We start from the raw sequence: 114291 nt of genomic DNA, 5'->3' as shown, positions 1-114291 counted from the left end.
AGGGGGAAAGGTATCACGGAAAGGCGGCAGGAGGAACCGGGAGCGCGTGGGGGGGAGCAGGGAGAGGGGGCACGGGGGAGCCCGGCTGGGGAGAGAAGGAACAGGGAAAGGATGGAGGAACAGGGTAGCGTAGGGGTGAGTAGGGGAATAGAGAGGGAGGACAAGGAAAGGAGAGTAGGGGGGCCCGCCCGGGAGGGAGGGAGGGGAGGGCTAGGGGGGAGAGGGAGGGGGGGGGTTTGGGGGGGGGGAGGGTGTAGGGGGTGGGGGAGGGGAGGAAGGGAGGGTCGATAAGAGAGGCATAGAGAAAAAAAAATACAAAAGAAAAGAAACGCGCAACAAAAGCAAAAGAAAAAGAGATATAGAGCCCGACCGGCCGCAACCTCCCGCTCCGAGCGCCCAGCACCAAATGGCTCCGCCGGGCTCGCCCCGCGGTTTAAATACCCGCGGCCCCGCCCCGCGCAGGCGCGCTGGGGCCCCGCGCACCTGTGCGCGCACCTGTGCTGGCCCCGCCCCCGGCCCCGCCCCCCGCCCGTAAATGGCGGCGGCTCCGCGCCCGCCCCGCGTTCTGTGTGGATGCTCGGACGGACTGCGGCGGGACCGGCGCTCGGAGCTCCGTGCGGGGATCGGATCGGGGCAGCTCCCGGCCTGCGCGGCGTCCGAGGCGCTCAGCTGAGATCGGGATCGGGATTCGGGTTCTGGTCCCGCCGGTGTCTGCTGGGGGAGCCGGGCGGAGCCGCTCCTTCCTCGGCGGGCAGGGAGGGGGTGCCGGGGCCGGGGGGTCGAGGCGGGATCGGGGCTGGGATCGGGACCGGCAGCGCCGCGGCCGGGAGGAGCCGCTCCGGGACGGGCGCCGCCGCTCCAGCTGCGGCCGGCCCGGGGCTCGGGTCCCGCCGGGGCTCGGGTCCCGTTCTCGCTGTGGCCGCGGGGAGCCGGGGCTGCGTCGGGGCCGGGACCCCATCGGCACCGCCGCTCCCGCAGCGCCGCCTCCGGCCCCGCGGGCGGACACGGAGCCGCCCCGCAGCCCTCGCGGGATGCCGAGCCCCCCCGCCCCGGTAGCCCCGTGGCCACCGCGCTCCCCTGCGAGCAGCAGCGCCCGCCTCCCCCGCCCCGTGTCCGCATCCCCGGGGGAGCCCCGCCGGACGAGCGGGGCTGCGGCGCCGCGGCCGGGAGCGGCCGCTCCGCCGGGGCCGCTGCTCCCGCTCCGGCTGTGCCCGGTGCGGGGCTGGAGGAGCCGGAGCTCCGAAGGGCAGAGAGCACCTCCTGTCCTTGGCTCTGCGGGGCGGGAGCTGCCGTGCCCTGCCCGTGGCTCGCAGCGTGCCGAGCGCACGTCCCGGCACGGGCACCGGCGCACGGGACAGCGCTGGCACGGACACGGCTGAAGGGCTGCCCGCGGCTCCTCGGCCAGGGGCTGCTCCCCACAGGCACGCAGGGATGCTTCAGCCCGGACAGACGCCACCGACAGCCCACAGGGACCCCAGGGAACGGCTGGCATTACCTGGGAATGGAGGCACGGCCGTTTGCAGAGGGGCTCTGACAGCAATCCCTGTTTCTGACCTCCCACACAGCTGCCAGGTATGTTCCAGCCACCCCAAATCTCCTCCCTCTTTTCCAGCCGGAGGCTATCATTCACCAGCAGCATTTGAGCCAAGGCAATCTTCCTTCACAGGTACTAAATGCCAAGCAAGAGCCTTGGAGATGCCTTGAAATCAGAGGTTGGAGTGCAATTATGTTTGGAGATTTCCAGGGAGCCAGCTGGAGGTGCAGAAGGGATGGAAAACTCTCACAGGTGGGTCCCACTGGAGATGTGCTGCAGGCAGGGATGTGCATCCCTTTCCTGAGGGGAAAGGACATGCAGAGGCCACTGCCGAGGCTCTGAAAGGAGCTGAGCTTCTGCAGGAGAGATGTTCTGCCTCAGCACAGGCCGGGAGCTCATCCAGCCACTGCCTTGTCCTGCTTTAAAACATCAACTGGAGCCTGAGCTCCGGGGAGTGAAATCAGTTGAATTCCAGGGAACTCTGTCAAGTGACCCCAGACACATCCCTGGGGCTGGGGGATGAGGGTTTTAAATAGCAAGTTCTGTGGAATAGAGACCTGTCCTTGTCCTGATCCCACTGAGCTTCCCTGGAACCTCTGCTGGTTCCTGACACAGCTGGTGCTAAAGTGGCAGCTCTGCATGGGAATTTCCAATCTCCACGAGGCACTGTCAGGTTATTCCAGCAGGAATTCAGCAGGGAATCTGGGGCTGTGGGTATAATTCATCTGAACTAGCAAAGCTGATACTGAACCCCAAATCCAGGCACCATACAAAGAACAATCTTTGTGCTAAAGCCCCTGGGCTGGGAAATTTCAGCAGCCAAATGTATGGAATGATCTAAATCCCAGCAGGCAGCATCCCCCAGCGGGACAATCCAAGTGCCAGGGTGGGAGCTCTTGTCCTTCCCCTGCTGCTGGTGGGACAAATTCCCTTGGCACAGCTGGTGGGGCAGGAGCTGAGAGCAGGAGGGGCAGGAACAGGGATGGGAGATGAGGCTGCTGGAATGTCACCTGGAGCACCTGAACACGTTCTGTCCCTGCAGGAGCCAAAGCAGATCCCTCCTGGCCGGGCTGGAGGGCAGCTGCTGGATCTGCTCTGGGGGAAAACTCCCTGCCCCTGCCAGGAGCACTGGCTCTGCTCTTCCTCCAGCTTCTGAGCGGTGTCAGGGCCACCGTGAGGGAGTTCAAACCCGAAAAATCCCCACAGCCCACGGAGTGAATGATCCCAGGAGAGAAACGCAGCATTGAAATAAAAATCTTACAGCTCTGTCAAAAAGGCTGTGACATCACTGCAACGGGATTCCCAGGAACCTTCTGGTTTGCTCTCGGAATGCTCTTGGTTCTCTTTTATGTATTTTTAGTCCCTCAGTGGGCAGCTTGTAGGATTTATTCTGGGACTTAGAGGTTGAGCAGGGTTGGCTCAGGATTGACCTTCACCTCTGGTGCCTCTTTGTGCAAACACAACGTGGCCGGGCTGGGTGAACTCGTGACCTCAGCTTTCCCCTCCAAAATGTCCCTCACTAATTTCCCTGGGGTGAGCTGGGATTTTGGCCCAGACTGTCACTCCTCGCCTCCCCGTGCCCGCGCAGTGTCCGTTCTGTCCTCACGGTGCCCTGGGGACACCGGGGGGTCCCTTTGCCTTTCTCCTGCCCCTTTCCAGCCCGAGGCTCCTCTGCCCGTGTCCCACACAGCACAGGGGCACCGAAGGGGAAAGGCTCCAGAAAACATTTCTGCAATTCCTCAGCAATTATTTATTTATTTATTTATTTACTTATTTAATCACATTCTTCTCCTCTTCCCCAGGGAGAAGAACATGAACTCACAGCCACTGAGGCCTGACGGGTTCCTGCAGCGAGAGCTCGGTGCGTGTCCGCAGAGGTGAGTGCAGCACCTGAAAGGAAAAAACACAGGGGAAAATGGGATTTATTTTGCTTCAAAGTTATTGCAAGTTCTTAAAGCCCAACCAACTTTTGCTCTTGCTTTTGGTCAGGTGGAGCAGGAGCAGTAGGCAGAGGTGGTGCCATCGATGTGGACGTGCCCGATGCTTTCTGGGGCAGAAAAAGGAGATTAAGCTCACCTTACATCAAGCAGGTATTTAAAAAGATTTATAGCTCTTCAAACGTAGCACCCTTTAATTACCATAATGTTTCTTCCATGATTTTAACTAATTCTCGGTGTATTTTATAAAACTTAAAATAACACCTCCTCCCCATAAAACAGACTCATCAAGCATTAGATAAAAAGTCCTTGTGCCAGTCTCAGGCTTCCACATCTAACAGGAGACCCTCCCCGTAAGCAAACAAAAAAAATCAAAATAACGTACCAAAACTAGTCCTTGCTAACACTAAAAATACAGCTCGACCGTATCCAAAAAACCCCCGATTTTATTTATTCCAAACACCAAATATTCTTAAAATTCTAAATCAATAACTCTTAAAAAAAAACCCCATCAAAACTTACTTCAAATATAGAAAAGCCTAACTGTATAGATAAATATTTGTCCAAGCCCACAAAAAATATAAAACAATCTAATCAATATCCTACATTTAACAAAACCCACTACACAAATTAGTACCATTTAAAATGTAACATAAATAAAAATCTATTACTGAGAAACATATTTCCCAATAAATAAAACCACCCTGTAAAGATATAAGTAATAATCTTAACTCAACAAGCTAAAATGTCTCCAAAACCAAAAGACTTAAAATACCTTCAATATTTATAAATAACAACATTCAATATGTTAAGTGTTAATAAAATCAAACAAAATTAAATGTCAATACATTTAAATAAATACATTAAGTTTCTTTTTATCTATTAAAATTAAGTTTATTATTCCTTACTATCAAAATTCATTCAATCTAAATTTAAATGTTATTTAATATAACCTATCCTAAGTTTTATTAAAAATCACTTCTCTAAACTATACAGTATATGGTTAATATTCTTAAAAAAAATAAAACAACTCAAATTAAAACAACTAAAAGAAAACACTACCAAACACCTATTCAGAAGTAAAAAAAATACAGTGTATTGTATCATCAATTTCATCAAAAATTCTGTTCTTCATTACAATCTCTACTCTTACATAAAATTTCTAATTCCTACTTTTTTTTTCTCTACTTTTACAGCTCTTAAAACAAGTTAACTCTCTAACTAATCTCTACACTAACTCTATAATTTAACCTAAATTTATCTCATAGTTTTAAATATTTTTCAAGACTAAAAAAAATATATTTCATTAAAAACCTCCTCCAAACTGTTAATCTGATCACTTTCCTCAGTTATTATTACAAAATCACTTCAATATAAAACTCAACTACAACATTAATTTCTTTTTCTAAGTTTCACACTAAGTAATCGCTCTCTCATACATTTCCTCCACCTTCACACTCTCAATATCCAAATCCAAACTCACAATCCTGTCCATAACCACTTTCAAATCTTTAAAAAAAAGTTTACTATATTCAAATATATTCTAAAAACACTTCTAAAAAATCCAATTATTAAATAATGTGATTCATCTTTAATCCTAACATTTTTACTCTTAACTACTATTTTTAAAAACATTATATAAAAATATATTAAGTAACATACACCAATTAAAATTTAAACTATAACCTAACCCTATATCTACCTAAATAAAATAATTAACAGGAAACCCAAATATTTTCTACGTCAAAAATAAAATTCAAATAATTTTAACTTAACAATTTAACTTTATCAATATAACAAATAAACTTATTATTTTAAACTTAAAAAATCATTATCCACACATAATTATTTAACTTACTACTAATTTAACATTTATCAATTGTTAAAAACTCTAAAATAATGTACCATCTTTTAATACTTACTAATGATATAATTTCACCTATGTTACTAATTATAGATATTATCTAAGTAATTCCTAATTATTATCAATTTCTTCTTTACTACATACATTATTTTATTCTTATATTTCTTCATGCTTATAACTGAAAAATTATAACAACTTATACCATTATCTTGCAAGTCTATACAATTTTATAAAACAAAACTTAACAATACTTATTTCTTATATCAAAACATAAAGTTTACTTATATCTCAACAAGTACAAAAACCCAAGTAAATTTCAATAAGGAACATAAAACCAGATCACACAAAAAACACACTCACCACTCCACAAAACACCAATGTAAATACACAGATAAATTACACTATGTAAATACAAATGTAGATTATGCAAGAATTGCAACTTACACCTGACGTCTTGTACTGCACCCACCAAAATATATAAACTTTAGGTTTCTTTATAAATATAAAAATCAATATTATAAAAATCTTATTTAATAACTTTCAAAGTATAAAATTCTATCAAATATTATACTTCTACTCTATTTACTTTATTTACTTTTAATTATATCACTTTACCAATTAACCAACCTAAAACAAACATTTAAGTAACTTTCACTAAAGTTTCAAGTTTAAATACTTTGTATTTATCTAGCACTTCTCAAAAAAATCCATTTTTTACCTACTTACTTAATATACCAATAAAAAACATTACAAATAATCCATATAATTAAAAAGCCCTTACATTATTAACTCTTAATATAAAAATAGTTACCAATTTAAAACAAAAACCTCATTTATCCAAGGCGGGAGATGGGCATGCAAGGCAGTGAAGTGCCAGGGAGTGGTAAGAGGCCAAGGCAAGTCTAGGGTTGGCTTTGTCAGGAAAGCCAAGGGAATAAAAGCTGGCGGGAAAACACCAGAAAATTGTGAGAAAGGAAGAAAAGGGGTGTTCCTCTGGGAAGGTGACACGGCTGACAGGCAGGCTGAGGCGCCTTCCATCAACACCTGCAGCACGGGCAAGAAACAGGAGGAGCTGGAAGCCGCTGTGCTGCAGGAAAGTTACGGCCTTTTGCATCTCTGGGATGTGGTGGGATGAATCCCATGACTGGAGTGTCACTACTGAGAGCTCCAGCCTGGTCAGAAGATACAGGGGAGGAAGGGGAGATGGAGGGATTGCCCTCTGCACCAAGAAGTGGATTCCACGTGAGGAGCCGTGTTTGAAGAACAGCCACGAGCAAGTCCAAAGCCTGTAGGCAAGAACCCGTGACCAAGGCAGCCAAGGAGCCCTGTGGATAGTATCTACTCCAGGCTGCCTGATGAAGGGGATCCTGCTGACAAAGGCTTCTTTCTAAAGCTACAGGAAGCATTGTGCTCGTTGGCTTTCGTCCTGCTGGAGGGCTTCAACCACTGCGCAGTGCAGATCCTTTCTTGACAGGTGACTGAAACAGAGTTCCAGTGACCTTCTCAGTTAAGGTCTGTCACATGCAAAGAAATGCTGCTTTTAGCATCACTAGAAATTAATGCCAGCTGTAGATATGACAAAACCACAAGTGTCTTGCCCACTGAAAATTTTGAAAGAAAGCAGACTGTCTTCAGCAAGATTTAGGATCAAATGCAAAGAGCCACATATCTCTTACCTAATTAATTTCATAGCCACGATTTCGTGTCTTTTGGCTCTTAACATGGATAGTCTTAAGCTGTACTTTGTCATCATTTGGTCAGCTCATGAGGTTTTTTAGTTTTAAAAAAGGCAGAGAAACTGCAACTATCTATCTTTGAGTAGAGGAGCACATACAAAATGTCAGGGTGAAAGATTACTCATACCAGTGTGAAAAACGCTAATCACTTGGTTTTTAAAAGTTTAAAAGTTTAATAATAATAAAATGGTTATAAAAATAATAATATCACTAGAGTACTAAAGTTTAGAGTTAGGACAATTACAAGACAATAAAAAAAGTAAAGAATTATGGACGTCCGGATGTTCTCGGACATTAAGTTACGAAAAGCATGACTTGTGAATAAAGGAATCACCCTTAAACTAATATACTTGTTGCATATTTATATATCTTTTATGGTTACGAATGCATTCTATTTTAAACAAGAAACTCTGTTTGTTGTATGTTAATTGTTTCCTTTAATCCCCTGGCATCTTTGAGTCTGAGTAAGGCCTGAAGAAATTAACTTCTTCTGATAAAAGCCATAAATTCCTCTGCTTTGGAAGATTTAGGTGTTCTTTGAAGTAAGTATCTCATTCCTAAAAAAAAACTTCCCCACATACATAGTCTCTATTTTAACATTAGGTTAGAACCTAAAACTGTATTTAACACACTACTTAAGTGAATTAACACAGCATAACGTTCTAACATTACACATAGAATATTCATTATAGCCTTTGCGAAAAGCCAATCATAAAATATGCATTTTTCACACCAGCAAGGACAAGGAGGTATTGAAGGAGACTGTTGAAGGAGAGGTAAAGTCTTAAATGCTAAAACTGAAGACAGAGCATCACTAAGTTAAAGATTTGTCTATTTGCTTTTAAACTGATACAAAGCAAGACAAAGTAAATTATTATAACTACTTCAAATCTAGTTGAAAATGTGCTGAGGTGTGCATTAAGACCAAGGTGGAAGTTTACAAGTTACAAATGCTTAAGACAATTCTTGCTAGGGATAGATAGCATTGCATCAGGCAGTTTACTATTCCAACCATTCCTGAAAGATGTGCATCTCAAAAAGATATGGCATATGAATTCTTAAATTAGACCAATAATGACATGCACCCAAAAAAGAAAAACATTCTCTCTTCTCCCTTTCTTTTCTGCTTTCTTGTCATAGTGTGACTAAGGAGAAACTGAAAGAATCCATGAGTGACAGAGCTGATTCCAATCAGTCCTCCCCGATGGAGGGATCAAAGGCCAACTGTAGTGGACCAAACAGGGCTTTCCCCTTGGAAGTGTATTCCATCCCGTCGAGATCAGCACAAACACAAGGGATGAAACCGACTTCCCACGGCTGCCATCCAAGCTATGACACTGTAACTCAGTACCACCTGCACATTTTTTTTGCTTGAATCCTTAAAGTAATGATTCTCTCCATCTCCATCCCTTAAAATCCAATTCTGTCAGCTTTTCAGTGTTCAAAAATGAACTAGTTAAGATAGCACTGAGGAAAGAAAGAAGAAAATAAGCATATTTTATTGTGTAAGTAATTAGATTTGAGATGGAATTACTAAAAGGTAAGCATACATGGACCCCCCACACACACAGTTGTCTTTTTGCAGTTGCACTTAAGGATTGTACTTCAAATATGGTTACACAGATATCTTCCCCCCTCCACATTGACTGCCTCTTAATATTAGAACTAATCTGCCACAAAATTACATGAAATAAAACAGTGAGAAATATACTTGAGAATGACTGTTGTTTACGAAATGGGTAATTTATAGTATACAATTACTGATAAGGTAGAACAAGAGTTCAAAAACTGGACTGCATTACAAAGCACTTCTTCAAACATCAATTTTGGATTATTGCTGGAAGGTACTAACTGGTCTGTTATAGACTAATTTACAGACATTCATAAAATAGTGAAAAATGCATGCTTTAGAAACCTGGGACATTTCATGCCTTTGTGCTAGCAGAACATGAAAATGGAAGTGATTGGCATTTTTCAATGTAGGTTAGTAGCATTTAGAGTTTTTATTCTGGTGTACTAACTGATTCTTTGTATTTTTTCTCTTTTTCTTCAGGTGATTTTTCATCTTCAGGTTTAGTCCATGGAGGGCTGCGAAACTTCTGTAAAGGTAAAAATATGGTGTATAGAATACATATATACATAAACAGAAATAAAAAAGTCTGTTAAAATTGGAATTGTCCCTAGAAAAGGGTCCTGATCTCTAAGTGCAAAACCATACAAGTCTGATGCTACATACAGCTTCATATCACTGCATATTATATATATATATATAAACAACCACATAGGTATTTAATATTTAATTATTTTGGAAAACTCTCCTTACTCCTGCTTCCAGGGCTATACACATGACACTGTCAAATTAAGTAATTTGACTACCAGCTTTCTAAATATTTAATAGTTTGCAAATTGTTACCAGCCAGAAATAATTTTGAACAGATCAATTACAATCAGACACAGTCAAAGTCTGAATTAAGTGGTCTTCTCTTTTGAGACAGAACTTGGTGAAGAATGTGTAAGTCTACTTTAAGTAACTGAATCTCATGAGACCTTTTAGTAAAACCCCAAAAATTACTCTGGAAGAGAATACCTGAAAGCTTGTCTCTGTTTCTGCTGCTTCCAAACGAGATGTTGAATCATTACGATTCCCCAGACATGTCTTGGCCACCTGTCAATAGAAATGTCAGAGATAACTACTTCATATTTTTTCCAAAAATATTCAGTTTAAAAAAAAAACAAAAAACCAAAAAAAACCCAACAACAACAGCAAAAAAAAACAACCCAATTTGGGTCTTCTTTTAAGCCTCCTTGATGAAATGGAACTAAGTTTTCATAGCTAAACTTATCCCAGACTCCCATCATCCCTGTAACAGTCTTCAACAATACAGTCTCGTGACAGCGAGTTTAACAACTTCATACTTACCCAGCTTTTTTTCTTCGTGTTTAAATCTCATCACCAATAGTGAAGTTTACTTCTACAGGTGGTCCTAGGGAACAGAAAATTAATTACAAGTGCCTTTTATGGGTGAGGAAATAGTAACAAACAGTAGAAAATCAGCATTACAGTTAGAACTTCTCTATTACTATTCTCTTGGCTATACTCTGGATTCTTAGGTATAATAATCCCTGAATAGGAATATAAAGTCACTGAATGGAGAAGTCAGGTGACTCTCAAGGCAGAAAATCTTGCTGCATTACTTCCTGTCATTTTATTCAAGAAATAATGTCATATTCTTTGCCAATATGCTTTTTAATATCTGGGAAAGCAGAGTTGCACAGCATAAATAAAATTAATTACAAAGTGGATTTTTGAACTAAGGAGATCTTCAGGTATGAAACCAGAGATTTGCTCAACACTGGAAATTCTACTGTATTTAAATCCAAGTCCCTTCAGGAGTAGGGTTAAGGATGCAATAAGAAAAGGAGCTGAAAGATTAAATACAGTCAAATATTCATAATACTTGGTCATTGCTCTAAAATGAGTTCACATTGGAATTTCTCTACTTGTTTTGCTATTAAAAGTGACACATTTAAATGGAGTGAAAACGACAAGGTTTTTTTAAAGTTTTGAGTCATCAAGACTCTTTCCAGTGTAACAGTGGGAGGGGTTTAGTCATGTTTAAGCTACTGAAGGCAGCCTCTGAGATGATGCAGATGGATTTGATGTGGGGAACTCTTTCTCATATTTTCCCACTCTAGACAGTAGAAATAAAAATTGGATTCATGTAGGGAATAATCGAGGCAGTATTGATTAAAATAAAGTCTATTGATAAAGCACCTACTCCTTTTAGGACAAAAAATCAAACATCAAACAAACATGTGGTTTATGTCTTAGATAAAGACTAAAAAGTCAGATGACAGGGTAGCAATTTTTCGTAGTCTTGAAATACTTCAAAACCTTATACGTGTGGTCCTGTCAAAACTTCCATTTAAATTATTTACTCTTAATCTAGATTTAAAAAAATTATTCCAAGCTGAATTATCCTCAGAAAAAATGAAGATTTAGGTGACTTCTAGGTGTGTGGCTTGAGGACAAAAGATACTCTAGGTCCAACAATCAATAGTATTGCAAAATGTGTAATAAAGAGGATAGAAATAATGCTAATTAAATATGATAATTTACATATCCAGAATTTTCTCTGACTGTACCTACTAGAACATGAAATCAGGTGACCTATTTCACCAACATCATTTATAGGAGATAGGAAGCAAAAACTATTAATTGCATTAGTAAAGCTAAAGGTCAACTTCTTAAGACATATGCAAAGGAAAAAGAAAAAAACAACCCCAGTCTGCTTTAGAGAAAATAAAAGTGAACAATACAACAATGCTGTATGAGTGAGTAGTCTTGCAGTGTCTTCATAGGCCAGACAACAAAGGCTATCTTGATAGGAAAAGAGCAATAAAGATTAAGTCTGTATTATTTCACATTTGTTCACTCAGAGATCTTCTCCTTTTAGTAGCACACCATATGGATCACTGTTGGAGAAAGACAGGGACTTTTTCCTAAGGATGTCTTTATGATGTTAAAGCATAACATATTCATTATTGACTCCTTATCACTGTGAAACATTGTATATCATTACCAAATAAATTACAGCTTGAAAACAACAACAGTTCAATAGCCAGCACTGTAACCAGCTCCTGTGGACGAGGTGCAAACACACACACACAGAGGGCTGGGTTTAACAGAACACAAACTGAATCCCACACACATATGACCTCAGGCATATATATATATATAAATACATACATATACATACACCCCCACCTGTGTGTATTTATGTGTTTTTATATGTCTATATCTACATGCATATATAAACACATAAATATGCAAACACGCATAACACATATATCTTTGTGTCCCTCAGCTAAAGATCAGCGGCAGAATATAAACTCAATGAACTAGAATACCTTTCACACCCTTAGGTGACAAAGAAAGCAAAATATTAAACTTCTGTTATTGTTGTTAGTTCCCTCTATGCCAAATAGTGGATTGTTTTGTATGTTTGTCCGTCAGATTTCCTCCCATGAGAGGTACAATCATTACCAATGGACAGAATGGGAGCTCAACATGGCAGAAACTATCAAAAAAGCAAAAACTATTTGCTGTGTTGCTTTCCTCAGCTTAGCGTGCAGCCCGATTAACAAATTATCTGTGTGTGAAATTATGGCTATAAAATCTGCATATTGATTGGTCACGTACACAAAATTTGGGAAGTTATGGTATTCAATTGTCCTAGTAAACAGCACTGCAAAGCTGGAGAGCTTCACAGCTGGATGTATAAATGACAAAGGTGGATAAACAAAGGGTGCATCTTTATTACTGTGAGAACCCCGGCCTTGCTCTGGGGTCTCATGTGGTGGTGAAATTCCTCCTCCCACCCGTGCTTCCAAAGAAAAACTCCGCAGGCTTTAGCTGTTCGGTCTCAAGGCAGTTTATCGCTAGTTATCTAACAGATTATGTTCTTGGACTGCGGCTGTTTGATCAGCGGCCTGGGTAGAGGCACACACACCCCCTGACATCCTCTCGATCTGCTGCCTTCTTCGTCTCCCTCTCCGCCCAGGGCTGCTGCTATCTTTTATAAGATATATTACGTATAACATGTTTACAATTATTCCCCAATACCTACTACCTACGTTGCCAAGTGTTTTTCTACTCTAAACCGATCTGTCAGTGCCAACATCACCAAGAACATGGAGGTAAGGAAAAAGAAGGAGGAAGAACAGGATCAGCCCACTTTCCTCCATCTTAGAACTTCTGACCCCCACCTACAAAGTGAAAACCCCCCTGTACAATACTAAAAAAATTTCCCCTCTACTTTGTAACTACTTTTACTATACTATCTAACCTTTTGTGATTGCTTGTTCCACCTCCAAAGTTGGCAATTCATTCCATGGCTCAAACTCAAAATCACAGCTGTTTTTCAGCTGTCTGCCAGGGTCTAGAATGCCTCTGACCAAGGCCTGGAACCTCTAAAAATGTCTGAGAGACATTTTGAGTTCCCACATATTAGAAAAATTTTAACACGCCAGTCAGAACTCAGCATGTCCAGTGGCTATTGAATCATGCAACTTTACCTGCGAACAGCTGAACCATGTAAATATAAGTATTTTCTACTGCATCAACTCAGCAAATCAGAACTGGCTTTATGGTCAAAAAAAAACATAACAATTTAAGGTCAAATAATCAATTCACAAGTGAACAGGAAATCAAGTTTAAATAAGTGGTATTATAACAGTTTTTGCAGTTAGAAAAATCATTCTGCTGCTCCTAAAGAGCATCATCCAGATTTAGTTGACCAGACATTGGAGTTTCAGTGTTCCTGTGCATCACTGCTCCTCTTGGCTTCATAGGGCACAAAAAGCAGATAGGGAGGTTGTTTGTAAAGCACGATGGGGGAGAAAGTACTGGGTTAATTCTGAAGAAAAGAAACCAGATACAGGAGAAAAGAATGGTGTGGTTAGATCAACTGACAAACTATTTATCTTAGTTGTCAGGTTAGGTTCACAGTTTACTCAAAGACACGTTTTATCAGATTTGCTCATGAATTTGTTACAGATCTGTACTGGGAGCTGCTTTAATCACTGTTTAGAAGAAAGATACAGAACAAGAAGTATGTGAAATGTGCATATACCTTCTCAGAAGACACCTCTGCAGTTTTTCATACGCTTTTCCTGTTTTAGATCAGTGTGCTAAGGGGATGGTTAAACTCCGATGATGTAACTTCTTATGACCTTCCTCTTCCTAGTCCTCATTTACAGAATCAAATTTCCTTTAAGGATTTTATTTGCTTGAAATTTCGTTATAAAAATGGTTATTTTTTTTCTCTTATTACACCCTTTGGAAAACAATTGGAGAGTGCAATTTGATCAAAGCTCTGAAACAGATTTAAGAAAATAAAGCAAAATGCTGTAGTTGCTTAGAAATGTATACAATTTTGGCTCCAATACAGAATATCCTTTGTCGTTGAATGATTAATGAACATAGAGTGTTTTTTTACTGCAGGAAATTAAGGCGGTAAATAAAAAGCACTACCACTTCTATTTATCAGAGAAGATTCTGTAAGGACAAAGCAAAAAATCTAATAAGAGAACAAAGAATAATTTTATAAATTCTTTGATGTTGTAGCAATACCAAGCAGGTAGTTAAAAATGAGATGTTATATGCATAAGAATTATCTGACACGAAAAGGCAATTAAGTAAATTATGGTGTAAAAGCCAAAATCCCAAAAGCTTTTGGGAAGACAGAAAAGGGAAGGAATACAGGGGAAAAAGCTCTGCAGAACTCTGGTTCTGCACAGAGGCTTTCAGGAGTCAGACATAAGAAAGCATCTCCGGATAAGGCTAAGAAAAAGTAGTACTGACAAGATGCCTCTAATAAAGTACAAATAATAAAAAGAATGGAAACTTTTACAATACTGAAGGTAATTTGGAGGGGGGTTTTGATGAATTTCAGATGCTGTATCACAGGATATTCTACCTACTTCTGGCTATTGCTGGTCCTATGCCAAATTTCATTACAGATAAATATCAGCAGCGTCTAATTTCCAGATTTGCTACTCTGTATCCCATTTGCCAATAACTTTTCATTTTTTGTATTTCAGTATTTGTTCTAATGTAAACAACACTAATTACTCTGAACAGGCATAAACCCCATAAATACAAAATTGCAGAAAGATCACAAATATAAGATAGAGATGCTTAGCCGTACAGACTTAAAAATACCAGTTGGAACCAGCAACTAACCATTTTGCTTTATTTTTTGCCTCAGTATCTATAAGGTTGCATGTTCTTCTCTAGTTAGTCTTCACTACCTTAATTCTTTCTAAATAGAAATCACATTTTATTTATCAGAGACACAATAAAAGGACCTTTGTGAAGTTCTGAGAAAGGATTATTGAAATAATAGGTTTCTAAGCAATGCAGTTTCTAGTACATCTTCACTAATATTACTTTGAAATGCTGCATTACAACCTTAACCATCCAGCCTTAATCTTCCTTCATTTGAATGCAAGAAGCTGTAAAAACTTCAGAAAAAAATGACAGAGTCAAGTAATGAAAAAAACAATTAAAACTCTTCCTAAGTGTTGCATTTTCTCCAAGTGATACTGTTCACAGGTACAAATGGCAGCTTTGACTTACCAAAGAATTAGGATCCTTTGGGTATAAATTCCTTCCAGTACTTTCAGAACTTAAAGTGGTATTTCTAATGCCACTATATGTAGGCTAATTGTGGAAAGAAGATTTTTATTTCAGTTCTCAAAGCTAATAATTTGAATTCCTTGTGCCTTTCGTCTCTCTTTGTTAATGTGAGATGATGATGATGATGAAGAAGAAAAGGTTGCTAACCAATGTCATCACCTGCACTATTTTTATGGCCATCTTAGCCTATGTTAAGATGGACAGGGTGTCTGTCTGCTGATGGACTGAACAGTTAAAAATACAAGCTGTTAGAAGGACAAAAAACAACCACCTAAATAAGTAAACCACCATCTCAAAAACTAAAACCTTGATTTTATGGAAAGGTGAATCTTTTAGGTGTCTTTGATTGCAATACTTGATGCAGAAATTAAATACTGGTTTGACTTTTGAAATATATTACCAGTTATTTTCTTTTCCTTTCTCTTTTAATGTATTCACTTCTGTATAAAAGACCTGTTTAAAATGTCTGATACAAGTATTTAGCCTAAGAGGAAGAAGAAGAGGAGAGAGGAGGAGAGAGTAAGAGGAAGAAAAAGAGAAGGGAGGAAGAAGAAGAAGAAAGAGGAGAGAGTGAGAAGAAAGAGGAGAGAGTGAGAAGAAAGAGGAGAGAGTGAGAAAAAAAAAATGAAGAGGAGAGAGTAAGAAGAAAACAGAGCAAGAAAAATAAGAGTCAGAGATAAAAAGAAAAACCAAAAAAGTCAGATTGGAAAGAGAAAGGCAGAGAAAGAGGAAAGAAAGGTGGGGTAAAGAGAAAAAGAGTGAAAGACAAACAGAAAAGGAAGCACTTGAAATGAAAGAGAAAAGCAAATAGAGAGACAAGAAAAAGAAGAAATAGAGCTGAAAACCTACAGGAAAACAAATGGAGAGACTGAACACAAGGTAGGGTTCAAGAGAGAAAGAAATAGAGAGTTAGACAAAAAAGTTAAAGTTGGACAGAAAAGGAAAAAGGGTCAGAGACAAAGACAATGATAGCAAGTGTTAGAAAGACAAAGGCTGACAAAGAAAAAAAAAAGAAGAAAACATAGTGAAACCTAGATTGAAAGAGACAGACAAAGAGACATGGGGAAATACATGTAGAGGAATGGAAGAAAATAGGGTGAGAAGGAAATAGGGTTAGAGAAACATAGAGATGTGTTAGAAATGGAAACAAAGGAAAACACAGCCAGAGACAAAGAGTTACACATGGAAGGATAAAGTGAGGAATAGACTAAAGAGGAAAGTAAGAGGCAAAGGGAGAAAAAGGGTGAAAATGATAGGACTCAACCACACCAAAGAAAGACAGGAGATGAATGGTGGGCAGGGCAGAGGGTAAGAGGCATCATTATTAGGGCTGATTAATCTTTATTCCCTTAAACTTCAGCAATACACAGGGAAACAATGCATACAAATGCAAGTACAGAGACAAATACAACAAAGAATACATCATACCTAGGCACAAAAGTACAAGTCCAATTTACATACAGCAAAATACATCAAAAGATAGGAACAACTGCAAAGACAGAACAATATAATGTACTACAAGCCAAATACATATTGACACAATATAACCGTGTCTCCATTTCAGAAAAGTCCACAACGCTTTTATTGTTATGACGCACCCGGAACAAAAACGGCGCAAAACGCTCCGCCGACGTGCACGCCCCCTTCGCGTTACGCACAAACTCACATTCACGGCAACTCGCTCCGGAGACTCCCAAAAAATCCTCCTGCCTGATGAAAACCCCCCCTGAAAGGCAAAGGCCATACACACAAGGTTGTATCTGCTCCACACACACACACAGCTGCAGACACAAGCACACACAAACTCTCACAGACAGACACAGACAGTCACACTCTCACACATTCTTCTGCTGACACGCTGGCTGCCACCCTTACGTGAAACGCTGCACTGAAGAATATGCTTAAACGCTTCTTCTGACCGCAGGACCTCCATGTCAAATGGTAGATTCCAGGAAATTCTGTAGGGACCCGGGGACCTACGAGACAAGGGGAGGCGGTCAGTGACTGACTATCTGAGAGCTAGGAGCTATACCAACTCTGGGCCCATCAGTGTTGTACCCCAAACCCCGTAGAGAACAGATGAACGGCAAAGCTTTATAACTGCTCTACCTGAGCGTGACTACTTGCCCGGGCAAGGCAGCTCCGATCATAATTGCCACAACAGAGGTGCATACAACATAAGCCAACGTAGGTACATACAGTATAAGCGCAAACAACATAAGCCAACGTAGGTATGTACAGTATAAGCACAAACAACATAAGCCAACGTAGGTACATACAGTGTAAGCACAAACAATATAAGCTAACATAGGTAGGCGCAACATACGCACATACAATAGAAGCAGACACAGGTAGGTGCATCATAAGTGCATACAACGTAAGCTGACAGAGATACAAGATAAGTGAGGACTTGATATAATTCTCCAGAAGACTAATTTTGGAGCCCTATATCCTTTGAGAAGGCAGATGCTACGGAACTACTGTGGTCAGGTGATGAGGGGCTAATAAGCTCCGTACGGAAGTCCATGAGAAGGGCTACCAAAACTGAGAATGAAGATGGATGAGAACATCTCGTGTACATCGTCCGGACCCAAAAAGTGAATATGTAAAAATGCCAGAATAATTGATATCCGGGAAGGTACGTGAGCAAAATATGGCCAATACGGCACAAAATGATGTTGCTAAAGCATGGAGATGTAACAAAGGCCTATGACACAGACAACGTGACACGGACACAGACAACGTGACACGGACACAAGTGGAAACTGCCTGGCAATTTCACCTTATGGACCCAAGATTCCTAGCCCAAGATGAGCCATGGGCTGATGATGCCAAAGAAAAGAAAGCCCTAGGGCAGTAGCACTTGATGATGACATGCAACTCCTTTCAAGATGTTAGTGCCAAAGCACTTAAGAGGAAGCCTAAGAAGCTCAGTAGGCCTAGAGAAGGAAGAAATGACTACAGGGTGACTGTAGCTATAGCTCCAGACATGAAGGCGGGCTCCTATGGTGAAAAGATCCACGACAACGTCAAGAGTCAAAGAAGGCCGCCGATGCGAACGTCACGAGAACCAGAGAGGGATCGGAACTGCCCTGCCCGGCGAAGACTCTGGGGGGGCTGAGGAGAAACCCTCTCCCTTTGCTCCCGAGGGGCCCGTCCCACTATGGGCCTATTCTCCAAGCTAACATCAAATAGCCTCCTGTGATAGTAAAGGTTTTCCCCCCATCTCCCACCTACTGGCCCCAGCACTTGGCTTTTGCAAGACAACCGGATGGAATCCAATGTCAGTTGGATGTGGACGGCGAGACGTTCTCTGCATCAGCTTCGGTGCTGCCGTTTCCAAACTTCAGCTACGCTCCTCCTCAGGGTACCTAAGACAAAACAGAAAATGCAACTAGTGCCCACGAAAAGAGGAATCCCCGAAACTCCGACACACCGCTGCCCCGGCTCACCTGAAGTCTTAATTTGACTCCACAAGCTGCCTGGAGGATACCTGAAAAACAAAAAGGTACACACTTAGCATGCTGCTGCATAAGGGTCACCTGTGAGTCACTGTGCCAAAATGCCAACTCACCCGCTCGCCTCTGTTCCTTCACACAGCTAGGGCAGCGACAGCACCTGCAAAAAAACAAAGCAAAACAACCCACACTGAGATACTGTGAAAACAACATCCCCCTGCCCTGAAAAGCACACCCACCCAGACCTTACGCTTGCACCCACCTGGCCTTGGACATCCAGACATCCGGACCAGAGACATCTTGCAAGATGACTGCCTAAAATAAAACAAAGTAACCAAGAGTGGATGCTTAGAATTGCACCAAAACCTGAAACCTGAGCAAGAACAACTCCTTCTGTCCACTGCTCACCTGGCACACAGGGCCTTGACTGCTGCTATCTGCCTGGACCTCCTAAAAATAAAGGCAAAGAACACTGCTCTAACACGGTCACCCTTTAGGCTTCCCCTGCAAATGCAAACAATGACTGACCTGATCATGGCAGCACCCTCACCCAGGACTGGGGCTCTCTGCCACTGATCTGAACTGTCTGCATCTGAAAGGAAGTTAGGACTAGTGTGAAATGGCTGAGGGAATGAAGCCCCTTAGCAAAGGCTGGGGTTAATATACCCTGATTGGGCCCGCTGCTCATTCCCGTGGCACCCAGGAAAAGGGAAGGGGCAAACCCCACCGAGTAGAAAAGCCCTCAGAGCAGCTGCAGCTGTTCGGCTCCTCTGGCTTGAATTCAAGGGGAATAAAGGGCTGGATATAGAAGGAAACTCTTCAGGGAAATGACAGCTCTTTTTTCTACAACTACTTGGAGCGAAAGGGCAAAAAAACTGGTAAGAAATAAAACTTTGTTTTTAGGCAGCATATCTAGATAAGTTGGGTAATTTGCTGTTAACTTACATAATTATTCCTCAGTGACTACTAAGTAGTGCTCAACATGAGACTAAGGGTGGAGAAAAATACTAATTATATGAACAGTCTAAGTCTTCTTCTTGGGGTTACTAATTAGGACTAACTACATTATAAATAAGAAAAATAATAGGCTCCTGGGCAGCATAAAGGTTAAGTATGTGCTAGGCTTGCCTTTCTCTGAGGTACTTAGTCCTAGGGCACAGAAAGAAGTGCCCTGAAAGGTAGTTTTAAATGCTGAAAAATCATTTTAAAAGAGCCTCCTTCAAGTGAATCCCTTAAAATGAGGAAATGGGGAATTTACCTCCACTGAAATGGATACCGTGGCAAATAAATGGCTTCTGCCCTTTCATTTAATCCCTTGAATACTGGGAAAAGAGAGGCTTTCCTCACTTTAAATCTCTCCAGTGATGAAGACAGAGGGATTTTCCCCTCAATCCAAACCCTTAAGAAAGAGAGATAGCTGGGCTTCCCCCTCAATTTAAGCCTTAGGACAACAAAAATGGTTACTCTTAATTCAAACCCATAAACGACACTGTCAAGGTTTTCCCCCTCTATTTAAACTGGAAAAAAATGGAATATGGGGATTCCCTGTCAATTAGCACCCCTAACAGCATAGAAAAGGCAGGGACTCTTTCAAATGAGACCATTAAAATTGCAGGGGAAGTGCGTTTCCTCATTATTTGAACGCAAGAAATGACGGAAAAGGAAGCTTTTTCCCATACTTGAAACCCCTTTTCTCTCCATAACCCCTCTTTTTTCTGGGAGTGCTGTGGAAGGTCTGGGGGTTCTAGGGGAGGACTGACATAATAAAAGGGGAAAGTTGAAAGCTCTCCCGTGGAACCCCACATGCTGCCTGGCCTGCTCAGGTGCTGCCCCTTGGCAAGAGGGCTCTTCCCTTGGCATTTTCTCCAAGGGATGCTCCGTGCCTGGGTGGGTCCGGCTGCTCCCTGGTCCCTGCTGGATGTTCCGACCATAGCTCCTGGCAGGTGTGCCCAGGTAGCTGCACTGAAAGCAGCTGCTCACGCAGGGAGCTGCTACACCTAGGAGTGAGGGATGAGGTGAAGAAAGGTCCTGTGGGGTGTTCCCTCCCCTACACAGCCCCTTGCCAGACCCTTAAACAATGGGGTGCCAGATTTTCATTTCAAAGATAATTAACAGTCTTTCCCCTGGCCAAACAGGAATTGCGCTTCCAAAATTGCAAACAGCGAATGATTTCTCACAGACCACACCTGCCGACACCAGAAACTCCCGCAGCCCTTGGAGAGCAGCACGCCTTGAGTGAACAGACATCAACACACAGGGAGGGTGAGGTTGGTTTTACAGGGAAAAAGGGCAGAGGTCAGGTCACGAGGTCTGTGGCCCCAAGTGACTTTCAACATCTTTTCGTTCTGAATGGCACAGGATTAATCCTGGAGCAAAACTGCTGCCAGCAAGAGTTCTGCCTGCCCTGGAAGAGACAAGCACCTCCTCGAAACCAACATCAGGAAGTGTAGAGGGTGAGCCGTGTTTCACAGAGAATAGGGCCAGCAACAGAGTCCAAGAGCCAGGGGCCCCAAAAGAAGGGCCACCCCCTGAAAATCTGAATGAAGAAGGAGGTGTTGTGGACCCAAGCTGCCCTCATGTCGATGAGGAGTTGCCTTGAAGATCCCAAGTACAACTTGCAAATTGACATCAGGAACCAGGACTGGTGAGTTTTCTTTCCCATGGAAAAGGGCCAGAGTATGTGCCCAGGTGCCCCTGGCCCTCAGCTGGCCCCTGACTTCACAAAATCCAAATATCAAAGAACGTATCCCAGACCAAAGCTGTCCCCGCCTCAAACTTGTGCTGCCCTGAGAGTCCCAAGGGAGCCCTACAAACTGACATCAGGAACCTGGACTGGCGAGTTTTCTTTCCCAGGTAAAAGGACCGCTGTTTGTGCTCATGGCCCTGTGCCCACCACTGGGCCTCCTGAAATTCCGAATGGGATGCCAGATGCCTCCCACACCAAAGCTGCCCCTGGCTCTTGGCCTGGCTGCCCTTGCCGTGGTCCTGGGTGGCCCCGGGGTCTCAGTATGGAATATCCTGTGGCTCTGGGATGACATCAGCTCCCTTTGTCTCCTTTTCCATGGCAGATCGCTTCCAGGAGTCCCCGAGTCCTCCCAGCTGCCCCAGTTCCCTCCCAGTGTGCTACCCAATGTTCCCGCTTCCCTCCTGATTTTCCCAGTGTCCCTCCCAGTGTTCCCAGTGCAGGTACTGGACACAGTAGAAGTGGTTCTGTAACTGCTTTGAGCCTTTATTGCCACTATGGGAAGGCTCTGAGGGTTCTCAGGGAGGGCGGGAAGGGATGTGGGGGTCCCAGGGGTGCCACTCTGGGGGTTGGAGGTCCCAGATGGATTCCGGAAGGGGGGCATGGAGTGCTTGAGGGGGTCTCTCAATTGTCACACCGGGAGGGGCCCCAGCGGGTCTGGGGAGGCGGCCCAGGGTGTCCTGGGGGCCACTGGGGATTCTCAGGGATCCCTGGGGACTATTCAGGGGGTCCCAGAGAGTTCAAGGTGGATCCCTGGGGGATCGTTTTGGGGGGTCGCAGGGGTCAGGGGGATTTCCCAATGAAGATCTGGGGGGGAAGGGGGAGTCCTTCAGGGCCTGGCAGAAGGAGGACAACTAAGCATCACCAAACATGTTACGTCAATCTCCTGATACAATCTAGAGCCCAACTACACCCTGCATTACAAATTTCAAGTCCCCAGGACTTGTGCTATTACAGGCTATGCAGCAGGGCAGAGCAGTTGTGGAACAAATACGTGCAGACACCCGTGACACAGGACAGGGAGAGAGAGCTTTTGAGGAGAAGAAAGGACCGAGAGACCCAAAGATCACAGAGTGCACCAGAGACAAGTGACAGGACACACACCAGAACTGCTCTGCCCTGAGCACCTCAGCACTGTGATCAAAACAGACACTTTCCCTTTAGCTGGCCTAAGGGGATGCTTCTTGCACATCCCTGCCCCCAAAGCTGATCCTAAAGGCCCTCCCATCACCCCGCTTTCACCCCATCTGTGGGCCTTAGCCCTCCACTTATCTCTCTGGCATCTGGGGATGAGAATCCACGTCGCGTGCCAATGGAGGCTGCCTCGCCTGCGGGGAATGTCCTATGGTCACCGGGCTGTGGTCCCGTGCTCAGCTACAATCGAGAACACCAAACATCACTGCATGATCTTAGCTGCACAATGGACAAAACCCAGCAATCCTGCTACTCACCATTCTCCAGAGAATGCTCGGGTCACACACTTTGGCCAGGCTCGGAGGCTGCCACCGTCATCGCAGGGTCTGCCTGGGTTAAGAAGAGACAAAGTGACTCGGCATTGCTGAAACACGAGTGGACCTTGGCTCCCCCTCCCTACCTCGGCGACTCACCGCAACTTCTCAGCCATTGCCAAAGGCAACCCTGATGCAATCTTGAAATACAAAATTTCAAGGCTTCATCACAGAGTCCTGCAATACTTCCCGAGAGCTCACAAGCACAGAAAATCCAGGCCATCAGCTGTTGGTGACAAGGGCTTGGCATACGCTGAGTGGATTCCCTAAAGCACACAAACAACAATGGATGCTTACAATTGCACCAAAACCTGAAACCTGAGCAAGAACAACTGCTTTTGTCCACTGCTCACCTGGCACACTTGGCCTTGACTGCTGCTAACTGCCTGGAGCTCCTAAAAATAAAGGCAAAGAACACAGCTGTAACACGGTCACCCTTTAAGCTGCCCCTGCAAATGCAAACAATGACTGACCTGATCATGGGAAAACCCTCACCCAGGACTGGGGCTCTCTGCCACTGATTGGAGTTGTCAGCACCTGAAAGGAAGTTAGGACTAGTGTCAAAAGGCTGCAGGACAACTTAACAGCACCAAACATATTATGTCAATCTCCCCATATAATCCAGAGCCCAACTACACCCTGCATAACAAATTTCAAGTCCCCAGGACTTGTGCTATTACAGGCTATGCAGCAGGGCAGAGCAGTTGTGGGACAAATACGTGCAGACACCCGTGACACAGGACAGGGAGAGAGAGCTTTTGAGGAGAAGAAAGGACCGAGAGACCCAAAGAACACAGAGTGCACCAGAGACAAGTGACAGGACACACACCAGAACTTCTCTGCCCTGCACACCTCAGCACTTTGATCAAAACAGACACTTTCCCTTTAGGTGGCCTTAGGAGACACTTCTTGGACATCCCCATCTCCAAAACTGACTCAAAAACCCCTCCTGGGGAGTCCCAACCCGGCACCTCTCTTCCATCCCCTCTGTGGGTGGTAGCCCTCCACTTATCTTGCACATATCTGGGGATGCAAATCCCCATCAGGTGCAGAACGAGGCCTCCTGCCTGTCTGGGAAGTTCCAGTTGTCACCAGGCTGTTATCTCTTGCTCTGCCAAGAGAAAGAAAACCAAATGTCAGTGCACTACCTTAACAGCACATGGGGCAGAACCTGACAATTCTGCTACTCACCGTCTCCCAAGAAGTATCGGGCCACACACCTCAGGCATGCTTGGATTCTGACACCGTCATCTCAAGGCACACCTAGGTTAAGGGCAGACAAGGTGACATGGCACTGCTGCAACTTAAGTGTACCCTCGCTCCTCTTCCCTGCCTCACCGCAACTCCTTGCCCATTCCTGTGGGTTACCAGGAGGGGACCTTGAAATGCAAAATTGGAAGGCTCTGTCACAGGGTCCTGTAATGCTTCTGGCAAGACCACACGTGCATGAAACCCGGTCCATCAGCCAGGTGGAGACAGAGGTATGAGTACTCTGAGTGGATTCCCTAAAGCACACAAACAACAGTGGATGCTTATAGTTCCACCAAAAACTAAAAGCTGAGCAAAAACAACTGCTTTGGCCCACTGCTCACCTAGCACAATGGGCCTTGACTGCTGCTATCTGCCTGGACCTTCTAAAAATAAAGGCAAAGAACACTGCTGTAACACGGTCACCCTTTAGGCTGCTCCTGCAAGTGCAAACAATGACTGACCTGATCATGGCAACACCCTCACCCAGGACTGGGGCTCTCTGCCACTGATTGGAGTTGTCAGCACCTGAAAGGAAGTTAGGACTAGTGTCAAATGGCTGCAGGACAACTTAACAGCACCAAACATGTTGTGTCAATCTCCTCATACAATCTAGAGCCCAACTACACCCTGCAAATTACAAATTCCAAGTCCCCAGGACTTGTGCTATTACAGGCTGTGCAGCAGGGCAGAGCAGCTGTGGGAAAAATATGTGCAGACACCCGTGACACAGGACAGGATGTGACAAACCAGGGGACAGGACAGGGAGAGAGAGCTCTTGATGAGAAGAATATCTGCAAGGACCGAGAGACCCAAACAACACAGAGGACACCAGAGACATGTGACAGGACACACATCAGAACTGCTCTGCCCTGCATGCCTCAGCACTAAGATCAAAACAGACACTTTTCACCTTTAGATGGTCTAAGGAGACACTTCTTGGACATCCCCAATTCCAAACTGACTGAAAAACCCCTCCTGGGGAGTCCCAACCTGGCACCTCGCTTATCACGCCTCTCTGTGGGTCATAACCCTCCACTTATCTTGCACATATCTGGGGATGCAAATCCCTGTTGGGTGCAGAAGAACGCCATCTCCCTGTCTGGTAAGTTCCAGCTGTCACCTCTTGGTCTGCCAAGGGAAAGAAAACTAAACATCAGTGCACAATCTGAACAGCACATCGGCCAAAACCTGGTAAATCTGCTACTCACCATCCTCCTCAGAATGCCCGGGTTCTTGGCCCTCACGCTTTGGGCGTGCTTGGATTCTGACACCGTCATCGCAGGGGACACCTGGGTTAAGGGCAGACAAGGTGACATGGCATTGCTGAAACACCAGTGGAATCTCATTCCTCCCCGACTCACTGCAACACCTTGGCCATTCCTCAGGGCTACCAGGATGGGACCTTGAAATGCAGGATTGGAAGGCTCCATCACAGGGTCCTGTAATGCTTCCAGCGAGATCCAAAGTGCATGAAACCTGGTCCATCAGCCAGTTAGTAACGGAGGTATGCACACTCCGAGTTGATTCCCTAAAGCACACAATCAAGAATGAATGCTTAGAATTGCACCAAAAATTGAGACCTGAGCAAAACCAACTGTTTCTGTCCACTGCTCACCTGGCACACTTGGCCTTGACTGCTGCTACCTGTCTGGACCTCCTAAAAATAAAGGCAAAGAACACTGCTGTAACACAGTCACCATTTAGGCTGCCCCTGCAAATGCAAACAATGACTGACCTGATCATGGGAAAATCCTCACACAAGACTGGGGCTCTCTGCCACTGATTGGAGTTGTCAGCAACTTGAAAGGAAGTTAGGACTAGTGTCAAATGGCTGCAGGACAAATTAGCATCACAAAACATATTAAGGCAATCTCCTGATACAATCTAGAGCCCAACTACACCCTGCATTACAAATTTCAAGTCCCCAGGACTTGTGCTATTACAGGCTATGCAGAAGACAGAGCAGTTGTGGGACAAATACGTGCAGACACCCGTGACACAGGACAGGGAGAGAGAGCTTTTGAGGAGAAGAAAGGACCGAGAGACCCAAAGAACACAGAGTGCACCAGAGACAAGTGGCGGGACACACACCAGAACTGCCCTGCCCTGAGCACCTCAGCACTTTGATCAAAACAGACACTTTCCCTTTAGGTGGCCTTAGGAGACACTTCTTAGATATCCCCATCACCAAAACTGACTCAAAAACCCCTCCTGGGGAGTCCCAACCCGGCACCTCTCTTCCATCCCCTCTGTGGGTGGTAGCCCTCCACTTATCTTGCACATATCTGGGGATACAAATCCCCATCAGGTGCAGAACGAGGCCTCCTGCCTGTCTGGGAAGTTCCAGTTGTCACCAGGTTGTTATCTCTTGCTCTGCCAAGAGAAAGAAAACCAAATGTCAGTGCACTACCTTAACAGCACATGGGCCAGAACCTGACAATTCTGCTACTCACCGTCTCCCAAGAAGTATCGGGCCACACACCTCAGGCGTGCTTGGATTCTGACACCGTCATCTCAAGGCACACCTAGGTTAAGGGCAGACAAGGTGACATGGCACTGCTGCAACTTAAGTGTACCCTCGCTCCTCTTCCCTGCCTCACCGCAACTCCTTGCCCATTCCTGTGGGTTACCAGGAGGGGACCTTGAAATGCAAAATTGGAAGGCTCTGTCACAGGGTCCTGTAATGCTTCTGGCAAGACCACACGTGCATGAAACCCGGTCCATCAGCCAGGTGGAGACAGAGGTATGAGTACTCTGAGTGGATTCCCTAAAGCACACAAACAACAGTGGATGCTTATAGTTCCACAAAAAATAAAAGCTGAGCAAAAACAACTGCTTTGGTCCACTGCTCACCTAGCACAATGGGCCTTGACTGCTGCTATCTGCCTGGACCTTCTAAAAATAAAGGCAAAGAACACTGCTGTAACACGGTCACCCTTTAGGCTGCTCCTGCAAGTGCAAACAATGACTGACCTGATCATGGCAACACCCTCACCCAGGACTGGGGCTCTCTGCCACTGATTGGAGTTGTCAGCACCTGAAAGGAAGTTAGGACTAGTGTCAAATGGCTGCAGGACAACTTAACAGCACCAAACATGTTATGTCAATCTCCCCATATAATCCAGAGCCCAACTACACCCTGCATTACAAATTTCAAGTCCCCAGGACTTGTGTTGTTACAGGCTATGCAGCAGGGCAGAGCAGTTGTGGGACAGATACGTGCAGACACCCATGACACAGGACAGGGAGAGAGAGCTTTTGAGGAGAAGAAAGGACCGAGAGACCCAAAGAACACAGAGTGCACCAGAGACAAGTGACAGGACACACACCAGAACTGCTCTGCCCTGAGCACCTCAGCACTGTGATCAAAACAGACACTTTTTGCCTTTAGATGGCCTTAGGAGATGCTTCTTGCACATCCCCACTCCCAAAGCTCATTCGAAAGGCCCTCCCAGCACCCCACTTTCACCCCCACTGTGGGCCTTAGCCCTCCACTTATCTCTCTGGCATCTGGGGATGAGAATCCACGTCGCGTGCCAATGGAGGCTGCCTCGCCTGCGGGGAATGTCCTATGGTCACCGGGCTGTGGTCCCGTGCTCAGCTACAATCGAGAACACCAAACATCACTGCACGATCTCAGCCGCACAGCAGCCACAACTCAGCAATTCTGCTGCTCACCATTATTCTCCTGAGAACGCCGGGCTCCTCGGGCCGCACGCTTCGCCCACGCCCTCCTGGCAGGGTCTGCCTGGCTGAAGAGCAGGCGAGGTGAGGTGGCGTTCCCAAAACTCGAGTGGACCCTGGTCCCCCTCACTAGTAGTTCCCCCACTTACAGCAACTCCTCGGCCGCTCCTGAGGCTCCCTGGTGCCACCTCCAAGTGACAAAGATCAAGGCTTCGTCGCAGAGCCGCGTGCCGCTCCCCGAATTCCCAGGAGAGCGAAGGAGCGGCTCTGCGGCCGCTTGCAGGGGGGACTCGCTGGTACACGAGTGGACTGCCTAACACACACAAACATGAATGGATACTGAGAGTTGCAGCAGAGACACTACAGCTGCAGGCACACAAATCCATAAATAAATAAACTAATGAAATGCAAAAATTCTACCAAAATATTAATTTTATTTACCCAGTATCCAAATTGCCAAATAGATTAACAGAGACACCCTGTCCTATCCCCTCAATTACACCTCTAAAATCTATGCCAAACAAATCCTGAAAACTAAGAAAACCCTGCCTGTATTGAAATAAAAACAAAAAAAAGTCTTGTAAACGTTATAAATTCGTTAACCTAACACATCAGAACCATAAAAATATTAAACCTTTATGAACACCAGTATGCACTACCCTCGTTTCAACGTATAAAAGTAAAGCTATCCCTACTACTAACCTAACACAAATATCACAAAATATAGCAGTAAGAAAAGAAAAAAAAAATAATCCTCACTATAACTAGAATATAAATTTTTTATTTTAAGCCAAAAAAATTCATACATTCTAAATAGGAACTTCCTCAAAATCAAGTATTTCAATAAACCCAAAAAACTCTAACATATTTCAAATAACTACAAAAAGGCTAAAAAACATAAAACAATCAAGCAACCCACCACAACTATCTAAAACTATCTACAATAAACCTTCTTTAAAAAAACCCAACAAATACTCCTTACCACCTCAACAATACATCACCAGCGACACCAAACAACTCAAAATACTCTAACTCCCATCCAAAAAATGCCCTATCAACTGAAACACTAAAACTCATCTAAAACACCCGCTTACCCTTCAATAACCTCCTCTAACTTACACACAAATCTAAAACCAATAAGAATTAACTATAAACTATCATACCTTAAAGAACTCCACCATTAAACACTACTGTATCAGACTTACTATAAATCAAAAACCCCAAAAAAACACACCACTGTTAACATCACCAAAACATTTTTCTCTATTCCTCTAACAACCAAATACAAACCTTGATTTACCTTCACTTGAAAAACATACAATACATCTACAACCAACTGCCCCAAAAATAAGAACACAGTCCTACCATCCAGCATAAATTCATCCAAATGAAACTTAAAAAAATAAAGCTCCAAAACATCTGTAATAATCCAGCAACATTAGATGAAAAGTATAACAAAAATACTTTTAAAATCATCCAAATTCTTCTAAAAGACTATTACACCACAAAAAAAAAAAAAAAAAAAAAGCAAAATCAAAAAGCATCAAAGTCCCACCAATTTCATCAAAAACAGCCAGAATGGCTCCACAAGCCAACAAAAAAAACCCCCAACCTACAAGAAAATGCCAAACCACCTCAGAAACAAACAATAAAACACAGCCCCTCTTACCATGGTATTATTTTAGTACTATGATTAAAATACACATTCTATACAAAAATGTCCTCTACCCTGCCATCAATGCCACATAAAGCAAATACATTAACTGTTATCATACAGGACATCCATATAAAAAAATCTCAATCGCCCTAAAACCTTAAAAATAATTAAAAATTAACCCCAAAATGAAAACTTTAACAAAAGAAACCCAAAAACAAACAACAGAGACTAAAAATACACCACCATAGAACTAACTACCAGCAAAAACAACCCCACACTACACTCTTTTCACTAACAGTTGTCAGTGAGACACATCACAAAAATGAAACAAAAATAAAAATCAGCCCTAGAGAAACCCACAAAACAAATCACAAAACCCACTAGAAAAAGAAGTCCAACCAACTTACTAAACTTCAAACCATACAACAGACCCTGAAAGCTGCTAAAAATTAAAACCGTACCTCTACACTAACTCAAAGAGTAACCAGTATTCTGCTAAGTTAGCTTTAAAAATCAAAGTAATAAAGGAGATTAACAAAAACCTAAACCACTAGACAATAAAAAGAGAAGCACCCACATAAATAACTACCTAAAAAAATCCACTGTATAAATACACAAGTTCCTAAAAAAAAACACTAATAAAAAGCAACCAACAAATACATCAAACTGAAACAAAAACCCAAATAAATACAGTAACAACAACAAAAAATTATTCCTAACTCAATAAACCCATAATGCCTCAAACCATCAAAATACAAATACCACAGCAGAGCTTCACAGGGGGAGCGGCCGCCCATTCTCTTCCCTCTCGCAGCCCAGCACGGCACCGCTCGGGGTGCCGCGGCGAGGGGAGTGCCTGCCGCGTCACAACAAGAAATAAACACGTCACCAAAAGAGAAATGTAACCACAAACAATAAGTCCCAAATTACCGGTAACAATAAAACGTCCAGAACAATTAAACAAACCAAATGAATAAAACCTCTATCGGAAAATTTAAAAAATGCAATTACCAAGATTAAAAAAAAACCTCACTAATTCACTACAGCACACTACCTCAAGCCCACCAAAACTAACACTACATACTCATGCTAATAAAAGCCACCACAACCTAATTAAAAACCAACCCTGTACTTCAGGCTACGACCCATAAAAATCAGTGTAAAACCTTAAAAAAACATATCCTTTAAGAAGATAACTACAATCATTTTCACAATATGAAAATAATCAAAACAAAACAAACATCCAACATATCGCACAAAAAAAAAAAAAAATCCAACAACAAACTCAATCCAATAAAACCCTTGTCACAGCACCTGAACCAAGAACCGTAACAACCAACAAGTACACCGTGACCGTTCTCATACACCAACTACGAACAAAAGAAAACGACCCAAAAAATTCCTCAGGAGCACCTCAAAAGCAGCGCAGCGAGGGAGGCTGGAAGATGCGAAGCCGCGCTCCCGGCCCCGGGCGCAGCGCGGCTCCGGCAGGAAAGCGGCTCCTCCGGCAGGCAGAGGCGGCGCCGCGCCGGCAGACCCCCGCCCGCTGCCCCCGGCCCGGCGGGGCCGGCACCGGGCCCGGGGGGCCCCGGCGGCGCCCGAGCCCCGCGCCCGGAGCGGACGGAGCGGCGGCACCGGCCGGCACCGGCCCCGGCCGCGCCGCCTCCCCCGCCCGCCGGCCCGGCCAAAGCTCCGCTCGGCTCCGCACGGCTCGCACCGGCGCGGCTCCGGCGGGCCCGCGGCAGCCCAGCCGCGCCCAGCTCCCCTTCCGCCCCGGCCAGCCCCGGCACTGCCGGCAGGGCTCCGCGCCGCACCCTTCGCTGCCGGGCCGGGGGCAGAAGAAGCGCCCCGAATGCAGCGGCACAGCCCGACCCCCGCCCTGCCAGCGCTGCCACGGCTGCAGCTCCCTTCCTCTGCAGCCCCGACTCTGACGCCACGCTCCGGCGCTCACCTCACCCCAACAAGGGAAAAGAAATGTGGGCTTCCCTTCAATCGCGTCCTCTAGAAGAGAAGAAAAGAAGCGGCTTTCCTCAAACCATGGCAAAAGGGGGCTTTTTACCTCAGTCCAAACCCCTTAAAAGGGGGGACAACAGGACTGCCCCCTCCAATTCAACCTCAGGATGACGAAATCTCAAAGGGAAAGGGGAAAAATCCCCGCTACAAAGGCGCACCGGCTCACCTCCTTGGCTGCTGCTTCTCGACACAAAGATTTGTCCCTCGGCCCCTCCTTTGAGCAATGCTTCACGTATCCAGGTGGGGATCCAGGTGATCCCCCGGACCCTGTCCGAAGCACTCACCGTCCTTCCAGGAGACAGCCGCGGGAGCCCCCCAAAAACTCCTCTCCTCCAGCAGCTCCGTGCAAAAGAGATGTGAGGAAAACCTCCTAAATCAGCCACCGAAGGAGCCGCCCCCTCCTCCTCATCCTCACAGCTCACACCTGGGGCTGCTCTGAGCCCTCCTCATCCTCACATCAGCTCACACCTGCCGCTGTTGCCACCCTCCAACAGCGTCTCTCCATCGCCAGCACGCATCCCAGTTCTCACAGACACAGATCCAACAGAAATCTGCTACGGGTGTCCGATTTCCTTAATCCATCTGGTAACACAATTAAAAAATATATATATACCAAACATCCTGATCCAGTTTCAGTCACAAGCCCAGCCCCAGCATCCATGTCACAGGCATAAAGGGATGTGGCAGCAAGAACCCCACAGTCCCTGTGCCAGCCCTTCGGATCCTATGGAGTGTGCAGCCCCCTTTCCCAGCCCTGCAGTGATTACAGCAGCCGCCCTACAAATCCCCTTTCCCAGCCCCAGTGATTTCAGCTCTTCACCCACAAGCTTTATTTCACTGCCATCTCTTCCGTTTCACTTCCTCCTCAACACCTTCCCAGCAGTGCTACGTAACACTGCTTCTGGCTCTCAGGGCAGGATCTTTGCTTTTGCTTTAGCTCTGTATGGTTTCAGTTCAGCTCTTGAGCCCATATTCCTGCCCCATCCTAACCATCCCTCCCCCATTAACTGCTCTACACTCTCTATCAGAGCCCTTGAAGCAATTTCAGCTCCAGCCATGCAATTCCCATCCCAGCTCCATATTCCCTATCCCAGCTGCACAGGGGTTTTACCCCGAACCCTACCACATTTCTGTGTCCTCCGGCTCTGCTGCCTCAGCTCCAGCTCCTCAGCTTCCTACTGCCTGCATCTAAAAGCTGCTCCTGCTTCTCACTGCTGCTTGGAGCTGTTGATAAGGGCAGAAATCAGTTACTGTCATAATGTCAATGCCTCTTGCAGCTATCCCACCCACCCTAATGGGATCCCAACTTTAGGGACCCTTGAGCCCTGAAGCCAAACATCTACCTTCCCCCACAGCCTGGGTTTCAGCCGAGCACCTCCCCAAAGGCCCCCTCACCTCCCCCAGGCAGCCCCAGGGGCTGGGAATAGCCACCGGGCCCCTGCTCCCACATCCCAATAGGTGCCCTTGTGCTGCTGCGTGGGCCCTGGAACCCTCCGAGCCCCCACATCCTCAGCCTCTGCTTGGTTCCACGGGGCAGGGGCTGGGAACCCCCAGGCATCTCCTGCAGGCCCTGCACTGCGGCTCCATGCCCCTCTCCCAGGGCATTTATCCAACTCCAGCCCCAGCATTTCCACTGCTCCACATTGTTTTGGGCTTGACTCGTGCCAAAGTCCTTATTCCACACCCTGAGCCTTTATGTCTCCGGTGACCTCACAACCCGTGATTCAGCCCCAGCCGCACAACCCTTACTAAATCAAAATCGGAAAAAGAAAACAAACAGAAACAAATTAAACTTAATAAAACGAACAAAACAATGAAGTAATGCAATATAGATAAAATTATTAAGAAAAATCAAAATCAAATAGTAAGAAAGCAAACAACCAGCTTTATTCCCAGTATTCTCAATGTTACTTTAAATCCAGAAAGCGCGAAAGGGCTACTCCCCAGTGACAGCAGCCGGTCCCCCCTGCGCCACGCCAGGCCCCGCACCAGCCTCTGGCCGCCCGAGCCGGGCAGGGCGCGGCGCAAACAACTGGACACCGCCGGCCCCCGGACGCCGCCGCAGGCAGACGCGGGAGTCGCGTGCGTGCTCACCAGCGCTCCTCGGATCGGCAGCCGCGGGGGACCCGTCCCGGCGCAGCGGCGCTCCTCCTCGGAACGCGCTTCCGCAGCTCCCGTCGCCGAACTGACGCCCCCGCCTCCCCCACGCACGCTACTTATGCCTCAGAGCCGGGCCAGCCAGCCAATCACAACCCGAGGCAGCGCCGGCCCCACCAATCCGAGCCCGCCCATTCCCGCCGCGCTCGGCTCGCGACCACCCCGCGCTCCCCTCACGCGCCGCTCCCGCCGCCGCCATTGCAGGGGCCGGGTCCGCCCGCTCCCCGCCGTCAGCCCGTTTCCCTGGGAGAAATCCCGGCCGGCGCCTGACGGGGAGCTCCCGCCCGCCCTTCCCGGCCCCAGCGCCTGCCGAGGTTGCGGCAGCAGGGATAGCGCTCCGCCGGCTCCCAAAGCGGCGCCGGGAGCGGCGCCTCAAGCGCACGGGGGAGCGGGGCCAGGCTGAGGAGTCGGGCCGCGACTGAGCGGGCCGAAATCGCAGGAACCGCGCCCGGATTGGAAGGGCGGCCGGGATTGGACAGGGCGGAGAAAGGCGGGCCGGGATTGGCGGGGCTCGGGAGCTGCGCGGCCGGGCCCGTGGCAGCATGGGGCGGAGCCCGCGCTGCTCGAAGGGCCCGCGGGCGCCCCGGGTCCCGCTCGGAGACCCCCTGTCCCCTTCTCGGCCCGTGCTCGTGCCCGGCTCCCGGCGAAAAGGGCCCCGCAGAGCCCGAACTGCAGCCGCCCGTCGGCACTCGGGGCAGGGGAGAGGCGCAGCCCGGCATTGGTTCCGGGCGGCAAAGGCGGACTCCGCGCTAGCAGCTCGGATCGGGGAGCGGCGGCGACGCGGCGGGGAGGCGACTCGGTGGCGGGGAGTGGGGAGGGCGCGCAAAAACAGTGAAGTGCCCGCGTCCCCCTGCCCGCCCTCCGCCTGTTGCGAGCCCGCTGCTCACCCTCTTTCTCCCGACACAGTCGTCGGATGCTATAGAGGGGACAATAATATTGACGTTCACATTCATAGATCAGCTTTTTGCAGCACAAGTATTTCGATATGGTACAACTTACTTTTAACTGCTTTGTATAGTATAATTTTTATAATAAAACCCCTACCTACTACCAAATAGAAAATAAAAATCCCCTTTATTCTAAACTATATTTAATTATTTCTATATTTCTATTTTTGATTTTTACAAGTACTTATCTATCAGAACATATTGAGGTACTATATTTCGATATATAGTATTTATGACACGTAATGTGTTATAATAAGACACATACAGTAAAATACGCATTACGTACTGTATTGATTCCTATTGTTTTGTAGTATTCATATATCCACACATATTAATTATACATTTCTAGATGGATATTTATATTATATAAACATATAAAATACTCTACAGCAAACAATATAATACCTAATAGTAATGGATAGCATTATTTATGTTACATGTTTAATTTATAGGTTTGCCGTTTATATTTAAAATTGAAGTTTTATATTCCCATTTTCATGTTTATGCATTTGTTTTGTTTCATTAGAGTTCTAGTTAAAACACTGCAGTTATAATCGAATTACTAAAAATAAAATGCCAAAACAAACAGCATCAAATTCCCACCAGTACCGTCCAACAAATTCAGAAAGGCTCCACCAGCCAGCCAACTACCAGCAAAAAAACCCGCACTACACTCCTTTTACTAGCAGCTCTTATCACGTCACAAAAACGAAACAAACATTTTAAAAAAGACAGATAGAAACCCACACAGCAAATCACAAAAACCACTAAAAAGAAAAGATAAGAGCGGGTGGGTGGCGAATGAGGGGAGGGGGTCACGCTGGGTGCCGTCCCGCAGAGGGACCCAAAGCTGCCCCAAAATTCCCAGGGAGGGGTGTGTGTAGAATACCAAAACCTGGCAAGTGTTTCGTTTTTATAGCTATTGGTAAAGAACAGGAATCTATGGCTAAACTCATTTGGAAAGAAGCCCTCTCTCTATCCACTCATTTGTACCCACGAATGTAGGAAACTCTGACTGGGGACGGGCAGTAGTTTTGAAAATCATGCCCTAGCGTTTTTCTCTAGGAACGAACCAAGCGAGTGCCCTGAAACCAGCGGAGCAAGGGGCTGAAGGGAACAGAAAGGGCTCCCGGCACCTTTTGCCTCCGTTCTCAGCTATTCCCCAAAACGTGTCGCAGTCCTGGAAGAGGCGTTTGCCATGCAGCCTGCCAAAATAAAGACCTGTCAAATCCTAGCTCTGCCTTTTGTTTAACGTGTTCTTACTTCCTATTTATGTCATCACAGAAAGCAAGGAAGGAAGAAATGTGACTGGTTCCCACTATTGCTCCGTGCAGGCATTTTTAAAGGCTGCTGTACTTCTATCCTCTTTTTCCCCTCCAAGCTTGACTTTTCCCCTCCTTTTTCGAGGTCTGCTGCTTTGGGTGTCCCAAGGAGGGCTGAGTTCCTCGGCAGGGGTCTTAGGAATTGGTGCTGATTCTGCTTTTTGCGAAGGTGTATCAAAGTGTGCCAGCAAAAGGACTGTTTTCTCCAGGGGAAAGCTTTCTCTCAATGACCATCAATGCATGTACGTGCTTTAATCGTGTACCCAGATGGATTAAGAAAAGACAACACCCGTAGCAGATTTCCAATGGATCAGTGTCTGTGAGAAGTGGGCTGTGTGCTGGAGATGGAGAGACGCTGTTGGAGGGTGGCAACAGCGGCAGGTGTGAGCTGATGTGAGGATGATGAGGGCTCAGAGCAGCCCCAGGTGTGAGCTGTGAGGATGAGGAGGAGGGGCGGCTCCTGCCGGGGGGAGGTTATTTTAGGGCGAGGGTTTGTCTTTGCTGGCTTTTGCACGGAGCTGCTGGAGGAGAGGAGTTTTTGGGGGGCTCCCGGGGCTGTCTCCTGGAAGGACGGTGGGCGCTTCGGACAGGGTCCGGGGAATCCCCTGGATACACACTTGGGCACGTGAAGCATTGCTCAAAGGAGGAGCTGAGGGACAAACCTTTGTGCCGAGAAGCAGCAGCCGAGCAGGTGAGCCGGTGCGCTTTTATAACGGGGACTTTTCCCCTTTCCCTTTGAAATTTCGTCATCCTGAGGTTGAATTGGAGGGGGCAGTCCTGTTGTCCCCCCTTTTAAGGGGTTTGGACTGAGGTAAAAAGCCCCCTTTTGCCATGGTTTGAGGCAAGGCGCTTCTTTTCTTCTCTTCTAGAGGACGCGATTGAAGGGAAGCCTACGTTTCTTTTCCCTTGTTGGGGTGAGGTGAGCGCCGGAGCGTGGCGTCAGAGTCGGGGCTGCAGAGGAAGGGAGCTGCAGCCGTGGCAGCGCTGGCAGGGCGGGGGTCGGGCTGTGCCGCTGCATTCGGGGCGCTTCTTCTGCCCCCGGCCCGGCAGCGAAGGGTGCGGCGCGGAGCCCTGCCGGCAGTGCCGGGGCTGGCCGGGGCGGAAGGGGAGCTGGGCGCGGCTGGGCTGCCGCGGGCCCGCCGGAGCCGCGCCGGTGCGAGCCGTGCGGAGCCGAGCGGAGCTTTGGCCGGGCCGGCGGGCGGGGGAGGCGGCGCGGGCGGGGCCGGTGCCGGCCGGTGCCGCCGCTCCGTCCGCTCCGGGCGCGGGGCTCGGGCGCCGCCGGGGCCCCCCGGGCCCGGTGCCGGCCCCGCCGGGCCGGGGGCAGCGGGCGGGGGTCTGCCGGCGCGGCGCCGCCTCTGCCTGCCGGAGGAGCCGCTTTCCTGCCGGAGCCGCGCTGCGCCCGGGGCCGGGAGCGCGGCTCCGCATCTTCCAGCCTCCCTCGCTGCGCTGCTTTTGAGGCGCTCCTGAGGAGCTCCTGGGATCGGTGGCTTTTGATCGGCGTCGCTGTAGCAGAAGGGCCCCGGGCGCTTCTTGGTTGTTACCGTTCTTGCTTCGGCTGCTCATGGCAAGGTTTTTGTTTTTGGGTTGAGTGTTGTTGTTGGATTTATTTTTGATCGGTTCTTAGGTTTTTTAAGGATGCGTTTCTAAAGGTTTACACTGGTTTTTATGGGTCGGAGCATGGAGTAGAGGGTCGTTTTTCAATTCGGTTGTGGAGGCTTTTATTAGCGCGAGGGCGTAGTATTTGTTTTGCTGGGCTTGAGGGAGTGCCCTGGAGTTAATCGGTGAGGTTTTTTTTAATATTGATGAATGCATTCTTGTTTATTACACTATAGGGGTTTCATTCGTTTGGCTTATTTGATTGCCGTGTATGTTTCATTGTTGCAGAGAACTTGGGAGATATTGTTTGTGGTTACATATCTCTTTTGGCGACGTGTTTCTTTCTAGGTGGTATTTGTGTTTTGATGGTTTGAGGCAATTTTTGTTTCTTGAGTTAGGAATACTTATTTTGTTGTTGTTAATTTAATTTTTTTTGTTGTTGTTTGATGTGTTTGGTTGTTGTTTTTATTGGTTTTATTTTTGGGAGCATGGGCATTTCCATGGTGGATCTCTTTAGGTGTTTATTTTATTTGGGGGGTGAATTTTTTGTTTCTTCGTGGTTCCCATATTTTTATATCTGTAATTATTTGGTGGGTTTTTTTAGTTAATTTTATAGAGCATTGGGTTCTCTTTATGAGTTAAAGTAGTGGTAGAGTTTTGGTTATTATTTTTTTTAGAATCGTTGGGAGTCTCTTGTATGGTTTGGAGTATGGTAAGTTAGTTGGCTTTTTTTTTTTTCCTTTAGAGTGGTTTTTGTGATTTGCTGTGTGGGTGTCTATAGGGTTTTTAAAATGTTTGTTTCGTTTTTGTGACGTGATAAGAGCTGCTAGTGAAAGGAGTGTAGTGCGGGTTTTTTTTTGCTGGTAGTTGTTTGGCTGGTGGAGCCTTTCTGAATTTTTTGGACGGTACTGGTGGGAATTTGATGCTGTTTGTTTTGGCATTTTATTTTTAGGAATTCGATTATAACTGCAGTGTTTTAACTATAACTCTAATGAAATAGAACACATGCATAAACATGATAATGGGAATATGAAACTTCAATTTTAAATGTAAATGGAAAACATATACATTAAACATGTAACATAAATAATGCTGTCCATTACAATTAGGTATAACCTTGTTTGATATGGAGTATTTTATATGTTTATATGCATATAAATATCGATTATAAACATAAATGTCCATACAGAAATGTATAATTAATACATGTGGATATATGAATATTACAAAACAATAGGAATCAATACAGTACCTAATGCGTATTTTACTGTATGTGTCTTATTATAACGCATTTCATGTCATAAATACTGTATATCGAAATATAGTACCTCAATATGTTGTGATAGAATAGATGAGTACTTGTAAAAATCAAAAATAGAAGTATAGAAATATTTAAATATAATTTAGAATAAAGGGGATTTTTATTTTCGATTTGGTAGTAGGTAGGGGTTTTATTATTAAAATTATGACTAGAAATAAAATAAAATTAGAAGTCTTTGTATAGAAATATATCCTAAATACGTTAAGATCTATATGAAAATTTAAAGGTAAGTAAATATAAGTATTAGCAGTGTGTACAAAATAGAATTTAAAAAATAATTTATCTATCTCGCTACCTTATTATATATATATATATAATATATTTATAAATACATCTATATAAAGTAGAAGTTCAAATGTGACTATAATGATGAAAAAAATATAAAAATATTCGAAAATCGTTTAAAAAAAGGGCTTTTTTTGTTTTTATTTGGTTGGAGGCAGGGCTTTAATGGAAAAGATATGAATATACATTTTAGTTTGATATCATTCTAAATATGGAAATATATAATCAATGTCTACAGGTGTATATATAAAAACATAAAAGTGAAATAAAAATTAGAATAGGAATAAATGTTAAGAAATTTAAAAAATACGATTATACGTCAATATCCATTACCAATCCGACTGTGAGTATGAATCTGAAAAATATAAAACCAAGCCTTGTTGAAATGCAGTTTAGGAGGAAAGCTTTTTTCTTTCGGTTCCTGTCGGGTCGCAGGCAGGCTTTTTGTTCCGTTCTTTCCCGCGCGGACGCTTTGGGGCGTTCGCTGCCGAGGCCGTGCCGGCGGGGACGGCGCGGTGCTGCCGCCGTGTGGGCAGAGAGCGGTACTGCAGCCCGCGGCCGCCATCTTGGGAGTGGCGTGGAGCGGCCTCGCTTGACCTTCTCGAGAGGGCGCGAAAACGAGGACGTTGAAATTCGAGGACCCGTGTCTGTTTTTTACACTGCCTGAATTGCGCGCACCGCCGGCGCCCCCCGACGGGATTTTCCGCGGCGGTTCTGGTGCCGTGCACACGGGCTGTGGGGTCAGCAGCACCGCGAGCGTGCGGGTTTTTGGCGGGAGCCGACAGGCATGGGCGAAAAACGCCTCTCTCCGTCAAGGTCCCCACGGGCCGCCATCGTGTCGCGGACCCTCTGGACAAGTGCTGCCGCCTTGTGGGCACAGGGCGGTACTGCAGGCCCCCAGCCGGAGCCCGGCCGAAGCGGCGGGAGGGGCGAGGGGCGGGAGCGAGCGGCGAGCGGGGCGGTGTCTGTGAGTGAGGGGAGGGCTGGAGGCGGCTCCGCGGGCCGAGGGCGGCCGGGGCCGGGGCCGGCGGGCGGCGGAGGCGCGGTCGCAGCGCTCCCGGGCCGCGGCCGAGCGGCATCGGAGCAGGGCTGCGCCGCCTTTCCCGGCCCCGCGCCCCTCTCCAGACGCCGGGAGCGGCCGCGTGCCGGAAAATGCCGCCGGGGCGGCGGAGCGGGGCCCTGGCTCTGCCCGCCCCTCCTGCCGCCCTCCCTGGAATGGTTCGAGGCGTTATGGGTTTATTGAGGTAGAAACATTTATCTTGTTGTTACTAATTTAAGGGTTTTTTTTTTGTTGGTGTTTTTTTGTTGTTGTTTGGTTGGTTGGTTTTATCTTCGGTTTTGTTTTGTTTTGGGTTTTTTTGGGGGGGGAATCTAGAAAGATACCTTGTGTTCCTGGAATGTTGCATTCTACCTCTGTTGTTTTCCCAGTTAGTCTGGATCCTCTGCTTACGTTTTTCCCTTCACTTATTAGATTTCGTGGATATGCTGGCTGTTCTGATGGAGGGCAGTGATGGCTTAGATCAAGAAGTTGGGTTCTCTTTAAATGAAGATGTGATTATCCAAACAGTTCCCTGCAGTGCTGTTGCCCCTGCTGCATTAGCAGCCAGGAATATGCTGTTGCTTCAGTCTGAAAATGGAACAGGTACTGGGTTTTTTCTTATGTTTTGTGTCATTTCCAGCAATGGAGTGAAAGTAGGAGAAGGAGAAGATTTTAATTGCATTCATCCATACAGATGTCTTTTGTGGACCCATTTGGGCTAGTTGACTAAATCTGGCATAAAAGATAGCACAGAGATTTTAACTGTTGAAAAACTCTGAGCAGGAAGTGTTCCCACAGTGCAAGAATCCTTTGAGTCAGGGTGCTTTAATACTGTAATTCATAAGTTGTCTAGAGGAGGAATAGAAGAAAGTTAAACTAAGCTACCTTTTCAGGAAGAAGAACTAAACCTCATTAGAAGTCTGTATGGACACTCATTCTGCAAATTAAAGGAGCAGGAAGGAAGGCAATTGATGGTGCTTCAATTCTCCATCAGAGGCCTAAGACAAATGTCTTTTAACAGATTTCTTAATTCAGTTAGTGTATTTTCATTTCCCTGAATGACTCCAGGTAGACAAAGGCACAAGGGAATAGTGGGTTTTGAATAGCCCAGGATACTGCAGGTGGAGGTCCTCAGGAGGTGGCACGTGCTTTTTGGCTGTTGCCACAAACCATGGAGCTTTGAGCCATCCCAGGTGCCAGCAGCACCCTGAGCAGTGCTTACCAGCACCTGGCACTGGTAAACATTCCTGGCACAAAGGATTTTCTCTCTGTGGCCGAGCTGTGTCCGTGCAGGTAGCAGGGACAGCCATGCCATGGTCAGGGTTGCTGCTGCAGCACGTCCCATTGTGTCCTGGTAGGATTCGCTGAGCGCTAGTCACAAGAAGAGTGTCTAAAGTGATTTCTAAGAGAAAAGCTGCACGGGGTCAAACACGATCTTTCCTGTGGTTTTTGTAGCCAGATCACCGTCGGTTCCCAGCACTGAACCAGGGCAGGGTGTGCCGTAGCTTGGCTCGTCCCTGAACGGGTGCCACCGTGCCTCTCCCTTCTTTACTGCCCAAAGCTTTGTGTCCAGGCACAAGGGGAGTAGAGAAGCTTCCTGCCAGGAGATTGAGAGGCAGCCCGTGTGCTCATTCTTCTGTTCCATGAGCCTTTCCTGGCGGAGACGGGGCTGCATGGCGCTCCCTGCATTTGCAGCACTGGTACTTGCTGATAGCACAGCTTCTTCTCCCATCCTCTTGCTGGCTGCGAGGTCCTGTTACCTTCCCTCATGTTACTTTCTGGCTCTTTTCATCCCTAACTGAATTTAGTTTTCCCTTGGGAGTGATCCCTGGGCTTCTGGTGCTTGCCCGTTTCTCTCTGCATGCTATATAATTTTATTGTTCTGGGAAGACTTAAGTTTCCGCTTAAGCTAACAGGGTGATCAAAAAAATGTATATAAAATGTCTTAGCTTTGGCCTTCTCTGCCGCAGGTGCACTGAGAAGGGAAAGAATTGTGAAAGGTATGGAGCTGCCTTCTCTGGCGTACCACCAAGCCCCCATCCCCAGGCTTCTGCTCTCCTGCTCTCTGGTTTCCAGTGCAGAATCAGCTGCCCACGGGTGCAGCGTGGTGACAGTGCACTGGTGGCACAACTGCTCTGTGGTGTATTTCTTCCAGAAATAAAAAGGGCTAATTTCTTGTAATTTGCCAAAGAGAGGGGAATGATGGAATGAGTCTCTTGGAGGCATCTTTTCTCCCGTGGTCAGTAGACACTGTTACTTGCCTTCTGTCAGTAATTTCACAGTCTTACCCTTCATTTTGTTGCAGATGCAGAAGAAACAGCTATGTAACAAGGTGCTATGTGACGCGTGCTGTGAAATTCATTAACTTGCCGCTACCTGATTATTGCAAGCAATGGAAAGGTAAAGAGATAATGGTGTTAGTAGAGCAGGGCTCGGATCACATTATTTGATTTAAACCATTATCTGTTGTGAATTTCTGTTACCAGTGAGCTACACGGCAGTGGCAGCAAAACTTGTGTAGCACACGGGTACGGTGATGTGCCAGATTGTGCCAGCTGTGTGGGCAGCTCTGCCCAGTGCCCCCAGTTGTGGCTTTGGCATGATCCCAAAGTGGCTGGCCATGGCTGTGCTTTGGCTGAGAATGGCCATCCACCAAGAAGAGGGTGGAAGCTGTGGCAGGTACCCAGAGAGGGAACGTGCTCTTGAGAGTGGCTCCAGAGGCCTCTGGTTTGAAGTCATTAGGCAGAGCCTTGTGCTTTGATGCTTTTCTGATCCACAGTCAAAGCAAAAAGCAAGGGTACTTCCTCTGACAAGAGGAAGAGCCATCATTTAGCCTGGCTGAAATCTGTCAGAAAAGTGCTTTGCAAAATGCGGTTGTACTTGGAGTGGCTATTGCATAAAACAGATGAAATTTTGCTTGAGGAAGAACTCAGAACTGTCAGCTGCTTGTGCTACTGGACACCAGATACCCCTAAGCCTCCTTCATTGCTAGACAAGAGTCTTCTTGCATGAGCACTGCATAAACACAGTGAAGGCATGGTCTCTGCACTACAGATTGTGCAGCCTGATACATGAGAGTAGATGTATCTGGATGGACAAACAGGGAATGGCAAGAAACAAGGAGAGAAATATCACAAAAGTGATTTTATGACTGTTAAAATAATAATATATCAATGACCTGAGTGGTCAGAAGTCCCCTAGAGGCTTCCTTGTTGTCTTGTCGGTTGATTGCTGGGCTCCAAGAAAAAAATACTTCCCTCATTCCTTCTGTATCACTCATCAGCCTTGTTTAGGTGAAGAGAAGAAAGCCTTGGAACAAGCAGTGAGACATTTCTCTTGTTTCTCCTCTGAACACATGAGAGCAGACGTCCAGGCAGTATGAAGTTAATGCAGGTCTGCTAAAGCCCTTGTGCAGTAAAGATGGAATTGGGCAATAGTTGATGATTGGCTGTACAGCGTGTGCATCTGTCTCTTCAAAGGCAGATGGAGGACTGCAGATCTCCATCCAGAATGTGACCCACAGTGTAACCGGGAGCATATGCTGTGCCATTGGTGATGCATGTGGCAAGGACTAGTAGCCCATTTGTCTGCAGCTTGTCCCCATATGATTTCTTGCATGCCCCGTGGCAGGGCTGGTCTGTGTTACTCAGGTTCCAGAAGGCTGCGATGCAGTGAGAGTGGCATAACAAGTAGTTTTGACCTGTAAGGGCACTGGTTCCCAAATGCCTCCCAAGCAAGGCTGCTGCTCTCTCTTTGGCTATGCCAAGCAGCACATCTTGCTGCATATGTGGTCACCAGGGTGTGCAGATTGCACTGCACCAAAAGTCTCCGCCACCAGTGTTGGCTGAATAATGTATTTTCACAACAGATATTATTCTGCATCTGCCTTGTGACTTTTAATTTCCGTTTTCTCTGGCAGCTTTTGGGCAATGTTTGTTATCCAGTATGTGCCAGATTATCACCATTGCCTGAGTGTTTCTTTTTGTCAGATTGAGTTTTCCTTTTCTCCAAGGAATTTGCGGCTTTTAAGCAGAAAATAGTTACATTTCTTAGCTGTTTGCCTGTGTGGTTAAAACAGGGCAATGCATGAGGCCAGGACCTCGCTTTGCTTTCAGAACTGATCCTGTCAATGCTTCCTGGCAGTGTTTCCTTTCTCACAGCACCAGGTCAGGACTGTTTCAGCATTTTGCTGGTAGTCAAGGGTGAGTCCAGCCATCCAGGTTGCCCCTGCTGTCCCCATATGGAGGATGCTCCAGCAGACTGAGGTCAGAGTGTGTTATGTGGCCGTGAGCTGAGCCATACACAGTCACTTCTTGTCTCTGGGCAGAGGACTTTGCTCCTCTGTTCCATTAAGTTACCAAGAGTGATCGTAGCTGAAGTTAATTTGTTAAATAATCCAGAAGTTTGCCTTTTCCTCCTTTCTTTCCTGAGTTCAGAAGTTGGTAACCTAAGCACCCAGCCGTGCTGTGCATCCCTTAGTGCTGTGTCTGTTACTGGCAGGGCTTGGGGCTTGGGTCCGGAAGATCTGGTTTGTTTGTTCCCCTGGGTCTGGAGGAATACAGATTTTATTTATTTTGGTTTTTTTTTTTTTTTTTTTCCTTTAAAAGCTATCCAGCAGTTTGTCGGTTGAAGCAGAAGACAATCCTTTGCACCGATACGTACTCATGTGCACATGCTGATCAGCTGAGGTGTTAATGCTCAAGGTGAGTGCTCCAGCATTTAATCAATGACCAGTCATTGATTTAGCACATCCACAAGTTTCAGGAAGTAGTTCCTCCATTGCATCCAGCTTTTAGAGTACCTTTAGACACTAGAGATACTTTTTAATGTGTGCCTAAAATTCTCTATCCTAATTCAGTCAGACTGCCCAATGATACGGGCCAAACTGTCAGCAGCCTAAATAGCATTTCATGGCTGTCATTGTGGTTGGGGAATTGCTTCATGTCTGGGTTTCTTGCCAGAGCCTGAGGAAAGGAAGTAGCCAAGACCAGGTGAGAAGCGGTGTAAGGTAGGCGATTAATTTCTGGATTCCTTTGCCACTCACAGAGCAGCTGCTAATGGGCTGGGCTTGGGGAGTCTGGTTTACAGGCACTTGGAAGTGCTGATACCATCTGGTGAAATGTTAGGTGTCTTTTTAAGAGAAAAAAATGAAAGTGTTTCTGTTACAACGCTGAATAAAGAGCCTGGGCGCAGCAGTGACTGCCTAGTAGCAGAGGGACAGAGGCTGCCTGCAGGCAGGTTTGTATCCTCCATAGAGCTGGAGCAATGGCAGGATTACTTGCCTGCACGTTCACTGCTTTGAGGGAGAAACAGGGTGGGAGAAATTAATGTAATAGGGAACAGAAGCACAGACTTGAGACTGTGCTTATTTCGTTGCCGTGGTGAAATAAAGCAGGGACATTTGATGATTTTTTTAAAATGTATTTATTTAAAGAAAAAAATGTGGCAAATCTTATCAGAAGAGTTTAGGTTTCTGGCAGCTTTACAAGTCTGGTACCCTGTGCCTACGTACAGTATTAATAATGGCTTTGCAGTATTTTTGGTTAAAATTTACGTTCATTAAAAATTCTTCAAAGCACTCCGTAATTGGTGGGCAGCATATGAAAGGTTTATGAACATTGAACATGTTTTACAGTTACCTTTGAGAAGGACCCTTTACATCCGTGAATGCCTGCCTGAGGTGGCCTCTGCTTTAGGACTTTAAAGCTTAAAGAAATCCTATATACAGAAGAAATTCGTCCCTGTTACGGTGGCGAGGCCCTAGCAGAGGTTGCCCAGAGAAGCTGAGGCAGCCCCACCCGTGGAATTGTCCAAGGCCAGGTTGGATGGGGTTTGGAACAACCTGCTCTAGTGGAAGGTGTCCCTGCAGGGGATGGGATGAGAAAAGCTTTGGGGTCCCTTCCAACCCAAACCATTCTCTGATTCTACGATTGTACATGTTGAAAAAGGAGGCTGTGGCCTTATGTGCTTAGGTACAAACCTCCCACCGATTCTTCTGAACATACCAGTTTAGTCATTTATTCTTTCCTTTGTGCTTTCACAAGAAGCCCTTGTGCCCTTCAAAATCTCCGTAGGAGTTTGTGGTCAGTTTCCAGAATAAACAGGGATGGAAACCCGAGCAGTTTGGTGCATCCCTACTTGCTGCTGGAATGATTGTGCATTTGACTGACGGGGTTTTGTTCCTAAACACAAGAAAAGTTTTATTCCAGTGCCACACTCAAGCGTAGCAGTGGGGCCGTGTGCGTGGCTGACCCAGCAGATGGGGCAGTGTCTTCATAAAGTAAATATATAGTAGCAGTCCTTAAGGATGTGGCCCTTCTGGGAGTGCTTGCATGTTTACGTATCAAAACCATTTACAGAGAGGGACCTTTTAATGCAGTCAAACTGCTACGGAAAAATTTTGGTTTCAAGACCATTTAATTAAGGTTAATGAAGTCTGGGACTTGGGCACTGTATCTCGTGCAGAAACGCACGTCTCTGTTCTTGATAGATGTCTTCCATTTGCAACAGTAGTTACATACTGGGGACTCAAATCCCCATTGTCCCCATGCCTTCAGAGTAGGGCAGGCTCTTGTCTTAATTTTACATTATAATCCTTTCCAAATGGAGACATAATGACATAATTCATTGTTGCATTTTGAAACAGTGTGGTCAGCGTGAGGATTTGATCGAGCAGTTCCACTCTTCCAAAAGTACTAAGGTGCTTGCAGATATTTGATATTGAGCTATTTTGGCTCTCAATTGCAATATGAATAGGTCAGGCAGGGCCTTTGAAAGGAACTTAATAGATACATCTCACAGTCACAGAGAAGCAGGAAACTCTTCTGCTAAAATGAGCCTGGGTTTGTGAAAGGTCGCAGTTAACCTTTTAAAGTAAGTTTTTGCAGGTCTGCAGAGCAAATACTGCATTTTTAATGGGTATGGGTAGAATCTCTGTTTTACTGATAATGCTCCAAGTTTTATTTTTTCTCCAAATTGTAACAGAGCTTCTTGTAAGCTAAGCAGCCAGCCTTAAGGCTTTTGCTTTATTGCTTCACAGTGAATTACTGAAATAGCAAGGCATTGAGCAGTAAGTACAAGAAGCAGCATAAGCTGCCAAAATAGCAGCAAAATACTTTATTACTGTTGTTATTATTATTATTATTACTATTGGTGACTTTTAAGTGCTGTCATCATTTTTTCAGAGACTGTTGTGACACAAATAGCCACCCAAGTTGGCTTAACTTAAAAGTTCATTTTGTTTGCCTCTATAAGCACCAATCACTTAGAAATTTGGGGAAGGGTCTAAAAAGGACTTCATATAGATACCGGTGTAGGTGGGTGTACAGATGTCTGTACATATTTAGCTATCTATTTATCTATCTTTACATACAGATACATGAAACATTTATAATAACTATACTTTCCTCCATTCCTAAGCTGCTCCCAGAAGTGCTTTTCTGCTGAATTTGGTGTTGCACATGTGACACGGGGGATGGGTTAGAAACCTCTGGTGGGGAGACAGGAGTTCAAATGCAGTCTTGGGCCTGGCATCTAAACCAAAACAAGCTTCTTCCAGGCTCCTAAAGCTTGCTCTGAGCCAACAGACACTTCTCTAGGCTACGTGGGCTGGGGTTCTCAGTAAATAAGTGACAGTGTCATTGCATCATATGGAAAGTTTAGATTGGGAAAGCTGAAATTGTCCTCGCTAAACGTTGGCATGTCCTTGTATTTGATAACATAGAGGCCCAGAGGATGTTTGTCATTGAGTGTCACAGCAGGAAGGAATGCAGGAAAAACCCCTCTTTGGTGGGGTCAGGACAGGATCTGCACCCTGTTATGCTCCTGCCCTGACAGAAGCTCAGCAAGCTCCTGTTGCTCCGTCAGGCCCCTGCAGGAAAGCTTTGAACAATGGTCAATGCAGGAGAGATGTCACAGGTGATGGAGCGTGTTTGTGCCAAGGCACAGTGCAGAAGTGAGCCCTGGCTCCAGTGAATGCCACGTATTTTTATGAGTTTTCAGTGTGTTTTCAAAAGTATCCCTTGGAATGCAGAACTGAGGATTAAAACTAATAGCTGGCTGTGTCAATACTGAGTGGTTTTACTCTGTAATGGTAGAATTCAGTGGCCTCTTCACTTCAAAGGTGTCAACTGAAAGGTGTTGTGATGAAAAAGAGGTGGAGATGAACAGTGCTTTGAGAGAGCAGAAATGAAGGTTGCGGGCAATACTGAAGAAGAAGCAGATGCAGGTGGTGAGGGAGTTGGATTTTTGCGAGAAGAGAGTGTTTCTCAGGAGCAGAGAGCCAGCGGGCTCTCCGGGGACAGCAGTGCTGGGGATGAGGTGAGTCTGTGCCCTGCACAGTTCCCTGGCCCCGTGATGGAGAGTTGTCCCAGTGGCTGTAGCTTGGGGGCCGAGTCTCCATCCTCTCAGCTTACCATGGGAGCCTATCCCAGCCCAGCAGAGCTCCTGGAAATCTCCCTGTATTCCTGCTTAGACTCTGGTCTTTGGTTTGGTCTGGGCAGTGCCCGGTGCTTTGCTCAGGGACCGTCCAGCCTTGCCCTGTACTTGCACTGCTGACCCCAGCATTTGCCACACTCTTCCCCGGGCTTTGATTGTGTTTCTGGACTCAAAGCTGTGCTTCTGACACTCGGTTTCCTTTGGCCTCGCTATGTGTTAGCTCAGTCTTTTGCTACCAGCCTGCTTCCCTGCTCAAGATTTCAATTGCTGGAGAGATGTGCAGACTCCCTGTAGAGCGTAGATTGGAGAAGCTCAGAAGCCATCTGAGGGCCTCCCCCAGAAATAAGCCAAGGGTTTGGTGCCTGTTTAGCTTCTCCGTGTTTGGCAAGTTCAGCTGTGCAGCCTGCCCTACAAGCAGGCATTTAAGCTAGATCATACTCAGAAGTCTCTCTTAGGCAGAGATAAATAATTGCTTCTACACTCAAGTCTCCCACCTCAGCCTGGGAACACAAGATGTGGGGCAGAATCAGTGAGGAGGGACCCAACACCAACTGCCTGAAACGCACGATATACCCTCAGAGAATGCAGCTGCAGTGGCTGAGGGGATCTTTGAGGTCCAGGAAATGAAATGTCTTAGGAACAGGCTATCAGACTGTCCCTCTGGAATTGCAGCTAAATTTAGGTTGCAGATTATCAGAGCATCCATTTGCTCTCTCCCTGGCCATGGCAATGCCTGCACAATTCCACAGCACATTCAAGAGGATGTTAGCAACTTGCTCAGTCTGAGGATCATCTGTTTCCTACCGATGGGTCTTTGCCCACCCTCTCCTTGCTGGAGGGCATGAGGAGCCCTCAGTCTCAAGGAGCTCTTGCCTTTTTTGGCCCTGTGGAAACCACAGGAGAGAGTGGAGCTCTTGCTGAAATTGGATCCAGTATATTACAGGAGTGATGACTTCCAAAAGTGTCCTAAGGTGGTACAAGTCAGCATGCTGGCACCCTCAGTCTCTGCCCTCATTATTTCTGACAAACACTGTTCTGTTTCCTCAATTATTCTTGTATTTGGAGAAAAAGAGTGTTCACAGCCTTGTTCTAAGGACACGGTGCAGGGATAAAGATAAGTTTCAAACCATTACGTAAGAATATATAACATAACCCCAAACGTAAGAAACACAGTGGATCATATAGTGCCTCCACACACCTTCTTCCCTCAAGGAACTTTAAATGTTTTAAGAGTCATAAGCATATTTAATTACTGGGGAATGTTTAAGCACAGTTTCTTGCAAAGGAGGAAAGAAGAGGACTGCTAGGATCCTTCCCGCTGGAGGTTTTGCGTGGTTAGTGCCTTCTGCTCTGATGGAAGGCCTTGGTATAGAGGATTCCTCTGGCGGAATCCTCTGGTATGCTGGCAATTAATTAACTTTTCCTACCTTGCACACATGGAGATAGCGAACAAAAATCCTCCTCTATTTGTGTCAGAAGGTTATTGAGAGACTGGGTTCGAGAGAGTGACTGCCTAAGAGAAATTCTCCTAGCAGCCACCTCAGAAAGCCTCAAGAAGGAAGCAGCCTTGGCTTCAGTGTTCCCACTTGTCCAGCACAGGCACCTGGCGTGGGTTGGCTTCACCTTCTCACAGGCACGGTGAGGGGCACTGCCTGTCCTGGGGCGCTGGGGCACTGCAGCCCAGCACATCCAATTGGCTTTTACATTTCCAGCTCTTAGGAGTGAGTTCTTCAAAGTCACAGCTCTAGCAGCAGCAGGAGAAAAATCTCCTAGAGGCTTTCATGAGCAGCACTTAGGCTCTGCAGAAAACAGAGTCCAAGGCCACTTCACTAGGACTACTCTGGAGAAGGACAGAAAAGAGAAATTCAGCCTAGCCTCACCCCCACGACTTTGATTACCAGCTGAGGTAGGGTTAAATGAGTATTTAAAGAGGTTGGGTTCACTGACACCTGCTGGGATGCATTACCTCTTGTTAGGATGAACTAAGAGTTCTGCTGAGCTGAAGTAAAAGGCTTATATTTGTCCTCTTTGGGATGAAGGGGCTCTCAGTTGGCTTCAGTTCTTGTAAGTTGCCCTGATGATGCTGTAATGGAACAGGCTGACCTGTGGTTTAGAGCTTGCTGAATTAAATTAGTCACAGGTGACAAATGCAGTGTCCACAGAAGTCCCTCTCTGCCTGCTGAGCTGCAGCTCTACTTTGGGGGGTAATGAGTAAGTAAGGAATAAACGCATTTTGACTTTCAGGGTTCGAGCTGCACTTCCAGCTTTTTTAATTAAATAAAACATTATAAACTCAGCAGGCTTGCTCTGAAGACCCTGGAAATCACAAAATCATTAAGGTTGAAAGGGACCCACCAGTGGAGTCATCTTGTACAATGTCCCTGCTCAAGCAGGAGGAAAATGTCTGAAATCAGAGTTCAGTTCCCTATTGCAACAGTGGTAGGGTGGAATTTTGTCTCTTTTTCGAGTTTATGTTAAAAGGTGTAGGCAGCTGTGATGGAAAATTGTAAAACTGGACGTCTTGCTGACCAAGCCCAGTGTTCCTTGACTTTAAATGCTGCACAGATATGAGACTACCTAAGTTTGTGATCCTCCTGCTAGTAATCTGAGTGCAAGTGTGTCAGGGATATGGAAGTCCTAGAGACCAAGCACTGAGTCATTACAAAGGAGAAATACATGTCAAAGAGAATCGTGCAGGTTCTTGCCAAAATGTATTTATTAAGAGATGGACCCTGAATTTTTCAAATCCTGCTGTAGGGCAGTGTCACTTGGGCTTTGCCCTAAGGTGGAATTCTGAGTATGCCAGGTATTCCTCTTTATTCCTCCCACTGTTAGGATAAACTGTGGCATTTTGTGTCCTAATCCAAGAATCAAAAGCTGTTCTTTCCCTGGCTGGGACGGGTTCCTCAGTCCTATGAGGGTAATACAGAGCAACAGACAGCACTCAAAGCTCCTGTCATATGGCACTGCAGGGTGCACATTGTGCAAGCAAAAGGAAGAACTGGAGACTATAGGAGATCAACCTAATGAACAGCTCCTGAGCTCTGCGGAGAAGTGATACAGCTCCCTGGAGCACTGCTGGAAGTAGCAGAATAATTGGCTGCAAATAATGCTGTCCAAATGGAGGGCTTTTCTGTCACAGAAATGGAGAAAATGACTTTCATTATTCAGTTAGCTCCTGGCACGCTGGTTTCAGTGGTGCTTTTGACGCAATCTGAGCCTCCAAGGTGTGGTACCAGAAGAGGTGTTGCCAGCTTCTCCTAAGGCCACCATACAGACATGCGAGTATGTGAAAGTAACTGATAGCTCTAGCTCTAGTTCTGGTTAGAGATGTAGGGAATGCCCCTTTACTATGATAATATGCTGTAAGAGCATCTTCAAAAGGAAGGTGTCAGAAATTCTTTAGTGTTATTTTTGTGCTGTGGTCTGCAGAGGTGTAGCTGTCATTCCAGAACTATTTTTGTTTTGATGGTTTGAGGCATTGTGGGTTTGAGTCAGGAATAATTTTTTGTTAAGTTTATTTGTGATATTTAAAAACCCAGCTCCACGTGGGCCTGGATGCTGATCCCTTTTGCTGGTCAGTGAGAGCATCTGGCAGCTCATATTTCCAAGTGCTTTATTTAACAGGAAGCTGGTTTGTTCCTTCTTGTGAGTAGGATCGTTGGCTTTGCATGGGCAAAGCCACTCCGGAATTTCAGGCTAAGAAAAGAGTTAGGGAACTCTTTTCAAACATAGTCCTGGAGAGGTAGCAAGCAGCTTGGCTTGGTGATCCTGTGGGGAAATAGAAGAATATCTGTTCTGATTTTTGTCTTCTCTTTCTTCCACAGCTGATTCTGTATCCCTGACTTCCCTTCACGTCAGGGACACGTGGCTTGGAGCACAGGAGCTGGATTTGTCACTTAGCTGCGGCAGGTTGGTGCAGGTAACGAATTACAGGTGACTTGGAAACTGGGGAACAAAGGGAAGGATCTGTTATGTCTCTTAGCAAAAAAATTGGCTCCATCAGGGCATTAATTCAGGGGACTGACACTTCACCTTTAACGTTCTGTCCTGCTCCATCCTCATTGCCGTGAGCCATGAGAGCCTCCTGAGCTGTTCTCCTATAGACCTACCTTGCCTGGTCAAAAAAAAAAAAAATCAGTATTTTATTACTGGGTGCAAACTCAGGGGGAAGATTTTATTCAACATCTCTCAGTGGGACCTTAAAGCTCCAAATTCCCTTTTCTGGAACACTTTGAGAAACAATATTACTTCTGTAATTTTTATTACAGGCATTTTTATCTTTTTGAAGAACCAAAAAGACTGCATGCGTGTGCCCTTCATATCCATCCTCTGCCTAATACAGGACAGGAGAAGAAGGCTGCAGAGCTTCCTACACTGGGGTGTAAGTAGCCAGTATGAATAGAAGACTGGGCTAGGGAATTAGGACGGTTTGCTTGGGTTTAAAAAGCTTGAATGGCACTTCAGGACATTTATGTCAGACATGGTTTGTTTTTATTACCCTTTTTTTAATTAAAAAAAAAAAACAAACACACGCACACAAAAAAACCACAAACCAAACCAAAACAAAACCCTAATCCATCCCTGCTGCTGCGATGAGGGACCAAAACCCGCGTTCCCTGCGCTCGGAACAGGTGAGGGGTGGAACTAAAGCCCAAAGGATTTTCTGCTCAGTGACTGTAGCTGAGTTTTACTGGGAGCTCTCTGGGAAATCTGGCACATCGTTCGGGGATGTGGCCGTGAGGGGAGCGGAGCCCAGCTGCAAACAGGCAGTGCCGGAGCGAGAACCTCTGCAATGCAAACCGGGCTTTCTTCCGTGGAATCCCGGCTGTGTGCTGCCCCAGGGCCTTTGTACAAATAGCGTCACCGGAGCTGCACGTTCCTTGTGATGTGGATGGGATTTTGGGGGGGGTCAATAAAAAGGAGATTTAAAATGAGGGAATTGCTTTTACGTGTAACTATTCTTGTCCTAGAGGAGCCATCAGCTCTGTCCCGAGAGCTGAGTTACGAGTGTGTGTGTTGAAAGAGCCGCAAGCCTTTAGGGGCTGCAGTTTGTGTGCCCTGTGCTGAGGTGCCCTGAGGAAATGTGTGAGCCGGAGGGAGCCGGGGCCGGGCGGAGGGAGCCGAGCTGTGGGAATGGGCGAATGGAGGCGGGCGCGGGCGGGACTAGGCGAGCGTGGGCGAAAGCGGCCGAAAGGGGCCGAGGAGGCGAGCGGAGCCGAGCTCTGCCGAGTTCAGCCGAGGCGAGCCGAGCTTTGCCGAAGAGGCGAATGGAGGCGAATGCGGCCGGAAATAGCCGAGCGTGGCCGAAAGTAGCCGAAGCTGGCCGAGGAGCCGAGTGCAGCCGAACGGAGCCGAGCTCTGCCGAGCGCAGCAGCCCGGGCAGGGGGGGCGCCGGGGCGGAGCCGGGAGGATCCCCTCCTGTCCCTCTCTCTCCCGCTCCATCCTCCTGCCCGTATTCCCCTGAGTGTACCCTCTCTTTCCCCCGTTTCCGTGTCCCCCCCAAAACCGGCTCCTTCCTGTCCTGTCCCTGCCCCGCTGCTCCGTTCCATTCCCCCTCTGTCCCTCCTCTGTGCCCCGTCCCTCTTGCTGCCCTGCCGGCCTTTCCCTTCCCCGCCCGCTTTCCTCCGCAGCCCGACCTCCCTCCCCGCCCTTTCGCATGTCCCGCTCTCCCTCCTCTCTTCCCGTCGCCCCTTCGCTTCTTTCCCCCGCAGCCGCGGGGCTCGGGGCGCCGGAGAATAAAGCCCCGAGGGCCGGAGCCCGGCGCCCCCCGGGCCTTGCGGGAGTCCCCGCACGGGGCCGGAGCTCTCGGCGGATCCCCCGCGCCGCTCGGACCCCGCCCCGGCGCTGCCGGACCTGCGGCTCCGCCGGCATCGCGCTGCGAGCGGCCCCCGCTCCGTGCCGTGCCGGCCGTGCCGCGTCCCCGCCGCCTCTGCCGCTCCCTCTTTCTGCCCCTGGCCCGCGACAGCGAGGCGGGGCGGGAGCTTCGAGCCTTCTGGGGGCTGCCCCCCCCTTTCTTGTTGCGGCGGAGTCCCTTTCTGGGGGGATGGAGGTGTGGGAAGGGCTGGAAGGGAGTGCTGGGCTGCTGTCCGGGGCAGTTGGACTCGTCCTGTGCCTTCTTCGGGGGTCAGGGTTAGGGGCTGAAGACTCGGGGCTCTGATGGCATTTGGGGCACCCCAAGGTCCCCAGGAGAGGGACGCACACTGCGGTGGAGGAGCGGGTGGGTGGCGAATGAGGGGAGGGGGTCACGCTGGGTGCCGTCCCGCAGAGGGACCCAAAGCTGCCCCAAAATTCCCAGGGAGGGGTGTGTGTAGAATACCAAAACCTGGCAAGTGTTTCGTTTTTATAGCTATTGGTAAAGAACAGGAATCTATGGCTAAACTCATTTGGAAAGAAGCCCTCTCTCTATCCACTCATTTGTACCCACGAATGTAGGAAACTGACTGGGGACGGGCAGTAGTTTTGAAAATCATGCCCTAGCGTTTTTCTCTAGGAACGAACCAAGCGAGTGCCCTGAAACCAGCGGAGCAAGGGGCTGAAGGGAACAGAAAGGGCTCCCGGCACCTTTTGCCTCCGTTCTCAGCTATTCCCCAAAACGTGTCGCAGTCCTGGAAGAGGCGTTTGCCATGCAGCCTGCCAAAATAAAGACCTGTCAAATCCTAGCTCTGCCTTTTGTTTAACGTGTTCTTACTTCCTATTTATGTCATCACAGAAAGCAAGGAAGGAAGAAATGTGACTGGTTCCCACTATTGCTCCGTGCAGGCATTTTTAAAGGCTGCTGTACTTCTATCCTCTTTTTCCCCTCCAAGCTTGACTTTTCCCCTCCTTTTTCGAGGTCTGCTGCTTTGGGTGTCCCAAGGAGGGCTGAGTTCCTCGGCAGGGGTCTTAGGAATTGGTGCTGATTCTGCTTTTTGCGAAGGTGTATCAAAGTGTGCCAGCAAAAGGACTGTTTTCTCCAGGGGAAAGCTTTCTCTCAATGACCATCAATGCATGTACGTGCTTTAATCGTGTACCCAGATGGATTAAGAAAAGACAACACCCGTAGCAGATTTCCAATGGATCAGTGTCTGTGAGAAGTGGGCTGTGTGCTGGAGATGGAGAGACGCTGTTGGAGGGTGGCAACAGCGGCAGGTGTGAGCTGATGTGAGGATGAGGAGGGCTCAGAGCAGCCCCAGGTGTGAGCTGTGAGGATGAGGAGGAGGGGCGGCTCCTGCCGGGGGGAGGTTATTTTAGGGCGAGGGTTTGTCTTTGCTGGCTTTTGCACGGAGCTGCTGGAGGAGAGGAGTTTTTGGGGGGCTCCCGGGGCTGTCTCCTGGAAGGACGGTGGGCGCTTCGGACAGGGTCCGGGGAATCCCCTGGATACACACTTGGGCACGTGAAGCATTGCTCAAAGGAGGAGCTGAGGGACAAACCTTTGTGCCGAGAAGCAGCAGCCGAGCAGGTGAGCCGGTGCGCTTTTATAACGGGGACTTTTCCCCTTTCCCTTTGAAATTTCGTCATCCTGAGGTTGAATTGGAGGGGGCAGTCCTGTTGTCCCCCCTTTTAAGGGGTTTGGACTGAGGTAAAAAGCCCCCTTTTGCCATGGTTTGAGGCAAGGCGCTTCTTTTCTTCTCTTCTAGAGGACGCGATTGAAGGGAAGCCTACGTTTCTTTTCCCTTGTTGGGGTGAGGTGAGCGCCGGAGCGTGGCGTCAGAGTCGGGGCTGCAGAGGAAGGGAGCTGCAGCCGTGGCAGCGCTGGCAGGGCGGGGGTCGGGCTGTGCCGCTGCATTCGGGGCGCTTCTTCTGCCCCCGGCCCGGCAGCGAAGGGTGCGGCGCGGAGCCCTGCCGGCAGTGCCGGGGCTGGCCGGGGCGGAAGGGGAGCTGGGCGCGGCTGGGCTGCCGCGGGCCCGCCGGAGCCGCGCCGGTGCGAGCCGTGCGGAGCCGAGCGGAGCTTTGGCCGGGCCGGCGGGCGGGGGAGGCGGCGCGGGCGGGGCCGGTGCCGGCCGGTGCCGCCGCTCCGTCCGCTCCGGGCGCGGGGCTCGGGCGCCGCCGGGGCCCCCCGGGCCCGGTGCCGGCCCCGCCGGGCCGGGGGCAGCGGGCGGGGGTCTGCCGGCGCGGCGCCGCCTCTGCCTGCCGGAGGAGCCGCTTTCCTGCCGGAGCCGCGCTGCGCCCGGGGCCGGGAGCGCGGCTCCGCATCTTCCAGCCTCCCTCGCTGCGCTGCTTTTGAGGCGCTCCTGAGGAGCTCCTGGGATCGGTGGCTTTTGATCGGCGTCGCTGTAGCAGAAGGGCCTCGGGCACTTCTTGGTTGTTACCGTTCTTGCTTCGGCTGCTCATGGCAAGGTTTTTGTTTTTGGGTTGAGTGTTGTTGTTGGATTTATTTTTGATCGGTTCTTAGGTTTTTTAAGGATGCGTTTCTAAAGGTTTACACTGGTTTTTATGGGTCGGAGCATGGAGTAGAGGGTCGTTTTTCAATTCGGTTGTGGAGGCTTTTATTAGCGCGAGGGCGTAGTATTTGTTTTGCTGGGCTTGAGGGAGTGCCCTGGAGTTAATCGGTGAGGTTTTTTTTAATATTGATGAATGCATTCTTGTTTATTACACTATAGGGGTTTCATTCGTTTGGCTTATTTGATTGCCGTGTATGTTTCATTGTTGCAGAGAACTTGGGAGATATTGTTTGTGGTTACATATCTCTTTTGGCAACGTGTTTCTTTCTAGGTGGTATTTGTGTTTTGATGGTTTGAGGCAATTTTTGTTTCTTGAGTTAGGAATACTTATTTTGTTGTTGTTAATTTAATTTTTTTTTGTTGTTGTTTGATGTGTTTGGTTGTTGTTTTTATTGGTTTTATTTTTGGGAGCATGGGCATTTCCATGGTGGATCTCTTTAGGTGTTTATTTTATTTGGGGGGTGAATTTTTTGTTTCTTCGTGGTTCCCATATTTTTATATCTGTAATTATTTGGTGGGTTTTTTTAGTTAATTTTATAGAGCATTGGGTTCTCTTTATGAGTTAGTGTAGTGGTAGGGTTTTGGTTATTTTTTTTAGAATCGTTGGGAGTCTCTTGTATGGTTTGGAGTATGGTAAGTTAGTTGGCTTTTTTTTTTTTCCTTTAGAGTGGTTTTTGTGATTTGCTCTGTGGGTTTCTATAGGGTTTTTTAAAATGTTTGTTTCGTTTTTGTGACGTGATAAGAGCTGCTAGTGAAAGGAGTGTAGTGCGGGTTTTTTTGCTGGTAGTTGGTTGGCTGGTGGAGCCTTTCTGAATTTTTTGGATGGTATTGGTGGGAATTTGATGCTGTTTGTTTTGGCATTTTATTTTTAGGAATTAGATTATAACTGCAAAGTTTTAACTAGAACTCTAATGAAATAGAACACATGCATAAACATGACAATGGGAATATAAAACTTCAATTTTAAATGTAAATGGAAAACATATAAATTAAATGTGTAATATAAATAATGCCGTCCATTACTATTAGGTATAACCTTGTTTGATATGGAGTATTTTATATGTTTATATGCATATAAATATCGATTATAAACATAAATATCCATATAGAAATGTATAATTAATACATGTGGATATATGAATATTACAAAACAATAGGAATCAATACAGTACCTAATGCGTATTTTACTGTATATGTCTTATTATAACGCATTTCATGTCATAAATACTATATATCGAAATATAGTACCTCAATATGTTGTGATAGAATAGATAAGTACTTGTAAAAATCAAAAATAGGAATATAGAAATATTTAAATATAATTTAGAATAAAGGGGATTTTTATTTTCTATTTGGTATTAGGTAGGGGTTTTATTATAAAAATTATAAATGGAAATAAAATAAAATTAGAAATCTTTGTATAGAAATATATCCTAAATACGTTAAGATCTATATAAAAATTCAAAGGTAAGTAAACATAAGTATTAGCAGTGTGTATGAAATAGAATTTAAAAAATAGTTTATCTATCTCGCTACCTTATTATATATGTATCAAATATATTTATAAATACATCAATATAAAGTAGAAGTTAAAAGGTTGCTATAATGATGAAAAAAATATAAAAATATTCGAAAATCGTTTAAAGAAAGGGCTTTTTTGTTTTTATTTGGTTGGAGGCAGGGTTTTAATGGAAAAGATATGAATATACATTTTAGTTTGATATCATTCTAAATGTGGAAATATATAATCAATGTATACAGGTGTATATATAAAAATATAAAATAGAAATAAAAATTAGTATTAGGAAGAGAGAGACTATAGATAGCATCATACATCAATCTACATTTAAAATATAAATTTGAATATAAATGTGAAAAGTAGAGATACATTTAAATGGAGTTTAAATAAAGGGGTTTTTTTAAAAGATTTTTACTTGGATAGAGGCAGGGTTTTATTTTAAGCAATACAAACCTTTTATAAATCTAAATCTAACTATAGAAATATGTAAGCAATCTAATAAGATATGTATAAAAAATAAAATGTAATAAAATAGAATAGGAATAAATCTAAGAAATGATAAAAATACAATTTTCCATCAGTATCCATTACAAAATCGAATGTGAGTATAAATCTGAAAAATATAAAAACAAGCTTTGCTGAAATGCAGTTTAGGAGGAAAGCTTTTTTCTTTCGGTTCCTGTCGGGTCGCAGGCAGGCTTTTTGTTCCGTTCTTTCCCGCGCGGACGCTTTGGGGCGTTCGCTGCCGAGGCCGTGCCGGCGGGGACGGCGCGGTGCTGCCGCCGTGTGGGCAGAGAGCGGTACTGCAGCCCGCCGCCCGCGGCCGCCATCTTGGGAGTGGCGTGGCGCGGCCTCGCTTGACCTTCTCGAGAGGGCGCGAAAACGAGGACGTTGAAACTCGAGGACCCGTGTCTGTTTTTTACACTGCCTGAATTGCGCGCACCGCCGGCGTCCCCCGACGGGATTTTCCGCGGCGGTTCTGGTGCCGTGAACACGGGCTGTGGGGTCAGCAGCACCGCGAGCGTGCGGGTTTTTGGCGGGAGCCGACAGGCATGGGCGAAAAACGCCTCTCTCCGTCAAGGTCCCCACGGGCCGCCATCGTGTCGCGGACCCTCTGGACAAGTGCTGCCGCCTTGTGGGCACAGGGCGGTACTGCAGCCCCCCAGCCGGAGCCCGGCCGAAGCGGCGGGAGGGGCGAGGGGCGGGAGCGAGCGGCGAGCGGGGCGGTGTCTGTGAGTGAGGGGAGGGCTGGAGGCGGCTCCGCGGGCCGAGGGCGGCCGGGGCCGGTGCCGGCCGGTGCCGCCGCTCCGTCCGCTCCGGGCGCGGGGCTCGGGCGCCGCAGGGGCCCCCCGGGCCCGGTGCCGGCCCCGCCGGGCCGGGGGCAGCGGGCGGGGGTCTGCCGGCGCGGCGCCGCCTCTGCCTGCCGGAGGAGCCGCTTTCCTGCCGGAGCCGCGCTGCGCCCGGGGCCGGGAGCGCGGCTTCGCATCTTCCAGCCTCCCTCGCTGCGCTGGTTTTTAGGGTCTTATCGATGTGTTTTAAGGATTATGGAGCTGTTCTACGAGCTCTTCGGAATATGTAGGGATTTTTTTTTAAAAGCTTCTTTGGGGGCTTTTAGGGGTGTCTTAAAGTAGGGTATTTTTATTGTATTTTAAGGGCGTTCTGAGGCTATTTTTATGTTTTTGTGGGGGTTTTAAGGCATTTTGAAGATGAGGGGTTTTTTTAGGGCATTTTTATGGGGTTTTAGGGTCTTTTCATGGCATAGAGGCTGAGGGGCAGCTTGAGGGGCACTGTGGGGCCTTGAGGGTGACGGAGGCTGGGAGCTGAGGGGGGAACAGGGGAGGGGACAGTGGGTGACACAGAGAGATGCTGAGGGGGGCAGGGGCAGCTGGAGGGTGACACAGAGAAGCTGGGGGCTGAGGGGCAGAGGAGAGGGATTAAGGGTGGCACACAGGAGCTGAGGGGCAGCTGAGAGGGGGCTCGAGGGTGACAGCCAGAGCCTGAGGGCTGGGGGGCAGAGGGAGGGGTCAGGGGTAAAGGGTGAGGCCTTGAGGGCTGGACAGTCCAGTGGAGATCAGGGCTACAGGGTACAGCTTAGGAGGCAAGTTAGGGTACAGGTACGGCACCCCTCACGCCACCCGTACCTCACCCTAAGCAGCCTTTTCCCTTTTCAGCCCCAACAACAGCAGCACAGCACAGCAAGCCTGACAGCGAGACCACACCGGAAGCCTCCCAGTGGGACAGGGCAGCGACCCTCGCACCAGGACAACGCCAGAACCCTCAGAGGACAACAGGACCCGCTGCTAAAAGGTAGGGATGACATCTGTGGGCTAGAGAGCAACAGGAAGGGGTTTGGAGGCTGAGCAGGCTTCCTTGAGTGTTTTTTTTTTTTTTTCAGGGCTATTAGGAATATTTAGGGGAATTTTGAAGGCTTTCTCTGGTGACTTTTAGAGAATTGTTATACCTTCCTAATGGCTATTTTTTGAATTCCTTGGTGCATTTTTAGGGTGAGGATGAGGGTCTGACAGGATGCCCACTGAAAATGTGGAGTATTACTGGAGTGCTTTGGGAAGGTGCCAGTGGAGGGCCAGTGGGTAAGGTGCCATGATGGTGGTCTGAAGGTTGTGATTTCTGAGCAAAGCAAGGTTGTTGTGGTTAGGGTTATATGGTGGCAGATTTCTCCAGCACAGAAAAAATCAAGCCCCAAGCTTAGTACTGTCAGTTTGCAACATGTATTTGGAATGAAAAAAAAAAAAAAAACAAAAACCCTGAGTACTTGGGGGTGGGAGATTTGGACTGGGAGAAATCCTGGGCCGTTTTGACATTAGGGAGGCAAAAGGAAACCTGGGACCAGACAACCCAGGGGGATTGCAGGGCCCTGGGAATAAATGAGGGATATCTACATGGTGAAAGCAAATTCAGCAGCCCAGGTTCCTGGTGTCAGTTTGTAGGGCTCCCTTGGGACTGTCAGAGAAGCACAAGTTTGGGGTGGGGGCAGCTGGGGTCTGAACATATCCTTCCATGTTCGGATTTTTTTCAGTCAGCCTCACCCGAAGTCCCAGGGGGCTCTGGGCAGAAACACAGGCCATTTTCCCTGGGAAAGAAAACTCACCAGTCCAGGTTCCTGATGTCAGTTTGTAGGGCTCCCTTGGGTCTATCAGGGCAGCACAAGTTTGAGGTGGGGACAACTTCGGTCTCAGGTATGTCCTCGGATGCATGGATTCTTTGCTGTTAGGTCCCAGCTCAGGGCCAGGGGTCCCCGGGGACGTGCTTTGGCCATTTTCCCTGGGAAAGAAAAGTCACCAGTCCAGGTTCCTGATGTCAGTTTGTAGGGCTCACGTGTTCTGGGACTCATGGCAGCTCAGCCTCCTCGAGAGTAGCTGCAAAGTTTCAAGACAGACAGGTGATCTGCTGCTCTCTGGCTCACAGGGATGGATACTGGTGATGAAAATGGTGTTGCTACCTGAAATAGTAAAACTTAAAAAAAATCCAGAAGGTACAGCTGACATGTCTGCTCAGTCTATTCGAGTGTATTTCAGAAAAGGAGAAAATTCTTGGAGTAGATTCAGTTACCCTGGAGGGGTGCAGCATCTTGGAGGATGCTCATTAATGATTTCAAAGGGAAGTGTCACTGAAAGGCAATGTCACAAATCCTCACAAGTGGGTAACAGCAGTCAGGTTAATGTTTGTGGCTCTTCAAAAGCTTTACTTGGATGTCTCTTCAAAACAGTCTGGATGCACTGAAGGAGGGCTGTGCCTTCCTTTTTTCTTTTTGAGTAGCTGCCTGAAGATAAATATAAGATGGACTTTCTTAAAACATAAATGAGAAAACACCCAAGGCTGGGTAAAAGTCTTGAATGCTCAGACTTAAAAGTCATCAATTCCCCAGCAATGTTAGATGAGCCTAAAGTGTATAGGTCAGCAACAACTTCAGCAGGCAGCCTAAAAAACACAAGAAGATTTATTCTCTTGGATATTAAACATGGCATCTTATTCTTTGGCAGCTCATAGGTGATCTCTGCATGGGGCTGCACATGCCTTTCTCTGCGTGTGTGTATTTGCCTGCAAGTGTAATGTGACAGTCCTAAAGCATTTGTGGATGCAGATAAACTAAGTCCAGCTCAAATGTATTCCATAAACAGCTCTTGAGGTACACTCATCTTTGTGTTGTTTCATTTGTTCAGTTCATGGAAAGCCACAGGAGCTTATTAGACTGCTCTGGCCTATGCCCAGGGGAGTCACTTAGGTGGGAATTGGACACCTCTAGCCGTAAACCTATAAAAGGAAGAAATGCATACCATTATTTTTGTTGGGTCTTATTGAATGAACTGGCTGCTCAGCTTCTGCAGAATCCTAAGCACTGTATTTGAAGCCTCCGAGTAAGTTCCTTACTTTGAATAATTGTCCCTGCAGGACTGACATGCTGGAGCAAGGCGGGCACTGGAGGTGAGAGAGCCCCGTGCTTCCTCCTCCTCGTGTGCGAGTTCCTGCAGTGCCGTAAGAGCCAGAGCTGTGAGCTTTTCCTTCGAGGGCTGGGCACGGCCATGGCAGATGGAGGCACGGGAGCAGGAGGCTTCAGGACAGGGCTCTGTGGTGCAGGGAGAGCAGCAGCTCCCGAGCAGCTCTGCGCTACAGGAAGGCTCCAGCTCCTGGCAGCACTTGCTGCTCCAAGGACCACTGTGGTCTCGTCCAGAGCATGTGCTGGGTGGGCTTAGACAAGCAAACAGTGCTGTAGAGCAAACAAAAGCTGTAGAGAGCTGGTGACAACTCCTGAGGCTTCTTCTCCACTAAGTAAGCCATAATGTAACTTCGCTGCCATAGGTTTGTCTGTGAGTGGTCTGTGATTTTGTCTCGAAGATGGGTGCAAATTGGATGATTGGCTGTAGAGTGTGTGCATCTGTCTCTTCTAAGGCTGATGGAGGACTGCAGATCTCCATCCAGAATGTGACCCACCGGGAGCATATGCTGTGCCATTGGTGATGCATGTGGCAAGGACTAGTGGCCCATTTGTCTGCAGCTTGTCCCCATATGATTTCTTGCATGCCCCGAGGCAGGGTTGGTCTGTGTTACTCGAGTTCCAGAAGGCTGCGATGCTCCAGAGAGTGGCATAACAAGTAGTTCTGACCTGTAAGGGCACTGGTTCCCAAATGCCTCCCAAGCAAGGCTGCTGCTCTCTCTTTGGCTATGCCAAGCAGCACATCTTGCTGCATATGTGGTCACCAGGGTGTGCAGATTGCACTGCACCAAAAGTCTCCGCCACCAGTGTTGGCTGAATAATGTATTTTCACAACAGATGTTATTCTGCATCTGCCTTGTGACTTTTAATTTCAGTTTTCTCTGGGAGCATTTGGGCAATGATTGTTATCCGGTATGTGCCAGATTCTCACCATTGCCTGAGTGTTTCTTTTTGTCAGATTGAGTTTTCCTTTTCTCCAAGGAATTTGCGGCTTTTAAGCAGAAAATAGTTACATTTCTTAGCTGTTTGCCTGTGTGGTTAAAACAGGGCAAGGCATGAGGCCAGGACCTTGCTTTGCTTTCAGAACTGATCCCGTCAATGCTTCCTGGCAGTGTTTCCTTTCGCACAGCACCAGGTCAGGACTGTTTCAGCATTTTGCTGGTAGTCAAGGGTGAGTCCAGCCATCCAGGTTGCCCCTGCTGTCCCCATATGGAGGATGCTCCAGCAGACTGAGGTCAGAGTGTGTTATGTGGCCGTGAGCTGAGCCATACACAGTCACTTCTTGTCTCTGGGCAGAGGACTTTGCTCCTCTGTTCCATTAAGTTACCAAGAGTGATCGTAGCTGAAGTTAATTTGTTAAATAATCCAGAAGTTTGCCTTTTCCTCCTTTCTTTCCTGAGTTCAGAAGTTGGTAACCTAAGCACCCAGCCGTGCTGTGCATCCCTTAGTGCTGTGTGTGTTACTGGCAGGGCCTGGGGCTTGGGTCCGGAAGGTCTGGCTTGTTTGTTCCCCTGGGTCTGGAGGAATACCGATTTTATTTATTTTATTTTTTGATTTTTTTAATTTAAAAGCTATCCAGCAGTTTGTCAGTTGAAGCAGAAGACAATCCTTTGCATCGATATGTACTCATGTGCACATGCTGATCAGCTGAAGTGTTAAAGCTCAAGGTGAGTGCTCCAGCCTTTAATCAGTGACCAGTCATTGATTTAGCACATCCATCAGTTTCAGGAAGTAGTTCCTCCATTGCATCCAGCTTTTAGAGTACCTTTAGACACTAGAGATACTTTTCAATGTGTAATTGATTAGGTAAATGGTCTCTTAATAGCATGTGCTAAAGAGAGATGTGAAAAGCAGCTGAGCAATATTGCCACTTCTGGGGGTTACAGGTGCTATCAGTCAGAACTGGAAAACACAGAACTGTGACCTTTTATAAGTACTGAGCGAAACACTGAGTTACTGCTGCTCAATTAAAAGCAGTTTGGGTGCTTAATAGTTGTTTCTGATGATACTCATACACAGATGAGTGAGGAGCTACTTGAGGCAATGTGTGTGCAGCTGTCCAGCCAGAACTGAAGCAGCCTCTGGTGAAGGTGAATGCAGAGAGGCTTATGTGGCAGAGGAGCTCAGCAGATGACAGGGGGCTTGTCCACGGACTGAAAGAGGCGCTCGGGATGGGTGTGGGGTGTTACAAAACAGCAGATGTCACAGGGATGGAGCAAAGGTTTAAAATGGAAGGAATCAGCCATGAGAGAGTGATGGCCAGATGGAAATCCAGCTAAGGCCCTGAAGTGGGATTATGTAAGGCAAACATCAATGAGAATCAGCTGGAGAGCAAGAACAGCCAGCAGCCAGGCTTGTTTCTGGTCTCTTGCCATAGATGAGACATGTTTTAGGGTGTGCATGATGACTAGAGGCTGTGATAGCTTTAGCTGTAGCTCTTTTGTCTCCAGCCATTGTGAGTGAGTTCTGTGCTTAGTTCTCTGCTCTGGTGCATTGCAGGATTTTTAGGGTAAATATTTTTTCCATCAGTGTAACCCACCAATTGCCAACATCTCGAGGCAGCTGGATGGGGTGGTGAATATGTCATTCTTCTGCTGGTGGCTATCAGAAACGCTTAAGAGGAATATTTAATCTTTGTTCTACATAGTGCTGTGCTAGCAAGTGCTTTCCAATAGGCTGTAATTCCCAGAGCAGTGGGGCAGGAGGTGCTCCATGATCCAGGAGCAGGCTCCCATGTAGTAGGTTGGATGCAAGGCACCCACCAAAGCCTCTCTTATCACTTGCCGCCACAGCTGGACAGAGGAGAGAAAATACAAAAAAGGGTTGAGATAAGGACCAGGAGAGATTGCTCGTCAAATACTGTCACAGGCAAAAGAGAGTCTTATTAGAGATACTAATTGAATTTATGGCTAAATAGTCAGAGCAGGATAATGAGAAACAACATAAAACCTTAAAAACATCATCTTCCCACACCCTCCTTCCCAGCTCTACCTCCTACCCCATCTGTTCAGGGACACAGGCAATGGAGGTGACAATCAGTTCATCAGGGAAAGCAGTCGCTCCCCTGCTGCTCCATGGGGTCTCTCCCATGGGAGACAGTTCTCCATGAACTTTTGCAGCATGAGTCCGTCTCACAGGCAGCAGATCCCTGTGAATTGCTGCAGTGCGAGTCCATCCCACAGGCAACACTCCCCATCACACTGCTGCAGTCTGTGTCCCTCCAGTGGGTGAAAGTCCCTTCAGGCTGCTGCAGCGTGGGCCACCCTACCACGGGTACAGCCTTTCAGGGACAAGCTGCTCCAGCAGGGGCTCCTCCTTCCACAGGCCTCCCACGGGGTCACAGCCTCCTTGCAGGCATCCCCCTGCTCTGGCATGGGTCTCCTCCACAGGCTGCAGGTGGATCTTTGCATCCCCATGGATCTCCATGGGCTGCAGGGGCACAGCTGCCTCACCAGGCTCCTGTGCCTGGAACACCTTCTCCCCCTCCTTCTTCACTGACCTCAGTGTCTGCAGAGTTGTTCCTTTCACGTACTCTCACTCCACTCTTCTCTGGCTGCAATTACAACTGTGCAGAAACTTATTTTTTTCTTTTTTCTGAAACACATGATCACAGAGGCACCACCACCATTTCTCATGGGCTCAGCCTCGTCCTGAAGCACATCCATCTTTGGAGCTGCCAGGGACTGGCTCTGCCAGACATGGAGGAAGCTGCCAGCAGCTTCTTGCAGAAGCCGCCGCTCTGCCCCCCACCCTGCTACCAAAGCTTTGCCTTGCAAACCCAGTACAGTTGTATTTCATTGTTGGTCTGTCTGCACAGGCTATTAATGGTGGGGATCTGCCACCTCTTTGTTCCCCAGTACAAAGGTAAAAAGGATGTCTGCAGCTCCACGTCCAGTTTTTGGGGGTAAGGAGAGGAGTAAGCAGCAAAGGACGCACAAACCCAACTCCCATTCTGCCACGTGCCAGGTTTCCACAAGACAGGAACATAACGCACCCTACCTCTGCTCAGAAGAGTGTGGGGAGCCTAAAATTCTCTGTGCTAATTCAGTCAGACTGCCCAATGATACAGCCGAACTGTCAGCAGCTTAAATAGTTTTCATGGCTGTCATTGTGGTTGGGGAATTGCTTCATGTCTGGGTTTCTTGCCAGAGCCTGAGGAAAGGAAGTAGCCAAGACCAGGTGAGAAGCGGTGTAAGGTAGGCGATTAATTTCTGGATTCCTTTGCCACTCACAGAGCAGCTCCTAATGGGCTGGGCTTGGGGAGTCTGGTTTACAGGCACTTGGAAGTGCTGATACCATCTGGTGAAATGTTAGGTGTCTTTTTAAGAGAAAAAAAATGAAAGTGTTTCTGTTACAACCGTGAATAAAGAGCCTGGGCGCAGCAGTGACTGCCTAGTAGCAGAGGGACAGAGGCTTCAGGCAGGTTTGTATCCTCCATGGAGTTGGAGCAATGGCAGGATTACTTGCCTGCACGTTCACTGCTTTGAGGGAGAAACAGGGTGGGAGAAATTAATGTAATAGGAAACAGAAGCACAGACTTGAGACTGTGCTTATTTCGTTGCCGCGGTGAAATAAAGCAGGGACATTTGATGATTTTTTAAAATGTATTTATTTAAAGAAAAAAATGTGGCAAATCTTATCAGAAGAGTTTAGGTTCCTGGCAGCTTTACAAGTCAGGTACCCTGTGCCTACATACAGTATTAATAATGGCTTTGCAGTATTTTTGGTTAAAATTTACGTTCATTAAAAATTCTTCAAAGCACTCCGTAATTGGTGAGCAGCATATGAAAGGTTAATGAACATTGAACATGTTTTACAGTTACCTTTGAGAAGGACCCTTTACATCCGTGAATGCCTGCCTGAGGTGGCCTCTGCTTTAGGACTTTAAAGCTTAAAGAAATATATATACAGAAGAAATTCTTCCCTGTTACGGTGACGAGGCCCTAGCAGAGGTTGCCCAGAGAAGCTGAGGCAGCCCCACCCGTGGAATTGTCCAAGGCCAGGTTGGATGGGGTTTGGAACAACCTGCTCTAGTGGAAGGTGTCCCTGCAGGGGATGGGATGAGAAAAGCTTTGGGGTCCCTTCCAACCCAAACCATTCTCTGATTCTACGATTGTACATGTTGAAAAAGGAGGCTGTGGCCTTATGTGCTTAGGTACAAACCTCCCACCGATTCTTCTGAACATACCAGTTTAGTCATTTATTCTTTCCTTTGTGCTTTCACAAGAAGCCCTTGTGCCCTTCAAAATCTCCGTAGGAGTTTGTGGTCAGTTTCCAGAATAAACAGGGATGGAAACCCGAGCAGTTTGGTGCATCCCTACTTGCTGCTGGAATGATTGTGGATTTGACTGACGGGGTTTTGTTCCTGAACAGAAGAAAAGTTTTATTCCAGTGCCACACTCAAGCGTAGCAGTGGGGCCGTGTGCGTGGCTGACCCAGCAGATGGGGCAGTGTCTTCATAAAGTAAATATATAGTAGCAGTCCTTAAGGATGTGGCCCTTCTGGGAGTGCTTGCATGTTTATGTATCAAAACCATTTACAGAGAGGGAGGGCTCTTTTAATGCAGTTGAACTGCTACGGAAAAATTTTGGTTTCAAGACCATTTAATTAAGGTTAATGAAGTCTGGGACTTGGGCACTGTATCTTGTGCAGTAACGCACGTCTCTGTTCTTGATAGATGTCTTCCATTTGCAACAGTAGTTACATACTGGGGACTCAAATCCCCATTGTCCCCATGCCTTCAGAGTAGGGCAGGCTCTTGTCTTAATTTTACATTATAATCCTTTCCAAATGGAGACATAATGACATAATTAATTGTTGCATTTTGAAACAGTGTGGTCAGCGTGAGGATTTGATCGAGCAGTTCCACTCTTCCAAAAGTACTAAGGTGCTTGCAGATATTTGATATTGAGCTATTTTGGCTCTCAATTGCAAAATGAATAGGTCAGGCAAGGCCTTTGAAAGGAACTTAATAGATACATCTCACAGTCACAGAGAAGCAGGAAACTCTTCTGCTAAAATGAGACTAGGTTTATGAAAGGTCGCAGTTAACCTTTTAAAGTAAGTTTTTGCAGGTCTGCAGAGCAAATACTGCATTTTTAATGGGTATGGGTAGAATCTCTGTTTTACTGATAATGCTCCAAGTTTTATTTTTTCTCCAAATTGGAACAGAGCTTCTTGTAAGCTAAGCAAGCCAGCCTTAAGGCTTTTGCTTTATTGCTTCATAGTGAATTACTGAAATAGCAAGGCATTGAGCAGTAAGTACAAGAAGCAGCATAAGCTGCCAAAATAGCAGCAAAATACTTTATTACTGTTGTTATTATTATTACTATTGGTGACTTTTAAGTGCTGTCGTAATTTTTTCAGAGACTGTTGTGACACAAATAGCCACCCAAGTTGGCTTAACTTAAAAGTTCATTTTGTTTGCCTCTATAAGCACCAATCACTTACAAATTTGGGGAGGGGTCTAAAAAGGACTTCATATAGATACCGGTGTAGGTGGGTGTACAGATGTCTGTACATATTTAGCTATCTATTTATCTATCTTTACATACAGATACATGAAACACTTATAATAACTATACTTTCCTCCATTCCTAAGCTGCTCCCAGAAGTGCTTTTCTGCTGAATTTGGTGTTGCACGTGTGACACGGGGGATGGGTTAGAAACCTCTGGTGGGGAGACAGGAGTTCAAATGCAGTCTTGGGCCTGGCATCTAAACCAAAACAAACTTCTTCCAGGCTCCTAAAGCTTGCTCTGAGCCAACAGACACTTCTCTAGGCTATGTGGGCTGGGGTTCTCAGTAAATAAGTGACAGTGTCATTGCATCATATGGAAAGTTTAGATTGGGAAAGCTGAAATTGTCCTCGCTAAACGTTGGCATGTACTTGTATTTGGTAACATAGAGGCCCAGAGGATGTTTGTCATTGAGTGTCACAGCAGGAAGGAATGCAGGAAAAACCCCTCTTTGGTGGGGTCAGGACAGGATCTGCACCCTGTTATGCTCCTGCCCTGACAGAAGCTCAGCAAGCTCCTGTTGCTCCGTCAGGCCCCTGCAGGAAAGCTTTGAACAATGGTCAATGCAGGAGAGATGTCACAGGTGATGGAGCGTGTTTGTGCCAAGGCACAGTGCAGAAGTGAGCCCTGGCTCCAGTGAATGCCACATATTTTTATGAGTTTTCAGTGTGTTTCCAAAAGTATCCCTTGGAATGCAGAACTGAGGATTAAAACTAATAGCTGGCTGTGTCAATACTGAGTGGTTTTACTCTGTAATGGTAGAATTCAGTGGCCTCTTCACTTCAAAGGTGTCAACTGAAAGGTGTTGTGATGAAAAAGAGGTGGAGATGAACAGTGCTTTGAGAGAGCAGAAATGAAGGTTGCGGGCAATACTGAAGAAGAAGCAGATGCAGGTGGTGAGGGAGTTGGATTTTTGCGAGAAGAGAGTGTTTCTCAGGAGCAGAGAGCCAGCGGGCTCTCCGGGGACAGCAGTGCTGGGGATGAGGTGAGTCTGTGCCCTGCACAGTTCCCTGGCCCCGTGATGGAGAGTTGTCCCAGTGGCTGTAGCTTGGGGGCCGAGTCTCCATCCTCTCAGCTTACCATGGGAGCCTATCCCAGCCCAGCAGAGCTCCTGGAAATCTCCCTGTATTCCTGCTTAGACTCTGGTCTTTGGTTTGGTCTGGGCAGTGCCCGGTGCTTTGCTCAGGGACCGTCCAGCCTTGCCCTGTACTTGCACTGCTGACCCCAGCATTTGCCACACTCTTCCCCGGGCTTTGATTGTGTTTCTGGACTCAAAGCTGTGCTTCTGACACTCGGTTTCCTTTGGCCTCGCTATGTGTTAGCTCAGTCTTTTGCTACCAGCCTGCTTCCCTGCTCAAGATTTCAATTGCTGGAGAGATGTGCAGACTCCCTGTAGAGCATAGATTGGAGAAGCTCAGAAGCCATCTGAGGGCCTCCCCCAGAAATAAGCCAAGGGTTTGGTGCCTGTTTAGCTTCTCCGTGTTTGGCAAGTTCAGCTGTGCAGCCTGCCCTACAAGCAGGCATTTAAGCTAGATCATACTCAGAAGTCTCTCTTAGGCAGAGATAAATAATTGCTTCTACACTCAAGTTTCCCACCTCAGCCTGGGAACACAAGATGTGGGGCAGAATCAGTGAGGAGGGACCCAACACCAACTGCCTGAAACGCACGATATACCCTCAGAGAATGCAGCTGCAGTGGCTGAGGGGATCTTTGAGGTCCAGGAAATGAAATGTCTTAGGAACAGGCTATCAGACTGTCCCTCTGGAATTGCAGCTAAATTTAGGTTGCAGATTATCAGAGCATCCATTTGCTCTCTCCCTGGCCATGGCAATGCCTGCACAATTCCACAGCACATTCAAGAGGATGTTAGCAACTTGCTCAGTCTGAGGATCATCTGTTTCCTACCGATGGGTCTTTGCCCACCCTCTCCTTGCTGGAGGGCATGAGGAGCCCTCAGTCTCAAGGAGCTCTTGCCTTATTTGGCCCTGTGGAAACCACAGGAGAGAGTGGAGCTCTTGCTGAAATTGGATCCAGTATATTACAGGAGTGATGACTTCCAAAAGTGTCCTAAGGTGGTACAAGTCAGCATGCTGGCACCCTCAGTCTCTACCCTCATTATTTCTGACAAACACTGTTCTGTTTCCTCAATTATTCTTGTATTTGGAGAAAAAGAGTGTTCACAGCCTTGTTCTAAGGACACGGTGCAGGGATAAAGATAAGTTTCAAACCATTACGTAAGAATATATAACATAACCCCAAACGTAACAAACACAGTGGATCATATAGTGCCTCTACACGCCTTCTTCCCTCAAGGAACTTTAAATGTTCTAAGAGTCATAAGCATATTTAATTACTGGGGAATGTTTAAGCACAGTTTCTTGCAAAGGAGGAAAGAAGAGGACTGCTAGGATCCTTCCCGCTGGAGGTTTTGCGTGGTTAGTGCCTTCTGCTCTGATGGAAGGCCTTGGTATAGAGGATTCCTCTGGCGGAATCCTCTGGTATGCTGGCAATTAATTAACTTTTCCTACCTTGCACATATGGAGATAGTGAACAAAAATCCTCCTCTATTTGTGTCAGAAGGTTATTGAGAGACTGGGTTTGAGAGAGTGACTGCCTAAGAGAAATTCTCCTAGCAGCCACCTCAGAAAGCCTCAAGAAGGAAGCAGCCTTGGCTTCAGTGTTCCCACTTGTCCAGCACAGGCACCTGGCGTGGGTTGGCTTCACCTTCTCACAGGCACGGTGAGGGGCACTGCCTGTCCTGGGGCGCTGGGGCACTGCAGCCCAGCACATCCAATTGACTTTTACATTTCCAGCTCTTAGGAGTGAGTTCTTCAAAGTCACAGCTCTAGCAGCAGCAGGAGAAAAATCTCCTAGAGGCTTTCATGAGCAGCACTTAGGCTCTTCAGAAAACAGAGTCCAAGGCCACTTCACTAGGACTACTCTGGAGAAGGACAGAAAAGAGAAATTCAGCCTAGCCTCACCCCCACGACTTTGATTACCAGCTGAGGTAGGGTTAAATGAGTATTTAAAGAGGTTGGGTTCACTGACACCTGCTGGGACGCATTACCTCTTGTTAGGATGATCTAAGAGTTCTGCTGAGCTGAAGTAAAAGGCTTATATTTGTCCTCTTTGGGATGAAGGGGCTCTCAGTTGGCTTCAGTTCTTGTAAGTTGCCCTGATGATGCTGTAATGGAACAGGCTGACCTGTGGTTTAGAGCTTGCTGAATTAAATTAGTCACAGGTGACAAATGCAGTGTCCACAGAAGTCCCTCTCTGTCTGCTGAGCTGCAGCTCTACTTTGGGGGGTAATGAGTAAGTAAGGAATAAACGCATTTTGACTTTCAGGGTTCGAGCTGCACTTCCAGCTTTTTTAATTAAATAAAACATTATAAACTCAGCAGGCTTGCTCTGAAGACCCTGGAAATCACAAAATTATTAAGGTTGAAAGGGACCCACCAGTGGAGTCATCTTGTACAATGTCCCTGCTCAAGCAGGAGGAAAATGTCTGAAATCAGAGTTCAGTTCCCTATTGCAACAGTGGTAGGGTGGAATTTTGTCTCTTTTTCGAGTTTATGTTAAAAGGTGTAGGCAGCTGTGATGGAAAATTGTAAAACTGGACGTCTTGCTGACCAAGCCCAGTGTTCCTTGACTTTAAATGCTGCACAGATATGAGACTACCTAAGTTTGTGATCCTCCTGCTAGTAATCCGAGTGCAAGTGTGTCAGGGATATGGAAGTCCTAGAGACCAAGCACTGAGTCATTACAAAGGAGAAATACATGTCAAAGAGAATCGTGCAGGTTCTTGCCAAAATGTATTTATTAGGAGATGGACCCTGAATTTTTCAAATCCTGCTGTAGGGCAGTGTCACTTGGGCTTTGCCCTAAGGTGGAATTCTGTGTATGCCAGGTATTCCTCTTTATTCCTCCCACTGTTAGATTAAACTGTGGCACTTTGTGTCCTAATCCAAGAATCAAAAGCTGTTCTTTCCCTGGCTGGGACGGGTTCCTCAGTCCTATGAGGGTAATACAGAGCAACAGACAGCACTCAAAGCTCCTGTCATATGGCACTGCAGGGTGCACATTGTGCAAGCAAAAGGAAGAACTGGAGACTATAGGAGATCAACCTAATGAACAGCTCCTGAGCTCTGCGGAGAAGTGATACAGCTCCCTGGAGCACTGCTGGAAGTAGCAGAATAATTGGCTGCAAATAATGCTGTCCAAATGGAGGGCTTTTCTGTCACAGAAATGGAGAAAATGACTTTCATTATTCAGTTAGCTCCTGGCACGCTGGTTTCAGTGGTGCTTTTGACGCAATCTGAGCCTCCAAGGTGTGGTACCAGAAGAGGTGTTGCCAGCTTCTCCTAAGGCCACCATACAGACATGCGAGTATGTGAAAGTAACTGATAGCTCTAGCTCTAGTTCTGGTTAGAGATGTAGGGAATGCCCCTTTACTATGATAATATGCTGTAAGAGCATCTTCAAAAGGAAGGTGTCAGAAATTCTTTAGTGTTATTTTTGTGCTGTGGTCTGCAGAGGTGTAGCTGTCATTCCAGAACTATTTTTGTTTTGATGGTTTGAGGCATTGTGGGTTTGAGTCAGGAATAATTTTTTGTTAAGTTTATTTGTGATATTTAAAAACCCAGCTCCACGTGGCAGCTCATATTTCCAAGTGCTTTATTTAACAGGAAGCTGGTTTGTTCCTTCTTGTGAGTAGGATCGTTGGCTTTGCATGGGCAAAGCCACTCCGGAATTTCAGGCTAAGAAAAGAGTTAGGGAACTCTTTTTAAACATAGTCCTGGAGAGGTAGCAAGCAGCTTGGCTTGGTGATCCTGTGGGGAAATAGAAGAATATCTGTTCTGATTTTTGTCTTCTCTTTCTTGCACAGCTGATTCTGTATCCCTGACTTCCCTTCACGTCAGGGACACGTGGCTTGGAGCACAGGAGCTGGATTTGTCACTTAGCTGCGGCAGGTTGGTGCAGGTAACGAATTACAGGTGACTTGGAAACTGGGGAACAAAGGGAAGGATCTGTTATGTCTCTTAGCAAAAAAATTGGCTCCATCAGGGCATTAATTCAGGGGACTGACACTTCACCTTTAACGTTCTGCCCTGCTCCATCCTCATCGCCGTGAGCCATGAGAGCCTCCTGAGCTGTTCTCCTATAGACCTACCTTGCCTGGTCAAAAAACAAATCAGTATTTTATTACTGGGTGCAAACTCAGGGGGAAGATTTTATTCAACATCTCTCAGTGGGACATTAAAGCTCCAAATTCCCTTTTCTGGAACACTTTGAGAAACAATATTACTTCTGTAATTTTTATTACAGGCATTTTTATCTTTTTGAAGAACCAAAAAGACTGCGTGTGTGCCCTTCATATCCATCCTCTGTCTAATACAGGACAGGAGAAGAAGGCTGCAGAGCTTCCTACACTGGGGTGTAAGTAGCCAGTATGAATAGAAGACTGGGCTAGGGAATTAGGACGGTTTGCTTGGGTTTAAAAAGCTTGAATGGCACTTCAAGACATTTATGTCAGACATGGTTTGTTTTTATTACCCTTTTTTTAATTTAAAAAAAACCCACACACACACAAAAAAACCACAAACCAAACCAAAACAAAACCCTAATCCATCCCTGCTGCTGCGATGAGGGACCAAAACCCGCGTTCCCTGCGCTCGGAACAGGTGAGAGGTGGAACTAAAGCCCAAAGGATTTTCTGCTCAGTGACTGTAGCTGAGTTTTACTGGGAGCTCTCTGGGAAATCTGGCACATCGTTCGGGGATGTGGCCGTGAGGGGAGCGGAGCCCAGCTGCAAACAGGCAGTGCCGGAGCGAGAACCTCTGCAATGCAAACCGGGCTTTCTTCCGTGGAATCCCGGCTGTGTGCTGCCCCAGGGCCTTTGTACAAATAGCATCACCGGAGCTGCACGTTCCTTGTGATGTGGATGGGATTTTGGGGGGGGTCAATAAAAAGGAGATTTAAAATGAGGGAATTGCTTTTACGTGCAACTGTTCTTGTCCTAAAGGGGCCATCAGCTCTGTCCCGAGAGCTGAGTTACGAGTGTGTGTGTTGAAAGAGCCGCAAGCCTTTAGGGGCTGCAGTTTGTGTGCCCTGTGCTGAGGTGCCCTGAGGAAATGTGTGAGCCGGAGGGAGCCGGGGCCGGGCGGAGGGAGCCGAGCTGTGGGAATGGGCGAATGGAGGCGGGCGCGGGCGGGACTAGGCGAGCGTGGGCGAAAGCGGCCGAAAGGGGCCGAGGAGGCGAGCGGAGCCGAGCTCTGCCGAGTTCAGCCGAGGCGAGCCGAGCTTTGCCGAAGAGGCGAATGGAGGCGAATGCGGCCGGAAATAGCCGAGCGTGGCCGAAAGTAGCCGAAGCTGGCCGAGGAGCCGAGTGCAGCCGAACGGAGCCGAGCTCTGCCGAGCGCAGCAGCCCGGGCAGGGGGGGCGCCGGGGCGGAGCCGGGAGGATCCCCTCCTGTCCCTCTCTCTCCCGCTCCATCCTCCTGCCCGTATTCCCCTGAGTGTACCCTCTCTTTCCCCCGTTTCCGTGTCCCCCCCAAACCCGGCTCCTTCCTGTCCTGTCCTGTCCCTGCCCCGCTGCTCCGTTCCATTCCCCCTCTGTCCCTCCTCTGTGCCCCGTCCCTCTTGCTGCCCTGCCGGCCTTTCCCTTCCCCGCCCGCTTTCCTCCGCAGCCCGACCTCCCTCCCCGCCCTTTCGCATGTCCCGCTCTCCCTCCTCTCTTCCCGTCGCCCCTTCGCTTCTTTCCCCCGCAGCCGCGGGGCTCGGGGCGCCGGAGAATAAAGCCCCGAGGGCCGGAGCCCGGCGCCCCCCGGGCCTTGCGGGAGTCCCCGCACGGGCCCGGAGCTCTCGGCGGATCCCCCGCGCCGCTCGGACCCCGCCCCGGTGCTGCCGGACCTGCGGCTCCGCCGGCATCGCGCTGCGAGCGGCCCCCGCTCCGTGCCGTGCCGGCCGTGCCGCGTCCCCGCCGCCTCTGCCGCTCCCTCTTTCTGCCCCTGGCCCGCGACAGCGAGGCGGGGCAGGAGCTTCGAGCCTTCTGGGGGCTGCCCCCCTTTCTTGTTGCGGCGGAGTCCCTTTCTGGGGGATGGAGGTGTGGGAAGGGCTGGAAGGGAGTGCTGGGCTGCTGTCCGGGGCAGTTTGATTCGCCCTGTGCCTTCTTCGGGGGTCAGGGTTAGGGGCTGAAGACTCGGGGCTCTGATGGCATTTGGGGCACCCCAAGGTCCCCAGGAGAGGGACGCACACTGCGGTGGAGGAGCGGGTGGGTGGCGAATGAGGGGAGGGGGTCACGCTGGGTGCCGTCCCGCAGAGGGACCCAAAGCTGCCCCAAAATTCCCAGGGAGGGGTGTGTGTAGAATACCAAAACCTGGCAAGTGTTTCGTTTTTATAGCTATTGGTAAAGAACAGGAATCTATGGCTAAACTCATTTGGAAAGAAGCCCTCTCTCTATCCACTCATTTGTACCCACGAATGTAGGAAACTCTGACTGGGGACGGGCAGTAGTTTTGAAAATCATGCCCTAGCGTTTTTCTCTAGGAACGAACCAAGCGAGTGCCCTGAAACCAGCGGAGCAAGGGGCTGAAGGGAACAGAAAGGGCTCCCGGCACCTTTTGCCTCCGTTCTCAGCTATTCCCCAAAACGTGTCGCAGTCCTGGAAGAGGCGTTTGCCATGCAGCCTGCCAAAATAAAGACCTGTCAAATCCTAGCTCTGCCTTTTGTTTAACGTGTTCTTACTTCCTATTTATGTCATCACAGAAAGCAAGGAAGGAAGAAATGTGACTGGTTCCCACTATTGCTCCGTGCAGGCATTTTTAAAGGCTGCTGTACTTCTATCCTCTTTTTCCCCTCCAAGCTTGACTTTTCCCCTCCTTTTTCGAGGTCTGCTGCTTTGGGTGTCCCAAGGAGGGCTGAGTTCCTCGGCAGGGGTCTTAGGAATTGGTGCTGATTCTGCTTTTTGCGAAGGTGTATCAAAGTGTGCCAGCAAAAGGACTGTTTTCTCCAGGGGAAAGCTTTCTCTCAATGACCATCAATGCATGTACGTGCTTTAATCGTGTACCCAGATGGATTAAGAAAAGACAACACCCGTAGCAGATTTCCAATGGATCAGTGTCTGTGAGAAGTGGGCTGTGTGCTGGAGATGGAGAGACGCTGTTGGAGGGTGGCAACAGCGGCAGGTGTGAGCTGATGTGAGGATGATGAGGGCTCAGAGCAGCCCCAGGTGTGAGCTGTGAGGATGAGGAGGAGGGGCGGCTCCTGCCGGGGGGAGGTTATTTTAGGGCGAGGGTTTGTCTTTGCTGGCTTTTGCACGGAGCTGCTGGAGGAGAGGAGTTTTTGGGGGGCTCCCGGGGCTGTCTCCTGGAAGGACGGTGGGCGCTTCGGACAGGGTCCGGGGAATCCCCTGGATACATACTTGGGCACGTGAAGCATTGCTCAAAGGAGGAGCTGAGGGACAAACCTTTGTGCCGAGAAGCAGCAGCCGAGCAGGTGAGCCGGTGCGCTTTTATAACGGGGACTTTTCCCCTTTCCCTTTGAAATTTCGTCATCCTGAGGTTGAATTGGAGGGGGCAGTCCTGTTGTCCCCCCTTTTAAGGGGTTTGGACTGAGGTAAAAAGCCCCCTTTTGCCATGGTTTGAGGCAAGGCGCTTCTTTTCTTCTCTTCTAGAGGACGCGATTGAAGGGAAGCCTACGTTTCTTTTCCCTTGTTGGGGTGAGGTGAGCGCCGGAGCGTGGCGTCAGAGTCGGGGCTGCAGAGGAAGGGAGCTGCAGCCGTGGCAGCGCTGGCAGGGCGGGGGTCGGGCTGTGCCGCTGCATTCGGGGCGCTTCTTCTGCCCCCGGCCCGGCAGCGAAGGGTCCGGCGCGGAGCCCTGCCGGCAGTGCCGGGGCTGGCCGGGGCGGAAGGGGAGCTGGGCGCGGCTGGGCTGCCGCGGGCCCGCCGGAGCCGCGCCGGTGCGAGCCGTGCGGAGCCGAGCGGAGCTTTGGCCGGGCCGGCGGGCGGGGGAGGCGGCGCGGGCGGGGCCGGTGCCGGCCGGTGCCGCCGCTCCGTCCGCTCCGGGCGCGGGGCTCGGGCGCCGCCGGGGCCCCCCGGGCCCGGTGCCGGCCCCGCCGGGCCGGGGGCAGCGGGCGGGGGTCTGCCGGCGCGGCGCCGCCTCTGCCTGCCGGAGGAGCCGCTTTCCTGCCGGAGCCGCGCTGCGCCCGGGGCCGGGAGCGCGGCTCCGCATCTTCCAGCCTCCCTCGCTGCGCTGCTTTTGAGGCGCTCCTGAGGAGCTCCTGGGATCGGTGGCTTTTGATCGGCGTCGCTGTAGGAGAAGGGCCTCGGGCACTTCTTGGTTGTTACCGTTCTTGCTTCGGCTGCTCATGGCAAGGTTTTTGTTTTTGGGTTGAGTGTTGTTGTTGGATTTATTTTTGATCGGTTCTTAGGTTTTTTAAGGATGCGTTTCTAAAGGTTTACACTGGTTTTTATGGGTCGGAGCATGGAGTAGAGGGTCGTTTTTCAATTCGGTTGTGGAGGCTTTTATTAGCGCGAGGGCGTAGTATTTGTTTTGCTGGGCTTGAGGGAGTGCCCTGGAGTTAATCGGTGAGGTTTTTTTTAATATTGATGAATGCATTCTTGTTTATTACACTATAGGGGTTTCATTCGTTTGGCTTATTTGATTGCCGTGTATGTTTCATTGTTGCAGAGAACTTGGGAGATATTGTTTGTGGTTACATATCTCTTTTGGCGACGTGTTTCTTTCTAGGTGGTATTTGTGTTTTGATGGTTTGAGGCAATTTTTGTTTCTTGAGTTAGGAATACTTATTTTGTTGTTGTTAATTTAATTTTTTTTTGTTGTTGTTTGATGTGTTTGGTTGTTGTTTTTATTGGTTTTATTTTTGGGAGCATGGGCATTTCCATGGTGGATCTCTTTAGGTGTTTATTTTATTTGGGGGGTGAATTTTTTGTTTCTTCGTGGTTCCCATATTTTTATATCTGTAATTATTTGGTGGGTTTTTTTAGTTAATTTTATAGAGCATTGGGTTCTCTTTATGAGTTAGTGTAGTGGTAGGGTTTTGGTTATTTTTTTTAGAATCGTTGGGAGTCTCTTGTATGGTTTGGAGTATGGTAAGTTAGTTGGCTTTTTTTTTTTTCCTTTAGAGTGGTTTTTGTGATTTGCTCTGTGGGTTTCTATAGGGTTTTTTAAAATGTTTGTTTCGTTTTTGTGACGTGATAAGAGCTGCTAGTGAAAGGAGTGTAGTGCGGGTTTTTTTGCTGGTAGTTGGTTGGCTGGTGGAGCCTTTCTGAATTTTTTGGACGGTATTGGTGGGAATTTGATGCTGTTTGTTTTGGCATTTTATTTTTAGGAATTAGATTATAACTGCAAAGTTTTAACTAGAACTCTAATGAAATAGAACACATGCATAAACATGACAATGGGAATATAAAACTTCAATTTTAAATGTAAATGGAAAACATATAAATTAAATGTGTAATATAAATAATGCCGTCCATTACTATTAGGTATAACCTTGTTTGATATGGAGTATTTTATATGTTTATATGCATATAAATATCGATTATAAACATAAATATCCATATAGAAATGTATAATTAATACATGTGGATATATGAATATTACAAAACAATAGGAATCAATACAGTACCTAATGCGTATTTTACTGTATATGTCTTATTATAACGCATTTCATGTCATAAATACTATATATCGAAATATAGTACCTCAATATGTTGTGATAGAATAGATAAGTACTTGTAAAAATCAAAAATAGGAATATAGAAATATTTAAATATAATTTAGAATAAAGGGGATTTTTATTTTCTATTTGGTATTAGGTAGGGGTTTTATTATAAAAATTATAAATGGAAATAAAATAAAATTAGAAATCTTTGTATAGAAATATATCCTAAATACGTTAAGATCTATATAAAAATTCAAAGGTAAGTAAACATAAGTATTAGCAGTGTGTATGAAATAGAATTTAAAAAATAGTTTATCTATCTCGCTACCTTATTATATATGTATCAAATATATTTATAAATACATCAATATAAAGTAGAAGTTAAAAGGTTGCTATAATGATGAAAAAAATATAAAAATATTCGAAAATCGTTTAAAGAAAGGGCTTTTTTGTTTTTATTTGGTTGGAGGCAGGGTTTTAATGGAAAAGATATGAATATACATTTTAGTTTGATATCATTCTAAATGTGGAAATATATAATCAATGTATACAGGTGTATATATAAAAATATAAAATAGAAATAAAAATTAGTATTAGGAAGAGAGAGACTATAGATAGCATCATACATCAATCTACATTTAAAATATAAATTTGAATATAAATGTGAAAAGTAGAGATACATTTAAATGGAGTTTAAATAAAGGGGTTTTTTTAAAAGATTTTTACTTGGATAGAGGCAGGGTTTTATTTTAAGCAATACAAACCTTTTAGAAATCTAAATCTAACTATAGAAATATGTAAGCAATCTAATAAGATATGTATAAAAAATAAAATGTAATAAAATAGAATAGGAATAAATCTAAGAAATGATAAAAATACAATTTTCCATCAGTATCCATTACAAAATCGAATGTGAGTATAAATCTGAAAAATATAAAAACAAGCTTTGCTGAAATGCAGTTTAGGAGGAAAGCTTTTTTCTTTCGGTTCCTGTCGGGTCGCAGGCAGGCTTTTTGTTCCGTTCTTTCCCGCGCGGACGCTTTGGGGCGTTCGCTGCCGAGGCCGTGCCGGCGGGGACGGCGCGGTGCTGCCGCCGTGTGGGCAGAAAGCGGTACTGCAGCCCGCCGCCCGCGGCCGCCATCTTGGGAGTGGCGTGGCGCGGCCTCGCTTGACCTTCTCGAGAGGGCGCGAAAACGAGGACGTTGAAACTCGAGGACCCGTGTCTGTTTTTTACACTGCCTGAATTGCGCGCACCGCCGGCGTCCCCCGACGGGATTTTCCGCGGCGGTTCTGGTGCCGTGCACACGGGCTGTGGGGTCAGCAGCACCGCGAGCGTGCGGGTTTTTGGCGGGAGCCGACAGGCATGGGCGAAAAACGCCTCTCTCCGTCAAGGTCCCCACGGGCCGCCATCGTGTCGCGGACCCGCTGGACAAGTGCTGCCGCCTTGTGGGCACAGGGCGGTACTGCAGCCCCCCAGCCGGAGCCCGGCCGAAGCGGCGGGAGGGGCGAGGGGCGGGAGCGAGCGGCGAGCGGGGCGGTGTCTGTGAGTGAGGGGAGGGCTGGAGGCGGCTCCGCGGGCCGAGGGCGGCCGGGGCCGGTGCCGGCCGGTGCCGCCGCTCCGTCCGCTCCGGGCGCGGGGCTCGGGCGCCGCAGGGGCCCCCCGGGCCCGGTGCCGGCCCCGCCGGGCCGGGGGCAGCGGGCGGGGGTCTGCCGGCGCGGCGCCGCCTCTGCCTGCCGGAGGAGCCGCTTTCCTGCCGGAGCCGCGCTGCGCCCGGGGCCGGGAGCGCGGCTCCGCATCTTCCAGCCTCCCTCGCTGCGGTGGTTTTTAGGGTCTTATCGATGTGTTTTAAGGATTATGGAGCTGTTCTACGAGCTCTTCGGAATATGTAGGGATTTTTTTTTAAAAGCTTCTTTGGGGGCTTTTAGGGGTGTCTTAAAGTAGGGTATTTTTATTGTATTTTAAGCGCGTTCTGAGGCTATTTTTATGTTTTTGTGGGGGTTTTAAGGCATTTTGAAGATGTGGGGTTTTTTTAGGGCATTTTTATGGGGTTTTAGGGTCTTTTCATGGCATAGAGGCTGAGGGGCAGCTTGAGGGGCACTGTGGGGCCTTGAGGGTGACGGAGGCTGGGAGCTGAGGGGGGAACAGGGGAGGGGACAGTGGGTGACACAGAGAGATGCTGAGGGGGGCAGGGGCAGCTGGAGGGTGACACAGAGAAGCTGGGGGCTGAGGGGCAGAGGAGAGGGATTAAGGGTGGCACACAGGAGCTGAGGGGCAGCTGAGAGGGGGCTCGAGGGTGACAGCCAGAGCCTGAGGGCTGGGGGGCAGAGGGAGGGGTCAGGGGTAAAGGGTGAGGCCTTGAGGGCTGGACAGTCCAGTGGAGATCAGGGCTACAGGGTACAGCTTAGGAGGCAAGTTAGGGTACAGGTACGGCACCCCTCACGCCACCCGTACCTCACCCTAAGCAGCCTTTTCCCTTTTCAGCCCCAACAACAGCAGCACAGCACAGCAAGCCTGACAGCGAGACCACACCGGAAGCCTCCCAGTGGGACAGGGCAGCGACCCTCGCACCAGGACAACGCCAGAACCCTCAGAGGACAACAGGACCCGCTGCTAAAAGGTAGGGATGACATCTGTGGGCTAGAGAGCAACAGGAAGGGGTTTGGAGGCTGAGCAGGCTTCCTTGAGTGTTTTTTTTTTTTTTCAGGGCTATTAGGAATATTTAGGGGAATTTTGAAGGCTTTCTCTGGTGACTTTTAGAGAATTGTTATACCTTCCTAATGGCTATTTTTTGAATTCCTTGGTGCATTTTTAGGGTGAGGATGAGGGTCTGACAGGATGCCCACTGAAAATGTGGAGTATTACTGGAGTGCTTTGGGAAGGTGCCAGTGGAGGGCCAGTGGGTAAGGTGCCATGATGGTGGTCTGAAGGTTGTGATTTCTGAGCAAAGCAAGGTTGTTGTGGTTAGGGTTATATGGTGGCAGATTTCTCCAGCACAGAAAAAATCAAGCCCCAAGCTTAGTACTGTCAGTTTGCAACATGTATTTGGAATGAAAAAAAAAAAAAAAAAACAAAAACCCTGAGTACTTGGGGGTGGGAGATTTGGACTGGGAGAAATCCTGGGCCGTTTTGACATTAGGGAGGCAAAAGGAAACCTGGGACCAGACAACCCAGGGGGATTGCAGGGCCCTGGGAATAAATGAGGGATATCTACATGGTGAAAGCAAATTCAGCAGCCCAGGTTCCTGGTGTCAGTTTGTAGGGCTCCCTTGGGACTGTCAGAGAAGCACAAGTTTGGGGTGGGGGCAGCTGGGGTCTGAACATATCCTTCCATGTTCGGATTTTTTTCAGTCAGCCTCACCCGAAGTCCCAGGGGGCTCTGGGCAGAAACACAGGCCATTTTCCCTGGGAAAGAAAACTCACCAGTCCAGGTTCCTGATGTCAGTTTGTAGGGCTCCCTTGGGTCTATCAGGGCAGCACAAGTTTGAGGTGGGGACAACTTCGGTCTCAGGTATGTCCTCGGATGTATGGATTCTTTGCTGTTAGGTCCCAGCTCAGGGCCAGGGGTCCCCGGGGACGTGCTTTGGCCATTTTCCCTGGGAAAGAAAAGTCACCAGTCCAGGTTCCTGATGTCAGTTTGTAGGGCTCACGTGTTCTGGGACTCATGGCAGCTCAGCCTCCTCGAGAGTAGCTGCAAAGTTTCAAGACAGACAGGTGATCTGCTGCTCTCTGGCTCACAGGGATGGATACTGGTGATGAAAATGGTGTTGCTACCTGAAATAGTAAAACTTAAAAAAAATCCAGAAGGTACAGCTGACATGTCTGCTCAGTCTATTCGAGTGTATTTCAGAAAAGGAGAAAATTCTTGGAGTAGATTCAGTTACCCTGGAGGGGTGCAGCATCTTGGAGGATGCTCATTAATGATTTCAAAGGGAAGTGTCACTGAAAGGCAATGTCACAAATCCTCACAAGTGGGTAACAGCAGTCAGGTTAATGTTTGTGGCTCTTCAAAAGCTTTACTTGGATGTCTCTTCAAAACAGTCTGGATGCACTGAAGGAGGGCTGTGCCTTCCTTTTTTCTTTTTGAGTAGCTGCCTGAAGATAAATATAAGATGGACTTTCTTAAAACATAAATGAGAAAACACCCAAGGCTGGGTAAAAGTCTTGAATGCTCAGACTTAAAAGTCATCAATTCCCCAGCAATGTTAGATGAGCCTAAAGTGTATAGGTCAGCAACAACTTCAGCAGGCAGCCTAAAAAACACAAGAAGATTTATTCTCTTGGATATTAAACATGGCATCTTATTCTTTGGCAGCTCATAGGTGATCTCTGCATGGGGCTGCACATGCCTTTCTCTGCGTGTGTGTATTTGCCTGCAAGTGTAATGTGACAGTCCTAAAGCATTTGTGGATGCAGATAAACTAAGTCCAGCTCAAATGTATTCCATAAACAGCTCTTGAGGTACACTCATCTTTGTGTTGTTTCATTTGTTCAGTTCATGGAAAGCCACAGGAGCTTATTAGACTGCTCTGGCCTATGCCCAGGGGAGTCACTTAGGTGGGAATTGGACACCTCTAGCCGTAAACCTATAAAAGGAAGAAATGCATACCATTATTTTTGTTGGGTCTTATTGAATGAACTGGCTGCTCAGCTTCTGCAGAATCCTAAGCACTGTATTTGAAGCCTCCGAGTAAGTTCCTTACTTTGAATAATTGTCCCTGCAGGACTGACATGCTGGAGCAAGGCGGGCACTGGAGGCGAGAGAGCCCCGTGCTTCCTCCTCCTCGTGTGCGAGTTCCTGCAGTGCCGTAAGAGCCAGAGCTGTGAGCTTTTCCTTCGAGGGCTGGGCACGGCCACGGCAGATGGAGGCACGGGAGCAGGAGGCTTCAGGACAGGGCTCTGTGGTGCAGGGAGAGCAGCAGCTCCCGAGCAGCTCTGCGCTACAGGAAGGCTCCAGCTCCTGGCAGCACTTGCTGCTCCAAGGACCACTGTGGTCTCATCCAGAGCATGTGCTGGGTGGGCTTAGACAAGCAAACAGTGCTGTAGAGCAAACAAAAGCTGTAGAGAGCTGGTGACAACTCCTGAGGCTTCTTCTCCACTAAGTAAGCCATAATGTAACTTCGCTGCCATAGGTTTGTCTGTGAGTGGTCTGTGATTTTGTCTCGAAGATGGGTGCAAATTGGATGATTGGCTGTAGAGTGTGTGCATCTGTCTCTTCTAAGGCTGATGGAGGACTGCAGATCTCCATCCAGAATGTGACCCACCGGGAGCATATGCTGTGCCATTGGTGATGCATGTGGCAAGGACTAGTGGCCCATTTGTCTGCAGCTTGTCCCCATATGATTTCTTGCATGCCCCGAGGCAGGGTTGGTCTGTGTTACTCGAGTTCCAGAAGGCTGCGATGCTCCAGAGAGTGGCATAACAAGTAGTTCTGACCTGTAAGGGCACTGGTTCCCAAATGCCTCCCAAGCAAGGCTGCTGCTCTCTCTTTGGCTATGCCAAGCAGCACATCTTGCTGCATATGTGGTCACCAGGGTGTGCAGATTGCACTGCACCAAAAGTCTCCGCCACCAGTGCTGGCTGAATAATGTATTTTCACAACAGATGTTATTCTGCATCTGCCTTGTGACTTTTAATTTCAGTTTTCTCTGGGAGCATTTGGGCAATGATTGTTATCCGGTATGTGCCAGATTCTCACCATTGCCTGAGTGTTTCTTTTTGTCAGATTGAGTTTTCCTTTTCTCCAAGGAATTTGCGGCTTTTAAGCAGAAAATAGTTACATTTCTTAGCTGTTTGCCTGTGTGGTTAAAACAGGGCAAGGCATGAGGCCAGGACCTTGCTTTGCTTTCAGAACTGATCCCGTCAATGCTTCCTGGCAGTGTTTCCTTTCGCACAGCACCAGGTCAGGACTGTTTCAGCATTTTGCTGGTAGTCAAGGGTGAGTCCAGCCATCCAGGTTGCCCCTGCTGTCCCCATATGGAGGATGCTCCAGCAGACTGAGGTCAGAGTGTGTTATGTGGCCGTGAGCTGAGCCATACACAGTCACTTCTTGTCTCTGGGCAGAGGACTTTGCTCCTCTGTTCCATTAAGTTACCAAGAGTGATCGTAGCTGAAGTTAATTTGTTAAATAATCCAGAAGTTTGCCTTTTCCTCCTTTCTTTCCTGAGTTCAGAAGTTGGTAACCTAAGCACCCAGCCGTGCTGTGCATCCCTTAGTGCTGTGTGTGTTACTGGCAGGGCCTGGGGCTTGGGTCCGGAAGGTCTGGCTTGTTTGTTCCCCTGGGTCTGGAGGAATACCGATTTTATTTATTTTATTTTTTGATTTTTTTAATTTAAAAGCTATCCAGCAGTTTGTCAGTTGAAGCAGAAGACAATCCTTTGCATCGATATGTACTCATGTGCACATGCTGATCAGCTGAAGTGTTAAAGCTCAAGGTGAGTGCTCCAGCCTTTAATCAGTGACCAGTCATTGATTTAGCACATCCATCAGTTTCAGGAAGTAGTTCCTCCATTGCATCCAGCTTTTAGAGTACCTTTAGACACTAGAGATACTTTTCAATGTGTAATTGATTAGGTAAATGGTCTCTTAATAGCATGTGCTAAAGAGAGATGTGAAAAGCAGCTGAGCAATATTGCCACTTCTGGGGGTTACAGGTGCTATCAGTCAGAACTGGAAAACACAGAACTGTGACCTTTTATAAGTACTGAGCGAAACACTGAGTTACTGCTGCTCAATTAAAAGCAGTTTGGGTGCTTAATAGTTGTTTCTGATGATACTCATACACAGATGAGTGAGGAGCTACTTGAGGCAATGTGTGTGCAGCTGTCCAGCCAGAACTGAAGCAGCCTCTGGTGAAGGTGAATGCAGAGAGGCTTATGTGGCAGAGGAGCTCAGCAGATGACAGGGGGCTTGTCCACGGACTGAAAGAGGCGCTCGGGATGGGTGTGGGGTGTTACAAAACAGCAGATGTCACAGGGATGGAGCAAAGGTTTAAAATGGAAGGAATCAGCCATGAGAGAGTGATGGCCAGATGGAAATCCAGCTAAGGCCCTGAAGTGGGATTATGTAAGGCAAACATCAATGAGAATCAGCTGGAGAGCAAGAACAGCCAGCAGCCAGGCTTGTTTCTGGTCTCTTGCCATAGATGAGACATGTTTTAGGGTGTGCATGATGACTAGAGGCTGTGATAGCTTTAGCTGTAGCTCTTTTGTCTCCAGCCATTGTGAGTGAGTTCTGTGCTTAGTTCTCTGCTCTGGTGCATTGCAGGATTTTTAGGGTAAATATTTTTTCCATCAGTGTAACCCACCAATTGCCAACATCTCGAGGCAGCTGGATGGGGTGGTGAATATGTCATTCTTCTGCTGGTGGCTATCAGAAACGCTTAAGAGGAATATTTAATCTTTGTTCTACATAGTGCTGTGCTAGCAAGTGCTTTCCAATAGGCTGTAATTCCCAGAGCAGTGGGGCAGGAGGTGCTCCATGATCCAGGAGCAGGCTCCCATGTAGTAGGTTGGATGCAAGGCACCCACCAAAGCCTCTCTTATCACTTGCCGCCACAGCTGGACAGAGGAGAGAAAATACAAAAAAGGGTTGAGATAAGGACCAGGAGAGATTGCTCGTCAAATACTGTCACAGGCAAAAGAGAGTCTTATTAGAGATACTAATTGAATTTATGGCTAAATAGTCAGAGCAGGATAATGAGAAACAACATAAAACCTTAAAAACATCATCTTCCCACACCCTCCTTCCCAGCTCTACCTCCTACCCCATCTGTTCAGGGACACAGGCAATGGAGGTGACAATCAGTTCATCAGGGAAAGCAGTCGCTCCCCTGCTGCTCCATGGGGTCTCTCCCATGGGAGACAGTTCTCCATGAACTTTTGCAGCATGAGTCCGTCTCACAGGCAGCAGATCCCTGTGAATTGCTGCAGTGCGAGTCCATCCCACAGGCAACACTCCCCATCACACTGCTGCAGTCTGTGTCCCTCCAGTGGGTGAAAGTCCCTTCAGGCTGCTGCAGCGTGGGCCACCCTACCACGGGTACAGCCTTTCAGGGACAAGCTGCTCCAGCAGGGGCTCCTCCTTCCACAGGCCTCCCACGGGGTCACAGCCTCCTTGCAGGCATCCCCCTGCTCTGGCATGGGTCTCCTCCACAGGCTGCAGGTGGATCTTTGCATCCCCATGGATCTCCATGGGCTGCAGGGGCACAGCTGCCTCACCAGGCTCCTGTGCCTGGAACACCTTCTCCCCCTCCTTCTTCACTGACCTCGGTGTCTGCAGAGTTGTTCCTTTCACGTACTCTCACTCCACTCTTCTCTGGCTGCAATTACAACTGTGCAGAAACTTATTTTTTTCTTTTTTCTGAAACACATGATCACAGAGGCACCACCACCATTTCTCATGGGCTCAGCCTCGTCCTGAAGCACATCCATCTTTGGAGCTGCCAGGGACTGGCTCTGCCAGACATGGAGGAAGCTGCCAGCAGCTTCTTGCAGAAGCCGCCGCTCTGCCCCCCACCCTGCTACCAAAGCTTTGCCTTGCAAACCCAGTACAGTTGTATTTCATTGTTGGTCTGTCTGCACAGGCTATTAATGGTGGGGATCTGCCACCTCTTTGTTCCCCAGTACAAAGGTAAAAAGGATGTCTGCAGCTCCACGTCCAGTTTTTGGGGGTAAGGAGAGGAGTAAGCAGCAAAGGACGCACAAACCCAACTCCCATTCTGCCACGTGCCAGGTTTCCACAAGACAGGAACATAACGCACCCTACCTCTGCTCAGAAGAGTGTGGGGAGCCTAAAATTCTCTGTGCTAATTCAGTCAGACTGCCCAATGATACAGCCGAACTGTCAGCAGCTTAAATAGTTTTCATGGCTGTCATTGTGGTTGGGGAATTGCTTCATGTCTGGGTTTCTTGCCAGAGCCTGAGGAAAGGAAGTAGCCAAGACCAGGTGAGAAGCGGTGTAAGGTAGGCGATTAATTTCTGGATTCCTTTGCCACTCACAGAGCAGCTCCTAATGGGCTGGGCTTGGAGAGTCTGGTTTACAGGCACTTGGAAGTGCTGATACCATCTGGTGAAATGTTAGGTGTCTTTTTAAGAGAAAAAAAATGAAAGTGTTTCTGTTACAACCGTGAATAAAGAGCCTGGGCGCAGCAGTGACTGCCTAGTAGCAGAGGGACAGAGGCTTCAGGCAGGTTTGTATCCTCCATGGAGTTGGAGCAATGGCAGGATTACTTGCCTGCACGTTCACTGCTTTGAGGGAGAAACAGGGTGGGAGAAATTAATGTAATAGGAAACAGAAGCACAGACTTGAGACTGTGCTTATTTCGTTGCCGCGGTGAAATAAAGCAGGGACATTTGATGATTTTTTAAAATGTATTTATTTAAAGAAAAAAATGTGGCAAATCTTATCAGAAGAGTTTAGGTTCCTGGCAGCTTTACAAGTCAGGTACCCTGTGCCTACATACAGTATTAATAATGGCTTTGCAGTATTTTTGGTTAAAATTTACGTTCATTAAAAATTCTTCAAAGCACTCCGTAATTGGTGAGCAGCATATGAAAGGTTAATGAACATTGAACATGTTTTACAGTTACCTTTGAGAAGGACCCTTTACATCCGTGAATGCCTGCCTGAGGTGGCCTCTGCTTTAGGACTTTAAAGCTTAAAGAAATATATATACAGAAGAAATTCTTCCCTGTTACGGTGACGAGGCCCTAGCAGAGGTTGCCCAGAGAAGCTGAGGCAGCCCCACCCGTGGAATTGTCCAAGGCCAGGTTGGATGGGGTTTGGAACAACCTGCTCTAGTGGAAGGTGTCCCTGCAGGGGATGGGATGAGAAAAGCTTTGGGGTCCCTTCCAACCCAAACCATTCTCTGATTCTACGATTGTACATGTTGAAAAAGGAGGCTGTGGCCTTATGTGCTTAGGTACAAACCTCCCACCGATTCTTCTGAACATACCAGTTTAGTCATTTATTCTTTCCTTTGTGCTTTCACAAGAAGCCCTTGTGCCCTTCAAAATCTCCGTAGGAGTTTGTGGTCAGTTTCCAGAATAAACAGGGATGGAAACCCGAGCAGTTTGGTGCATCCCTACTTGCTGCTGGAATGATTGTGGATTTGACTGACGGGGTTTTGTTCCTGAACAGAAGAAAAGTTTTATTCCAGTGCCACACTCAAGCGTAGCAGTGGGGCCGTGTGCGTGGCTGACCCAGCAGATGGGGCAGTGTCTTCATAAAGTAAATATATAGTAGCAGTCCTTAAGGATGTGGCCCTTCTGGGAGTGCTTGCATGTTTATGTATCAAAACCATTTACAGAGAGGGAGGGCTCTTTTAATGCAGTCAAACTGCTACGGAAAAATTTTGGTTTCAAAACCATTTAATTAAGGTTAATGAAGTCTGGGACTTGGGCACTGTATCTTGTGCAGTAACGCACGTCTCTGTTCTTGATAGATGTCTTCCATTTGCAACAGTAGTTACATACTGGGGACTCAAATCCCCATTGTCCCCATGCCTTCAGAGTAGGGCAGGCTCTTGTCTTAATTTTACATTATAATCCTTTCCAAATGGAGACATAATGACATAATTAATTGTTGCATTTTGAAACAGTGTGGTCAGCGTGAGGATTTGATCGAGCAGTTCCACTCTTCCAAAAGTACTAAGGTGCTTGCAGATATTTGATATTGAGCTATTTTGGCTCTCAATTGCAAAATGAATAGGTCAGGCAAGGCCTTTGAAAGGAACTTAATAGATACATCTCACAGTCACAGAGAAGCAGGAAACTCTTCTGCTAAAATGAGACTAGGTTTATGAAAGGTCGCAGTTAACCTTTTAAAGTAAGTTTTTGCAGGTCTGCAGAGCAAATACTGCATTTTTAATGGGTATGGGTAGAATCTCTGTTTTACTGATAATGCTCCAAGTTTTATTTTTTCTCCAAATTGGAACAGAGCTTCTTGTAAGCTAAGCAAGCCAGCCTTAAGGCTTTTGCTTTATTGCTTCATAGTGAACTACTGAAATAGCAAGGCATTGAGCAGTAAGTACAAGAAGCAGCATAAGCTGCCAAAATAGCAGCAAAATACTTTATTACTGTTGTTATTATTATTACTATTGGTGACTTTTAAGTGCTGTCGTAATTTTTTCAGAGACTGTTGTGACACAAATAGCCACCCAAGTTGGCTTAACTTAAAAGTTCATTTTGTTTGCCTCTATAAGCACCAATCACTTACAAATTTGGGGAGGGGTCTAAAAAGGACTTCATATAGATACCGGTGTAGGTGGGTGTACAGATGTCTGTACATATTTAGCTATCTATTTATCTATCTTTACATACAGATACATGAAACACTTATAATAACTATACTTTCCTCCATTCCTAAGCTGCTCCCAGAAGTGCTTTTCTGCTGAATTTGGTGTTGCACGTGTGACACGGGGGATGGGTTAGAAACCTCTGGTGGGGAGACAGGAGTTCAAATGCAGTCTTGGGCCTGGCATCTAAACCAAAACAAACTTCTTCCAGGCTCCTAAAGCTTGCTCTGAGCCAACAGACACTTCTCTAGGCTATGTGGGCTGGGGTTCTCAGTAAATAAGTGACAGTGTCATTGCATCATATGGAAAGTTTAGATTGGGAAAGCTGAAATTGTCCTCGCTAAACGTTGGCATGTACTTGTATTTGGTAACATAGAGGCCCAGAGGATGTTTGTCATTGAGTGTCACAGCAGGAAGGAATGCAGGAAAAACCCCTCTTTGGTGGGGTCAGGACAGGATCTGCACCCTGTTATGCTCCTGCCCTGACAGAAGCTCAGCAAGCTCCTGTTGCTCCGTCAGGCCCCTGCAGGAAAGCTTTGAACAATGGTCAATGCAGGAGAGATGTCACAGGTGATGGAGCGTGTTTGTGCCAAGGCACAGTGCAGAAGTGAGCCCTGGCTCCAGTGAATGCCACATATTTTTATGAGTTTTCAGTGTGTTTCCAAAAGTATCCCTTGGAATGCAGAACTGAGGATTAAAACTAATAGCTGGCTGTGTCAATACTGAGTGGTTTTACTCTGTAATGGTAGAATTCAGTGGCCTCTTCACTTCAAAGGTGTCAACTGAAAGGTGTTGTGATGAAAAAGAGGTGGAGATGAACAGTGCTTTGAGAGAGCAGAAATGAAGGTTGCGGGCAATACTGAAGAAGAAGCAGATGCAGGTGGTGAGGGAGTTGGATTTTTGCGAGAAGAGAGTGTTTCTCAGGAGCAGAGAGCCAGCGGGCTCTCCGGGGACAGCAGTGCTGGGGATGAGGTGAGTCTGTGCCCTGCACAGTTCCCTGGCCCCGTGATGGAGAGTTGTCCCAGTGGCTGTAGCTTGGGGGCCGAGTCTCCATCCTCTCAGCTTACCATGGGAGCCTATCCCAGCCCAGCAGAGCTCCTGGAAATCTCCCTGTATTCCTGCTTAGACTCTGGTCTTTGGTTTGGTCTGGGCAGTGCCCGGTGCTTTGCTCAGGGACCGTCCAGCCTTGCCCTGTACTTGCACTGCTGACCCCAGCATTTGCCACACTCTTCCCCGGGCTTTGATTGTGTTTCTGGACTCAAAGCTGTGCTTCTGACACTCGGTTTCCTTTGGCCTCGCTATGTGTTAGCTCAGTCTTTTGCTACCAGCCTGCTTCCCTGCTCAAGATTTCAATTGCTGGAGAGATGTGCAGACTCCCTGTAGAGCATAGATTGGAGAAGCTCAGAAGCCATCTGAGGGCCTCCCCCAGAAATAAGCCAAGGGTTTGGTGCCTGTTTAGCTTCTCCGTGTTTGGCAAGTTCAGCTGTGCAGCCTGCCCTACAAGCAGGCATTTAAGCTAGATCATACTCAGAAGTCTCTCTTAGGCAGAGATAAATAATTGCTTCTACACTCAAGTTTCCCACCTCAGCCTGGGAACACAAGATGTGGGGCAGAATCAGTGAGGAGGGACCCAACACCAACTGCCTGAAACGCACGATATACCCTCAGAGAATGCAGCTGCAGTGGCTGAGGGGATCTTTGAGGTCCAGGAAATGAAATGTCTTAGGAACAGGCTATCAGACTGTCCCTCTGGAATTGCAGCTAAATTTAGGTTGCAGATTATCAGAGCATCCATTTGCTCTCTCCCTGGCCATGGCAATGCCTGCACAATTCCACAGCACATTCAAGAGGATGTTAGCAACTTGCTCAGTCTGAGGATCATCTGTTTCCTACCGATGGGTCTTTGCCCACCCTCTCCTTGCTGGAGGGCATGAGGAGCCCTGAGTCTCAAGGAGCTCTTGCCTTATTTGGCCCTGTGGAAACCACAGGAGAGAGTGGAGCTCTTGCTGAAATTGGATCCAGTATATTACAGGAGTGATGACTTCCAAAAGTGTCCTAAGGTGGTACAAGTCAGCATGCTGGCACCCTCAGTCTCTACCCTCATTATTTCTGACAAACACTGTTCTGTTTCCTCAATTATTCTTGTATTTGGAGAAAAAGAGTGTTCACAGCCTTGTTCTAAGGACACGGTGCAGGGATAAAGATAAGTTTCAAACCATTACGTAAGAATATATAACATAACCCCAAACGTAACAAACACAGTGGATCATATAGTGCCTCTACACGCCTTCTTCCCTCAAGGAACTTTAAATGTTCTAAGAGTCATAAGCATATTTAATTACTGGGGAATGTTTAAGCACAGTTTCTTGCAAAGGAGGAAAGAAGAGGACTGCTAGGATCCTTCCCGCTGGAGGTTTTGCGTGGTTAGTGCCTTCTGCTCTGATGGAAGGCCTTGGTATAGAGGATTCCTCTGGCGGAATCCTCTGGTATGCTGGCAATTAATTAACTTTTCCTACCTTGCACATATGGAGATAGTGAACAAAAATCCTCCTCTATTTGTGTCAGAAGGTTATTGAGAGACTGGGTTCGAGAGAGTGACTGCCTAAGAGAAATTCTCCTAGCAGCCACCTCAGAAAGCCTCAAGAAGGAAGCAGCCTTGGCTTCAGTGTTCCCACTTGTCCAGCACAGGCACCTGGCGTGGGTTGGCTTCACCTTCTCACAGGCACGGTGAGGGGCACTGCCTGTCCTGGGGCGCTGGGGCACTGCAGCCCAGCACATCCAATTGACTTTTACATTTCCAGCTCTTAGGAGTGAGTTCTTCAAAGTCACAGCTCTAGCAGCAGCAGGAGAAAAATCTCCTAGAGGCTTTCATGAGCAGCACTTAGGCTCTTCAGAAAACAGAGTCCAAGGCCACTTCACTAGGACTACTCTGGAGAAGGACAGAAAAGAGAAATTCAGCCTAGCCTCACCCCCACGACTTTGATTACCAGCTGAGGTAGGGTTAAATGAGTATTTAAAGAGGTTGGGTTCACTGACACCTGCTGGGACGCATTACCTCTTGTTAGGATGATCTAAGAGTTCTGCTGAGCTGAAGTAAAAGGCTTATATTTGTCCTCTTTGGGATGAAGGGGCTCTCAGTTGGCTTCAGTTCTTGTAAGTTGCCCTGATGATGCTGTAATGGAACAGGCTGACCTGTGGTTTAGAGCTTGCTGAATTAAATTAGTCACAGGTGACAAATGCAGTGTCCACAGAAGTCCCTCTCTGTCTGCTGAGCTGCAGCTCTACTTTGGGGGGTAATGAGTAAGTAAGGAATAAACGCATTTTGACTTTCAGGGTTCGAGCTGCACTTCCAGCTTTTTTAATTAAATAAAACATTATAAACTCAGCAGGCTTGCTCTGAAGACCCTGGAAATCACAAAATTATTAAGGTTGAAAGGGACCCACCAGTGGAGTCATCTTGTACAATGTCCCTGCTCAAGCAGGAGGAAAATGTCTGAAATCAGAGTTCAGTTCCCTATTGCAACAGTGGTAGGGTGGAATTTTGTCTCTTTTTCGAGTTTATGTTAAAAGGTGTAGGCAGCTGTGATGGAAAATTGTAAAACTGGACGTCTTGCTGACCAAGCCCAGTGTTCCTTGACTTTAAATGCTGCACAGATATGAGACTACCTAAGTTTGTGATCCTCCTGCTAGTAATCCGAGTGCAAGTGTGTCAGGGATATGGAAGTCCTAGAGACCAAGCACTGAGTCATTACAAAGGAGAAATACATGTCAAAGAGAATCGTGCAGGTTCTTGCCAAAATGTATTTATTAGGAGATGGACCCTGAATTTTTCAAATCCTGCTGTAGGGCAGTGTCACTTGGGCTTTGCCCTAAGGTGGAATTCTAAGTATGCCAGGTATTCCTCTTTATTCCTCCCACTGTTAGATTAAACTGTGGCACTTTGTGTCCTAATCCAAGAATCAAAAGCTGTTCTTTCCCTGGCTGGGACGGGTTCCTCAGTCCTATGAGGGTAATACAGAGCAACAGACAGCACTCAAAGCTCCTGTCATATGGCACTGCAGGGTGCACATTGTGCAAGCAAAAGGAAGAACTGGAGACTATAGGAGATCAACCTAATGAACAGCTCCTGAGCTCTGCGGAGAAGTGATACAGCTCCCTGGAGCACTGCTGGAAGTAGCAGAATAATTGGCTGCAAATAATGCTGTCCAAATGGAGGGCTTTTCTGTCACAGAAATGGAGAAAATGACTTTCATTATTCAGTTAGCTCCTGGCACGCTGGTTTCAGTGGTGCTTTTGACTCAATCTGAGCCTCCAAGGTGTGGTACCAGAAGAGATGTTGCCAGCTTCTCCTAAGGCCACCATACAGACATGCGAGTATGTGAAAGTAACTGATAGCTCTAGCTCTAGTTCTGGTTAGAGATGTAGGGAATGCCCCTTTACTATGATAATATGCTGTAAGAGCATCTTCAAAAGGAAGGTGTCAGAAATTCTTTAGTGTTATTTTTGTGCTGTGGTCTGCAGAGGTGTAGCTGTCATTCCAGAACTATTTTTGTTTTGATGGTTTGAGGCATTGTGGGTTTGAGTCAGGAATAATTTTTTGTTAAGTTTATTTGTGATATTTAAAAACCCAGCTCCACGTGGCAGCTCATATTTCCAAGTGCTTTATTTAACAGGAAGCTGGTTTGTTCCTTCTTGTGAGTAGGATCGTTGGCTTTGAATGGGCAAAGCCACTCCGGAATTTCAGGCTAAGAAAAGAGTTAGGGAACTCTTTTTAAACATAGTCCTGGAGAGGTAGCAAGCAGCTTGGCTTGGTGATCCTGTGGGGAAATAGAAGAATATCTGTTCTGATTTTTGTCTTCTCTTTCTTGCACAGCTGATTCTGTATCCCTGACTTCCCTTCACGTCAGGGACATGTGGCTTGGAGTACAGGAGCTGGATTTGTCACTTAGCTGCGGCAGGTTGGTGCAGGTAACGAATTACAGGTGACTTGGAAACTGGGGAACAAAGGGAAGGATCTGTTATGTCTCTTAGCAAAAAAATTGGCTCCATCAGGGCATTAATTCAGGGGACTGACACTTCACCTTTAACGTTCTGCCCTGCTCCATCCTCATCGCCGTGAGCCATGAGAGCCTCCTGAGCTGTTCTCCTATAGACCTACCTTGCCTGGTCAAAAAACAAATCAGTATTTTATTACTGGGTGCAAACTCAGGGGGAAGATTTTATTCAACATCTCTCAGTGGGACATTAAAGCTCCAAATTCCCTTTTCTGGAACACTTTGAGAAACAATATTACTTCTGTAATTTTTATTACAGGCATTTTTATCTTTTTGAAGAACCAAAAAGACTGCGTGTGTGCCCTTCATATCCATCCTCTGTCTAATACAGGACAGGAGAAGAAGGCTGCAGAGCTTCCTACACTGGGGTGTAAGTAGCCAGTATGAATAGAAGACTGGGCTAGGGAATTAGGACGGTTTGCTTGGGTTTAAAAAGCTTGAATGGCACTTCAAGACATTTATGTCAGACATGGTTTGTTTTTATTACCCTTTTTTTAATTTAAAAAAAACCCACCCACACACAAAAAAACCACAAACCAAACCAAAACAAAACCCTAATCCATCCCTGCTGCTGCGATGTGGGACCAAAACCCGCGTTCCCAGCGCTCGGAACAGGTGAGAGGTGGAACTAAAGCCCAAAGGATTTTCTGCTCAGTGACTGTAGCTGAGTTTTACTGGGAGCTCTCTGGGAAATCTGGCACATCGTTCGGGGATGTGGCCGTGAGGGGAGCGGAGCCCAGCTGCAAACAGGCAGTGCCGGAGCGAGAACCTCTGCAATGCAAACCGGGCTTTCTTCCGTGGAATCCCGGCTGTGTGCTGCCCCAGGGCCTTTGTACAAATAGCGTCACCGGAGCTGCACGTTCCTTGTGATGTGGATGGGATTTTGGGGGGGGTCAATAAAAAGGAGATTTAAAATGAGGGAATTGCTTTTACGTGCAACTGTTCTTGTCCTAAAGGGGCCATCAGCTCTGTCCCGAGAGCTGAGTTACGAGTGTGTGTGTTGAAAGAGCCGCAAGCCTTTAGGGGTTGCAGTTTGTGTGCCCTGTGCTGAGGTGCCCTGAGGAAATGTGTGAGCCGGAGGGAGCCGGGGCCGGGCGGAGGGAGCCGAGCTGTGGGAATGGGCGAATGGAGGCGGGTGCGGGCGGGACTAGGCGAGCGTGGGCGAAAGCGGCCGAAAGGGGCCGAGGAGGCGAGCGGAGCCGAGCTCTGCCGAGTTCAGCCGAGGCGAGCCGAGCTTTGCCGAAGAGGCGAATGGAGGCGAATGCGGCCGGAAATAGCCGAGCGTGGCCGACAGTAGCCGAAGCTGGCCGAGGAGCCGAGTGCAGCCGAACGGAGCCGAGCTCTGCCGAGCGCAGCAGCCCGGGCAGGGGGGGCGCCGGGGCGGAGCCGGGAGGATCCCCTCCTGTCCCTCTCTCTCCCGCTCCATCCTCCTGCCCGTATTCCCCTGAGTGTACCCTCTCTTTCCCCCGTTTCCGTGTCCCCCCCAAACCCGGCTCCTTCCTGTCCTGTCCTGTCCCTGCCCCGCTGCTCCGTTCCATTCCCCCTCTGTCCCTCCTCTGTGCCCCGTCCCTCTTGCTGCCCTGCCGGCCTTTCCCTTCCCCGCCCGCTTTCCTCCGCAGCCCGACCTCCCTCCCCGCCCTTTCGCATGTCCCGCTCTCCCTCCTCTCTTCCCGTCGCCCCTTCGCTTCTTTCCCCCGCAGCCGCGGGGCTCGGGGCGCCGGAGAATAAAGCCCCGAGGGCCGGAGCCCGGCGCCCCCCGGGCCTTGCGGGAGTCCCCGCACGGGCCCGGAGCTCTCGGCGGATCCCCCGCGCCGCTCGGACCCCGCCCCGGCGCTGCCGGACCTGCGGCTCCGCCGGCATCGCGCTGCGAGCGGCCCCCGCTCCGTGCCGTGCCGGCCGTGCCGCGTCCCCGCCGCCTCTGCCGCTCCCTCTTTCTGCCCCTGGCCCGCGACAGCGAGGCGGGGCAGGAGCTTCGAGCCTTCTGGGGGCTGCCCCCCTTTCTTGTTGCGGCGGAGTCCCTTTCTGGGGGATGGAGGTGTGGGAAGGGCTGGAAGGGAGTGCTGGGCTGCTGTCCGGGGCAGTTGGATTCGCCCTGTGCCTTCTTCGGGGGTCAGGGTTAGGGGCTGAAGCCTCGGGGCTCTGATGGCATTTGGGGCACCCCAAGGTCCCCAGGAGAGGGACGCACACTGCGGTGGAGGAGCGGGTGGGTGGCGAATGAGGGGAGGGGGTCACGCTGGGTGCCGTCCCGCAGAGGGACCCAAAGCTGCCCCAAAATTCCCAGGGAGGGGTGTGTGTAGAATACCAAAACCTGGCAAGTGTTTCGTTTTTATAGCTACTGGTAAAGAACAGGAATCTATGGCTAAACTCATTTGGAAAGAAGCCCTCTCTCTATCCACTCATTTGTACCCACGAATGTAGGAAACTCTGACTGGGGACGGGCAGTAGTTTTGAAAATCATGCCCTAGCGTTTTTCTCTAGGAACGAACCAAGCGAGTGCCCTGAAACCAGCGGAGCAAGGGGCTGAAGGGAACAGAAAGGGCTCCCGGCACCTTTTGCCTCCGTTCTCAGCTATTCCCCAAAACGTGTCGCAGTCCTGGAAGAGGCGTTTGCCATGCAGCCTGCCAAAATAAAGACCTGTCAAATCCTAGCTCTGCCTTTTGTTTAACGTGTTCTTAGTTCCTATTTATGTCATCACAGAAAGCAAGGAAGGAAGAAATGTGACTGGTTCCCACTATTGCTCCGTGCAGGCATTTTTAAAGGCTGCTGTACTTCTATCCTCTTTTTCCCCTCCAAGCTTGACTTTTCCCCTCTTTTTTCGAGGTCTGCTGCTTTGGGTGTCCCAAGGAGGGCTGAGTTCCTCGGCAGGGGTCTTAGGAATTGGTGCTGATTCTGCTTTTTGCGAAGGTGTATCAAAGTGTGCCAGCAAAAGGACTGTTTTCTCCAGGGGAAAGCTTTCTCTCAATGACCATCAATGCATGTACGTGCTTTAATCGTGTACCCAGATGGATTAAGAAAAGACAACACCCGTAGCAGATTTCCAATGGATCAGTGTCTGTGAGAAGTGGGCTGTGTGCTGGAGATGGAGAGACGCTGGTGGAGGGTGGCAACAGCGGCAGCTGTGAGCTGATGTGAGGATGATGAGGGCTCAGAGCAGCCCCAGGTGTGAGCTGTGAGGATGAGGAGGAGGGGCGGCTCCTGCCGGGGGGAGGTTATTTTAGGGCGAGGGTTTGCCTTTGCTGGATTTTGCACGGAGCTGCTGCAGAAAAGGAGTTTTTGGGGGGCTCCCGGGGCTGTCTCCTGGAAGGACGGTGGGCGCTTCGGACAGGGTCCGGGGAATCCCCTGGATACACACTTGGGCACGTGAAGCATTGCTCAAAGGAGGAGCTGAGGGACAAACCTTTGTGCCGAGAAGCAGCAGCCGAGCAGGTGAGCCGGTGCGCTTTTATAACGGGGACTTTTCCCCTTTCCCTTTGAAATTTCGTCATCCTGAGGTTGAATTGGAGGGGGCAGTCCTGTTGTCCCCCCTTTTAAGGGGTTTGGACTGAGGTAAAAAGCCCCCTTTTGCCATGGTTTGAGGCAAGGCGCTTCTTTTCTTCTCTTCTAGAGGACGCGATTGAAGGGAAGCCTACGTTTCTTTTCCCTTGTTGGGGTGAGGTGAGCGCCGGAGCGTGGCGTCAGAGTCGGGGCTGCAGAGGAAGGGAGCTGCAGCCGTGGCAGCGCTGGCAGGGCGGGGATCGGGCTGTGCCGCTGCATTCGGGGCGCTTCTTCTGCCCCCGGCCCGGCAGCGAAGGGTGCGGCGCGGAGCCCTGCCGGCAGTGCCGGGGCTGGCCGGGGCGGAAGGGGAGCTGGGCGCGGCTGGGCTGCCGCGGGCCCGCCGGAGCCGCGCCGGTGCGAGCCGTGCGGAGCCGAGCGGAGCTTTGGCCGGGCCGGCGGGCGGGGGAGGCGGCGCGGGCGGGGCCGGTGCCGGCCGGTGCCGCCGCTCCGTCCGCTCCGGGCGCGGGGCTCGGGCGCCGCCGGGGCCCCCCGGGCCCGGTGCCGGCCCCGCCGGGCCGGGGGCAGCGGGCGGGGGTCTGCCGGCGCGGCGCCGCCTCTGCCTGCCGGAGGAGCCGCTTTCCTGCCGGAGCCGCGCTGCGCCCGGGGCCGGGAGCGCGGCTCCGCATCTTCCAGCCTCCCTCGCTGCGCTGGTTTTGAGGCGCTCCTGAGGAGCTCCTGGGATCGGTGGCTTTTGATCGGCGTCGCTGTAGGAGAAGGGCCCCGGGCACTTCTTGGTTGTTACCGTTCTTGCTTCGGGTGCTCGTGGCACGGTTTTTGTTTTTGGGTTGAGTGTTGTTGTTGGATTTCTTTTTGATCGGTTCTTATGTTTTTTAAGGTTGTGTTTCTAAAGGTTTTCACTGATTTTTATGGGTCGGAGCATGGAGTAGAGGGTCGTTTTTCAATTCGGTTTGTGAGGCTTTTATTAGCGCGAGTGCATAGTGTTTGTTTTGGTGGGCTTGAGGGAGTGCCCTGGAGTTAATCGGTGAGGTTTATTTAATATTGATGAATGCATTCTTGCATTACACTATAGGGGTTTCATTCGTTTGGCTTATTTGATTGCCGTGTATGTTTCATTGTTGCAGAGAACTTGGGAGATATTGTTTGCGGTTACATATCTCTTTTGGCGACGTGTTTATTTCTAGGTGGTATTTGTGTTTTGATGGTTTGAGGCAATTTTTGTTTCTTGAGTTAGGAATACCTATTTTGTTGTTGTTAATATATATATTTTTTTTGTTGTTTGATGTGTTTGGTTGTTGTTTTTATTGGTTTTATTTTTGGGAGCATGGGCATTTCCATGGTGGATCTCTTTAGGTGTTTATTTTATTTGGGGGGTGAATTTTTTGTTTCTTCGTGGTTCCCATATTTTTATATCTGTAATTATTTGGTGGGTTTTTTTAGTTAATTTTATAGAGCGTTGGGTTCTCTTTATGAGTTAGTGTAGTGGTAGGGTTTTGGTTATTATTTTTTTTAGAAACGTTGGGGGTCTCTTGTATGGTTTGGAGTATGGTAAGTTAGTTGGCTTTTTTTTTTTTTTCCTTTATAGTGGTTTTTGTGATTTGCTCTGTGGGTTTCTATAGGGTTTTTTAAAATGTTTGTTTCGTTTTTGTGACGTGATAAGAGCTGCTGGTGAAAGGAATGTAGTGCGGGTTTTTTTGCTGGTAGTTGTTTGGCTGGTGGAGCCTTTCTGAATTTTTTGGACGGTATTGGTGGGAATTTGATGCTGTTTGTTTTGGCATTTTATTTTTAGGAATTAGATTATAACTGCAAAGTTTTAACTAGAACTCTAATGAAATAGAACACATGCATAAACATGACAATGGGAATATAAAACTTCAATTTTAAATGTAAATGGAAAACATATAAATTAAACGTGTAATATAAATAATGCCGTCCATTACTATTAGGTATAACCTTGTTTGATATGGAGTATTTTATATGTTTATATGCATATAAATATCGATTATAAACATAAATATCCGTATAGAAGTGTATAATTAATACATGTGGATATATGAATATTACAAAACAATAGGAATCAATACAGTACCTAATGCGTATTTTACTGTATATGTCTTATTATAACGCATTTCATGTCATAAATACTATATATCGAAATATAGTACCTCAATATGTTGTGATAGAATAGATGAGTACTTGTAAAAATCAAAAATAGGAATATAGAAATATTTAAATATAATTTAGAATAAAGGGGATTTTTATTTTCTATTTGGTATTAGGTAGGGGTTTTATTATAAAAATTATAAATAGAAATAAAATAAAATTAGAAATCTTTGTATAGAAATATATCCTAAATACGTTAAGATCTATATGAAAATTCAAAGGTAAGTAAACATAAGTATTAGCAGTGTGTATGAAATAGAATTTAAAAAATAGTTTATCTATCTCGCTACCTTATTATATATGTATCAAATATATTTATAAATACATCAATATAAAGTAGAAGTTAAAAGGTGGCTATAATGATGAAAAAAATATAAAAATATTCGAAAATCGTTTAAAGAAAGGGCTTTTTTGTTTTTATTTGGTTGGAGGCAGGGTTTTAATGGAAAAGATATGAATATACATTTTAGTTTGATATCATTCTAAATGTGGAAATATATAATCAATGTATACAGGTGTATATATAAAAATATAAAATAGAAATAAAAATTAGTATTAGGAAGAGATAGACTATAAATAGCATCATACATCAATCTACATTTAAAATATAAATTTGAATATAAATGCGAAAAGTAGAGATACATTTAAATGGAGTTTAAATAAAGGGTTTTTTTAAAAAGATTTTTACTTGGATAGAGGCAGGGTTTTATTTTAAGCAATACAAACCTTTTAGAAATCTAAATCTAACTATAGAAATATGTAAGCAATCTAATAAGATATGTATAAAAAATAAAATGTAATAAAATAGAATAGGAATAAATCTAAGAAATGATAAAAATACAATTTTCCATCAGTATCCATTACCAATCCGACCGTGAGTATAAATCTGAAAAATATAAAACCAAGCCTTGTTGAAATGCAGTTTAGGAGGAAAGCTTTTTTCTTTCGGTTCCTGTCGGGTCGCAGGCAGGCTTTTTGTTCCGTTCTTTCCCGCGCGGACGCTTTGGGGCGTTCGCTGCCGAGGCCGTGCCGGCGGGGACGGCGCGGTGCTGCCGCCGTGTGGGCAGAGAGCGGTACTGCAGCCCGCCGCCCGCGGCCGCCATCTTGGGAGTGGCGTGGCGCGGCCTCGCTTGACCTTCTCGAGAGGGCGCGAAAACGAGGACGTTGAAACTCGAGGACCCGTGTCTGTTTTTTACACTGCCTGAATTTCCCGCAACGCCGGCGACCCCCGACGGGATTTTCCGCGGCGGTTCTGGTGCCGTGCACACGGGCTGTGGGGTCAGCAGCACCGCGAGCGTGCGGGTTTTTGGCGGGAGCCGACAGGCATGGGCGAAAAACGCCTCTCTCCGTCAAGGTCCCCACGGGCCGCCATCGTGTCGCGGACCCTCTGGACAAGTGCTGCCGCCTTGTGGGCACAGGGCGGTACTGCAGCCCCCCAGCCGGAGCCCGGCCGAAGCGGCGGGAGGGGCGAGGGGCGGGAGCGAGCGGCGAGCGGGGCGGTGTCTGTGAGTGAGGGGAGGGCTGGAGGCGGCTCCGCGGGCCGAGGGCGGCCGGGGCCGGTGCCGGCCGGTGCCGCCGCTCCGTCCGCTCCGGGCGCGGGGCTCGGGCGCCGCCGGGGCCCCCCGGGCCCGGTGCCGGCCCCGCCGGGCCGGGGGCAGCGGGCGGGGGTCTGCCGGCGCGGCGCCGCCTCTGCCTGCCGGAGGAGCCGCTTTCCTGCCGGAGCCGCGCTGCGCCCGGGGCCGGGAGCGCGGCTCCGCATCTTCCAGCCTCCCTCGATGCGCTGGTTTTTAGGGTCTTATCGATGTGTTTTAAGGATTATGGAGCTGTTCTAAGAGCTCTTCGGAATATGTAGGGATTTTTTTTTTTAAAAGCTTCTTTGGGGGCTTTTAGGGGTGTCTTAAAGTAGGGTATTTTTATTGTATTTTAAGCGCGTTCTGAGGCTATTTTTATGTTTTTGTGGGGGTTTTAAGGCATTTTGAAGATGAGGGGTTTTTTTAGGGCATTTTTATGGGGTTTTATTCATGGCATAGAGGCTGAGGGGCAGCTTGAGGGGCACTGTGGGGCCTTGAGGGTGACGGAGGCTGGGAGCTGAGGGGGGAACAGGGGAGGGGACAGTGGGTGACACAGAGAGATGCTGAGGGGGGCAGGGGCAGCTGGAGGGTGACACAGAGAAGCTGGGGGCTGAGGGGCAGAGGAGAGGGATTAAGGGTGGCACACAGGAGCTGAGGGGCAGCTGAGAGGGGGCTCGAGGGTGACAGCCAGAGCCTGAGGGCTGGGGGGCAGAGGGAGGGGTCAGGGGTAAAGGGTGAGGCCTTGAGGGCTGGACAGTCCAGTGGAGATCAGGGCTACAGGGTACAGCTTAGGAGGCAAGTTAGGGTACAGGTACGGCACCCCTCACGCCACCCGTACCTCACCCTAAGCAGCCTTTTCCCTTTTCAGCCCCAACAACAGCAGCACAGCACAGCAAGCCTGACAGCGAGACCACACCGGAAGCCTTCCAGTGGGACAGGGCAGCGACCCTCGCACCAGGACAACGCCGGAACCCTCAGAGGACAACAGGACCCGCTGCTAAAAGGTAGGGATGACATCTGTGGGCTAGAGAGCAACAGGAAGGGGTTTGGAGGCTGAGCAGGCTTCCTTGAGTGTTTGTTTTTTTTTTGCAGGGCTATTAGGAATATTTAGGGGAATTTTGAAGGCTTTCTCTGGTGACTTTTAGAGAATTGTTATGCCTTCCTAATGGCTATTGTAGAATTCCTTGGTGCATTTTTAGTGTCAGGATGTGGGTCTGACAGAATGCCCACTGAAAATGCAGAGTACTACTGGAATGTACTGGAATGCTTTGGGAAGGTGCCAGTGGAGGGCCAGTGGGTAAGGTGCCATAATGCTGGTCTGAAGGTTGTGATTTGTGAGCAAAGCAAGGTGGTTGTGGTTAGGGTTTTATGGTGGCAGATTTCTTGAGGTGAAATCCAGCACAGAAAATATCAAGCCCCAAGCTTTGTACTGTCAGTTTGCAACAGGTATTTGGTAAGAAATAAAAAACCCTGAGTCCTTGGGGATGGGAGATTTGGACTGGGAGAAATCCTGCGCTGTTTTGACATTGAGGAGGCAAAAGGAAATTTAGGACCTGACAACCCAGGGGCATTGCAGAGCCCTGTGAATAAATGAGGGATATCTACTTGGTGAAAGCAAATTCAGCAGCCCAGGTTCCTGGCGTCAGTTTGAAGGGCTCCCTTGGCACTGTCAGAAAAGCACAAGTTTGGGGGGGGGGGCAGCTGGGGTCTGAATATATCCTTTAATATTCGGATTATTTCCAGTCAGCCTCACCCTAAGACCCAAGGAGCTCTGGGCACAATCACAGGCCATTTTCCCTGGGAAAGAAAACTCACCAGTCCAGGTTCCTGATGTCAGTTTGTAGGGCTCCCTATTATATTTTATATTATCTTTATTATAATATTAACTATAATTAATATTAAATATAATATAATATTAAATAAAATATATTTTATTATCTTCCCTGCAAGCAGAAGGAGGTGCAGATTCACGGTGCTTTGTGCTCAAGAGGGGCAGTGAATCTCTGTGGGTGCTTCTGCCCTTTTTCCCTGACCCTAAAGAGAAGGGACACTGTCCCTGCATGGACAGTCTTGGTCTGGAAGTAGTTGGCCTCAGTAACACAGTGTTTTAAGGGCAGAGGAGAGGAGAGGTGGTTCCCATGCCTGTGGGCAGCTCTTCCCGAGAGCAGGAGAGGGGACTGCATTGTTAAGTAGGAAGTGGATGCGTTTCCCAAAGAAAACTTCAGAAATTAAGCTCCAGGGGCAAATACTGTGAGGTTCTACCACCTCCTTGAGGACAGCGTTAAAACCACAGAGGCATCAGCAGAGCTTGGAGCAGGACTGGCCAACCCCAGAGCGCCTCACGAAGCCCTCTGTGTGTCTGTGGCAGTCGAGTAGCACCTGGGGGGTGCTGAAAGTCCCAGTTCTGAGAGAAAATTCTGTTTAACTTGTACACGTTGGCTGGGTGTGTCCCCCCAGTACAGCTCGGTTCTTCTCTGAGGCGGTGCCTGGCAGGGTCTCTCCCTGTTAAGGGCCGGGCGTGTTTTTGGCACAACACAGCAAAGTGGATTATTTGCCCGGCGTTCTCAGGAGAATAATGGTGAGCAGCAGAATTGCTGGGTTGTGGCTGCTGTGCAGCTGAGATCATGCAGTGATGTTTGGTGTTCTCGATTGTAGCTGAGCACGGGACCACAGCCCGGTGACCATAGGACATTCCCCGCAGGCGAAGCAGCCTCCATTGCCACGCGACGTGGATTCTCATCCCCAGATGCCAGAGAGATAAGTGGAGGGCTAAGGCCCACAGTGGGGGTGAAAGTGGGGTGATGGGAGGGCCTTTTGAATCAGCTTTGGGGGCAGGGATGTGCAAGAAGTGTCCCCTTAGGCCACCTAAAGGGAAAGTGTCTGTTTTGATCACAGTGCTGAGGTGCTCAGGGCAGAGCAGTTCTGGTGTGTGTCCTGTCACTTGTCTCTGGTGCACTCTGTGTTCTTTGGGTCTCTCGGTCCTTTCTTCTCCTCAAAAGCTCTCTCTCCCTGTCCTGTGTCACGGGTGTCTGCACGTATTTGTCCCACAGCTGCTCTGCCCTGCTGCATAGCCTGTAATAGCACAAGTCCTGGGGACTTGAAATTTGTAATTTGCAGGGTGTAGTTGGGCTCTAGATTGTATCAGGAGATTGACATAACATGTTTGGTGCTGTTAAGTTGTCCTGCAGCCATTTGACACTAGTCCTAACTTCCTTTCAGATGCAGACAGTTCAAATCTGTGGCAGAGCCCCAGTCCTGGGTGAGGGTGCTGCCATGATCAGGTCAGTCATTGTTTGCATTTGCAGGGGAAGCCTAAAGGGTGACCATGTTACAGCAGTGTTCTTTGCCTTTATTTTTAGGAGGTCCAGGCAGATAGCAGCAGTCAAGGCCCTGTGTGCCAGGTGAGCAGTGGACAGAAGGAGTTGTTCTTGCTCAGGTTTCAGGTTTTGGTGCAATTCTAAGCATCCACTCTTGGTTACTTTGTTTTATTTTAGGCAGTCATCTTGCAAGATGTCTCTGGTCCGGATGTCTGGATGTCCAAGGCCAGGTGGGTGCAAGCGTAAGGTCTGGGTGGGTGTGCTTTTCAGGGCAGGGGGATGTTGTTTTCACAGTATCTCAGTGTGGGTTGTTTTGCTTTGTTTTTTTGCAGGTGCTGTCGCTGCCCTAGCTGTGTGAAGGAACAGAGGCGAGCGGGTGAGTTGGCATTTTGGCACAGTGACTCACAGGTGACCCTTATGCAGCAGCATGCTAAGTGTGTACCTTTTTGTTTTTCAGGTATCCTCCAGGCAGCTTGTGGAGTCAAATTGAGACTTCAGGTGAGCCGGGGCAGCGGTGTGTCGGAGTTTCGGGGATTCCTCTTTTCGTGGGCACTAGTTGCATTTTCTGTTTTGTCTTAGGTACCCTGAGGAGGAGCGTAGCTGAAGTTTGGAAACGGCAGCACCGAAGCTGATGCAGAGAACGTCTCGCCGTCCACATCCAACTGACATTGGATTCCATCCGGTTGTCTTGCAAAAGCCAAGTGCTGGGGCCAGTAGGTGGGAGATGGGGGGAAAACCTTTACTATCACAGGAGGCTATTTGATGTTAGCTTGGAGAATAGGCCCATAGTGGGACGGGCCCCTCGGGAGCAAAGGGAGAGGGTTTCTCCTCAGCCCCCCCAGAGTCTTCGCCGGGCAGGGCAGTTCCGATCCCTCTCTGGTTCTCGTGACGTTCGCATCGGCGGCCTTCTTTGACTCTTGACATTGTCGTGGATCTTTTCACCATAGGAGCCCGCCTTCATGTCTGGAGCTATAGCTACAGTCACCCTGTAGTCATTTCTTCCTTCTCTAGGCCTACTGAGCTTCTTAGGCTTCCTCTTAAGTGCTTTGGCACTAACATCTTGAAAGGAGTTGCATGTCATCATCAAGTGCTACTGCCCTAGGGCTTTCTTTTCTTTGGCATCATCAGCCCATGGCTCATCTTGGCTTAGGAATCTTGGGTCCATAAGGTGAAATTGCCAGGCAGTTTCCACTTGTGTCCGTGTCACGTTGTCTGTGTCATAGGCCTTTGTTACATCTCCATGCTTTAGCAACATCATTTTGTGCTGTATTGGCCATATTTTGCTCACGTACCTTCCCGGATATCAATTATTCTGGCATTTTTACATATTTACTTTTTGGGTCCGGACGATGTACACGAGATGTTCTCATCCGTCTTCATTCTCAGTTTTGGTAGCCCTTCTCATGGACTTCCGTACGGAGCTTATTAGCCCCTCATCACCTGACCACAGTAGTTCCGTAGCATCTGCCTTCTCAAAGGATATAGGGCTCAAAAATTAGTCTTCTGGAGAATTATATCAAGTCCTCACTTATCTTGTATCTCTGTCAGCTTACGTTGTATGCACTTATGATGCACCTACCTGTGTCTGCTTCTATTGTATGTGCGTATGTTGCGCCTACCTATGTTAGCTTATATTGTTTGTGCTTATACTGTATGTACCTACGTTGGCTTATGTTGTTTGTGCTTATACTGTATGTACCTACGTTGGCTTATGTTGTTTGTGCTTACACTGTATGTACCTACGTTGGCTTATGTTGTTTGTGCTTATACTGTATGTACCTACGTTGGCTTATGTTGTATGCACCTCTGTTGTGGCAATTATGATCGGAGCTGCCTTGCCCGGGCAAGTAGTCACGCTCAGGTAGAGCAGTTATAAAGCTTTGCCGTTCATCTGTTCTCTACGGGGTTTGGGGTACAACACTGATGGGCCCAGAGTTGGTATAGCTCCTAGCTCTCAGATAGTCAGTCACTGACCGCCTCCCCTTGTCTCGTAGGTCCCCGGGTGCCTACAGAATTTCCTGGAATCTACCATTTGACATGGAGGTCCTGCGGTCAGAAGAAGCGTTTAAGCATATTCTTCAGTGCAGCGTTTCACGTAAGGGTGGCAGCCAGCGTGTCAGCAGAAGAATGTGTGAGAGTGTGACTGTCTGTGTCTGTCTGTGAGAGTTTGTGTGTGCTTGTGTCTGCAGCTGTGTGTGTGTGTGGAGCAGATACAACCTTGTGTGTATGGCCTTTGCCTTTCAGGGGGGGTTTTCATCAGGCAGGAGGATTTTTTGGGAGTCTCCGGAGCGAGTTGCCGTGAATGTGAGTTTGTGCGTAACGCGAAGGGGGCGTGCACGTCGGCGGAGCGTTTTGCGCCGTTTTTGTTCCGGGTGCGTCATAACAATAAAAGCGTTGTGGACTTTTCTGAAATGGAGACACGGTTATATTGTGTCAATATGTATTTGGCTTGTAGTACATTATATTGTTCTGTCTTTGCAGTTGTTCCTATCTTTTGATGTATTTTGCTGTATGTAAATTGGACTTGTACTTTTGTGCCTAGGTATGATGTATTCTTTGTTGTATTTGTCTCTGTACTTGCATTTGTATGCATTGTTTCCCTGTGTATTGCTGAAGTTTAAGGGAATAAAGATTAATCAGCCCTAATAATGATGCCTCTTACCCTCTGCCCTGCCCACCATTCATCTCCTGTCTTTCTTTGGTGTGGTTGAGTCCTATCATTTTCACCCTTTTTCTCCCTTTGCCTCTTACTTTCCTCTGTAGTCTATTCCTCACTTTATCCTTCCATGTGTCACTCTTTGTCTCTGCCTGTGTTTTCCTTTGTTTCCATTTCTAACACATCTCTATGTTTCTCTCACCCTATTTCCTTCTCACCCTATTTTCTTCCATTCCTCTACATGTATTTCCCCATGTCTCTTTGTCTGTCTCTTTCAATCTAGGTTTCACTATGTTTTCTTCTTTTTTTTTCCTTTGTCAGCCTTTGTCTTTCTAACACTTGCTATCATTGTCTTTGTCTCTGACCCTTTTTCCTTTTCTGTCCAACTTTAACTTTTTTGTCTAACTCTCTATTTCTTTCTCTCTTGAACCCTACCTTGTGTTCAGTCTCTCCATTTGTTTTCCTGTAGGTTTTCAGCTCTATTTCTTCTTTTTCTTGTCTCTCTATTTGCTTTTCTCTTTCATTTCAAGTGCTTCCTTTTCTGTTTGTCTTTCACTCTTTTTCTCTTTACCCCTCCTTTCTTTTGCCTTTCTCTTTCCAATCTGACTTTTTTAGTTTTTCTTTTTATCTCTCTTTTATTTTTCTTGCTCTGTTTTCTTCTTACTCTCTTCCTTTTCTTCTTCTCACTCTTTCTTCTTGCTCTCTTCTTCTCTCTTCTTCTTCCTCTCACTATCCTCGTCTTCTCCTCGCTCTCTCCTCTTCTCCTCACTCCTCTTCCTCCTCTCTCCTCACTCCTCTTCCTCCTCTCTCCTCTTCTTCTCACTCTCTCTCCTCTTCTTCTCACACTCTCCTCCTCTTCTCGCTCTCTCCTTTTCTTCTCACTCCTCTTCCTCCTCTCCTCTTCTTCTCACTTTCTCCTCTTCCTCCTCTTTCTTCTTCCTCTGACACTCTCCTCTTCTTCTTACTCTCTCCTTTCACTCTCCTCTTCTTCTCACACTCTCCTTTTCTTCATCTCACTCTCTCCTTCTCACTCGCTCCTCTTCCTCCTCTCTCCTCACTTTCTCCTCTTCCTCCTCTCCTCTTCTTCCTCTCTCCTCTTCTTGTTCTCTCTTCTTCTCACTCTGTCCTCTTCTCACACTCTCTCCTCACACTCTCTTCATCTCTCTCTCCTTTTCTCCTCACTCTGTCCTCTTCCTCCTCTCTCCTCTTCTTCCTCTCACTCTCTCCTCTTATTCTTCTCACCCTCTCCTCTTCTTCATCTCACTCTCTCCTTTTCTTCTCACTCTGTCCTCTTCCTCCTTTCTCCTCACTTTCTCCTCTTCTTCCTCTCTCTTCTTCTTCCTCACTCTCTCCACTTCTCACCTCTCCTTTTCTTCTCTCTCTCCTTTTCCTCCTCTCTCTCTCCTTTTCCTCTCCTCTTCTTCTCACTTTCTCTTCTTCCTCCTCTTTCTTCTTCCTCTGACTCTCTCCTCTTCATCTTACTCTCTCCTCTCACTCTCCTCTTCTTCATCTCACTCTCTCTTCTTCTCACACTCTCCTTTTCATCTCACTCTCTCCTTCTCACTTGCTCCTCTTCCTCCTCTCTCCTTTTCTCACTTTCTCCTCTTCCTCTCCTCTTCTTGTTCTCACTCTCTTTTCTTCTTCTCACGCTCTCCTCTTCTTCTCACTCTCTTCTTCATCTTTCTCCTTTTCTTCTCAGTCTCTTCTCTTCCTCCTCTCCTCACTTTCTCCTCTTCCTCCTCTCACTTCTTCCTCCTCTCTCTTCTCACTCTCTCCTCTTTCTCCTCTCTCCTCTTCTTCTCACTCTCTTTTCTCACTCTGTCCTCTTCTTCTCACACTCTCTTCATCTCACTCTCTCCTTTCCTTCTCTCTCTTTCCTCTTCCTCTTCTCTCCTCCTTCACACTCGCTGCTCTTCCTCCTCTCTCCTATTCTTCTTCTCTCTCCTCTTCCTCCTCTCCGTCTCCTCTTCTTCCTCTCACTTTCTCCTCTTCCTCCTCTCTCTTCTTCCTCCTTTCTTCTTCTTCTCATTTCTTCCTCCCACTCTCTCCACTTCTCACTCTCTCCTCTTCATCTCACTCTCTCCTTCTCACTCTCTCCTTTTCCTCCTCTCTCCTTCTCACTCTCTCCTCTCTCTCATCTTCCTCCTCTCTCCTCTTCTTCCTCTCACTTACTCCTCTTCCTCCTCTCTCTTCCTCTTGTCACTCTCTCCTTTCCTTCTCACACTCTCTTCTTCCTCTCACACTTTCCTCTTCTTCTTGCTCTCTCCTGTCCTTCTCACACTCTTCTTCATCTCTCTCCCTTTCTTCTCACTCCTCTTCCTCCTCTCTCCTCTTTTTCTTCTCACTCTCTTGTCTTCCTCATCTCTCTTTTTCCTTACTCTCTCCTCTTCCTGCTCTCTCCTTTTCTTCTTCTCCCTCTCTCTCTCCTTATCACTCTCTCCTCTTCTTCTCACTGTCTCCTTCTCTTTCTCTCTTTTTTTTCCTTTCTGTACTTAGAATAAAAAAGCAGGAGTAGAAAATACTGTGCTCCGAGGAAGTAAAAAAAGAAAACAACTTTAAAAATAAAAATTTCTACTCCCTGGGAGCATCAAAGTAAAAATAAAAATTTTTACTCCCTGGTAGCATCAAATTTTCTACTGCTGCGCCTGACAATATTTTTGGGTAGGGGAGGGGTCTGTCTGGTAGCCACACCCCCACCCTGAATCCTCCCTCTACCCTAACCCCTTCCCTGACCCACCCTCCACCCCCTCCCCCACACACTGACCCCGCCCCTAACCACGCCCCCAATGCTGACCCCCTCCCCCTAACCCCCACCCCGTCCTTACCCCCTCCCCTGGCCTCGCCCCCAGCCACACACCCTCCCCTGACTTCTACTGATACCTATTAAGATACGTATAAAAATCTGAAATAAAATATAATAGGAATAAATGTAAGAAATTATGAAAATATAATTTTCCATCAATATCCATTACAAATCCGAATGTGAATATAAATATGAAAAATAGAAAAATAAAGCATATTGAAATGCAGCTTAAGAGGAAAGCTTTTTTCTTTCGGTTCCTGTCGGGTCGCAGGCAGGCTTTTTGTTCCGTTCTTTCCCGCGCGGACGCTTTGGGGCGTTCGCTGCCGAGGCCGTGCCGGCGGGGACGGCGCGGTGCTGCCGCCGTGTGGGCAGAGAGCGGTACTGCAGCCCCCCAGCCAGTGCCCGGCAAAACCACCGAGTGGCTTGGCGCGGACTCGCTTGAAAAGTGCTGCCGCCTTGTGGGCACAGGGCGGTACTGCAGCCCGGCTGCCTTCTTGGGAGCGGCTAGGCACGGACTCGCTTGAAAAGTGCTGCCGCCTTGTGGACAAAGCGCGGTACTGCAGCCCGGCCGCCCTCTTGGGAGCGGCTTGGCGCGGACTCGCTTGAAAAGTGCTGCCGCTTTGTGGACACAGGGCGGTACTGCAGCCCCGCCACCCACGGCCGCCCTCTTGCGAGTGGCTTGGCGCAGACTCGCTTGAAAAGTGCTGCCGCCTTGTGAACACAGGGCAGTACTGCGGCCCCGCCGCCCTCTTGCGAGTGGCTTGGCGCGGACTCGCTTGAAAAGTGCTGCCGCCTTGTGAACACAGGGCGGTACTGTGGCCCCACCACCCACGGCCGCCCTCTTGGGAGTGGCTTGGCGCGGACTCGCTTGAAAAGTGCTGCCGCCTTGTGGACAAAGGGCGGTACTGCAGCCCGGCCGCCCGCGGCCGCCCTCTTGCGAGTGGCTTGGCGCGGACTCGCTTGAAAAGTGCTGCCGCCTTGTGGGCACAGGGCGGTACTGCAGCCCCCCAGCCAGCGCCCGGCAAAACCGGCGGGAGGGGCGAGGGGCGGCAGCGAGCGGCGAGCGGGGCGGTGTCTGTGAGTGAGGGGAGGGCTGGAGGCGGCTCCGCGGCGGCGCCGGATTAGGATGGCAGCGGCGAGGGAGGCTTTCTGTCCCGTTCCGGCCGCCGTCCGTACCGGAACGCTTTGTGCCTTTCTGTCCCTCGCCGGCCGCCGTCCCCCACGTGTCGCGAGCCCGGCGCCGCCGTGATGGCGGCGGGCGGTGGGACCGGGCTCGGGCGGCTCTGGAGGCGCTGCTGGAGGTGGGATTCGGGGCCCGGCGCGCTGAGGGCGGCGGCACCGGGGGGACAGCGGGGGAGGGCGGGCGGGAGCAGCCGGAGGGGACCCGGCACCGGCACCGGGAATGGGATTATGGCGGGGGCGGGACACACGGACAGGCCCCGGAGCCCTCGGGACCCCCAAAACTCCACCGGGACCCCCAAAAAACCCCCCGGGACCCCTCAGAACCCTCTGGGACCCCCCAAAAATAACCGGGAGCCCCCCGGTCCCGCAGGGCGAAGGCGCTGGCGCTGACCGGGAACCGGGGAGTGGAGCCGGCCATGGACTGGTGAGGGGGGACCCCAAGAACACTCCCGGGACCCCCAAAAATACCCGGCG

General features: G+C 47.8%; 1 protein-coding gene and 6 long non-coding RNA genes across 10 annotated transcripts; 3 read left to right on the top strand and 4 right to left on the bottom strand.

Moving 5' to 3' along the window:
* Window positions 1-20289: 20289 nt before the first annotated feature.
* Window positions 20290-23168, bottom strand: LOC144248663 (uncharacterized). Its single transcript, XR_013341976.1, has 3 exons — window positions 22927-23168; window positions 22786-22849; window positions 20290-20729 (listed from the first exon to the last, which is right to left on the bottom strand). It is a non-coding gene; the product is annotated as an uncharacterized LOC144248663 (long non-coding RNA).
* LOC144248662 (uncharacterized) lies at window positions 20821-21982 on the top strand. Its single transcript, XR_013341975.1, has 3 exons — window positions 20821-20999; window positions 21091-21376; window positions 21801-21982. It is a non-coding gene; the product is annotated as an uncharacterized LOC144248662 (long non-coding RNA).
* Window positions 23169-23184: 16 nt separating the features above from the next.
* On the bottom strand, window positions 23185-23474 carry LOC144248664 (uncharacterized). Its single transcript, XR_013341977.1, has 3 exons — window positions 23457-23474; window positions 23337-23378; window positions 23185-23249 (listed from the first exon to the last, which is right to left on the bottom strand). It is a non-coding gene; the product is annotated as an uncharacterized LOC144248664 (long non-coding RNA).
* Window positions 23475-25098: 1624 nt separating this feature from the next.
* Window positions 25099-26025, bottom strand: LOC144248667 (uncharacterized). 2 transcript variants are annotated; one of them, XM_077790698.1, is made up of 5 exons: window positions 25970-26025; window positions 25850-25891; window positions 25596-25762; window positions 25443-25523; window positions 25099-25362 (listed from the first exon to the last, which is right to left on the bottom strand). In XM_077790698.1, the coding sequence occupies exons 1-5, from the start codon at window positions 25975-25977 to the stop codon at window positions 25271-25273; spliced, it is 390 nt and encodes a 129-aa protein (XP_077646824.1). In that variant the 5' UTR covers window positions 25978-26025; the 3' UTR covers window positions 25099-25270. The 2 variants fall into 2 exon arrangements, 1 of the variants encoding a protein (XP_077646824.1); XR_013341982.1 differs by lacking the exons at window positions 25099-25362; window positions 25970-26025 and having other exon boundaries at window positions 25480-25523; window positions 25604-25964.
* Window positions 26026-27737: 1712 nt separating this feature from the next.
* On the bottom strand, window positions 27738-28228 carry LOC110475718 (uncharacterized). Its single transcript, XR_002466313.3, has 3 exons — window positions 28068-28228; window positions 27913-27986; window positions 27738-27835 (listed from the first exon to the last, which is right to left on the bottom strand). It is a non-coding gene; the product is annotated as an uncharacterized LOC110475718 (long non-coding RNA).
* A 28682-nt stretch (window positions 28229-56910) lies between these two features.
* On the top strand, window positions 56911-75265 carry LOC144248665 (uncharacterized). 2 transcript variants are annotated; one of them, XR_013341979.1, is made up of 4 exons: window positions 56911-57005; window positions 60805-60940; window positions 64658-64753; window positions 74489-75265. It is a non-coding gene; the product is annotated as an uncharacterized LOC144248665 (long non-coding RNA). The 2 variants fall into 2 exon arrangements; XR_013341978.1 differs by lacking the exon at window positions 56911-57005 and having other exon boundaries at window positions 60226-60940.
* A 31800-nt stretch (window positions 75266-107065) lies between these two features.
* LOC144248666 (uncharacterized) lies at window positions 107066-109825 on the top strand. Of its 2 annotated transcripts, none has more exons than XR_013341981.1 (7): window positions 107066-107140; window positions 107219-107260; window positions 107354-107406; window positions 107509-107552; window positions 107634-107674; window positions 107756-107889; window positions 109171-109825. It is a non-coding gene; the product is annotated as an uncharacterized LOC144248666 (long non-coding RNA). The 2 variants fall into 2 exon arrangements; XR_013341980.1 differs by having other exon boundaries at window positions 107756-107893.
* Window positions 109826-114291: the final 4466 nt, after the last annotated feature.

The sequence above is a fragment of the Lonchura striata genome, unplaced genomic scaffold, assembly GCF_046129695.1.
Source record: "Lonchura striata isolate bLonStr1 unplaced genomic scaffold, bLonStr1.mat Scaffold_236, whole genome shotgun sequence".
In the NCBI taxonomy this organism is placed as follows: domain Eukaryota; kingdom Metazoa; phylum Chordata; class Aves; order Passeriformes; family Estrildidae; genus Lonchura; species Lonchura striata.
This window is presented reverse-complemented; position numbering and strand designations above follow the sequence as displayed.

Excerpts from the sequence above, each read along its gene's own strand:
- LOC144248667 (XM_077790698.1), bottom strand. Across the intron at positions 25,763-25,849 it reads GTCAAGGCCAAGTGTGCCAG|GGAATCAACTCGGAGTGTGC; the intron begins GTGAGCAGTGGA and ends TGTGTGCTTTAG. Across the intron at positions 25,524-25,595 it reads GGAATGGCCAAGGTGTTGCA|GTGTCCCCTGCGATGACGGT; the intron begins GTGAGTCGGGGA and ends CCCTTAACCCAG.